The sequence below is a fragment of the Rhododendron vialii genome, chromosome 2a (genome assembly GCF_030253575.1).
Source record: "Rhododendron vialii isolate Sample 1 chromosome 2a, ASM3025357v1".
Classification (NCBI taxonomy): domain Eukaryota; kingdom Viridiplantae; phylum Streptophyta; class Magnoliopsida; order Ericales; family Ericaceae; genus Rhododendron; species Rhododendron vialii.
The window spans coordinates 1,240,634-1,378,078 of NC_080558.1; the positions used below are offsets into that span (position 1 = coordinate 1,240,634).

The 137,445-nt window shown below is 38.5% G+C and overlaps 16 protein-coding genes and 2 pseudogenes across 37 annotated transcripts; 14 read left to right on the plus strand and 4 right to left on the minus strand.

Moving 5' to 3' along the window:
* Nucleotides 1-3,816: 3,816 nt before the first annotated feature.
* Nucleotides 3,817-71,659, plus strand: LOC131317703 (sodium/hydrogen exchanger 1-like). 3 transcript variants are annotated; one of them, XR_009197379.1, is made up of 16 exons: nt 3,817-4,040; nt 65,228-65,561; nt 65,678-65,796; nt 66,302-66,399; nt 67,470-67,529; nt 67,627-67,673; nt 67,758-67,952; nt 68,076-68,122; nt 68,451-68,517; nt 68,625-68,725; nt 68,805-68,906; nt 68,995-69,133; nt 69,228-69,290; nt 69,683-69,766; nt 70,324-70,899; nt 71,299-71,659. XR_009197379.1 is itself a non-coding variant. In XM_058347273.1 (15 exons), the coding sequence occupies exons 2-15, from the start codon at nt 65,388-65,390 to the stop codon at nt 70,648-70,650; spliced, it is 1,623 nt and encodes a 540-aa protein (XP_058203256.1). In that variant the 5' UTR covers nt 3,817-4,040; nt 65,228-65,387; the 3' UTR covers nt 70,651-71,142. The 3 variants fall into 3 exon arrangements, 2 of the variants coding, with proteins under 2 accessions (XP_058203256.1, XP_058203257.1); XM_058347273.1 differs by lacking the exon at nt 71,299-71,659 and having other exon boundaries at nt 70,324-71,142; XM_058347274.1 differs by lacking the exons at nt 3,817-4,040; nt 71,299-71,659 and adding an exon at nt 63,525-63,793 and having other exon boundaries at nt 70,324-71,142.
* On the plus strand, nt 5,117-71,142 carry LOC131317710 (sodium/hydrogen exchanger 2-like; annotated as a pseudogene).
* Nucleotides 10,755-13,770, plus strand: LOC131317716 (uncharacterized). Its single transcript, XM_058347298.1, has 5 exons — nt 10,755-11,084; nt 11,936-12,260; nt 12,407-12,850; nt 12,949-13,046; nt 13,166-13,770. Exons 3-5 carry the CDS (start codon nt 12,745-12,747, stop codon nt 13,418-13,420), a joined length of 459 nt encoding a protein of 152 aa, XP_058203281.1. The 5' UTR covers nt 10,755-11,084; nt 11,936-12,260; nt 12,407-12,744; the 3' UTR covers nt 13,421-13,770.
* On the plus strand, nt 21,944-25,176 carry LOC131316197 (uncharacterized). Its single transcript, XM_058345497.1, has 4 exons — nt 21,944-23,041; nt 23,140-23,538; nt 23,736-24,662; nt 24,739-25,176. The coding sequence occupies exons 1-4, from the start codon at nt 21,944-21,946 to the stop codon at nt 25,174-25,176; spliced, it is 2,862 nt and encodes a 953-aa protein (XP_058201480.1).
* On the minus strand, nt 25,644-33,311 carry LOC131317706 (uncharacterized). 9 transcript variants are annotated; one of them, XM_058347281.1, is made up of 9 exons: nt 33,025-33,311; nt 31,919-32,031; nt 31,539-31,711; nt 30,338-30,431; nt 27,641-27,747; nt 27,469-27,562; nt 27,025-27,110; nt 26,839-26,903; nt 25,644-26,211 (listed from the first exon to the last, which is right to left on the minus strand). In XM_058347281.1, exons 1-9 carry the CDS (start codon nt 33,224-33,226, stop codon nt 26,102-26,104), a joined length of 1,044 nt encoding a protein of 347 aa, XP_058203264.1. In that variant the 5' UTR covers nt 33,227-33,311; the 3' UTR covers nt 25,644-26,101. The 9 variants fall into 9 exon arrangements, with proteins under 9 accessions (XP_058203264.1, XP_058203265.1, XP_058203263.1 ...); XM_058347282.1 differs by having other exon boundaries at nt 27,469-27,557; nt 27,636-27,747; nt 31,919-32,025; nt 33,025-33,310; XM_058347280.1 differs by having other exon boundaries at nt 27,469-27,557; nt 27,636-27,747; nt 33,025-33,310.
* On the plus strand, nt 38,561-42,584 carry LOC131317702 (inactive beta-amylase 9). Its single transcript, XM_058347272.1, has 3 exons — nt 38,561-39,024; nt 40,333-40,815; nt 41,499-42,584. The coding sequence occupies exons 1-3, from the start codon at nt 38,767-38,769 to the stop codon at nt 42,387-42,389; spliced, it is 1,632 nt and encodes a 543-aa protein (XP_058203255.1). The 5' UTR covers nt 38,561-38,766; the 3' UTR covers nt 42,390-42,584.
* Nucleotides 46,352-47,952, plus strand: LOC131317704 (putative F-box protein At1g47790). The gene has a single exon (XM_058347275.1). It carries the CDS (start codon nt 46,366-46,368, stop codon nt 47,821-47,823), a length of 1,458 nt encoding a protein of 485 aa, XP_058203258.1. The 5' UTR covers nt 46,352-46,365; the 3' UTR covers nt 47,824-47,952.
* LOC131317705 (perakine reductase-like) lies at nt 48,404-52,749 on the plus strand. Of its 3 annotated transcripts, none has more exons than XM_058347278.1 (8): nt 48,404-48,555; nt 48,761-48,870; nt 49,496-49,666; nt 50,209-50,415; nt 50,669-50,841; nt 50,991-51,087; nt 51,488-51,641; nt 52,385-52,749. In XM_058347278.1, exons 2-8 carry the CDS (start codon nt 48,808-48,810, stop codon nt 52,561-52,563), a joined length of 1,044 nt encoding a protein of 347 aa, XP_058203261.1. In that variant the 5' UTR covers nt 48,404-48,555; nt 48,761-48,807; the 3' UTR covers nt 52,564-52,749. The 3 variants fall into 3 exon arrangements, with proteins under 3 accessions (XP_058203261.1, XP_058203260.1, XP_058203262.1); XM_058347277.1 differs by having other exon boundaries at nt 48,413-48,569; XM_058347279.1 differs by lacking the exons at nt 48,404-48,555; nt 48,761-48,870; nt 49,496-49,666 and adding an exon at nt 49,943-50,097.
* On the plus strand, nt 55,956-57,012 carry LOC131317713 (early light-induced protein 1, chloroplastic-like). Its single transcript, XM_058347295.1, has 3 exons — nt 55,956-56,108; nt 56,325-56,411; nt 56,495-57,012. Exons 1-3 carry the CDS (start codon nt 55,962-55,964, stop codon nt 56,855-56,857), a joined length of 597 nt encoding a protein of 198 aa, XP_058203278.1. The 5' UTR covers nt 55,956-55,961; the 3' UTR covers nt 56,858-57,012.
* On the plus strand, nt 59,564-60,909 carry LOC131317714 (early light-induced protein 1, chloroplastic-like). Of its 2 annotated transcripts, none has more exons than XM_058347296.1 (3): nt 59,564-59,811; nt 60,029-60,100; nt 60,225-60,909. In XM_058347296.1, exons 1-3 carry the CDS (start codon nt 59,662-59,664, stop codon nt 60,567-60,569), a joined length of 567 nt encoding a protein of 188 aa, XP_058203279.1. In that variant the 5' UTR covers nt 59,564-59,661; the 3' UTR covers nt 60,570-60,909. The 2 variants fall into 2 exon arrangements, with proteins under 2 accessions (XP_058203279.1, XP_058203280.1); XM_058347297.1 differs by having other exon boundaries at nt 59,566-59,811; nt 60,041-60,100.
* LOC131317711 (vesicle-associated protein 2-2-like) lies at nt 71,044-86,513 on the minus strand (annotated as a pseudogene).
* Nucleotides 78,506-86,515, minus strand: LOC131317709 (vesicle-associated protein 2-2-like). 4 transcript variants are annotated; one of them, XM_058347293.1, is made up of 9 exons: nt 86,195-86,246; nt 84,910-84,968; nt 83,633-83,703; nt 83,323-83,404; nt 82,846-82,961; nt 82,599-82,778; nt 81,916-82,116; nt 79,599-79,676; nt 78,506-78,944 (listed from the first exon to the last, which is right to left on the minus strand). In XM_058347293.1, exons 1-9 carry the CDS (start codon nt 86,203-86,205, stop codon nt 78,828-78,830), a joined length of 915 nt encoding a protein of 304 aa, XP_058203276.1. In that variant the 5' UTR covers nt 86,206-86,246; the 3' UTR covers nt 78,506-78,827. The 4 variants fall into 4 exon arrangements, with proteins under 4 accessions (XP_058203276.1, XP_058203272.1, XP_058203275.1 ...); XM_058347289.1 differs by lacking the exon at nt 78,506-78,944 and adding an exon at nt 79,096-79,512 and having other exon boundaries at nt 79,572-79,676; nt 86,195-86,261; XM_058347292.1 differs by lacking the exons at nt 78,506-78,944; nt 86,195-86,246 and adding exons at nt 79,098-79,512; nt 86,382-86,515 and having other exon boundaries at nt 79,572-79,676.
* A 5,159-nt stretch (nt 86,516-91,674) lies between these two features.
* On the plus strand, nt 91,675-95,095 carry LOC131317717 (acyl carrier protein 1, chloroplastic-like). Its single transcript, XM_058347299.1, has 4 exons — nt 91,675-91,940; nt 93,192-93,281; nt 93,928-94,050; nt 94,676-95,095. The coding sequence occupies exons 1-4, from the start codon at nt 91,875-91,877 to the stop codon at nt 94,799-94,801; spliced, it is 405 nt and encodes a 134-aa protein (XP_058203282.1). The 5' UTR covers nt 91,675-91,874; the 3' UTR covers nt 94,802-95,095.
* A 1,963-nt stretch (nt 95,096-97,058) lies between these two features.
* Nucleotides 97,059-102,275, plus strand: LOC131316838 (superoxide dismutase [Cu-Zn]). 3 transcript variants are annotated; one of them, XM_058346301.1, is made up of 8 exons: nt 97,059-97,193; nt 98,670-98,758; nt 98,884-98,985; nt 99,124-99,219; nt 99,640-99,671; nt 99,757-99,832; nt 101,512-101,565; nt 102,004-102,275. In XM_058346301.1, the coding sequence occupies exons 2-8, from the start codon at nt 98,683-98,685 to the stop codon at nt 102,024-102,026; spliced, it is 459 nt and encodes a 152-aa protein (XP_058202284.1). In that variant the 5' UTR covers nt 97,059-97,193; nt 98,670-98,682; the 3' UTR covers nt 102,027-102,275. The 3 variants fall into 3 exon arrangements, with proteins under 3 accessions (XP_058202284.1, XP_058202285.1, XP_058202283.1); XM_058346302.1 differs by having other exon boundaries at nt 97,162-97,234; XM_058346300.1 differs by lacking the exon at nt 97,059-97,193 and adding an exon at nt 97,206-97,263.
* Nucleotides 102,276-103,887: 1,612 nt separating this feature from the next.
* On the plus strand, nt 103,888-110,836 carry LOC131316836 (bifunctional 3-dehydroquinate dehydratase/shikimate dehydrogenase, chloroplastic). 2 transcript variants are annotated; one of them, XM_058346299.1, is made up of 11 exons: nt 103,888-104,080; nt 104,292-104,533; nt 105,428-105,533; nt 106,348-106,566; nt 107,373-107,719; nt 107,983-108,046; nt 108,183-108,291; nt 108,674-108,817; nt 109,308-109,456; nt 110,367-110,529; nt 110,639-110,836. In XM_058346299.1, exons 1-11 carry the CDS (start codon nt 104,072-104,074, stop codon nt 110,677-110,679), a joined length of 1,593 nt encoding a protein of 530 aa, XP_058202282.1. In that variant the 5' UTR covers nt 103,888-104,071; the 3' UTR covers nt 110,680-110,836. The 2 variants fall into 2 exon arrangements, with proteins under 2 accessions (XP_058202282.1, XP_058202281.1); XM_058346298.1 differs by having other exon boundaries at nt 103,894-104,080; nt 106,348-106,575.
* A 2,860-nt stretch (nt 110,837-113,696) lies between these two features.
* LOC131316411 (uncharacterized) lies at nt 113,697-119,103 on the plus strand. The gene is made up of 2 exons (XM_058345761.1): nt 113,697-113,839; nt 115,718-119,103. The coding sequence occupies exon 2, from the start codon at nt 115,866-115,868 to the stop codon at nt 118,620-118,622; it is 2,757 nt and encodes a 918-aa protein (XP_058201744.1). The 5' UTR covers nt 113,697-113,839; nt 115,718-115,865; the 3' UTR covers nt 118,623-119,103.
* Nucleotides 119,104-120,351: 1,248 nt separating this feature from the next.
* On the plus strand, nt 120,352-127,156 carry LOC131316202 (uncharacterized). Its single transcript, XM_058345502.1, has 8 exons — nt 120,352-120,713; nt 121,738-122,112; nt 122,511-124,696; nt 124,860-125,129; nt 125,211-125,291; nt 125,919-126,030; nt 126,118-126,184; nt 126,738-127,156. The coding sequence occupies exons 1-8, from the start codon at nt 120,590-120,592 to the stop codon at nt 126,832-126,834; spliced, it is 3,312 nt and encodes a 1,103-aa protein (XP_058201485.1). The 5' UTR covers nt 120,352-120,589; the 3' UTR covers nt 126,835-127,156.
* A 744-nt stretch (nt 127,157-127,900) lies between these two features.
* LOC131316750 (uncharacterized) lies at nt 127,901-135,694 on the minus strand. 3 transcript variants are annotated; one of them, XM_058346181.1, is made up of 8 exons: nt 135,184-135,694; nt 132,315-132,722; nt 131,713-131,833; nt 130,403-130,715; nt 129,749-129,821; nt 129,232-129,322; nt 129,070-129,149; nt 127,901-128,166 (listed from the first exon to the last, which is right to left on the minus strand). In XM_058346181.1, exons 1-8 carry the CDS (start codon nt 135,232-135,234, stop codon nt 128,032-128,034), a joined length of 1,272 nt encoding a protein of 423 aa, XP_058202164.1. In that variant the 5' UTR covers nt 135,235-135,694; the 3' UTR covers nt 127,901-128,031. The 3 variants fall into 3 exon arrangements, with proteins under 3 accessions (XP_058202164.1, XP_058202162.1, XP_058202165.1); XM_058346179.1 differs by having other exon boundaries at nt 131,713-131,836; nt 135,184-135,584; XM_058346182.1 differs by lacking the exons at nt 129,070-129,149; nt 129,232-129,322 and having other exon boundaries at nt 131,713-131,836; nt 135,184-135,584.
* Nucleotides 135,695-137,445: the final 1,751 nt, after the last annotated feature.

The following is a 137,445-nucleotide window of genomic DNA, read 5'->3' on the forward strand; positions in this document are numbered from 1 at the left end:
TACACGACTCAACTCATCCGTGACACTAGCGGAAGCTTTTTGTTTATCCTCCGACATTTCAACAAATCCAGATGATGATAAATGATATAGAATAAAAGAAATAGATTGATTTAATCAAACCCAACCCAAACAGATGTAAATAACTCTTACCCAATCCAAAGAAGAACAACCAGTTCTGACCCAACTCCAAACTGTGTAGGAAGCACAGAAATCAGCCACGAAAAATACAGAGAGAGGCCACGACAATCACGACAGTCACGAACAGACCACGAAAAACACAAAAATCAGCCACCACGAAGGTCGCCTGAGGGTCACGTGGGTCATCGGAGGCTGGGTGAGGTTTGGCTAGAAGCACTGAGGGCTTAGAGGTGGTTGGCGAAGGCTGATCAATGAGTGAGAGGGCTGGGTCGACTCTGATAGATTTTGCTGATGCGTCGGAAGGTGAAAGAGGGCCGACGAGGGAAAAAAAAAAAAAAAAGGCCTGTCGGTGACTGACAAGGAAAAAATAATCGTCCGAATCACCAGGTATATCGGAGCTCTGATACCATGTAGACTTTTAGATAGTTTGGAATAAGACCCAAAGTTAGGGTTTACTTTCTCATTACGTTCTACTTATACAAGTGTAAAGAAATAATTACATGTAAGGACTTATCTTCTAATCTACTTACAAAAGAAATTAAACTAAATACACTTAGGCCCATAACTTAATGTAGACACCCCGATCTGACTTCCCGATCGTTTTTTCTTCGTTCTTCGGTTTCTTGATTCCCCGATGATGAATCAGGTCGAAAACAGTCTCGAGAACTTGGAATGGCTTGAGTTTGGCGTGTGAGGAACCCATCCTTAGCCCTAAAACCCTTGAATCAGAACCTGGACCTTGGGTTTGTTTGTCGCGCGTCACACCAGGACCCTCGCGCGATGGTCCATTTGCCAGGTGGTGGTCAAAGTCAAAGCTTTGACCATTGATCCTCGCGGGGTTGGCTGAGCCCTCGCGCGATGCTCTCACTGGCTCGCGCGATGGTCAACACCTGTCGTTTTCACCCGGATTGCGTGGTGGTCAGGGGGGCTACAGGCCTATGTGACCCCGTTTTTCTCGGCTGAACAGCGTTCTGGGGGGCTCCCCTTGCACCACCTCACCCCCCATTCTCCCATCACCTTTGCCACCCCACTTCTCCACCAAGCAATTGTAACCAGCATTGTTGGCTGGTTACAAGGCCTTGGCTAGCCACCAACTAACCCTTCCTTCTATAAATACCCCCCCCCCCCATGCTTCATTGCAAAAGGTTACAAAATTCTCTGTAAGAAAGGGTTACAAAATTCTCTCTAAGAAAGAAGAAGCAAAAACTCAAGCACAAACACTTCATACCACACTCTCTCCTACATAGTCACCTTCCAAGCCTCACCACCTCATTTAAGCCATCTCCAAGGAACTCAAGCAAAGGTATAATATCTTTTTGCTCACTGTTCGAACCCCTGAGGGGGGCTGGCAGGGTCAAGGCTGGTAATCAATATCAGTTCTGGCCCCAAAGCTAGCAGGGTTTCAAGAGCCGTTACCTGGGACACCCTCGCGCGATGGTCCCATACACTCGCGCGACACTTTTGTCTGCGTGAGATTGGACCACGTGGGGAAGGGACCCTGGTCTTTAAGTTTATTGTTGTGTTCATAGTCATTTTTAAGTCTTTTAAAAAAGTATTAGTTCACTGTTTTGCATGTTAAAAATCATCGTTTAGCTCAGTTTATAACTCCTCTTGGTTTGGAATGCTCTTGGGACGCTCTTGAACATGTCTCAGAGCCCTAAGTGTGCAAAGCAATTCCTGGAAGTCCAGTCTGAACAATCGCGCGCCTGTATCACTCTGTCGCGCGATGGTTCGTTGTTTCCCAGGGACTGCCCTTGCATGAGCAGCTTGGCCTTGGCCTCTGTTTAGATACCCGCACTGTTTAGGGGTTGTGTTTTCATAATATTTCCATTTGTTTGTTGTAATATTGTTTACTTTCAAGTACTTATAAACTGCTTGGTTTGCACCTGGGTGAGCACTGGTCCTTCCAGAGCCCAGAAGGGGGTGAAATTCAAAACATTGGTAGAACATCAACACTCGCGCGAGTGTATGGGAGTGTCGCGCGATGGTTGGCTTGCATGTAGATGGATTCACGCATGCAAGCTGGCTGTTTGTTCGTGCCAAAATCATACACAGCACTGCTTTGATGTATGATCGATGTTTTGAACTTTATTCCATTTATTATTTATCATCTCGCTAATCCACGTCATATCTTATCACATCCTGCAAATTGTTACAGTTTTAATCCCCGATTAACTGTTCCCCCGCCCTAATTGGCTAAAAATTGATTCATCAAACAGAATCGCAAACAAACATTTTCGCAAATGCCTAAGTAGAGACCGATCTCCGGATTGGGCGAGAGGGGTGCCATAAAACCCTTTCCCTTTCGTAACCCGGCTCCCGAACCCAGATATGGTTATGACGGACTGGTTCCTTTACTTTTTCAAAATCAAATAGCGCGGCAAGTGCTTCGAAATACGGTTCCTTGGGTGTCGGACCTTCAAAACCCGAGTGGCGACTCTGTATTTTCGCGAGCGCTTGCTTCCCCGCTCGCGCTCCCTCGACCCGGGCCCCTCGCGTCTCGGAATCCGGAAATTCCGAAGGGCACGCTGCCCACACTTAACACTATGTATTAATGTTATGTGTGTATTAAAGTTAAGTTACTAACCCTAAACACTTTTTCTTTCTAAATGACACTCGTTATTCTCATGGAACTAAAACTTCTTAATTATTAATCCCTCCGTCCGCGCTTGTTAGTCCAGAAACATGCTTTTTTAAGTCCCACAAAGATTGTCCATGCAGTCATATCAATGTCCAAAAGAGAGTGAGTTTACTTTCTTGCCCTTTTTTTGTTGTCACATCAATATTTAAAACTTCACTTTTGAGCGAAATGTTAGATTGAAGGGCAAAAAAGGAAATTTATCTTACAAAAAACAACATGATTTGTCCCCTTAATGTGAACGTTTGGGGAAAAAAGGGGAACCCAAATTGGGTGTTTCTCTCTCACACCTTGTATATATATGGACAAAGGTACAAGTACAAATATACCCCTTTCTCCACCACAAACACTTAAGACAACTTTCGACAGAGTTTTCTAGTAGCAAATAGTATCTGGGTTTCTTTTTACTTGAGGATCTTAATCAGGAGAAATTTCTCGGTGCCGGGTGGGTATATCCCATGTGGTACGCGCTCGGCACATTGAGACCGTCCAATACACTTTTGAACGGGTCGTTAAAAAACGCAATGAACGGCTCAGATGTGCCGAACGGGCACCACGTGGTACCCACCTAGTACTGAAAAATTTTCCCTGACTCAGTGGTCAACCTGTTGTTTGATTAACTTGAAAGCGAAGGATTTGAAATAAGATGAAACTACTACTACTAGTGTACTGGAACCAAATTGTTCAAAGTATGAGCTCATATCTATTGTTAAAAACTTGTTTAAGATGTGTAACAAAAAAAAAACTTGTTCAAGATCGGATCAGTTTGTTATAGGGAAAAATGATAATACCAAAATTATTTTTGTTGGTGCCAAAATTTCAGTGCATAAAAGTCTTGGACATTGCAAATGGTACAAACCTTTTGTGCACTAGAGTTTTGGCACTAACGAAAACAGTTTTGGCATTATCATTTCCCTTGTTATATAGTAAACAAAAATTAAGCTTGAATATTTTTATTAAAGATCGCTCGACTCGTTTGATTTGCTGATATTCCAAAAATTCAAAGTTACTTGACATTGGCTTGATTGAAGCTCATTTTTGTTGGGTTTGTCCTTTCCGTGTTCTTCCGTAATACTCTCTCTCTCTCTCTCCATCTCTCTATTTGGAGAGTTATTTTCCAGTTCATTCACCAATTTCACCAACAAATTCTCTCAATTGAGAGCGTAATCACTTTTGCGATAGCCTACGGTTCGACTCTGTTATTCGAACACAAGATCTACCTGGATCGTATTACCGATTCATAGTTGAATCTCACGCACTTCAGGTAAGCTATTCGCTACGCTGTTATGTATATAGGTTTCTATGTACGTGTAGTTCTATACATGTGTAATTGGACTTGCGAGAAAACATTGAGCTATGCCGATCTCGTAATGGTTTATTCTCATTTGTATTTTTAATTGCAATTGAAATTACAAGAAATTCAATTGTAACTAAAAATACAAATGAGTTAGATAAAACAAACTTACAAAAAAATTCATTTAGGTGCATATATACAAGACGCCCGGGCACAAGTGTTGCGTAAGGCTGCAAACGAACCAAGTTTATCGCGAGCAGCTCGTGGCTCGGCTCGGCCTGTAAAAGCTCGGCTCGTTTGCATAGGCTCGGCTCATTTAGAGAGGTTTGTTAAGTAAATTAGCAGGCTCGGCTGGTTTAGTAAATGAGCCGAGCTCAAACACTACGAAGCTGGGCTCGGCTTGTTTACACCCCTAGTGTTGCATGTGCAAATCGTATTATGTGAAGGAAAAGAAAATAGCAATCTTCAATTGAGATTAATTCGTAATGAAATCTGAGGTGTGAGAGTAAAAAAAAAAAGGTAGAAGAAAATTAGACTGTTTGTGTAGGAAATTAAAAGTATTAACCACCACAAATTGTACTATAGCATCTTGTTCCCTTTCTAGTAGTCATAGATATCTGCAGGCGAGTTTATATGTGTGAATATGTCTATGTATAAATCTGTGGACTTTTGAGAATATTGAGCTATGATTCCTAGGTAAATCTGGTGGTAGCTTACTATTGTATTGTGGACTATCAACTCATTTAAGGCCTTTAGTCATAAGTTGTTAGAGGGAGTGATTACTTTAAAGCAGAGTATTTAGGTATAGGGGAGAAGACAAGTAACACTTCCTTGTGTAGTGTGGAAATATAGAAGGCTTGTGGAGAAAACTGAACGCTTAAATTGTGCATGATTATATTTGTAGTTCATAATGGCAAATAATACATTGAAACTAATTTAACTTTATGTGTGTTGATGGTGGCAAGGACTCTGCACTGGAATTGTTATTCTTCTAACCGGTGGAGGAACAAATTCACATCTTTTAATTTTCAGTGAAGATCTTTTCTTCATATACCTTCTTCCACCAATCATCTTTAACGCGGGGTATTTTCTTACTTTCATTTATTTTCTTTCTCCAAGTGAAACTGAATCTGAGTTCTTGTGATGGTCTTCTACCAAATCAATCAAGTAAAATTGTACTAATGGTTGAGATAGTGGGTGCACTCACACAACCACACAAGTCACATTTTAATTGACACTTATATTTGTGAATGTCCGCAGATTGTTGTTTCTACATCAGATGTGACAGTAATTTGATCTTGACATCTATGTAGCAAAACTGTTGGTAAATGTCAATATGTAATAAATTGTATAATATTGGTTTCCCCAAAAGAATTGAACTAACTGCAATATCCTACACAATTGGCAATTTGGATGAATACTATCTTTTTCTTACCTTAATGTGTCTATATCTCCTATTGTTATTTCAGTTTCCTTGCTTCACTTTTCTTTTTTTTGGGACTAGAAATGTAGCCAGAATTTTTATACGAATACCACATTCATGACTCTAATTGGTCATTTTTCTTTTTCTTGAATTATAATGAATCAGGTTCCAGGTAAAGAAGAAGCATTTTTTTTGTAACTTCAAGACTATCACGCTGTTTGGTGCAATTTGTACTCTGATATCCTTTGCCATCGTTTCATTTGGTGAGCTCTTGTATCTGCAATCATTTCTGCTTATTATTTATGTGGGTTTGTAGAAGAAGTAGAACATGAAACTGCATTTTTTTTGAACATTCACTGGGCAATATACCATCTCTTCTAAGGAATACCGCCCGCATCCCTCATAGTAATTGCTCTAACTCTTTTCCCTAGTCATTGGCTGGGTGCCCTGTATTGGAAGTTGAAACAAAAGGCAAGATGCTGTACTATTAAGCACTTGAGTTGATGCTCATGGTTTTCCCATCCTATAGGACGATTGGATGAAGAGACTTAGAGAGAAATGTACAAGATGCTATAGTACAATTTGTGTGATGCCCAGGTACACCCGAGCCTATTGATGTGTAGATATGTTTCATGTTCCAAGGGGAAATACCCTCAACAGCCAGCAGCCTACCTTCTCATTTAGGGGGCGTTTGGGAGCCCCATTTTTTTACTCTTTGCATTTTGCCTTTCGTATTTTGGCTTTTTGAATTATGGTCAGAATTGTATTATTGAACATATAAAATGTTTAGAAGATATGTGCAGAATGCATTTCATAACAGGAATAGTGTGTTTGGGAGATATGTGCAGTCTTTATATTAACCAAAATGAGAAAAGTGAAAAATGAGAAGTTAAAAAGCTCCTCTACCCCTACTTTTGCCTTCTGTTCTCGAACATCAAAAACCACAAATGCATTTTCATGGAATGTGTTATGGCCAAAGTCTCCCAAACACCGAAAAGTAGAAAAGGTAAAAATAAAAAATAGGTATCCGAACACCCAAAATAAAGATGTCACAAATAGTAGACTAGAGCGCTATCAGGGAAGAGAGTTGCAAACTTTAGTAGATTAGTTGGTGCACTGGGTTGATAACTAGAAGAGTACACTTTGTCTGAAGGATTTGGATTCACTTTGTCATTGGCTGTACCCGTGCCAAAACAGGTCCACACAACCTCTTGTTTAGTTATACACATTCTCCTTTTCCTTCCGTGTTCTATCATTTAATATAGCAGGAAAAGAGATGGGGAGGACGATCTAGTTTCATTGTGCTTCATGGTTGTACATTCATTCATGTGTGGTTATCTGTTTTTTTTTTCTTTTGGTCCAGCAGCTATGAACTTCTTCAAGAATATGAATATTGGTAGCCTCGAGATAGCAGATTATTTTGGTACTACTAACTTTTTGTTTTACTCATCTTTTTTCCCACTATATGCTACACTCATACAACTTATATTCATGCTCTCTTATTCTACTCAATTTCTGCAGCAATTGGAGCTATATTTTCCGCAACAGATTCTGTTTGTACATTGCAGGTATAGATACCTTTTCCGTGCTGTCATCTTTTCTCAAGATAAAAATACTAGTCAATACTTCACGCATCCCACCCAATGTTGCAGGTGCTGAATCAGGATGAGACACCTCTTCTGTACAGTAGTTTTCGGGGAAGGGGTTGTGAATGATGCAACATCAGTTGTGCTTTTCAATGCAATTCAGAGCTTTGATGTATCTCATATCAAAACAAGCATAGTTTTGCAGTTTGTCGGCAATTTCTTATATCTGCTTTTGTCGAGCACTGTGTTGGAAGTTGTAGTGAGTCTCTCTCTCTCTCTCTCTCTTGTTTGCTTCTGGCAGTATAGTTTACGGCGTTTTATTTTCTACAATTTTACTTGCAGGCTGGATTGCTTAGTGCATACATCATCAAAAAGCTTTATTTTGGCAGGTTTGTAAAATGAATGTCATGGTGGTTAATCTCCCTTATGTCACTTATTCGACCACAATTTTTTTGGTAGGTTAGCTTGTGAGAAAACAAAAGTCTGGTCGATTGAGTGACAATAACAGATACAATTCACCAATGCGGGCTATAGAAATGGTGCAGTTGCAGGTGATTAGGATCTCCAGTTATCTCTGCTTCTGCACCTGATATGTTAGCACAACATTACTAGTATAGGATTGTGATCATGTTGGCTGCAATATTGGGGATGGAATCAGTGTGATTAGCTTTTTATCATTTAGTAGGGCTGCTACTTACACTTCTCATTCCATTCTAGACACTCTACTGATTGTGAGGTTGCCCTTATGATGCTCATGGCTTACCTTTCGTATATGCTCGCTGAAGTAAGATTTCTCAAGCTTGCACCTATCTGCTATTTCTTTTTCCTTTTCTTTCGTCATTGTTTTTGTTTTCCAGTGTTGTGTATGTTCAGTGTCGTAACCTTCAAAGTTTTATCTTGCAGTTATTCTATTTAAGTGCCATTCTTACTGTTTTCTTTTGCGGAATTGTGATGTCCCATTACACCTGGCATAATGTCACCGAGAGTTCAAGAGTTACTACCAAGTATGATTAATGATATTTCCTTTTGTTCCTTTTTTGGCTTGGTGTCTAAATTTTTGTTGCTTTTGAACATGTTTACAGGCATGCTTTTGCAACATTGTCATTTGTTTGTGAGATATTTATCTTTCTTTATGTTGGTATGGATGCATTGGACATTGAAAAGTGGAGATTCGGAAGTGACAGGTATGGTTTATATGCAAAAGATAATTTGTCACCATTATGAATAGGGAAATTTACATATGCTTATCTTACAGTTCCATATTCTTTGCAGCCCTGGGACGTCAATTGTGGTGAGCTCAATACTGATGGGACTGGTTTTGATTGGAAGAGCAGCCTTCGTTTTCCCATTATCGTTTATATCCAATTTGACCAGGAAGACGCCGTATGAGAAAATTGGCATAAAGCAGCAAGTATAAGTTAACCTTCTCATTTTTTTTTATGTATTTTGATTTCGTTTAATTATTTGCTGTTAGCAAGCATCCTCAACTTTTACCCTCAATTTTCCAGGTTACCATTTGGTGGGCAGGTCTTATGAGAGGTGCTGTTTCTATGGCCCTCGCGTATAATCAGTTGACTTGTCTGCTCTGTTCTTTCTATTTTTTCAGAATGAGTTTTGCAGATTTTTTTCAAAACTTTTCTTGAAAATAAAAAGACTGAATCTTCATGTCTAATTCATCTTTACCAGAAAGGCTTTTCAACATTTGAAAATGTGTTTTTTCATGGTTTTCTCAAAAATAGGTTAGATTCTTAAAAAATTATAAAAAACAAGTTTCAAAAACCGTTCCACCAAATAAATCTGTTTTTTTTTTTTTTGGAAAACATATGTGCATGTGTATCAATGTCATATGTGGTTCTCTGGGATTTGTTCATGCATACCTTTGTTTTGCAGGGATTTCAGGCCCCTTTTTTGTGTAATTGTCAAATAATCTGTTCAAACTTTTCATGCATGCAGTTTACAAGGGGAGGCCATACCCAGTTACGTGAGAATGCATTCATGATCACAAGTACCATCACGGTTGTTTTTTTCAGCACAGTGGTAAGATATCTTTACTTCTAGTTACAGCCACGGAAGGCAACCTGTAGTATGACTTGTTTGCCTGAATGAAGGGCTGGACCTTAAACAAATCATGTTAGAAAGAGCCCAAGAGAATTTTAAGTCTGAGTTTGATATTGGAGTAGTGGGGAAAGAACAGACAGTGATGTGTGGGTCATAGAATTCCATTTGCGTTGTCTCTCATGTTTCCTTTGGCTTCAAAACTAAATGAAATGTGGAACAGGACAATAAATTTGTAAGGATTTAGCCTGAGGACATATATACTGTAATCATTTGGGTAGTCTGACGTTACCCATTAGTGTATTGAATATGAACCTTTGGCAAGCAAATTTAAGGGTAATAATTTCAAAATCCTATCATGCTTTCACTCTAAACACCTCGCTAGCTAATAGTGATTCCTCCCTACCATCATTTGCGCTTCTGGGCATATTATGCAGGTGTTTGGTTTGTTGACTAAACCTTTGGTTAGACTCTTGCTGCCTTCACCAAAGCAGTTAGACAGAGCGCTCTCTTCGGAGCCCACAACTCCCAAATCCTTCATCATGCCACCTCTTTACAATGGCTAGGATTCAGAAGTAGATCTGGCTCCCCACGTGCCTCGCCTATCCAGCTTGCGGATGCTCCTAGCCGCCCCCACTCGCCCTGTCCATTATTATTGGCGCAAATTCGACAATGCGTTCATGCGGCCCGTTTTTCGTGGGCGGTGCTTTGTACTTGTTATTCCAAGTTCACCACCTTATCAAAGTGCACAGCAATTGGACTAAGAAGACATCCAGAAATGAGATCACAGAATCAATTCCTCGGCATTTGGTGGGATATGTGATCGATCGTCTGTCGATTTGAGGCTGTTATTTGTTGATATCTCATTGTCACCCTTTGGGGGTGCCAGCAAGGGCATCTTACGTATAATGTATTACATGTATTTTATCCAACATGGGAGGTTGCGCTTTCAGTTCAAATTTCTCAGGGTTCAGTTATCCATCAAAGAGAGTAACACAGGTCTCCGGTAAGGCATGCTGTCTTTCCAACTGTATTTTTCAACCTGTAAATCAGAATACTATGCCTCTTTGTGTACAACTGAGGGATGGTGCTGTGCACCAACCGCACAACACATCCCCCTGTTCACTTTGTGTAACATAGCGTTTGTTACAGTTCAAGTTATGTAGATATGGTTTTGCATTATTGTACAGAAGAAGTAGAGAGCCCTTTGATAAGCACACAATGTATGTTGTTGTGCTTAATACCTTCTGTTTATCATATCATTATGTTTATTATTAAATGTTTTAGATGATATTGCGCGTAATGTATGTTTCTCATGATTTCAAGTTATTCAAGATAAAGTGTTGCTATTGGCACCCAATTTGGCTCACCCACTCACGTGCACAAAAATGATGCCGATGTCGTCTTCATAAAGTTCAAATAAAAATAAGAATTTTAACTGGATTTGGAGGCCGATCGAATAACGTTAAAAAGATTAGTCGAGAGCGCCCCTTGTTTCATCTTTTATACACGTACGGAATTGGAGATGCAATTTGAAAGCTTCACTTTAATATGCCAGGAGGAAGAAATGTAATTGGTCAAAAGGAATTTAAGAGGTTTAATGACCAGTAGAAGAAATTGGAAGTGTTTCTAAAGCTTTGAATCTAAAGCTTTGAAGGGAAATTGGGTGGCTTGCCAATTTTTGGTTGATTTTGCCAATTATGCCCTTCAATTGGAGAGCTCCTGCTTATGCGCTTTGGGATATTTTTGTCTTTTGAGCTTTTAATGTGCTGGCATCCTGTGGGTTTGGCCACGTACGCGTCTAGATTTTGGGCTTTTTGTTCTCTCTTTTGCAAGAGTGGATGCTTCCAGACGGTTTGAAGCGATACTGGGGTTCCGTTCCTGATCGGCTATTCCGCGTACCTGTTTCCTATTCGTGCTCTTGCCGGCCGCTGCGGCTTGTTGCGTGAGGTTCGGTTCTTGTTATTTCTTTGGTTTTCTCCCTTTTCCTGTTTTCCTGATGGTGTTCCTTGCGTGCTGTTTGGGGCGATGATTTTGGGCGTGGGGTTTTGTTGGTGGAGATTGTTCTTATCTCACTGACTCTTTGTTTTCAGTTCTACACTCGTCTTCTTTCTTGCGAATCTTGGCGGTAGGTGTTTAGGCCCATGTATTTATTTGATTTGATTAGGGCTAATGTGTGCAATTTCTTGTTGCTTTGAATTATTGTTGGACTGAATTAGTTTTGTGCAAATGATTTGGGTTTCAAAAAATTGTTTCCGAATTTTGGCAGAGTTTGGTTTGCTTGTGTATATGAGTTTTGTTGATTGGGCTGTTTCAATTCTGCTGTTGAACTGGAATTTAAGCGTTCTTGTCTTTTGTCGGTGGGTTTCCTGTGTACCATGATTGCTTATCTCTATGGTTACGTGAATTCGTTTGTGTGAATGATTTGGGTTTCAAAAAATTGTTTCCAAATTTTGGCAGAGTTTGGTTTCGTTGTATATATAAGTTTTGTCGATTGGGCTGTTGGATTGGAATTTTAGCATTCTTGTGCTTTCTCGGTGGGTTTCCTGTGTGCCATGATTGCTTATCTCTATGGTTCTATAACTATTGACTTTTCTTATTTTGTGGCGAAATATTCCTATGGTTCTGTACGTATGGTCTTGTCCTGCTTCATGGTCAAATAAATAGATTTGTTGTTATCTACAACTTTGGTTTGCCTGGTTTCATGCAGGATTATGCCTCATACTAGAATGATTCTTATTCTGTTTTCCTGGTTACAGTTTGCTCTCATCATTTTCCCAACTGTTCCTGTTTTGTTACAGACTTGCTATGAAGTAAGATACTTGTTTAGGCTGTGGCGTATAGTGCTATGGTGATTCAATTGCCATTTGTTCGCTGGACTACCGAGACGCATCCAACCTCTGCATGGTTTTCGGCCCATGTATTTTCTCCTTACTGCTCGTGGTGATAAAGTTGTTGCTGCAATATCGTATCCAGGAGAAAATGAGAATCCAATTTACAGACCACGCCACAAATTTATTCGTGACTATGGACAACGATTGGGGCTAGAGTGGGCTTCAGAAACTGATATGGCAGTTTGGTTAGATGCTGTTGTGCACAATTCTTTTGTGCGCAGCAGCACTGTAGGTATTTTGTTTATCACTTCTGTCTATTAAAATATACATATACCTGATTCATATTGCTTCATTTGATTTCTAGATCAGCAAAATTTTTTTCCCAGTGATCTTACAGATTATTGGAAATATCGCATTGACGCATGCTTTTGTTGTTAGGTGTGGGCTCTTGGTGGTATATAGCACTAATTACAGATCACCACCTGACTGGTTTGATTCTCTAACTTAGTATTTTATGTTTAGCAGTTTAATGCTCATTGCTTTAAGAAATTATGCCTCAGATTTGTGTTATGTTCTGTTTAATACATTGCCATTGCCACCAGGATGTGCACATTATGTGCAAGGTCACAACAGGACAGTTTGGGTACTCTTGAAGCATGGCTCAAGATCATGGCCTGTTCGTGTAGTTGTTAATGTTTATGCAGTATGGGTAGGCCGAGTTTTGTGCAACTCATCGACTGGAAAATGGATACAAAGTGATTCTCTCTTGTGAAAGGATGTGGATTTTCAGCACTATAATTTTTGATGAAAATGATAACGAGGTTACATATGCTTGGTCAGAAGAACTAAATCCATATTGGGAAAGCTTACATCCTACACAAGGTAGAAACGGAAAACTATTTCATAATGTTTAGTTCTGTAATTATAGCCAATATTTCTCATATACAAAAATGCTTCTTATCTTTGCTAATTTTGTTTAGATGATTTGCGCACTGCATGCTTGCCATCTATCTTTGACCACGAGTCTATTTTACTGAAATATGGATACACGTGTGGAACAATGATCTTTAATGGCGAGGTTAGAGTTAATAACAATAATTTTGCTCTTTCATTACTTGATAATTACATAATAGGCAACTAATTATGTTCAGTTTTTTTTTAAAATAATAATATATGGTTCCACCTATTTGCATGTAGGAGTTTGGCCGAAGGATCCATCCGATCTTTCAGAAGCTAAACCTTGGTGACGTTACAATTAGGATGGGAAACCGGCTCTTGATTATCCCTCGCAACAACATGTCTCTCAGTTATCCCATCTTCCGCGAGTTCATTGAAGCATTACACCTAAGGTGGACAGATTTCATCCTCATTGCAATGCTGGGAAGCTATGAGATCAGGGTTGTTGTCATTGATGGAATAGAGAAGTGCGAGAAAAGTTTTGAATGGTTCTGAAGATATGGCTAGGTTGTTTTTGGGTTTTGGCATAACTGGTAGTCAATGAAAAATGCAGCGAATGGCTAGACTTTTGCCCCTTATTTCTTGTCATGGTATGCCAGACAATATCTCTAGGATGACGATGTTGGTTTTGATCAGCATATCTAGGATTATATGTAAATTAAACTTTTGAACATCTGTACTCCAGGATAATCAAGACTAATCTTGTGCTTAGTTGACTAGCAAAACCACCAAGAAATTGGTTTTCCTTCTGCTGATGTGTGCACATCCAATTGTGTGGTAATATTTGCAGCTACAATGAAACGTTCATATATTTTGTTCAGCCCAGGTATTATGTTCACTCTGTTCATTCATTTATACTTCTTCCGTTCTTGCATAAGACAAAAGTGGAAATCTTGTTCTTTCTTTAAGCCCGTATACCTTTGATCCTTGCTTTGGCTCCTGTTGGGAATGTTCTTCAATTCATATTTAAATTCCTGCTCCAGTGTATTGCTCGTAGCCATTTGCAAGTGTAGCACACATTTTTTTGGTTTATTTCACAGCCATTTTCGTGCAGCATACTAAACCCGCAATATACCATAGTACCGGCGACTCGCCTGAATGCTGAATCTTTCTCCACAGCCAACTTGATCAAAGGCCTTCAAATTCCTGAGGGCACGATCAGAACGCAAAAAACTTTTGGCCTTCATGCATTGGCCATTCTCATTTTTTGCCTTATCAATAATTATTTAAATTGTCGTTGCAGGAGAAGATGATGCCTTCCTCCCCAGCCCATCATATAGTTGGCATTTGTACATTTGGTTGAAATCCAACTTATTTCGTTGGCTACATGTGAAACAAAAGACAAATGCTTTATATTTTATTTAGATTATGTGCTCCACATCTCTGGAGGTAGGTACAAACCCACATGGGTTATGTTTGTACCATCATCATGATTCTATGGACATCTACTAAAATTACCCAAATTAGAAGTTAAAAAATTGTATTCCCTGCTTCCTTTTTAATATTATATTAAATTCTCTTTATATAGAACTTAAAAAATGTATTCCCTGGTACCTTTTTAATATGAATCGATTTTTCCAGCTCAATTGCTGAGTTTCTATGCATAAAAAGGCAATTATAATTTCTATTCCTATAATTCTTACACTACCAAGAATGATTATCCTGGTACTTTTTCAAATTAATCGCTTACCATAAAATAATCCATGATTTAAATCCAAGACCAATCCACGTTTTAGGGATTTCGACTGGTTTCGTTCTATGTTTTTGGTGAGTTGACTTGGTTCTTCAATTCCATAATGTAAAACTAATGGTTTGATTGTTGGTTTATGACAAGTTCAAACCAATCTAGACCATGATCACCCTTAATTATCTTTATGCGTAAATAATTGTTTCCCAATAAATCTAGCGTTCCATAGAAACTTGTATTTGCATTGCCGATATAAGATTCTTTGGCAAATTAGTAGAGCAAAATGATTTGTTTCCAATTCTGAATGAGAGAAAAAATTGATACCAACAAGAAACATGAATTTATACTTAATGGCCCTTTCATTTTTGAGTAGTGCAAATATTTAAGAATACAAGACTAATAGAATAAAGACTATATTTTATAAACTTGTCGGCGTTGTCGCTACATTGATAATTCTTCTAAGAATCAAAGAACCTATTTTCATGCTGATAGATATTTTTAAATACCTTGTAATACTAAATAATGCATGTAGAAACCAAAAAATTCAGTCCAATAATTTATTATATTATAGATGAGCATTCTCTAATTATTTCCTAAATATGTTCCTTAAAAAACAGATAATTGGCATATGATACAAAGTTGTATACAAACTTTGTGCCTCCTGCATATTGGATTTTCAAATCCACACCTGGAAAAAAGCAAGCTGAGATTGATATGACCAGTTCTCTGCAAGCACATATCACCAGTTACTAAAAAATTGGTTTAATATTTTTATCAATGTACTTCTCTTCTATACCAAGAAGAATACGCCCCTATTAGACCACAGGTTTCCACTTTTCAAGTCATCCTTCTGACCATTACTCCTAGAGAAATCCTCCTGCTGCTGCAACTGATCCTGCATACACCATCTGCTTCTCATCTCGTTCTTCAACTGTGGAGCTTTCGGTATGCTTTCTTTCTCTACTTCTTTCCAAGTTATATATATACTACTGCTCTTTTTTGACTGCTTGTTTGCCTCAATAATCCTCAAAATGATTCGTGCTGCACTAAAATACTTCATGGTACAACTAAATACAGGTAGAGCATGTGTTGTCATTAGTTTTATAGCTTGAGTTTCACGTTATATAAATAAGTATTGGCATATTGAGTTTCAGAGTCATTAGTTTAGCTGTCTATATCTTTTGCTTTCTTGCATAATAAAACTCACAATTCTTAGAGAATGTTAACAAAATATATTCCGATCATATCATAAAGCTACTGATTAATGCTACAAGATGTCGGAGAGAAAACGTGCAAGGGTACGATACTCTGAACTGTCGCAAGAAGAAAAGAACAGAATCAATGCAAGGAGAAGAGCTCTAGGTTTAGAAAAAAGACGAGATGGATGCTCTTGTTCTTGTTCATGTTCGAGGTGCAGACATAAGTGCAAACCCCATGAATTCAAATCTAGCTCCTGAAACTTCTCTTGGAATAAATATTGTAACCCAGTCCACCACCAATGTATTAGCTTCTATCCAAGCTATCTGAACAGGTAAGTAATGAAAAGCAAGAGCTAAATTATTCCTGCATTTTCCATTTTCTTGTGCTCCAGCTTGACCTTGGTAATTATCATGTTACTGGGCAGATCCATTCAACCAATCAACAAATGATGCTCTCGATGAATTTGGTATCCTATATGACATTCCCATAGGTATTTCTTAAGATCCTTACTAGCGTCAAGGACAATGGAATATTGGACTCTTACCTTGTATCTATCATAACAAATGTATTCTATAGGTATGACAGGTGGTTTATTGATGCCTCAACCAAGTCTGCAACACCGTTCTATACCAACTGAACCGTATACATTATCTGAACAGCCCTTGTGCCTCCATTGCAGTGCAAAAAAATTCCCACATGAAACAGCCCGGTTCTGCTGTTGCAAAGGAGAAGTCGATTTGTACCCGATTACACTACCTAATGAATTCCAGCAGTTGTACTCAGGACTAACTCCCGAGTCAATTCACTTTATGAAGTACATCAATGCATTTGCCGTCACTTTGATCCTCACTTTGCAAAACGGGTCAATGGAATTTATACTTTTCGAGCTCAAGGGCAAATATACCATTACGTCAACGGTCTTCTTCCTTCTGGAAACGTGCCATCAATCTTCCAAGTATATTTTTATGATACTAAGCATGAGGTTGATCATAGGAAAGGTCCAAAAGATAAACTCCAGAGATCAATGATAGAAACACTGATTCTTATGCTGTATCATAATCCATATTCAAGATTCTTTTGCAGCTTAACAGAGGTACCGAATCTGCAAAATTGCCAGACTTTCAGAAAAAATCGCATTTTGTCATTATTTGAATTTTTTTTGTGTTTGTTCATTTTGCGCCAAATTTTTTTGACTTTTTGATTTGAAGTAAAAAAAAATTTGGCGCAAAACGAACAAACGCAAAAAAAAAAAAAAATCGAATAAGAACATAACCAAAAAAGTGAAAAAAGTTGTTAGTGGAACAAGGAAAGGACAAGAGTTTTTAGCAGTTTTATATATACAAAACCCAAAAAGTGAAAAATTTATATATACACATTGTTTTTTTTCGGTAAGTAAAATATTTTTGGGTAAGTGACACGCAGTTGCACATATATAAATGCACGCATATGTGTTTGTACTTAAGGTGGGTTTGATTAAAAATAAGGGAGTGGCTTTTTTTCCTCTTTATTCAAATTTTTTTTTTTGCATTTATTAGTTTTGCATTAAATTTTTGTAACTTATTAATTTGTCTCGATGAAAGGAACCGAAAAAATATAAATTTTGTATCGGAACCCATAATTTTTTTAAAGAAGACAAAAAATTATCCTTTTGACTTATTTTTGTACTTTTTAAAAAAATTGTGAATTTCGATCAAATTTTTTTTACCTTTTCGGTTCCTCTCGTCGAGACGAAGCCATAATTCACAAAAGTTTGACGCAAAACTACCAAATGCAATTTTTTTGAATAAAGACGAAAAAAATCACTCTCTACTTTTTAATTCAAACCCACCTTGATTAAAAGAAAACTGAGAGAGAGAGAGCACTGTAGCGAATGTCGTTAATTATTTGCAACAAAATGCCAATTTAGATAGGTATTTTAGTCATTTAGATGTATAATATGACAATTTTATTGTACATGGGTATTTTAGTTATTTAGATGTACATGGATAATATGGTCATTTCAGTATATATGGATATTTTAGTCATTCTAAAATTTTAGAATTTTAATATATGTGTAATTAGGTTAATGTCGTTCAGAAAAAATATATATGTAATTGGGTTAGTGAGCAGGTCGAGTCGGGTTTTAAATAAATGGGTTGAATTGGGTGTAGGTAATTAGGCTCATAACTAATGAATTCTAAATGGATCAATGACCCATTAAAGACTTAACCAATTTGACCTAAACCCGCCTATTTGCCACCTTACTCTGTACATTGCAGTTTTTATAGGGCTTGGTCAATAAGTTTACAAATTGGTTTTGTAGTTGAAACAATCTAGGGTGTTTTTTTTTTTATCCGCTCCTAGGGTTTACACTTGGGGATCTAATTCGAATACATACGTACATGCATACATACATATATATATATATATATATATATATATATAGAGCTACGTTCCGGTGAGGGATCCCTCATTTTATTAAAATGCGGAACTCTCCTTCCCGATTGAATTTCGATGATCCGAGCCGCTCAAAGTGATCAGAACGTGATTTTAAGGGTCCCCATGTGAAATCAGCAAAAAAAATGACCGGGAAGGGCATCATCCGAGCAGTTTTTTTTTGAACCGTTCAATGAAAACTGCTCGGATAAAGCCCTTCCCGGTCATTTTTTTTGCTGATTTCTCACGGGGACCTTTAAAATCACGTTCTGATCACTTTGAGCGGCTCGGATCATCGAAATTCAATCGGAAAAGGCAGTCCCGCATTTTAATAAAATGAGGGATCCCTCACCGGATATTATAAAACAGAAGGACGTGGAGATAAGTTGTTGGAACGACTAAAATTCATTTGATCCAAGGGCTCGTGACCAAGTAGTTACCACCCATCTCTCCCTCTCTCTCTCATCAAAGCCTTTCTTTTGATTGTCCGGCCACAAACAGTCATTGCCATTTTTCTCTGATACGTAGTACTTTTTTGGTTCTGGTTATCATTTTTTCTATTTTTTTTATCTTTTCTAAAAATTTTATAACTATTTGAAAATGAAAATAATGTTTTGAGCCACTATCAAGATTCAAATGGTAATTTCAATTCCAATCAAGGTGAATAGTGCCGCAGGCACAGGCCAGAGTAGATAGTGTCGTAGGGACGGGTAAACACTAGTATATATATATATATATAAAGCGAGAGAGAGAGAGAGGGAGAGGGGGAGGGAGAGGGAGGGAGAGAAACATTCATCTCCTCGCCCGGCGACAACGAAGACGGCTGTGACTTAACGGCAGCGGAATGAGCGGCTATGAGGCCGGACTTTAAGCCATCGTTGGGGGGGGTCGAGGACGTGACCTTTCTTGTAGGCGTAAACGGCGTCGTCGTAGCTACCGAGGCCAAAGTGGCCGACGCCGAGGCGGGAGTAGCCCTTGGCCCAGTCGGGCTTGAGCTGGACGATCTTTTGGGCGTCGGATAGGGATTCGGGGTACTGGTTGAGGGAGGTTTGGGAGGACGTGGTTCTACGGGGAGGGGGAAGGCGATGGCGTCCGTCTAGTGACGGACGGTGTCGGCGTAGTTGCCGTTGGAGAAGGCGGCGTTGCCACATATTGCAGGGAAACCCTTCTGCAATAAGGTGAACTTGAGAGGCACCTTATTTTTTTTTGTTTTTCCCTTTTTACCCCATGGGAAGAAAGAGGACACCCTCCCGTCGTTGGGATTATTTATTTATTTTTTGACTCTTTTCGGGCCTATTAATTGGAGTTGTTCATATTTTAGATCTAGCTGAACCATCAATCTTATCAATAAATCATGTGGATTGGGTATCGATCAGTCCATGATTGCAACATATTTAGCTTGAGATTAGCGATTTCAATCCAGTATGCCAATTTATTTTCTTAAGATGGATGTGTCTTAAAATCAAATGGATCGATGTTCAATCAATATCATCATTGACAGGATTGATTTTCCCATTGAGATCTAAAATTTGAGTGATTTCAATCAGCAAAGAAAGCTCTAAAGGAGCTAAAAACGTACTCAACAGAATGATGTGTTCAAAATCGTTCAATACACATGAGTTCTCCAAAATAATAAGAGATTTCAAACACACGAAAATCTATATACATATCATTGCATATGTAGTACTTGTCAAGTAACCTGATTTTCATGGGGCTTGTAAGTATTGCAGATAGCAAGTCCAAAAGAGGATCTTAGAGGATTGGGATCCTCTTCTTGAAAAAATCTCTGGTTTGATCTTTCCTATGGTTCAAAATGAGGCCGCACAAGGTCTCATTACGATTATTCGGGTGATCATTTTATAGGTCTTTATTCATGTAAACAGCAACTCGACCAGGCATCAAGAATGTATAGTACTATAATAATTAACCAGAGTTTGTGTGTATAAGATTACCAATCATCGCCCCCCAAATAAAAGGATCAAAGCCGACTTTTTAGGCTTCATCTTTGATATTTCAAAAAATATTTCGATTTCGATAAGGGAAATGATAATGTCAAAATTATTTTTGTTAATGTCAAAACTTAAGTACACAAAAGACTTGTATCATGCGCAATGTGCAAGACTTTTATGCACTTAGAGTTTTGGTACCAACAAAAACAGTTTTGGCATTATCACTACTCTTGGATAAAAGTCATAATTTTTTTTTTTACTTTTTCGATTTGTTTTAGGCACAAAATTAACAAAGGTGGAAATTTTTTGAATGAGAACATAACAAAAAAAAAAAAACCCAAAAGATAAAAGTTATAATTTTTTACTTTTCCGATTCATTTTAACGAGACGAATTAATAATCCATAAAAGTTAGGTGCAAAATTAACAAATGCAAAAAAAAATTGAATAAGTACAATAAAAAAAAATCCAAAAACCTTAACAGAACTCAGCCATGATGCAAATATAGCCATGGTGGGACTCGTATTGAATTATGGAAGAGTCCAGTCAAATACTTTTAAAATAAGTAATATCTTATCGCATGTATGTCGGACCGCCATTATCGATCAAAAAATTGGACTCCCATTCTTATGCGCTTCCCACATTATCTGATAGATGATCCGTATCTTGTCACACTATCCCATAGTCAAATTACTAGCATTTTGATGGGGAGGATGTCAAGAAATAGTCGCCAAACCCGGAAGTATGTCAAGAAATCCAGCAATCTTTTATCATTACCTAAGGGAAATGGTGTAACAGGGCTGTGTGAAGTTCAAGTTACTCAGTCTAATTTTGATGGGGAGGATGAGCAAGCTATGGTCCCAGTGGAAGTTGTGGCTTCAGAAGCGATGGAGCAGGTTCTTGGGATTGTTACGGTTGATGAGAAAGGGCTGGTGGCTGGCCCCAAACAGCCACTTCCCCAATGCTAGTCCTAACCTGGAACTGTCAAGGAGTTGGGCGTACTTTGACAAGCCAGGCTTTGGGTGATTTGGTGCGTAGAAATCGTCCCTCCATCGTCTTTCTGATGGAGACAAAAAATAATAAGGTCGTGCTTGAGACCATCCGCTGTAGTTTTAGTTTTCAGTTCAGTAGTTATGTTGATCCCGAAGCGCTATCCGGAGGGTTAGCTTTATGGTGGAATTCTGATGTGGAGATCAACGTTGAGTTAGCCACTAAGAATTTCTTCCACGTTTTAGTTACGAATAAATTGGAGAGCCGTAGTTGGGAGGCTACCTTTGTTTATGGTTGTCCTACTAGGGCTGGAAGGGCAGAGGTTTGGGACAGGATAAGAAGTATTGGTTGTGCAGGGAATGTTCCTTGGCTGTGCATGGGTGATTTTAATCAAGTTTTAAGCTCAGAAGATAAGATTGGGGGAAATCTTCCAAACCAGAGGTTGACCACTTTGTTCCAAAATATGTTGAGTGATTGTGGGTTAGTTGATCTCGAGTTTAAGGGCCTAGATTTACCTGGAGAAACAACAGAAGGGATGGAGATTTGGTTATGGAACGGATTGATATGGCTTTTGCAAATGCTGGTTGGCGTGAGTTATACCCCCAAGCTACTGTCTTTGTTGAGGCTGCGGTGGGGTCCAACCACAATCCTCTCACTCTCAATACATCTCTAACATTGAATAAAGTAGGGAGACCATTTCGGTTTGAATCCTTTTGGGTCACAGAGGAGGATTGTAGGAGTATTGTTTCGCTAGCGGGAGTAAAGATTGGGAAGGTTCCATGACGTTGGCGATGTGCAAAAAACTTCGAGGTTGTAAGGATTTGCTGAAGGAATGGGATCGTGCTAATTTTGGGGACTTGTGCCTCCGAATTGTTGGTATAAAAGAACAATTGTTGGATGTTCAGAAACAGCTTGGAAATGGTAACAACCCAGACTTTAGGGCCTTGGAGAAAGAGTTGATTCGTAAGCTAGAAGACCTATGGCAAAAGAATGCGATGTTTTGGCACCAACGTTCTCGGGTAAAATGGTTGCAAATGGGGGATAAGAACTCTCGTTTCTTCCATTTGACTACCATTCAAAGAAGGCAACGAAATCAGATAGTGAGACTAAAGGACAATGATGGAGTTTGGCATTCTGAAAATAAAGAGATTGCGGGGATCATTAAGAACCACTTCCAATCCCTGTATGATACCCCTCCTGCTAGGGACTTTGGGGACTTACTGAGTTTGATTGAACCTATTATTACGCCGGAGATGAATGCTTGTTTAGTAAAAGAAGTCTCCCTTGACGAAGTGGGAGCTGCTGTATTCGCAATGGGACCTCTTAAAGCGCCGGGATCTGATGGTTTTCCAGGGTTGTTTTACCAGACTTATTGGGATGTAGTTGGTGACGTTGTCTTCGAAGCGGTGCAGAATTTCTTCCAAAATGGGGTTCTTCTTCGAGAGGTAAACCATTCAAATGTTACACTCATCCCTAAGGTTGCAAACCCTGAAACTATTAGCCAATTCCGACCGATTAGCCTCTGTCGGTTTGTGCACAAGATTATTTCTAGGATTCTCACTACCAGACTTCAAACATTAATGGGGAGTATTATTTCAGAGCAACAATCAGCTTTCATCACAGGCCGTCAGGTGCATGATAACATCATTGTGGCCCATGAAGTGTTCCATTTTCTTAAACATAAGAGGGTGGGTTCAAAAGCTTCTGTTGCTATAAAATTAGATCTTAATAAGGCCTATGATCGAGTGTGCTGGGAGCCTGGGACTTCATGTTTCAAGTCATGGTTAAACTGGGTTTCGATAAAAAGTGGATTGATTGGATTAAGCAATGTGGGTGTTCGGTTAAATATTCCATCTATGTCAATGGGGGCCAGATTTGTGAGGTGTTGCCAAATAGGGGACTCAGACGGGGGGACCCCCTCTCTCCGTATCTCTTTTTAATTGTTGCTGATGTATTCTCCATCATTATGCAAAAGGCTTTAGAGAATAAATCCCTGGCTGGTGTCCGCATGAGGAAAAGATGCCCAGTGGTATCACATTCGTTATTTGCAGATGATTCCCTAGTTTTTCTTGATGCAGTGCCTCAATTCTGCACCAATTTCAAGGAGTTGATGAATTGCTTTAGTGAAGCTTCAGGCCTGTCCCTCAATGTTCATAAATCAAGCCTCAGTTTTTCAGCAAATACACCGGACAACCTCAAGAATGAGATCAAAGGAATTCTGGGCATGAAAGAAATGGAGGGGTCCACTACTTATTTGGGGTTACCGGCTCTTTGGGGAAGGTCAAAAAAAGAGTCCATGGGCTACCTCAGAGATAGGATCATCAGGAAAGTTCAAGGGTGGAGTAACAATCATTTAAACCAGGCGGGAAAAGAGGTACTCATAAAATCGGTTATTCAACCCATTCCTATGCATACTTCTATGTGTTTTAAAGCCCTAGTATCTCTCTGTAATTCTTTGAACTCTGTGATTAGAAAGTTTTGGTGGGGTACTACGGATAAAGGGAGGAAGATCCACTGGGGTGCTTGGAACAAATTAACTGAGCAAAAAGGTTCGGGTGGTATGGGTTTAAGGACTTCGAATCTTTCAATTTAGCCCTCCTTGCTAAACAATTCTGGCGCCTTCTGACTAATCCAAATGCTCTATGGGCAAGAGTTCTTAAGGGACTTTACTTCAACAACAAATCTTGTATGGAGGCTGTTCGAGGGGCCTCGCCATCGTGGAGCTGGTGTAGCTTATTGGAAGGAAGAAATCTCATCCAGGAGGGAGTCCAATGGAGTGTGGGCAATGGAGAATCAATTCAATTTTGGGATGATAACTGGATTCCGGATCTTAATGGGACTAAGGTTGCCTCTCTTCCTAATGTTCAAAGGGAGCCTCTTAAAGTGGTTGAGTTCATTAATCATGTCACCAAAACTTGGGATTCAGAGAAGCTGAAGTGTGTTGTCCCTGCTGCGGAAGTGGAAGCCATTTGCAAGATCCCAATCAGCCTTACTGGTTTGCCTGATAAACTCATTTGGAAACACACCAACTCTGGGAATTACACAGTGAAATCAGGTTATGGCCAATGGTTTCTGAATAATGCAAGGAATAATCAAGCAGCCCCCTCAACGTCTCATGTTCCTCCAAAAACTATGTGGAATCGCCTGTGGAATATCCCAACAAATCCTAAGGTACGTATGTTTATGTGGAAAGTAGTTTGCAATTGGATTGCTTGTAGAGAAAATTTGTTTAAAAGGAAATGTGCTACCAGTCCAATATGCTCTATTTGTGATCATGAATCTGAATCCATTGAACATTTACTTTTTCACTGTCCTTGGAGTCGAGCTGTCTGGTTTGGAAGTGGGAAGTCCTATTGGGTATTGAGAAATGAGAGGGTTACAGCTGATAAATGGATGGAAGATCTGTTGTGCGGAGATTTGGCAAAAGAAACTACCAAAGAAGATATAGGGTGTATTTTTCAACTCTGTTGGGCCATTTGGAAATCCCGGAACAACTGGGTATTCAGTGGAAAAGTCTTAAATCCTGAAAGAGGTGATTTTCAAGGCAAATATGGCGAACGTTGACTATCTGCAGGCTACTTTTGCAAAGGTGAGGAATTCTCCTACGGTTGCTGCACCAGTGGGTAGGAGGAATCCCCCCCCCCCTGGTGTTCTTAAAATTAATTGTGATGGAGCGTATCAATCTTCCCGCAGCTATGCTGCCTTTGGCATTATTGCCAGGGATAGTGGTGGATTAGCTCGATTTTTGCGTTGTGATCGTGTAAAGAGCAGTTCAGCATTGGCTATCGAAGCATGGGCATTAAGGATTGCATGTGCTATAGCTTTAGCGATGGATGTTTCTGTTGTAATTTTCGAATCAGATTGCAAAAATCTTATCGACAGCATCAATGACCCGAAGGCTCAGGTCGGTTGGCAGATTTCTACAACAGTAGAGAATATTAAAAGATGGGCAGGTGCAAAGCAATGGAGTTTTGTGTGGACCAATAGAAAAAACAACTCAGCGGCTCATTGAATTGCGTCGAGGTGTCTTCATAGAAAAAATCTTTTTCATACGGGTTGTATTTCGCCCGATTTAGATTCGGTGTTATGTAAAGATTTGCTCTGATCTTATGTATCTCTTATGATCTATTCAAAAAAAAAAAATACTAGCATTTGTATCCATTTGATGCACGGAACAAAAAATTCATATTGGTGCTTTTTGGCCCCGCACAAAAAAATCATATTGGTGCATTTTGGCCCACGTATCAAACGGACGGGCACAAAAGTATTTGATGAAAAAGATAATTTAATTTTTTCACGCTAACATTATTCACATTCTATGCACTAAAAGACGTTTGTGCTAGAGAATGAGTATGAGACATCATGTTACTGTGCTCCAGAGGCATATAATAATTTTGTATCCATATTCACACCCGCTCTCTCTCTCTCTCTCTCTCTCTCTCTCTCTCTCTCTCTCTCCCACTTCCCCACATTTCTCTCTTTCTTTTTATAAACAAAAAAAGAAGAAGTGAAATTAAAAAAATTAGGAATGAGTGTTTGTAGGCTTGTAAGGCTCAGATACATTTCTATAATATATAGATAGATTGATTACACAACTGAAAGGCATCACCGACCAGAATCCTACTCGGCTCGGCTGACGTCCCTCAGGAACTGGTCTACTCGGACCAGGAGCACCCAACCACACCGGATTGCTACAGATAACGGGAAATGTATATACTGCAAACGGGATTAACCTGCATGTCAGAACTTTCCTACACTGCCCCGTTAACTCCAAATATTCCAATTCCCATGAGTTCTAGGAAAGCTAAGGCTATTGGGAACGGTTCATTCCCCTTTCCTGGACATATTCCTGGATATTGTTCATGTACCATACCAAACCTCTACCAAGGAACTGAGCAACTGAACTCGGTTAAATCCCTCGAAATTGAAGAAGCAAATTATTCGGATACCCCAAGGAACTGAGCAAAGCTTGGGTATTTCGGCTCCCATCCAATTTCCTTACAAGTTTTCTCGTTGTTTAGTTTCTTGCCCAAAGGATCATTGGTGCCTGCAAAAATAAAGTGGTAATGATGCATTCAGCATGGAAGTAGGATCTGTTCCACAACGACAGATTACCAACAAGAAGTTAAACAGTGACACATAATACAGCATTTGGTTAAAACTTAACCAGCTTAGCCTAGGTTTTCATATTTGTGTCCTAAGGGATCCATCAGTATGTGGCTAAAATCAGAAGTTCAGTAGGTCACTAATTTGAACTATGCGTCTTATGCGTCACTGAGTCTATTTTGGTGTTATGTACATGAACATAGTCCAGAAAGGTGTATGCATTATTGATAGATGATGAGCTCGTTTGATTGTAGGAGAGGATTAAAACGGTAATTTGAAGGGGTTGCGAAACATGTGGACCCCGGAGTAGCTAGTATGTTGTTTGTGGTGCGTGATTAACCAAATCGATATTCTAGCATGTAAATATGTCATAGAGTATTAACTTACACCACGAGCACATGTTATTAGCTAATCACCCCTCGTCCAATTATCTCTCACGAGTCACGTCGTTGAAAGGAGAACATAATCATCCACTCTTCATCCTATTTCTTAGTTCATTATAACGACACATGGCATAACTAATCCCATGGTAACTATAAACCCATCTACAAACTTTCACGGGACTAACCTGTAAAACCTTCAAACTTCTGACTAAATTTCCCACTCTTTTTGATCAGGTCCATTACTTCCTGTCTGCAAAAATTATCACAAGGCATGAAAATTTCTTCATCAGATTTGAAAAAATTTATCATCATTGCTGTTAATTGTACTAGTTTATGGAGAATATATATAGTATCCGAAAGAAATTGGGAACCTGGATAAAGGATGATTGTCACAGCCCAAAAAAATCCGGCCTCTAAGTTTCTTCTTCATGATGGCTACCAAAAGGGAAGCCGCATCCTTTTGTAGAAATACACAGGCCCCAGAAAATTAAAACAAACGAGTCACCAAATTTAACAAATTAACATGACAAAGATAAGTTGTGGAACATGAGAATCATTCACCAATTTAGGGGATGAGACATGACAGAAGTTGCAGGAACAACAATGAACCCAAAAATGAATCGTGGCCGGAACTAAGGAGTATTAGCAATAACAGTAATGATGCATACAAAAAAAGACTGCCTAAGTAACAAGATTAAACCCAAAAAAAAAATGAAGGGGTTTTTCCCCCCCTTCTTTCCAGGTAACTCTCACATCTAACTGTAATGACAATAAATCATCAAGAGTACGAAAATAGAGAAAAGTAAATACTCAACCTCATAGTGAATAAGATTGAGAATGTGATCTGGACGAGTGTCAACAGTCCCTTTCCTCAACCAATAAACATGTGCGCCTCTGTCTGCTTTGTATTAACTGTTAAGGGCGTGGGTGCTTACATGTGTTTACATGAATATATTGGACATATAGATTTCATAGAAGGATATGTAAAGTCCAGCTAATCTGAGAACACAACCATCAGACTCCAGCACAACTTTTTCTGCTTTCAATAAGACATCTGTCCTAGGCCTCCTCCCAATTGGAACTACTGGAAAGTCCTGTGTAGCCATGCAGAAGGATTCAAGTCAAAACTTTTGGCACCAGACAAATGATAATGCATCCAATCATTCAAAAGGTTTGGCATTTGGCAAAACTACAAAACCTGTTGCAATTATCATAACCAATAGGGGTGTTTCAAAACCGACCGGACCGAAAAAAACCGAAAAAACCGACCGATCGGTTCGGTCGGGGTGGCGCCATAAATTTTCGGTTCGGGGTGGACCGAACCTGGTTCGGTTCGGTCTCGGTTATGTGAAATTACGGACCGAACCGAATGGACCGAACCGAAATTTGTTTTTATATATATATTTCTTTTACAAAAGGGAGAAGAAAGCCGGCAGCTTTTTCTTTTTCCCAAAACCATTGTACACATGCGTGTCCTCCCACTTGCTGCACAAGCAACAATGCACTGAACGTCTGAACCATGTCCTTTTAAAAAATTTGAACTTGTCAAACACAGTCCTTTCTTTATATATATAGCTGCTAGACTGTTAGTTGCCCTAGCCTTGTCCTTTCTTTTGCTTTTTTACTAGTATTATAGTATAATATATATATATATATATAGTTGACCCCCTCCTTCTCTCTCCTCTTTCTCATGGTTTCGCCGGAGAAGAAGCCGGAGTAGTCGCCGGCGAAGAGGTTGATCCTTCCATTTCAGGCAGACCGAAATCCCCGAAATCCCCGACCGGACCGAATCCACCCCGAACCGAACCGAACCGAACCTAACTTCGGTCGGGATCGGTCCTGAAAAATTTCACCCCGAACCGATTCGGTCCGGGAAAAATCCACCCCGAACCGACCGACCCCGAACCGAAATCACCCCTAATAACCAATGACTTCTCAAGAACTACAACAAGAATTAATAAATTCTCTCAAATTGAAGACAAAAATGTGGGTGACAAAGGATACGAGACTCTTTCGAAGAATGTTTCCGAACATTGATGATATGAAATCCCATGGACACAATCTCTCAAAAACTTAAATGCTCACCGGGTAATAGAATAGCCATTAGGTAAATGATAATGCCATGACTCTTTTCTATCCTGCCACGACTCTTTCAGCTACTTGACAGCTTTACCCTCCCGTGAAGGCCCTGCACAGCCAAAGACAACTTTTTGGCTCTTTCTCTCCCTTTCTTTCACAGACCCACCTTTCTCTCTCCTCTCACTTTTTGGCTCTCTCTCTCTATCTCTCTTCTTTCTCAGACCCACTGTCTTCTCTCCCCCCTCATTTCTTTCAATGTCCTCCATGTTCCAAATCCAAAATTGCAGCGGCTACCATGATCGACCACATCGGCATCAAACCACGCAAATCAAATTGGAATGGATCGCAACTGGAACACTTACAGCGTCAAAAATATTGGAACGTTCTAATTGATTTCAAAGTCATTAAGGGCGTTAGAGGCGAAGAGCTGCTCCAATTTACCACTACACGACTCGGTGGTTACTTGGGATTGGAATTGCAGTGATTGGGATTGAAGAGGTCGTGTAATGAAAATAGATCAGCGGAGGACATCCAAAAGGCAGGCATAATCTAGAGTTGTTTTTGCTAGCAGACTTGCAGTGTCCCCTATTGTTGTGTCTGAAACTCAAACCAAATACAAATGGAGGCGGCGGAGGTCGGTTGGAGAGAGAAATGTGCATTGGGATGATATGCTATGCAAGTACGGAGAAAAAGTGTGTCAAGAATGAAAAGGAAAAGGAGAGTGGGTTACAGAAAAGGAGAGTGGGTCAGACACTCAGAGATCTCTGCAAGGATAAAACTGTCAAACCTCTAAAACAGTCGTGGCAGTGGTAAAAGGAGTCGTGGCATTAGCGCCACCCTAGCCATTATTACGAATCTATGCTGAATTTGATTCTACAAACAAAACTCAGGGTAGACAACAATTTAACACTTGGTTTGAATCAGAAGTCCCCAGGAATCAAAATTCAATTAAAGCACACTACAAGAGAACCCTAAGAAGGTGAAAATAGAAGTACCAAGAACACGAGTGACCCACACTAGCCAATGGCCATGCACACTTTCACACTAAAAGCAGCTCAGTGGTGATGGTTTCTGACTTACCACAGACTTTTTTTCGGAAAAACTAAGATGAATTCCCCATAGGTTTTGCATTCACTTACATTTGCATTCCCTCCTTCCGAATTTTTTTTCATGTGATAAACCATAACTAAACAAGAGCTAATCCACAGCAACTACCATACCCTTGTATGCTTATTAGCATAGATGGAAACCAAGTAGTTGCTAGATCCTACTTACATAGCGCCAGCATCTAAATGAAATGGGAATGCAGATTCTATCAGCAAATTATATATTTATATACCAAAATGATAACAAAGTACGACGTGGACAAGGTTTCTATAGGACATAGGTAAAATGCCTTCTAATGATGATACCAATCATGTATGGTTAAACTTAACAAGCACATAAGAGAAAACTAGAAGTGTATTTGGAATCAATTAAACAACATTGATCGAATAAATGCAGATCCATGCTTAATCTCTAACTTGGGAGGAAAAGCGTCTTATGAAGTAATAAGCATAAAAACTGTCACTGGCTGAAAATAAGGGGACATGTTAGATGTAGCACCTCATCACAAGGTCCATTGTCATCGCAGTCAAATGGTGCAGAGCTGGATGTAAATAAGAAAGAACCTTCCCCACTCCAGCTTGATGCAGCTTCCCTGGTTGTTGTTAGACATTCCAAACAAGCCATATAAGTTCAAAATGGACACCCTCCCTTTTTTAGATCAAAACACTAGAAATGTAGTCTGTGGTTGACTAAATTGTATGGAAAACAAAAGGAAACACAATAATGGGCTTATTATTTCACTTTAGGACCAAAAAATAATGTAAGGAGATGTAATGGGATAGGACCTTAATTTTGTTCTGGTTGCAAACTTACAAATGATAGTGTTAGAAAAGTCGTAACTAAATGTTCACATACATGATCTACATTACTTATGCAGTTTATAGTTGTGCAGTTTATACTGCTTAACCTAATCAATCCCATTCCTGTGTTCCCCATACTCATTCACCTCACATACTCACGTCTTCATAATTCTTTGCAAATACATGAAGATGAACAGCCCTCCATCTAGAGTCAACTATTCTATTCACTCCCGAGTCCCAAATGATACTTTCCCTTCCAGTCCACCTAAATCACTAATAAGCAACTTGAGACGGGGGTTAATCACAGTTAAGATTCACTTTTCTCTGCCTGATCCATATTCCTTGTCCTGATAATGAACCACAAGTGAAACACAACAGTTGGTGCAATAATACACCAACAGTCTAGATGCAAATGATTCATTTCTTTTAAAATATTCCAGTGAGATCAATATAGCATAGCTGATACCCATTGACAAATTTAAGTACAATGTTTGTGAATGTGCTAATACTCATCACCAAGGTGCCTATATCTAGGACTTCTTGCCAAAAGACGCTAACAGAGGCTAGGTACCTGTTCAATTGAACCGCCATATCTTAAGGACATACAATTAAAGAAGAATTCTTCGGTGTTCAACAGATAGGAGTCATGAATGACCACATACTTCACTTGTGGCTGTCCAGAAACTTATACAAAAGATAAAAGGAATAGAATAATCATATAAATAGATGTAACCTGAATATGAATTAAGAGTCTCAAAATACCAGCATAGAAGTTTTTCCACAAAATTACACAAAGAGAATGGTCGTATATCTGCATGCTTGACTACAAGCTCAAAATCGGGCATTCCATAAAGCTATACTCATATGTGGATTCTGAGATTTCACAATTGTGATCATACCTGATATCACCAGGATAGTCCAGGGATCGGGACGTAGGAGCACAGAAAACCACATATGGGAACTCTTGAGTTGCTTTTGATCCCTTCAATGACGGATTAATTCCAATTTTGGCCAATTCATCGTGGTGATCTGTTGTCATTGTCTGGCCAAAAATCTGACAACCTGGGTGATCCTGCCCAAGGGCTTCAAAATTATACTACAAGTTTGAGCACTTCTCTCACAAGACATATAAGTATTTGAACAGACCCACGAAAATTTCTTCTAGTAAGATTCGAAACAAACAACCATGAGCACCAAATGCAGGTTAGGCTTTAGGTTCGTGGGTTAAACCAGAGCAACACTCGCGATAAGTCAGTTAGTTCAATCACCCGGATTATACCTCCCGCCATTTTTCAGCTACTAGCTTCCCAAGAACACCTGGTCCAACAATCAGCAAATCATTGGCTCCAATCGAACCTGGAGAGGAAGCATCCACTGCTTGATTTGCTGCACCTTCAGCAATAGCAAGCACAATAAATAGCTGATCAAGCCAAAACGAACCAAAGCACCTCAATGAAATTGTCCGTTGAAAATATCCATCTACGCATGTGAACCTACGATGGGTGTGTAATAGTTACCATAAATAGAGTGAATGGGTGCGTCACGTCCCTTTGCATCTTCCTCTAATGTGCTGCATTTCCTATTTATTCAAATCTTAACTTAAGATATTACAAATGTACCAACTTATGAGAAATTATAAGAAAATAAAGAAATGAACCCAAAAATACTGAAGCATTTTGAGGGTAATTTTAGCATTACAAAGTGTTGCATGGCTTGAAAAAGAGGGGCATACGCCAACTGGTGTTCTTCTTTCATCCACAAGCTTAGATATATTCATATGGATGGGTATACGAAGCACGATCCTTTAAACAAAGATCCGCATCGTAGGATAGCCAATGGGTCTTGTGGGGGCAACCATCTCTCCCAAAGTTCTCAACATGCTAATGTCATAGTAGTAATCTCCGTAAATTAGTTTTTTAAAAACACGTAAGACTTGCCATCTCCAAAATTAGTATGGAAAGTATAACCTGCCACTAGGGCTGCTAAACAAACCAAGCTACTCGAGTTTGAGGTTGTGTTCGCTCATAAAAAGCTCTTTCAAAGATTTAAACCAAGCTCGAGCAAGCTACTACTCTCCTCATTCGGCTCGATTAAAGCTCGTTTGAGGATCAGCTCATCTCAAACTCACTAAGTTTTCAAACCTAGCTTGATCAACCACCTGCTCGGCATGTTTATCACCCCTACCGGCCACCCTCTATGGATTGGCCTCATGTAGGTTAGAATCTTTCATCCACATCACTAATTTGAAATCTAGCCGAGAACCAAACAATGCAGATGCAAGAAGTTTATCCAATAGCAACTACAACCTCGAAATACAGATCTAATGCTTAAGTTACACAGTCAGTATAGTACTATATATGTAGGGAGACAGAGATGAGTATATACCGATTACAGAGGATGATTTGGCATGCAGACGTGTGGATAATACAAGTGATTTTGATGATGAGCTTTTGGTCTTGAAATTTGGGTTTCTGAAGAGAATTGGAAAATTTAAGCGGTTGGAGCAACAGTGAGCCGCCGTAGAGCGAGAGAGCTTCGCCGGAGTAGCAGTTGCCGTCGGGGTAAAAGTAATTGCGGTGGTGCCCATAGAGAGATAGACGGGGGGCGTGGCAGTTTGTGCCGATTGCAAAGCAAATTGCAGAGCAGAGAGGTATCCTGTCGATAAACCAAAGACAATGAAAAGGAAAGTTGTTAATATTTTATATTGAGAATAAATTCTTTGCACAATTGGTGTAAATATTTATTTTTTTTAAATCAATTATATTACGTCACGTTGTAAAATAATGGTCTCAATCAATAGAATATGACAACGTGGCATGTAGTTAATTTGAAGGAAACAAATATTTACGCCGACAAAGTAAAGAATTTAATCTTATTATTATTCCGATATGTTATGAAATAAGGTAAATAATTAAAACATGTACACTAATTTATTACACATAGCGGAATATACATATATCTCACCCATATCGTTCTGAAGGGAAAAAAAAATGCTCTCCATACCCGAATAATTTAAATTCTCGTTCACCAATTATCCAACGCAAAAATGGTAATTGCACTTACCATTTATCTATCCAAATGAAAAAACAAAATTATGTTTTAGTAAAACCAGCAATTATAAGGATGTTTTAATCGTATAGCGATTTGTTGATTTTAAAAGCAAGATAGCATAGTCGTTGTTTGAAATAATTTCTGCTATTTCGTGAAATTAATAATAAGAATTCGAAAATAAGAATTATCCTTGTAACACAGGCAATTTAAACATGTAATGTTTTATTTGACTTTTATGTCATATTCACTATGGAATTTTTTTATACGCATGTTCAACACAAAACTAAATAAAATGCATAATAATGCAAGATACACAATTTAAAATAATTTTACCGTAGGAATGGTTCAATCAAATCCGTGTAAATTTAACCAGCAAACAAGATGTTATGCTAAAAAAAAAAAAAAACAGCACAACATTGAAATATCCAAAAAAACATATCACACTTTAAACATATGGACAACATCTTTTCTCATTTTTTAGCATAAATAAGCCAAACAAACAGTAGCCTTAGTTTTTGTTAAATAACGTACAAAAAACAAGGTATATAATAAATATTCACCATGATTATACCTAACGGATTATCAGATATTACGATGCGGATATATGTTTTTTTTGGGGGTAAATTAACCACTTTATAGAGCAAACAAACAGAATATACGGAGTTTTCCAAAACAGACTCTGAAATGGCTACCAACAAGGAACTTTAACAAGGTAAAACAATGAGAACCAAAGCCTAAAACACCGGCTAACAAAAAACAACAGAACTAGCCAAAACGACAACCAGCTAGGAACTAAAAATCCTAGAATTTAAGCCCCAGATATCAGTCCGCTTGATGCGGATATATGTTGTTTTCCCTCCAAAGGTTTAAAAGAGCAAGAGTGAAAAAGATACAGAAGATGTAAAAATCACCCTCTCTTTTTCTTTTTTTACCTTATATAGACCTTCACATAGTTTGGACACTCTGTACTTCGCCATCACCTTTTTAGGTTGTCTTTAAGTGCTAGTGTTAGGGTGGGTGGCCACTGGGTGGGTGTGTGTGGGGAGGGGAATTTAATTAAATAGTTGGCAAAACAGCCCATTTGAACAAGCCCAAACATATCCAAAGGGCTGAATCCTGCTAATTGAGAGTTTTTAAACTACCTAAATTAAATGGCAAAAGCTTCAAACACCGTCAGGACAAAATACCCAGGTACAAGAATGAAAGCCTAGCCTGAAAAAACCCGAAACCTAAGCTTGGTTTTTTTGTGCAAACAAATTTTTGGATGACATTTTAAATTTTGATCTCCAAAAATAATTCAACACGTCTATTATTTACAACCTGGTTCTTATACCAGAGAACAAGCAGTCTTTTTGTATTGTTTGGTTTAGGGAAACCTTCGCCAAGTGCTATCTTATTTTGTATTCCATGTGGAATTGGACTCCGGATATATTTTTTATGAATTAAATGGCTAATTAATTAAGAATAGCCAGAGGTAGGTTAATATTGAAATTTTTTACTCCCTCCGTCCCAAATTGAATGTCAATTTTTGATATCTGTGCCAATTTCAATTACTTATATCTTTCAATATGAATCTCAAAATATATGCAATATGGATATTGTTTGATAGTTCTTGATTAGTTCTATTATACAAAGTTTTCAAACTCATGAAAAATATTATAGATTGAAAGATATAAGCGATGAAAAATGACACGAGTTTCAAAAATTGTCATCCATTTTGGGACGGAGGGAGTATTACGTTTACTATCATTATGCACCGAAATCTTGTGTTCTTTAAAAAAAAAAAAAAAGAATTGAGTCATGAGTAAAAATATATTAAAATTTATTAGTGAATATAATGAGAAGTACTAAGATGTTTTTTTTAAATGGGTAACAATACGGTACATTAATCAACGGGTAATTTTTAACAAACAGTACTGATCTTTTGTGTAGTTCCAATTCTTAGATAATCAAAGATTACACAAGGTCGATTTTAATTAGGGATAAAATGATATTTTGTGGTGGTTGGCTATAACCTCGGGCTGTCAATCGGAATCTATAATACTTGCACCAACTAATATACTATCCCGTTCCCGAAACACCAAATAAGTATTTATTTTTTATGAAAGCAATTTCAAGCTCAAAAATGATGGGCTTATTGAAATTTAAAATTATGCAATATGGATATTGTTTGAAAGATCTCATTAAGTGAACTCTTTGAAATTATATATTAGGTTGATTTTCCTGCAAGTTATAATCAAATTATCTACTACGAGCTCATATATACATTTGAATTGTTAAATTAAATTGCAATTTTATTATTCGCACCTCACTCGCCCCCCTTACGTAGAATAAGACTCTCTCCAAAAGCAGACTAATTACACTTAAATAGATCAACACTTAACAGGTGAAGAGGGAAAATGTATATATGGGGCGTATTGTCTCAATGAACGACAGGAATCATTTTAATTCATAAATAGACACCCCACTTAAGGGATATTTCCGGTAGTGAAAAATTTGAGGATTTTTACCTGTGGTTAATAAAAGAGAAAATCAGAATCACACGTAAACAATAGTACTAATTCTTATCTGCTTATCCACATTTGTCTCCCATCTCCATCAGGCAATGGCCACGGGTGGATTTTTGATGAGGTTCTTTTTGGTGCAAGACAATCATCATTCTTGACCGAAAAATCATCATTTCTCTTTCTTGATAGGTTTGTGGCCGGCAATGAGTCAGCAAAATAAGTTGACGGGTATTTTCTGGTATTTGTGTATAGGGTTATTTTATAAAAGAAAGTGCTATTGTTAATAATTTTTTGGTTCGTGGAAAAGATATGGTAGAATACTTTTTTTTTTAGTTGATGGAACAATATGATAAAATGCATTAGGTTTTTAGTGTTTTTTGGTAAGTAGAAACACCCTCAAGCAATGGGGTTTTATCCCGTCCATTTAATAAAGGTTGCATCAATTATCTTGCTAAGTTAAGGAGCTTATAAGTTTGATATTGTTCCCGATCAAATTTTGATGATTCGAACCGTTCAATGTGTTAACATAATTTTAAGAGGATCCATGAGAAATTGGCAAAAAATATAACCGGAAAGGGTTTACATCTCATCGTTGAGCATTGTTGGTTTACATCTCTCACGTGCAATTACATTTAAGGTTTATCGTGTGCAATGATCCATCTGTTGGGTCTCTTTTCTAGTTCGCTCACCGTTCTGGTATTCCAAACATTGCTAGAACACTCTCCAATACTGGGTTGTCTGTCGCGTGCAATGACACGACCCATCTGTCGGGTTTCTTTTTTGGTTCGCTCACTGTTCTGGTATTCCAAACATTGCCAAAATGCCCAAAACACTCTCCAAAATTGGGTTGTCTGTCATGTGCAATGACCCATCAGTCGGGTCTCTTTTTCAGTTTGCGCACCGTTCCGGTATTCCAAATATTATGCTCTCCAAAATTGGGCTAATTTGTTGCCAAACGCAAAGAATATCAGCCACCCAGCACAAAGAAAACCAGAATCACACGTAAACAATAGTACTCATGCTTATCCACATTTGTCTCCCATCTCCATCAGGCAATGGCCGGTGGATTTGATGAGGTTCCTAGTGCAATAAGTCTAGGTACACTAATCTTCATTTCTCTTTCTTGATAGGTTTGTGGCCTGGCAATGAGTCAGCAAAATACTCACAGCCACGTTTCAGGCTCCAATCCAAAGATTGTTGACTTGGTTGGTGCATTACAAAGCCACGTTTAGGTAGCCCCGCTTAGTCCGGTTGGTAGTTTTGGCTTCCGCACAATTGATCAGGGTCTGATTGTTAGGATTAACAGTAGGAAAATAATTTCTTTTAAATTTTCTAGCTCTGAATTAGAAGGCCTATCTTGGACTGGACCAGAGAAGAGATTAGTTGAGGTACTCGTAAGCTGGATCGAACATTTCTGACCTCGGAAAAAAAGAGAGAGGCTTTTTCAGTGTTTTCTACATACATCAAGAAAGCCATCAAAAGGCAAAAAATTTTATCAAAAAAGTTCCTACTAATGGAGTAAATAGGTTTTCCCATTAAACACAAAGAACAAACAGGTTACCTGGCTCAACTTTGTTGCACTGCAAGAATGACACGTGGTAGATATCGTGTCAGTGCCTTTGGAGCAAGGTCATCTCATGTCGGAACCTCTCTCCACCACAGTTGTGTGGATTTCAAACACTTCGTGATAGGTTCGCTCAAGTAGCTATTCCATCCCCCGGAGAAACTTTTAGGTATACGGGGATACTAAGTCCCATGGTATCTCCTCCGGTCTATTTCTAATTTTTCGGTCATTTTTCGATCGCGTTTGGATAATCGATTTCGTTCATTTTGTAAAGTTCAGCAATAACCATAATCGTGCCAAAAATTGTGTTCATCGGACTTTATTTGATACATGATCGGCACACGTGAAAATTGAAGAAAACCCAAACTGAGTCCAAAAATACACTGAATCAAAACCCAGTTTTGGTTTTTTTGCAATTTTCATGTGTGCCGATCATGTATCAAATAAAGTCCGATGAACACAATTTTTGGTATGATTAAAGTTCTCGCTGAAATCTATAAAATGAAGAAAATCGATTATTCAAACGTGATCGAAAAATGGCCGAAAAATGAGAAACGAATCAGAAGGGATACTATGGGGCTTGGTATCCCTGTATACCTAAAAGTTTCTCCCATCCCCCGAGATACTGTGTGGCGGTGCTCGCAATTATCTTGTACCTCACATTGGTATGGTCTCTACGCACTTTGTAATAGAATCACATAAATATGTGGTAGAGAAAGATCCGGGTTACCACGTAGCGGTGCCTCCATAGACATTGAATAATTTTTCCCTTTACGTGTGTGTCTATATAACCAGTGTCCGAGTTTTCTCATCCACAACTACAAGTCCAATTTTTCCTTCTCCCTCTCCTCCATTTTATCCACAACTCTGATTCCCCTTCTATTTTCCGAATTTCTCCCGTGAATTCCGCCTCTCTCCCTCTTTCCCCACCGGTTTTATTCCGTAAGTAGCTCGATTTCCGAGGGGCGTAACCGTACAGATCAGTACAAACTACAGCAAAGTTCCATGGAGATTTCTTTGATCGGAAACTCTCAGGCGAAGCTGGTAATTGCTGGTTGTTTGGTACAGAGAGAGTTAGGGTTTCGTGGTAAATTGAACCATCAGATCTTTTCTCTGAATTCAACCATCTGTTTCGGTCAAACAACCAGATGGGGGAAAAGACCTCCGATTCGACTCGAACTCAAAGCTGCCGCGAACTCGGAAGCTCTAGCTTCCGACAAAGTTTGCGGCAGTACATCTGCGTCTCGCTCTGGATCCAAGCCCGTAAGTTTTCTTCTTCTTTTCTTTGGCTTGCTGAGAAAATTGGGGAAAAGAAGCGGATAATTTTGGGTATTTATATTGTGTTTGTCATGTTTTTAGCAGATGATTATGATATTTGTAGAATGGACTTTGAAAGTAATAAGTAGTGTTTGGAAATTGGAATGCTGGAGCCTGGAAAGAATCAGTTTTTTTTTTGGAATATACTGCGATATTTAGTTCGGTTTTTTCTGTAAAGAAATTATTTTGATGCAAAAATTTTACTTTTCTCATAAGAACCATAGAAACCAAAATAAAAAAAAACGTGGACTGAATGTGATGGAAGTCGACTAAGTACAAGGTAAAACAAGCATTGAGATGTTAATTGTCTAATGGGAATTTTGTTTTTCTTTTGTGCTCGGTGGATTTTTAAAAATTTGTTCCATTTGTTGGTGCACTTTATGCAGATCTTCTAAGTTCTAACTGCTTCCTTAGAATTGCCGATGTAGAAGGATTTGCTCCTCTTAAGGTCTTAGGGTCAAAACCTCTCAAGTGTTATCAACTCCTTTAGGGCCAGTCCATACAGAGCATTGGGTCCGGCTTCAAGTGGGGCCCTCCGCTAGTGGACGATAGGTTTATGGTCTCAGGATTAGTCGAGTTGCACGTAAGCGAGCCCAGACCTGGGTATCAAAAAAAAAAATTAGTGAAGTACCCATCTTGTTGTTTGAGGCACAAACAAATTATTTGAGCCGCAGAACTTGTCCTGTGCTAATTCTTCTACCAATTTGCATAAGTTCATTGTGAGAAGAAAATGGGGAATAAGTCTTAATAAGTTATTAATGAGACTTACTATGATTATTTGTCATCTTCAGTCCTGTTACCAAATCTTGACTCAAGTCCGTGAGTAAAAAACCGCTGAGAACCCCTCTCCAGTCTCCACTCTGACTAAAGCAGTAAACCCATATCGTATTGAGCTTTACCAGACCCTTTAGCAAGCCCTAAATCCTAAGGGTAATATGAGCTCATATGGAAACTCTATCTGTTTCCTTTTTTCACACCTAGTCGCAGATGCTCTTAGGAATAGGTGGGAATCTTTACACGGAATCTGATTAAAAAGTTGAGTTTGCAATGGGAGTGTTTCATATCTAAAGAAGCTTATATTCAAGTATATACTCAAGTCCGAGTAAACATTTGAGTCATTATTCAAAATGACCTTTATTTAGAGTAATAACTTATATACGCACTAGTAATGTTAATGAAGTCATTTTTTTCCTGCAAAGGATGTCTCGGATTGTGCTAACCAAACATTATTGATTGTTGCTTTTACGCTTACAGATTGATGGAGTAAGGTTATACGTTGGGCTACCCCTCGATGCGGTTTCTGACTGTAACACAATAAACCATGCCCGAGCAATCACAGCCGGGTTGAAGGCATTGAAGTTATTAGGTGTTGATGGTGTGGAGCTTCCTGTCTGGTGGGGAATAGCTGAGAAAGAGGCTATGGGGAAGTATGAGTGGTCAGGCTATCTGAAGCTTGCCGAAATGGTCCAAAAAGCAGGTCTCAAGCTCCACATCTCCCTTTGCTTCCATGCATCAAAAGAACCCAAGATTCCTCTCCCTGATTGGGTTTCTCGGATTGGAGAGTCCCAACCTAGTATCTTCTTTACCGATCGGTCAGGGGAGCAGTACAGGGATTGTCTTTCTTTGAGTGTGGATGATCTTCCTGTTCTTGATGGGAAGTCTCCGATCCAAGCTTATGGCAACTTCTGTGAGAGCTTCAAGTCTTCCTTCTCTGCTTTCCTTGGTTCCACTATCACAGTAAGGAAATATGAATCTAAGAATGTGGCATCTCTATTTGGTGTAGTTCTTGTGTTTTCTTGATTCTACTGCATTTCGGGTTATCATGTTTTCGTAGAATAATGACATGTTTTCATAGAATAATGACTAGTTCAAAAAAATGTTTCCCGTGTCGATTTTTGTGGAAATGTAGTATCAAAAATTGAGAAAGCATGCTTTTGGTGCTTGAAAAATTGGTTGTTTTAAGCAAAATTCCCCAGAAACAGTGTCTGTAACCAATTCACCAAAGAAGGCTCTGTCTTTCCGGAGAATGAAAATAGAAGGAGAAGAAACTGATACCCACTAATTCACAGAAGAAGGTTCTTTCTTTCCCGGGAATGATACAGAAGGAGACAATGAGATGATGTCACTAAAAAAGAAAAGCAATGGCAGCAGCAGCTGAAACAGGCCATAAAAGTTCAAAAATGCCAGTAGATTTCAGTTCTATGGGTAGTTCCAACACAAAAAACTCGAAAACCATATTTCTCGTGTCTCAAAAGTGGGCTCTTTGCAAAAAGATTTCCAGAGAGACAGTTTGTTTTCGAAACAATTCATCATAGAAGGTTTTATGTTTTCCTTCCAAACGAAAATGGTACCGAACATGTTCATAGTTCCTGCTGTGCTCATGAATTTGATGCTGACTTCTACTACCACATCCTATGTAGGGCATATCAATTGGTCTAGGACCAGATGGCGAGCTTCGGTACCCTTCTCGCCACCAGTCATCAAAGAACAACCAAGTTCACGGAGTAGGAGAATTCCAATGTTACGATGAAAACATGCTTACAAATCTCAAGCAACATGCGGAAGCAATTGGAAACCCTCTTTGGGGACTCTCCGGTCCCCACGATTCGCCCACCTACGATGAACTCCCAAACTACAACAATTTTGTAAAGGAAAATGGAGGATCGTGGGAGACTACATACGGCGACTTCTTCCTTTCTTGGTACTCAAACAATCTCACATCACACCTTGATCGCCTCCTCTCACTCACCTCTTCAACCTTCAGCGATTATCCGGTCAAAATTTCAGGAAAAGTCCCATTAATGCACTGGTGGTATAAAACCCGGTCTCACCCTTCTGAGCTCACGGCTGGATTCTACAACACTGTCAATAGAGACGGGTACGATGAAGTAGTTGAAATTTTTGCCAAAAATTCGTGTAAAGTGATATTGCCCGGAATGGACTTATCAGATGAACGCCAGCCAGACAGAGCCTTATCAAGCCCAGAGTCGTTGCTAAGACAAATTGTAACGGCTTGCAAAAAACACGGGGTGGAGGTTTCTGGCCAGAATTCATCGATTTCTGGAGGGCCTAATGCATTCGATCAGATAAAGAGGAATTTGTTGGATGACAATGAGGTGGTGGATTTGTTCACTTACCAGAGGATGGGAGCTGCATTCTTTTCTCCAGATCACTTTCCCAAGTTTACCGAGTTTGTTCGCAACTTGAATCAATTGGAATTAGGGTTGGATGATCTGCCAAGTGAGGAGCGAGAAGATGGCGAATCAATATACTCGGGACAGGGTAAGGATCTCCTTGTGCAGACTGCTTAGTTAGTCCAAGAAACAATTTTCTTGTAGATATAGAGTTGTAATCTATGTAGTTATGTTTCACTAAGACTGTAATACCCAAGTGGTACTTACAGATATATTGTATAGCACTTTCTACACTTCAAGTGGTGGCTGTAATTGTCATGCCTTGTAAGGAGGCTTTTTATTTCCTCTCTTAATCTCTATTAGTTCTTAAAACATGCAAGGTTGGAGTACTTGATTACCTTGCCAACCCTTTCTCAACTAACCCGAAACGTTAGCTTGAGTGGTAAGAATGATTTACAAGCACAAGTCTCTAGTTCGACTCACTAAGTGAAAAATCCTCCTTTGGGTCACCATCCATGCAACCATGGTCGTTTTGTTGCAACCTGCTTCGGGGTTTTCCATAACTTAGTACTCCTTCTGTCCCAATTTGGTTATTAACGTCCGAAGTTTATCAATATTTTGTTTTCCATAACTTAGTACTTTGGTTATTAACATCCGAAGTTTATCAATATTTTGTTTTCCATAACTTAGTACTCCTTCTGTCCCAATTTGGTTATTAACGTCCGAAGCTTATCAATATTTTCGGGAATTAACTGTTGTAATTTGTATATATCTTTGGAAATTCACTGTTGTAATTTATCAATATTTTCGGACACTAACAATCGAAATACACGTAGCTTCGGTTTTTAACGTACCTCTACACACTCGGTTGACTAAAAAAATCTCCGTGTACTGGGAGTATACTTCGTTCTCAATTGTCCGGGTGTTATAAATGTCCTCTGCTTCCTCCAAAGGTGAAGATTCACTGGGAAATCTTCCATTTCATCTTCTTCTATGGATAGAAAGAATCTTCCATTGATTGAATTTGGACCGTCCAGTTTTTTTCATGGACAATTTTATGGATTCAGTGTCATGGACTATACAAGGCCTGCCGTAAATAATACCCAAAACCCATCCTGCATTCGAGCGGGCCCAAAGGGTAACAATTTTCGGGGTTGACGGGGAGTATAAAATGGAGGAGGGAACAATTATGGTTTGATAAGGAGGTTGTTGAGATGCAAGGAGATGGGGGGCAGAGAGGTGACGAGGAAAACTGGAAAAGGGGAAAGCGGCAGCTGCGGATGAGGAGGCGGCGGTGGCGGTGCTGCCTCACGAGTTAGTGGCGTGGGAAGTGCTAACAAGGCTTCCGGCCAAGTATCTGATGCGGTTCAAGTGCGTGTCAAAACTGTGGGGCTCAACCATCTCCAAAGATCCTGCCTTTTCCAAGGCCCACCGTGCCCGGCAGCGCTCCGGCTCCTCCCTGTTCATCACGTGTGCCGACGCCGACGACTCCTTGAGCTGCTTCTATGCAACCCGTAACGATTCTCATCCTTCGTGCAAAGAAGAAGAAGAAGAATCATCCTTCATCGTTTCGAAACCTCACCAATTTACTACATCCTGCAAATACAAGGGAGCGACGGAAGTCATCAACGACCTCTTTTGTTTGCACGCAGGTAATCGGGCTTGGATATGCAACGTCTCTACCCGTGAAATCAGGGAGCTTCCTTCTTCCTCGGATCTTGCGAGTGCCATATTTTTCAAGTAGTATTACTTTGGATTTGCTGCTTCTACTAATGAATACAAGTTACTTTAAGTTATGCATGCTTCCTATGTACTAGTACAAAGGAACAAATGTTCAAGATTACCATCATAGAGCGTGCGAGATTCTGACTATGAGCAAGGACCTGACGTGGAGAAGGCCGTGGACGTTGCTGAATAACCCGCGAATCTCGAGTTGGAATCAGACCGCCAAACAAGTGTTTACATCGACGGATCTCTCTGTTGCTGGCGTAGCGGTGTACGTGTACTCTTTGATTGTTTTTAATTTCTAAGACGAGGGCGTGCAAGAGATTGACCTGCCACCAAAGGCTAGGGGGGGGCTCCAGAATCAGCTCCAGATTCGATGGTTATGGCTTATTACTGCTGCAATTTAGAGGCCATTTTGCTCTGTTAAATCAGAAGGAGGAGCTAAGTGGAAGAGGAGCTCCGCATGGGTGGTTAGTAAACCGGAAAGTAGATCTATTCGAGTTGAACATACTTAATAAACAAGGATCATATGAATGTCTAGTGAACAATCGTTGGGTATCAGTATCAGAATTGAACGGACATAACAAACAAGAATCATATGAACGGACATAACAAACAAGGATCATATGAACGTTTAGTGAGCAATTGTTGGCCATCGACGTTCCATGTGATTTCCCTGTTGGTGGATGCAGTTTCCTCGGCAACCTCCCCCTCCCCACAGGCGATCGGATGTTGTTGACTAGCGTAGTGGACGTTGCTACGAAGAAGCCGGACGTGCTGTTTATTCATACGACGACACTAAAGGAAAGTTTGCGAAGTTTGCGATTGGCAAGTTCCCGATGTGGTCACCACCGTCGTCCCAAGTTACTTCAATCTGTTGGAAGGACACAAACAAGTTCCGTGTCCACTATTACGAGGAAGATATCTCACCGTTGAATGATTTGGATTTTAGCAACAAGGATCCGAGTCTCACTTCTAATTGTTGCACCAAAAAGGAGAAGGAGAAGTGGGTTTATGGGACGACTGCTCTCCGGCCGGGCAGAAGTGGATCCAAGTTTTATTTATCAACAAGGAGTCGAGTCGCACTGCAGCTAGTTTACAGGGAAGTGGAAGTAGAGGAAGAAGGCCTTTGGGCCCGGCCAGTTCCCTTATTTATCGATTAAGTATTTGACCTTTTGCATGTGTGGACATTATGCTTGTCTGATGTTATGTGGGATATTTATTTCATCTGTGTCATTTATTTAGTATCCTAATCACTGTATGCGCACATTATGTCTGTGTGACATTTTTGTGCGATATTTATTCAATAAGTACCGTATCGTTGCTATGTGGTGTCTAATAATGTGTCGCTTGTGATTACGAGATATAATCATATGCTAACAAAAACTTTGGTTCCCTTGGGTTGGATATACTTGATTACCTTGCCAGATGCCAACCCTTTTCTCAACTAACCCGGAATGCGAGCTCGAGTGGTAAGAATGCTTTAACAAGCACAAGTCTCTAGTTCGACTCACTAAGAGAACAATCTTCCTTTGGGTCACCATCCATGAAAGCGAAAGCTAGCGTAAAATGACTGGGGCAAGGACTCTGGTTTTAAGTCGCGACCATATGACCTAGGTTGCGATTGGTGGGATTGATTCCGGGTTTAAATAAGATTTAAAAAAAATACTACATAAAGAAGAAACTTCTCTCAACTGGATTAAGATGGTTGTCTGGTGATGAACGTGGATGGAGACCATTTGGAAAAAATTAACGCATTTGTTACCCCACAAGTTGAAATGACGCTTCCAATGAGTCCACTCGGGGAGGAATTTCTTCCCATCCCCACGAACAACCAAACTGTAAAAATGGTTACAGGAACGCCAATGCAAACGGTCAAGATTTTTATCGAATTCGAGCCAGGCTACTGATACATAAACCGAATTGCAAGAAATAGACAATAGAATTTGCAATCTCCCATGGTGAAACAGTCTACTGACCGCAAGGTCGCGCATATGCGAAGGAAATTTTTGTGAGAGCCCGGACCGGACCATATTCATTATTCAACCTGAAGGAAATTGGGCATTGGAGAATTTTTTGATTGGCTCTTTCTTTTTTTACCAAAGCTCACCATAAATCATTCATCCAATGGTGAGACTGGGTGTGAAAGGACTTTCATTTCTTATATCGTCTACGTAATTTTGTTCGGTTTTCATCTCCGAAATATTTTCTACAAAATTTTTGATTGTTTAGTCATTTGTGTTTTTTTCTTTTTTTAGTAATTTTTTAATAAAATTTCTTAATTTTTTTTTACTTTTTAATGTTTATAACTACTTCTATTTAAAGTTAAAAAGTTTGTTACAATATTAATAAAAAAATTAAGTAAAAATAAAAACATACGCAAACGTATAAATGATCCTGCCTTTATAGGTTTGACGAGGTTGTTGAGATGCAAGAAGATGGGCAGAGAGGTGAAGAGGAAAATGGAAAAGCGGTGGCCACCGCGGAAGAAGAGGCGGCGGTGGCGGTGCTGCCTCACGATTTAGTGGCTTCGGAAGTGCTAACAAGGCTTCCGGCCAAGTATCTGATGCGGTTCAACTGCGTGTCAAAACTGTGGGGCTCAACCATCTCCAAAGATCCTGCCTTTTCCAAGGCCCACTGTGCTCGGCAGCAGCGTTCCGGCTCCTCCTCCCTGTTCATTACGTGTTCGGATGCCAACTCCTTCGGCTGCTTCTACGCAACCCGTAATGATTCTCATCCTTCCTACTGCGAAGAAGAAGAAGAATCATCCTTCGTTGTTTCGAAGCCTCACCAATTTACTACATCCTGCAAATATGAGGGAGCGACGGAAGTCATCAACGGCCTCTTTTGTTTGCACGCAGGTAATTGCGCTTGGATATGCAACGTCTCTACCCATGAAATTAGGGAGCTTCCTTATTCCTCAGATCTTGAAAATGCCCAAAAGTTCAAATATTTCTTTGGATGTGCTTCTACTGACAATAACAGGAAGGAATACAAGTTACTTAAGTTATGCTTAATTTCTTTGTTCTCCAAAATAACAAATCTTATTAGGACTTATATTAGAGTGTGCGAGATTCTGACTATTGGCAAGGACCAGACATGGAGAAGGCCGTGGACATTGGTAGATAACCCGGAAATCGAATTGGAATTGGACCGAACAAGTGTTTGTATCGACGGATCTCTCTGTTGCTGGCACTGCAATGGGGGCGATTTGATTGTTTTCAAGTTCGAAGATGAGAGCTTGCAAAAGATTGGCCTGCCACCAAAGGCTAGTTACTCCAGTAACGCGGAGTATGGTTCGTTACTGCTGCAATTTAGAGGCCATTTTGCTCTTTTAAGACAGAAGGAGGAGCTTATTGGAAGAGGAGTTCAGCATGGGTGCTTAGTGAACCGGAAATTAGATCTTTGGGTATTAGAGTTGAACAGACACGATAAACAAGGTTCGTATGAATGGATTAACCACATCATCGACGTTCCATGTGATTTTCCTGGTCGGGGATGTAGTTTCCTTGGCAACCTCCCCCTCCCCACAGGTGATCGGATGTTGTTGACTAGCGTAGTGGACATTGCTATGAAGAAGCCGGACGTGCGTGTTTATTCATATGACGACACTAAAGGCAAGTTTGAGAAGTTTGTGATTGGCAAGTTCCCACTGTGGTCGCCGTCGTCCCAAATTACTTCAGTCTGGTGGAAGGAGACAAACAAGTTCCGTGTCCACTATTATGAGGAAGATATCACACCTTTGATAGATTTGGTTTTTAGCAACAAGGATCCGAGTCTCACTTCTAGTTGCACCAAAAAGGAGAAAGAGGAGAAGGAGAAGGAGAAGAAGGGTAACGGACCAAAAAGGAGAAGGAGAAGGAGAAGGAGAAGCAGAAGGGGGTAATGGGACGACTACTCTGGGCAAAAGCGGAGCCAGGTTTCATTTATCATCAACGAGGAGTCGAGTCTCACTGCTAGTTATACAAGTGGAAGTAGAGGATGAAGTTCGTTTATTCGGAAAAGAGGAAGAAGGCTGAGTGAATGATTTGGCCCAGTTCCCTTATTTATCATCTGTCATGACTGATGATAAACACACTAGAAGATAAGAAAAATATATATTCTTGAGAAGCAGTCTAGACTAAGGATCTGTTCCGCAAAGATTCTTATTTTTTAAGTACGTATTTCACATTTTATTTTTTAAGTACTTATTTCATATTTTATAAGATATGTCATTCTCTCATAATACATTACTTTTAATAATTTAAAAAATAAGTACTCATTTGAAAAATGGAAGTAAGTACTTGGTAGATGTTCTACTAGTAACACTTTTCTACTTTTTAAAAAAGTGCACGTTTTGTCTTATTCAAATTTTTTTTCGATTTGTTAATTTTACACCAAACCTTTATAAATTATAAATTTGTTTTGACAAGACGAACGAGAAAAAGTTAAAACAAAAAATACTTTTACCCACTTTTAAGGGAAAAAAAAATCAACTTTAAAAAACCCAACAGAGGGTTGGGAACTCCCTCTTCAGTCTTCACTACAAGCCACAAAGTCAACAGCTTCAGATTACATGTTTGACAATGTGAATAGAGACCTCGTACCATCTTTAACTCCTGCTCGCCAGATCAAGCAGGTGTGAGCTCCAAGGTGGAGTAGCTATTACGGAGTACTAATTTATTTGATGGTTATCAAATCAGTATCATGTTGAAAATACTTTTTGAACCTAATGATTTTAATTAATAGCACCTGAAACCTGAAGTAATTTTTTTTGGAGGGCAGGTTACCTGTGCCATTGGTAAATTAAGAGGTACTCTTGCTTTCCATTTCCTTTTTCGCAGGGAACATCTCTTCGACCTAAGATCTGCAGGTTTCTTGTGGAGAAGTAATGGAGCAGCAGAATTCCCAAATCCAAGTCCCGAAAGTGAAATTGGGCAGCCAAGGCTTGGAGGTAAAATTCTCAGAAATCTGTATATAGCGGATGGAAATTGCTTCTGATTGTGAATTGTCTGCCATGTGTTTGTCCAAATTCCCCTACGAAACAGAACTTCAGTTATCTTATTAGTTGAAGTCTTAAATCCCGTCTTCCACCTGGGTTTAAGTTGAAACCCAGTTGTCATTGGTTTAAAAAGATCTCAAACCACTCAGATTTGAAGCCAAAAAAAAAAAAAAAACAAAGAAACGAAAAGGAAGAAGAAAAAGAAAAAAAACGTACATTTGACTAATCACAAGATCTTAATTCTCAGCTTTACCTTACTAGTGCCCAACCTTAGTCACATAATCCTTCAAGATACCCTCCGCTCATGCTCTCAATTCTTGCTCTGCGATTGTGCTCTCAATACTTGTTCTCGTGAATTATACTAGTAGTTTGGGATGTTTTCCAAAGACCATTTTACGCTTGCGCTCGCACACGTGCCCGCGAATTATGTGACTTAGGATCTCCAATCTAAGAGATCATATGAACAGCAAAGGTAGTTTAGTGTTAATGCAATAAGTAGCTTCCTTAGCGGGTATTGATTTCTCTGTTGAAAATAATACAATTTCAGCCATGTGATGCTGTCCCGTTTGTGTTGCAGGTTTCTACTTTGGGCTTTGGATGCGGAGGACTTTCTGGAATATTAAATGCTCCACTCTCCCATGAAGCTGGATGTTCCCTTATAATTGATGCATTTCAGAAGGGTATCACCTACTTCGATACAGCTGATATCTGCGGACAAAATCGTGACAATGAGATAATGGTCGGCAAGGTACAGTAGTTCTCTTTCCTCATTTTTATAGTTCTAACTTGACAATGCAAATGATAACAAATGTGAAATGAACTGTAGTTGTAGGTACCGTTTTCCTTTAGTCTAATTTTCTTGATTGATATTAAATGAAGATTTGTAACTTGGAAGGACTCAAAGTGAAAAGAAAAGGAATTGGGGTCAAAAGTCAAAGGTGATTGATATGGTATGGCAATGTTACATACACTTATCTAATTACTTAATTTTGGACACTAGATTAGTTGGACATCCCCTTGGAAAGCATACTAGGTAATCCTAAAATTACCAAGTTATGCATGAAATACCATGCAATGGGTTCTATTGAGGTATTTTTTTCAACGTTCAAAGTTGAATTAGACAGTGATGAATCTGACATTAGACTCAAATTCGCATCTGACACGTATATATTGGTTCATGTAAGTTTGTAACAGATGATGTCGCCATGAGTATGTCATTATATAGATATGCAGATCTCAACTTGCACCTTGATCTGAAACTATAATAAAAACTATCTTTTTGCTTTTCAGGCACTGAAGCAGCTGCCTCGAGAACAAATTCAGATATCCACGAAATTCGGAATTATCATGTCCGCCGATATGAGTCATGTAGAGGTCAATGGTACCCCTCAATATGTGCGCCAATGCTGTGAAGCAAGTCTCAAATGGCTTGATGTGGACTATATTGATCTTTATTACCAGCATCGTGTGGACTCCTCTGTGCCAATAGAGGACACTGTAAGCATAAGATAAAATGATTCCTATAAATATATCAAAATAGCCCTATTCTAGATGAGTAGTGCAACGGCACATAAATGTGTTCAGAGTCGTTGATGTGCATGTGTTTCACATGATGCAAATGGGATTGGAGACCTCCAAACACGTTTATGTCCGAATTTTTGTCGGTGCAGTTGTGTCCGAAGAGTTTTTCTATTCTAGATTTCCAATAAATCGTATTTGACCTTGTTTGTTTTGAATTGATGCAAGCAAGATGGGCGAGCTGAAGAAGCTAGTGGAGGAGGGGAAAATAAAGTACATTGGATTATCGGAAGCCAGTGTAGACACAATAAGGAGAGCACATGCTATCCATCCAATCACTGCTGTGCAAATGGAGTATTCTCTGTGGGCTCGTGAAATTGAAGAGGATGTACTTCCATTGTGTAGGTTAGTTTGATATTATTGGACTATATATTGTTGTAATATCAACGCTTACTGACTAGAAGTTATTTCAGACTTAAAAAGACGTCAAGAACATAGCTAAGTGTTGGATGAGTCTGAACCAATTTGCAACCTTTTTGACCTTAAAACCACAGGGAGCTTGGAATCGGGGTAGTGGCATATAGCCCTCTTGGTCATGGGTTCTTTGGTGGGAAGGGAGTTGTGGAAAGCTTGCCTTCAGAAAGCTTTTTGGTATATGAATAACATTGTCTGGTTTGGTTTTGTTTTCATTTCCTTCTTTTTAATCTCGGGAAAAAAAAAAATGAGATGTTTGAAAACACTTGTGATTTTTATTTGGGAGACAATGTAATGTTTGGAGGGAAAAAAATGCAATGTTAGGAAGATTGCAGTGCAAGGACACAGATGGGCCAGAAATGTCCTATGCATGTGATTCCACACAATGCACTTGGGATTGAACACATCGAACTCCTGCCGACACATATGTAATTTTCTGTTTTAACAACACATATTGTTTTGATATTGGGCAAGAATAGTTTCTAAAAATTCAAAATATATCTTCGGTGTTATACATCTGAGTTGTCGTTATGGACATACAGGATTGCATGGTTGAGATATACATTGTTTGTCTCAGGCTTGGCATCCAAGGTTCACAGGGGAGAATTTAGAGAAAAACAAATTTCTCTATGCTCATTTTGCAGACTTGGCAGAAAAACATGCCTGCAGCCCTGCTCAGCTAGCTTTGGCATGGCTTCTCCATCAAGGAAATGATGTCGTTCCGATCCCCGGTATGTCAAGCTCTCTCTCAATCAACTTATGTGCTCTTTAGATTTCATCTTCAGTAATTTTTCCGACGTTTTTGGACTAACCTCAAGAGAAGCCAAATTCTTTCTGTATCTAAGTATTGAGTACGCCGCTGTACGTGTTCCGATTCTCCCACGTCCTTATTAGGGATTAGACCATGTTGCTGGGGCTATTTGCAGGCCTTCTCGTATTCTCATATCACGTTGATTATCGAAACTGTTCATTATTTGAAAACAACAGTTGGCACACTGGATTGAAACCTGTTTATTTCATGATAAATGTATTACGATCGTGTATTCATTAATATTAACTCGACTCTACTATTGGCATAATTGATGTTCTCAACGAGCTCTAATGATAGCAAATTTCAATCTTCAAAGTCAGTTCAGGAAGGACTCACAAACGAACAAACAGCACGATTGAGCCCCTCCCCTTGTAAGAACTATAGATGAGCTGGTTCCCTTTAGTTCCACTTTATGAATCTTTAACACATGCTAATTCATATGCAATGAATTGATCAATACCTGACCAGAAATTTTGGACGAGTAAGTTATGTTTTTTTTATCTTCGAATGTTAGCATTGTTAGAATAGCTAGATTAGCACATTGGAAGACGAGTTGAACTCCTAATCTCCTTTCTTCTGGCACCTAAGGACACTCCTAATGCCGTCAAGCCAAAGGCCTCTCGGCGTAAATTTATCTAATTGTGGCTGTGTTTGTTTTTATAGGAACAACTAAAGTTAAGAACCTTGATGCCAACATTGGATCTCTGACAGTGAAGCTTACAACCAAGGATTTGAAAGAAATTTCTGATGCAATTCCTACTGATCAAGTGGGTGGACAAAGGCAGGTCCAGGTCTTTCTTCCATTTTCTTATAGGTCTGCAAATACCCCACCAAAAGCATAAACTCCAGTTTATAAGTAGTACTTGTGAATGCTGGTGGAAGAGTCGTTCTCTTAATAACTGAAAGAAATCAATTGCTTGTGAATGTGTGTATTTTATCTACCTCAGATGCTATGTGTACTGAGGAACGAACAAATGCTGCTTTTATCTGAGGGTTTTATATGTATAGAATTTTGATTTTTAAAGCGATATATTTCATGTTACCTTCTTATTTGGTTGATTTCGATTATAAGGTTTATGTTTGTTTTCCGATAAGATATCAGATTTATCCATAATCAATGCATTCTCAAAATTTGTAAGAGTTCTTAGGTAGCCCAACTTTCTATTTTCGACCAATATAGGAGATTATCTAATCCTCAGAAGCAGACAGACATCAACAATTCATTACATTTACAATGGGAAGCTGATACGTACGGCCACCAATGGCCGTGGTCGGTTTCCTTAGAGTTTCCATTTGGTGGCCATGGTCGGTTTCCTTAGAGTTTCCATTTACAACATAAGCTTGTAATATCGCAGTTCCACGGGCATATAAGATTGATTGGTTCTTAGTAGCAATCTGATAACGGTTTGTCTTAAACCATCATCTAGTGTTGATCTCGCAACTTACAAAGGAAAACATGGTTTTTATCAGATACCAAATAGATGAACAAGTTGTATTTCATTCGATGCACAATAAATATAGTTTGCATTTCAAAATACAGCTTGGTTGCGGGCTTATCTATATCGGATCAAATTTATCTTTTGAAAACATACTCTTCTTGGATTATAAATCTTGCGCTTCGAATGTACTCAGGTCCCATTTGCGAGCCTAATTATTTTTGCATTTTTCATTTTGGATTTTAAGTTAATTGATTATGGATTGTGGCTATAACAAATTATGAATTGGATAGAGTGTTTGAAAGTCATGTACAGAATAGATTTTGCAACAGAGTAGTGTTTGTGAGGATAATGCTCAAAATAGATTATGAACGGGTATTTTAAGGATAATACTCGAACTAGATTAGGAATTTAGAAAGATAATCTAAAATGAGAATGAAAAAAACTCCTCAAGGGCCGATTCTCAGATTGTGCCTCTAAAGTGTAGTTTGCATAATGCATTGTAAGGAAATTTATTCTCACAATACAGCTCCCTAACGAAAAAAGTAGAAAAAATGCACAATCACAATGCACAATTTGGCTCCCAAGCGAACCGTCATCAACTATAACATCCGGGTCCGTCTAGCACCATGGTTTGGTTCCTTTCTTCAAAGCGAATTTGAGTCAGCATGTTTGGCAGTCTGGTTCCAGTTCCTAACCCCCAGCAGTTTCGCGGTTGGATGTGAAAATGCTATGGGAGAACCGTCCGCAGGTTTCTTTCTTTCGTCAACAATTCCATTGGGCCCGGCATTTAGATAACCCATCACGAGGAGTCCAGTCGGAGCCTTCACGAAATCGATTATGAGAAGTGTAGCACTGGCGAAAGACTCTCTTTTACTTAATTTCTTTGCATTTTTTTCTGCTGCTTCAGGGAGTGGCTTAGCAGGATAGATCAGAACTCACCAAACGCCATCGTATAGAAGAAGCCAAGATGAATCTCCACTTCGTAGTATGGTGGGATAAAATCGGAAGATGAACTCGCCCATAATAAACTGACATGCAACAATGCAATCTATTGACAGGTTTTTTCTGTGTTCTGGGGACAATGCTCGTTTCTGTTTTGGACCTAACCATGATAGTACAAAAATATTTTCAAACAACATAACTTTTGAGGTAATTCTAGAATTATAAATGTGACTAATTTTTACAAAAAAAAACTCTAAATATTTCACAACGATATTCTAGAGCTTCTAAAACTAGATATTTGAGAGTTTCTAAAAACGAGACATTTATATCTTTTTCGATAATATCTATCATATTTGGGTTTTGTCCATTGGAGTTTAATTTGCCAAAATACTAAATTTAGTTTACACTTTAACGTTAATCATAATTAATATACAATTAAAAAAGTAGATACGCCTAATAACACCAACAAACTAGGCTTTACATTTAAAAAAAAAAAAATTTAAGATGCAAAATTTCAAGTCTCTCAATTGAGGCTTATTACATTAAGGCTTTATGTTCCTTTTGTTAGAAAAAGAAAAGTCAGACAAAACACAATCGAAGTATGGTTCTTTTTTTATACAAGCCTTACATTAAGGTTGAATTTTCATCAAATGGTTTGAAAGATGACATGATTAAATCAAACGGCTTAGATTAATGCATTTGGAGTTCCGATTCTTGAAATAAAGTCCAACTTTTTCTGAATAAGTAATCGTAGGATGCGTACAGAATTAGAATACTCGTATAAATCGTAGGATATGCGATTGCATCATAGGATTTCTATACAAAGAGGATACATAGTGGGATACGTATCGTGTATCGTAGATTTTTAACAACTATGATTATGATTGTGTTGAATCATACTTGGCGGCATCAAAATTATCTCGTGTCCTGGAACAATTATTAAATGCGAAATAAAAGGAGTTTGGCCAAATTAATAAGTGTTTATTCTCTATGAGGTTGTATATTTGAATTTACAATAATTATACAACCACAAACACTTACACACACTCACATCTTTTATTTGGTGCGGCCCCCACATACTGGAGGTGTAATATGTGTGGGCCCTAATGTGAATATGAAGGAGTTTGTTTAAGTGTTTGTGGTTGTAGAATGATTGTTGAATTTATATGGGCCAAATATTCCAAACTTTGAGGTGTTAGCTTCAAGGCCTTAACTAATAGTTAAGATGCGCGCAAGATTACCCTACCATCCGATAAAATGATAAAACAATTACTACTATTGATTAAATGCTCTTGCTACAATCAAAAAGTTTACCCCGCCGCAGCAATTCACCACTCCACCCACCGCTCATACAAGATGGTGCCGTTGTGGCACAAGTTGGTCCATGTTTGGTGCGTAATAAATGGGCATGGTGATTGATGGTTTTACGGGGTTCTTACGGATATCGGATTGATATATATATATATAGAGAGAGAGAGAGAGAGAGAGAGAGAGAGAGAGAGAGAGAGTCCGGATCCAGTTAGGGATCCCGGATTTGGGCTTTGGTGCGGACCTTGCTTTCAGGCATTGGATTGTGTTTTGAATAGTCAGGATCCGCGGATAATTTGTTCATGCAAACAAACTATCCGCGGATCTCGACCATTCAAAACGCAATCTAACGGCTGAGGAAAGAAGTCCGCACCAGAGCCCAATCCGGAATCCCTGACTAGATTCGGACTATATACATACATATATATATATACATACATATATATATGTAAGAATGCATAAAATAATATTTAAAAAATAATTTATGGTTTGAATTATTTTTTTTGAGACCTGAAATGAAATGAGTCCTACGCCAAATAGGGCTGGTTCAAATGGCCACTTCGTCGGTGATGCAGTCCATTCTAGTGAGCCCGGTGGCGGGCGTCGCGAAAGGGTTGGGTTCGAATCGGTTGAGCCCTTACTGCCGTATGCCCCATCAGAGGAGGAGTTCTAGCGTTGCAGTGCGCTGCACGGCCGAGGTTTGTCCAACTGGTCTGCATTATCAAGTCACGAGATTGCACGTTCACCAATTGATTGTTTTTTTTTTTTTTTTGGACGGCAAATTTTTTTTTATTAATTCTTAAAATCTTTACAATGATTAAAAAAAATAAAGAATGATGACATCAAATTCTAAATAAAGCTACGGAATATCTGCTGCCCACCCGAGATCACCATTTGATTGTATGACATAGCAGGATGGTCAGAAGGAGGAAGCGGCACCCACGGCCACTCCATCAACTCCGTCACCCCTGCCAATTCCTCCACTTCCCCCGAAGGCTAAGGTATATTTAACCAGCCATTGTTTAGAATTCCCTGTGATTTTGTACTTGTAGGCTTTCTAAAAACATTTCATTAACCACGACAGGTCAGCACCGATTTCTTCGACGTGCTCGCATTCAGTGGGCCGGCGCCGGAGAGAATCAACGGCAGGCTCGCCATGATCGGCTTCATGGCCGCAATCGCCGTGGAACTATCCAAGGGTGAGGACCTGTTCACCCAGATATCCAACGGCGGGATCCCGTGGTTCCTGCTCCCGTGGTTCCTGCTGATCACCGGTGTGTTGTCCGCAGCGTTTTTGATCCCTCTGTTTAGTGGAGTGACCATGGAGTCGAAGTCGAAGCCATTCTGGAGCTCCAATGCTGAGATGTGGAACGGGAGATTTGCTATGCTGGGTTTGGTTGCATTGGCCTTCACCGAGTTTGTCAAGGGTGGGGCCCTAATTGTGTAGGTCCTTGTTTCGATGGAAATTCAGAATTATCAAGGTGGTGTCACATTTGTAGTTGGACCCACCAAAAACATGTTGAATTTTGTAAAGTTGTAGTCATTAGTAATGTTTTGATAATGAATCATTGCGGCTTTTAAATGCATTAAAATTTTGGATGATACTAGTGTCTAAATTGTGCATAATCTCTACTTTTTTTCCGATCGATTAGAGTAGTAATTCGTGTCACATATGAATTAAAAAAAATAACATCATTGTACATTAATGTGGAGCATAAAGAGGATGGCTATCTATTTGACAGAAAAGAGATTTTAAACTTCAAATTATTACTTTTAATCAACGAAATTTATATTTTTGCAAAATTAGTAAAATATCGTACAATAAAAAACATCAATATGCCTAGAACATGCATGACTACTACAGTATCAAATTTGTCTACCTCTTCATACTCCATCCCTTTATATTGTTCAAACTCTTATATCGTGAATTCATTCCACGGTCATGATTCAACCATTTCTCTCTTAACTTCTACCAAGAGAAAAAGGGAAGTGATTTCGGCACTCTTATTTTTTTTCTAACAGCACTCCCTTTTTTTGTCTATCTCCATCACCTAATAGAGACACAGAAGGGAGTGTAGTTAGAGAAAATATGAGTGCCAAAATCACTCCCCGAAAATAACAGGTTTCCAATATATGCAATCAACCTATGCTTCAAATTGTTCAGCTCATAACTTACAAGCAAAAAATGGTTTTAAATCACATATTGATCGGGAGATGAAAAAGTTGTATTTGATTCTGACAAATGCACAAGAAATGTATTCAAAATTTTATAACTATTTAAGTTTACATAATAAAATACAACTTGTCGCGGGCTTAATTATCAATATTCTATCAAATTTATCTTATTACAGACATTTTTTTTGAAGGGGTCTATAAGATAAATGATTAGCAATTCGGCGGCGCATGTTGTGGCCAAAGATAGATGCTGTGAGAGTGATTAATAAAATCTATCCTAAACTTTGGAAAAAAAAAAAAAGGAAAATGATTTGGACTATAAATGTTGCACTTGAATGAACTCAAGATAATATCCAAAAAAGTATGGTGGGATAAAGTATGAAAATGAGATGAACCCACGTACCCACATTAAACTCACATACAACTGTATGGGATTTACACACTAGGAAGGTGAAGCTCACACACCCTTACGAATATGTTGAGTCATGCTTGGCGGCATCAAATAATCTCTGGTATCTTTGAACAATTATTAAATGCAAATTAATTCCAATGGATCTGGCCAGATGAACATGTGAAAGTAATAAGTGCTTATCTTCCATGAGGTCGTATATTCAAATTTCACAAAATCCAAACAATATTCCAAATCTTGAGGGACATTAGAGGGTTTAATTGCCCAATCATTAATTTAAAGGTCCATAAATTAGATGAGATGCATGCGAATTGGCCCGGACATCCGGTTATTTAAAAAACAAAATTAACAAATGCTTTTCGAAAATGTGTTCATCGATCCCGGATTAATACTATTCATTACAACTAGGGATTAGGAGTATTACAGGAGAACATTCTGGATCAGCGGAGAGTGAGTCGTGCATTTGGGGTACAACGTTCGCGGGGAATCCAGTGAGCTTCTGATGGTTCAACGCGCGACAGCAGTATCACGGGTTAGGTCGCGATCATGATTTTACAGCAATTACGTACGTATCCAATTCTGCTTGGTAAAACGTGGCATTGCCCACCTCCAACCTCCACATAAAACCAAAACCCCATGGCCTTTAGGCCCCGTTCCAACTAACCTTCCTTTTTAAAAAGTCCTTTTTCTTCAATTTTTAAACTAAAATATAATAAAATGAAAAATAATTTTTTGATTTTTCTTGCACCGTATAAAAGATTTCAATGAAATCTATCAAACAAGATCCATATTGATAGAAAAATTATTTGCATAAACATATAATTTTTGAGCTTGAAATTACCTTCCTTTTTCCAAAACCTTCTTTTTTTGGAGTTGGAACACCACCTTACAACGACAAATTTGAATTCCCCGTTAATGCACAAGCCACGTCCTTTTGAGACAGAGTCAGAATCTTTTGTACGAAAAATTTACGTGGCTATGTGACGAGAGATTTTTTGATGCAGATGTCATAGTAGAGGAGTATCTTAGGCATTTTAAGTTTAGGATGGCAAAATCGTAAATACGCGACTATGGAGTTAAGTGACGGCCCAATATGGGTTCGATCCGAAACTGTTCAACGGTCAAAGGCCATGTGCCGTTTGTTTTTTAGCAGTTTACGGTCCTGAAAGCCCAAATTTGCTGTATTAAGGAAAGATTTGACTTGCTTATAACTTGGGCAAGGAGAATTCGAATTAAGCCGTTCTTTTGGGAGAAGTCTTAGAATTTCCTCTATTTTTCGGTTTGCTATTATGCTGAATTTTTCCGTTTTTGGTAATTTTCGTCATTAATTGACTCAATTTCCAGTTTGAGGCGAATCAATTAGGGTTAGAATTTTCTTTACTATTTAATAAATTGTAAGCCTTCTGAACAAGACCGTTGTTGATTATTATTGAAAATTAAAGAGTCTACAGAAAAGATCGGACCCGTCCTTTTGGTTTTGGGGTCCAAAATCGATGACGTGGAACCAAAAATATCCACCAATTTGTTCCCTCTCGTTCCACCATATAACTATCTCCACACTCACTTCTTTCTCTCATTAACTCAAATTGTAGCAAGTTTCCTTCATACCCATTGCCATTCCCTTTGGAGCTCCAAATTTATTCCATAGTCCACTTCACAACACTCAAATGGCCACGTCATCGGCAATGCAGTCAATTCTGGTGAGCCTGGTGACGACAGGCGTCGCCAAAGGGTTGGATTCAAGTCGGATGACTCCTCGCTGCTACATGCCGCGCCAACAGAGGAATTCTAGCGTGGTCGTGCGCTGCATGGCCGAGGTAAGTCGAAACTCGTTGGTTTGATGTTTTAGACCCTATTCGTTTTGGGTTTTGAGTAAAAATTTTAAGAGTAATGAGTGTGAAGAGATACAAAGAGAAAAATTATTGAAGGTTGTGTCAGGAATTATGAGTCCTCCAAACGAACAAGACCCCGTGATTTCATATTATGATCAGTCGGGTGATTGCGTAATCACCGTTTTTTTGTTTGACACAGCAGGATGGTCAGAAGGAGGAAGTGGGACCAGTCGCCACTGCATCGCCGTCGTCACCCCCTCCTCCAAAGGCCAAGGTACATTAAACTAGCCGTTGTTGTAGCAATATTGTCTTGATTTTTATTTACATATTCAAGGGATAAATATTTGAAGGTAATTAAAAAGAGAATTCTAAGACATTTCCTTAATTAACCATGGCAGGTCAGCACCGATTTCTTCGACGTGCTAGCATTCAGTGGGCCGGCGCCGGAGAGGATCAACGGCAGGCTAGCCATGACAGGGTTCGTGACGGCAATAGCCGTGGAGCTATTCAAGGGCGAGGATGTGTTTGCCCAGATATCCGACGGTGGGATCCCGTGGTTTCTATACACAACCGTTTTGTTATCCGTAGCATCATTGGTACCCCTGTTGAGCGGGGTGACTGTGGAGTCGAAGTCAAAGGGGTTCATGAGCTCTGATGCTGAGCTGTGGAACGGGAGAGTTGCTATGCTGGGTTTGGTTGGATTGGCCCTCACCGAGTATGTTAAAGGTGGAGCCCTTGTGTAGGTGGTCTAATTTGTATGGGGTTGGACTTCCTCTGTCCCGAAAATTCATGTGCCAGAGGTTTTTTGGCCGTTAGGTTTGTGGGATCTTTTTTTTTTAATGTTTTTAATTCAACGGCCGAAAAACACCTTGGCATAAGGATTTTCGGCATAGAGAACGCAATTGAAAGGACTCGAGTAATGGAAAACTTGCATCCTGTTCAGAGAGTGATTCTTGATATGAAAAGGCTTCGGATACATACACTAGGATGTTAAGTGAACAGAAATATAAACATAACAAGTTAATTGGGTAATTGGATGGCTTTGATGAATTAATTACGTACCTATTGGATCATTTAGAAAAATTCCGCGCAGTGGGAAATTCTTCCCCTTCAACCATAACATGCTATGTTTTGCTTCCACGAATTGGCAAACCAGCATTGACATTTACACCAATGACTAGGAGTTGTAAGAATTAATGTCTTTTGGAAAGTAGGGAGCAAGTATAGTATTGAGAGCTTGCGAAAAATGGAACAAACAAAGGCACCAACAATAACAAAAATTCAAGAGAGACTGCGATTTCTATCATGTTTAGTTTTTCTTTTTGGATAGGCAAGACACGATTTTATTAGAACTCGACGAAGGGTACGTCGAGGTGGTCAAACTCTATATACAAGAGAGAAACTTGAAACATAGAGAGAGCCAAAAGAAAGAGAAAAAGAAAAAAGGGTACATCCAACACGTTTAGTTTTTTTATCATGTTTAGTATACGGTTAGTTCACGGTTTTACTAACCTCCACCCACTAGACGGAGGATAATAAGTATGTAATGAAAAATAAGTTGGAATATATTTTTTTCGGATATCAATGCACTTTTACCCATTATTCTACACCTAATGGGCGGAGGTTAGCATTTTCCTTTAACTTATCAAAAGAAATCTGTAATAAATATTGGAGTTGGGGCGAGTTAATATGCAGAGGACAATCTCATGTTTTAGCACTTTTATAGAGTACCTTAGAAATAATCAATTTTTGAACTTTGGATAACCAAAAATAACAACCTTTTGACAATAAACAAATTTAATGAACTCTACATATTCTTAATCAAATACACCAATTATTATAAAAAAAAAAATGTTCTCTCTCTCTCTCTCTCTCTCTCTCTCTCTCTCTCTCTCTCTCTCTCTCTCTCTCTCTCTCTCTCTCTCTCTCTCTCTCTCTCTCTCTCAACAATTTTTAGGGGAAAAAAACATTTTACTCAAAAAATATATATTTTTAAATAGTTATTTAAAAACTATTTTTCAAAAAAAAAGTTTCAAAAACTATTTTCTATTTCTAGTAAATAGTTGTTACTAGTTTCAAAACTATTTTCTACTGTTCACAGTTTTTCGTTTGAAAAGATGATATGACAAATTTTCATTATTCAATTTTGATTATGCCATTGTAGACATCTACATTGCTAATCTTAACAATCTCTTAAATACATAATCAAAAGCTGATATGCCAACTTTTAGTTATTAATTTTTTATTATAGTATTGTGGATACCCTTAGCTGAGTTAACAACCCTACGTTTAATTTTTTTTTTTTCAACTCCTCAAGCTATAATCTTAGAGCCACCGCGAGCAAACATGTGAAATGGATAGGCTGGTGAGACGTATACAAATTGGTCAAGACACCTCGCATTAAAATAACGCATAGCACATTAATTTAGACAAGGACAAGCAAAAGGAAAAGTGGGTCTATAGGACCAAGCCGACCTTGTGCCAATTTTCATTACCCCCGGCCCCACCACCTGTATCGCTGTTTTGTTTTTTGAAAATTCTAGCTCCATACCTGCTTACACGTCCATTTATACATTCTCATTCACAATAGGGATGGAGTTCACATATACTATATGTGTTTGAGTGTGGAGATAGAATGATTGTTTGTTTTTGATGTCGTATTGGTTTTTTTGAAGCCATGATGGAAAAAGCGTTTGGAACACCGCCACACGCAAAGTGGTGCCCTGTGTCTTCTCTCTACCATATATTTTTATGAGGCTTGAAACTAAGCAGAAGAATCCCACAATAAAACATGGTGAAAAGAGTCTTGGAGCGCCGTGAAGTGGTTCCGGCAATAAATAATCCCTCCTGTTTGATCACATCCACGTATACAGTATTCTGGTACCCCACACATAAAGAATAGGAGCAGTTGGAAGAAAGGTGCTAGCTTTCTCCACCACAAACACTTCAGAACTTTCAACAGAGTTTTCTAGTAGGAGCAAATACTATCTGGGTTTCTTAAATCTTACTCCTACTGGTATTCATGGATGAGCCGTGAATAAAGTTTACGTCGTTCAATCTCTTAAAAACAATCGATTGTTCTAGAATACTTTTAGACGGTTAAAATTGTGCGGAGCTCAATATCTATTACCTTTAATTTGAATAACTTGCCGTGAATAAGTTTCTTTCTTCTTTTTAATTGAGGATCTAAATCAATGGTCAGCCTGTGGTCTGAATTTGGATTAAAAAGCGAAGGGACTTATTTTTTCGTCTTTATTCAATTTTTTTTTTTTTTTGCATTTGTCTGTTTTGCGTTAAACTTTTGTGTCTTATTGATTCGTCTAATCAAGATGAATCCAAAAAATAAAGACGATTCGTCTAGTCAAAATTATGATCGAAACACACACTTTTTTTTACTATAGACGAAAATAAGTCACGAAAAAATTACGAATTTCGATCAAATTTTAATTTACTTTTCCGATTCTTGTGACGAGACGAATCAAAATAAGTCACAAAAATTTGACGCAAAATTATCAAATACGAAAAAAATTTATATAAAGACAAAAAAAAAAAAAAAAAAAGTCCCTTGTTGAGCCAAATCCATTAACAAAAGACGAAACTACTACTAGTAGTAGTAGAGTAATTTCCTACTACTACTTGACATTAGCTTGATTGAAGCTCATTTTTGTTGGGTTTGTCTTCTTCTTCTTCTATAATAAACCCCACCAGATTAACTTCAATGAGTTCTTTCGCGGTCACTTCCCGCCTGTCCTTTACGTATTCTCTCTCTCTCTCTCTCTCTCTCTCTCTCTCTCTCTCTCTCTCTCTATTTCGAGAGTTAAGATTTTTCAGTTCATTCACCAATTTCACCAACAAATTCACTCAATTGAGAGCTAATCGCTTTCGCGATCGCCCACGGTTCGACTCTGTTATTCGAACGCGAGATCTACTTGGATCGTGTTACTGATTCATAATTGAATCTCTTCTGGTAAGCTGTCACTACGCTGTTATGGAGTATATAGGTTTCTATGCACGTATAGTTCTATACATGTGTAATTGGACTTGCGAGAAAACATTGAGCTATGCCGATCTCGTAATAGTATAATCTCATTTGTATTTTTAATTACAATTGAAATTACAAGAAATTCAGGGTTAATTAAAAATACAAATGAGTTAAAAAAAAGAAACAAACTTCTGAAAAATTCATTTAGGTGCATATACTATATACAAGACGCCCGGGCACACGTGTTGGGTAGGGCTGCAAACGAACCAAGTTTCTCAGGAGCCGCTCGTGGCTCGGCTTTGCCTGCAAAAGCTGGGCTCGTTTGTATAGGCTTGGCTCATTTAGAGAGGTTTGTTAAGTAAATTAGCAGGCTCGGCTGGTTTAGTAAATAAGCCGAGCTCGAACACTACGAAGCTCGGCTCGGCTTGTTTACACCCCTAGTGTTGTGTGTGCAAATTGTATAAAAAAATAGCAATCTTCAATTGAGATTAATTCGTAATGAAATCTGAGGTATGAGAGTATAAAACGGGCAGAAGAAAGTTAGACAGTTTGTGTAGGAAATTAAAAGTATTAACCACCACAGAGGGACGTTCCCTTTGTAGTAGTCATAGATATCTGCAGGCGAGTTTATATGTGTGAATATGTCTATGTATAAATCTGTGGACTTTTGAGAATATTGAGCTATGATTCCTAGGTAAATCTGGTGGTAGCTTACTATTGTATTGTGGACTATCAACTCATTTAAGGCCTTTAGTTGTAAATTGTTAGAGGGAGTGATTACTTTACGACGGAGTATTTAGGTATAGGGGAGAAGACAAGTAACACTTCCTTGTGTAGTGTGGAAATATAGAAGGCTTGTGGAGAAAACTAAACGCTTAAATCGTACAAGGACACGTTAGATTTTGACCTACTTCCTCTCGGTTATGAGAGGAGTAGTTTTGTGGTGGGATTATGGTATCTAAGTAGTCACGTGTATCCTCATATGGCAAAAGCAGTTGGTTTGGTCGCAGTGATCTCTAGTGCACCTTTTGGGGAAGTCTAACGAGCTTTAGTTTTTGTAACTGAATTACCACAAAAGGTATACAGCGTTATTTGCTGTGTCAATCAAATCGAGCTCTTAGTTTACGTGGTGATAAAAAATTTAAAAGGTATCTGAGTAGTCAATAGATTTTCCAAATCTCGCTACCTACAGAAGTACTATAGTACTTGCACATGTTTGGTCTGCTTATGGAGAAGACACATGACCTGTCATGTTGTCTGTATTGATTTTAAAGGCACCCCTCTACTGTAACGGCGTAAGCTTTTAAATAAGTTGGTGATCCAACAGTTTAGGTCTTACTCGTTCAGTTTCAATATACGTTTATTTAGTTAGCTTGCTATAAAAGGCTGATCTGATATGTATGCTATGTCTTTTTGCAGTATTGTTTGGTTTCTGAGACCAGACATTGTCCCTGGACCGGCAAAAGTTGACAGTCCAAGGTTGGAGGGCAGTTGATCTTGTTCTTGGCATCTTTGGGAAGAAAACAGTTCAGTCATTTGATTAGATAGATCTTCTGTTGTGATTATTTAAGTGTCTGAGATGGGGTTTGGCTTAGGTTATTTATTATCGAAGATAGACATGGTATCTACTTCTGATCATGCTTCGGTAGTCTCAATAAACTTATTTGTGGCGCTTCTATGTACGTGTATTGTGCTCGGGCATCTGTTGGAGGAGAACCGTTGGATGAATGAGTCCATTACAGCCCTATTAATTGTGAGTTTAAGTTTAGCCTTAAGTTTAAATGGATATGTGCATGTTTATATTTGTAGTTCATAATGGCAAATAATACATTGAAACTAATTTAACTTTATGTGTGTTGATGGCGGCAGGGACTCTGCACTGGAATTGTTATTCTTCTAACCAGCGGAGGAACAAATTCACATCTTTTAGTTTTCAGTGAAGATCTTTTCTTTATATACCTTCTTCCACCTATCATCTTTAACGCAGGGTATTTTCTTACTTTCATTTATTTTCTTTCTCCAAGTGAAACTGAATCTGAGTTCTTGTGATGGTCTTCTACCAAATCAACCAAGTAAAATTGTACTAATGGTTGAGATAGTGTGTGCACTCACACAACCACACAAGTCACATTTTAAATGACGCTTATATTTGTGAATGTCCGCAGATTCTTGTTTCTACATCAGATGTGACAGTAATTTGATCTTGGCATCTATGTAGCAAAACTGTTGGTAAATGTCAATATGTAATAAATTGTATAATATTGGTTTCCCCAAAAGAATTGAACTAACTGCAATATCCTACACAATTGGCAATTTGGATGAATACTAATTTCTCTTACCTTGATGTGTCTACGTCTCCTATTGTTATTTCAGTTTCCTTGCTTCACTTTTCTCTTTTGGGGGACTAGAAATGTTGCCAGAATTTTTATACGAATACCACATTCATGACTCTTACTGGTCATTTTTCCTTTTTCTTGAATTATAATGCATCAGGTTCCAGGTAAAGAAGAAGCAATTTTTTCGTAACTTCATGACTATCACCCTGTTTGGTGCAATTGGTACTCTGATATCCTTTGTCATCATTTCATTTGGTAAGCTCTTGTATCTGCAATCATTTCTGCTTATTATTTGTGTGGGTTTGTAGAAGAAGTAGAACATGAAACTGCATTTTTTTTTAACATTCACCGGGCAATATATCATCTCTTCTGAGGAATACCGCCCGCATCCCTCATAGTAATTGCTCTAACTCCTTTCCCTAGTCATTGGCTGGGTGCCCTGTATTGGAAGTTGAAACAAAAGGCAAGATGCTGTACTATTAAGCACTTGAGTTGATGCTCATGGTTTTTCCATCCTATAGGACGGTTGGATGAAGAGACTTAGAGAGAAATGTACAAGATGCTATAGTACAATTTGTGTGATGCCCAGGTACACCCGAGCCTATTGATGTGTAGATATGTTTCATGTTCCAAGGGGAAATACCCTCAACAGCCAGCAGCCTACCTTCTCATTTAGGAGGCGTTTGGGAGCCCCATTTTTTTACTCTTTGCGTTTTGCTTTTCGTATTTTGGCTTTTTGAATTATGGTCAGAATGTATTATTGAACATGTAAAGTGTTTGGGAGATATGTGCAGAATGCATTTCATAGGTTTTTATATTAACCAAAATGAGAAAAGTGAAAACATGAGAAGTAAAAAAGCTCTTCTACTCCTACTTTTGCCTTTTGTTCTCAAACATCAAAAACCACAAATGCATTTTCATGGAATGTGTTATGGCCAAAGTCTCCCAAACACCGAAAAGTAGAAAAGGTAAAAATAAAAAATAGGTATCCAAACACCCAAATATGTCACAAATAGTAGACTAGAGCGCTATCAGGGAAGAGAGTTGCAAACTTTAGTAGATTAGTTGGTGCACTGATAACTAGAAGAGTACACTTTGTCTGAAGGATTTGGATTCACTTCATCATTGGCTGTACCCGTGCCAAAACAGGTCCACACAACCTCTTGTTTAGTTAATACACATTCTCCTTTTCCTTCCGTGTTCTGTCACTTAATATAGCAGGAAAAGAGATGGGGAGGACGATCTAGTTTCATTGTGCTTCATGGTTGCACATTCATTCATGTGTGGTTATCTGTTTTTTTTTTTTTTTTCCTCTTTTGGTCCAGGAGCTATGAACTTCTTCAAGAACATGAATATTGGTAGCCTCGAGATAGCAGATTATTTTGGTACTACTACCTTTTTGTTTTACTCATTTTTTTCCCACTATATGCTACCCTCATGCAACTTATATTCATACTCTCTTATTCTACTCAATTTCTGCAGCAATTGGAGCTATATTTTCCGCAACAGATTCTGTTTGCACATTGCAGGTATAGATACCTTTTCTGTGCTGTCATCTTTTCTCAAGATAAAAATACTTGTCAATACTTCACACATCCCACCCAATGTTGCAGGTGCTGAATCAGGATGAGACGCCTCTTCTATACAGTCTAGTTTTCGGGGAAGGGGTTGTGAATGATGCAACATCAGTTGTGCTTTTCAATGCAATTCAGAGCTTTGATGTATCTCATATCAAAACAAGCATAGTTTTGCAGTTTGTCGGCAATTTCTTATATCTGCTTTTGTCAAGCACTGTGTTGGGAGTTGTAGTGAGTCTCTCTCTCTCTCTCTCTCTCTCTCTCTCTCTCTCTCTCTCTCTCTCTCTCTCTCTCTCTCGTTTTCTTTTGGCAGTGTGTTTTACGGCGTTTTATTTTCTACAATTTTACTTGCAGGCTGGATTGCTTAGTGCATACATCATCAAAAAGCTTTATTTTGGCAGGTTTGTAAAATGAATGTCATGGTGGTTAATCTCCCTTATGTCACTTATTCAACCACAAATTTTTTGGTAGGCTAGCTTGTGAGAAAACAAAAGTCTGGTCAATTGAGTGACAATAACAGGTACAATTCACCAATGCGGGCTATAGAAATGGTGCAGTTGCAGGTGATTAAGATCTCCAGTTATCTCTGCTTCTGCACCTAATATGTTAGCACAACATTACTAGTATAGGATTGTGGTCATGTTGGCTGCAATATTGGGGATGGAATCAGTGTGATTAGCTTTTTATCATTTAGTAGGGCTGCTACTTACACTTCTCATTCCATTCTAGACACTCTACTGATCGTGAGGTTGCACTTATGATGCTCATGGCTTACCTTTCGTATATGCTCGCTGAAGTAAGATTTCTCAAGCTTGCACCTATCTGCTATTTCTTTCGTCATTGTTTTTGTTTTCCAGTTTTGTGTATGTTCAGTGTCGTAACCTTGAAAGTTTTATCTTGCAGTTATTCTATTTAAGTGCCATTCTTACTGTTTTCTTTTGCGGAATTGTGATGTCCCATTACACCTGGCATAATGTCACCGAGAGTTCAAGAGTTACAACCAAGTATGATTATTGCTATTTCCTTTTGTTCCTTTTTTGGCTTGGTGTCTAAATTTTTTGTTGCTTTTGAACATGTTTGCAGGCATGCTTTTGCAACATTGTCATTTGTTTGTGAGATATTTATCTTTCTTTATGTTGGTATGGATGCATTGGACATTGAAAAGTGGAGATTCGTAAGCGACAGGTATGGTTTGTATGCAAAAGATAATTTGTCATCATTATGAATAAGGAAATTTACATATGCTTATCTTACAGTACCATATTCTTTGCAGCCCTGGTACGTCAATTGTGGTGAGCTCAATACTGATGGGACTGGTTTTGATTGGAAGAGCAGCCTTCGTTTTCCCATTATCGTTTATATCCAATTTGACCAGGAAGACGCCGTATGAGAAAATTGGCATAAAGCAGCAAGTATAACCTTGTCATTCTTTTTACGTATTTTGATTTCGTTTAATTATTTGCTGTTAGTAAGCATCCTTCTTAACTTTTACCCTCAATTTTCCAGGTTACCATTTGGTGGGCAGGTCTTATGAGAGGTGCTGTTTCTATGGCCCTCGCGTATAATCAGGTAACTTGTATGCTCCGTTCTTTCTATTTTTTCAGAATGAGTTTTGCAGATTTTTTTTCAAAACTTTACTTGAAAATAAAAAGACTGAATCTTCATGTCTAATTCATCTTTACCGGAAAGGCTTTTCAACATTTGAAAATGTGTTCTTTCATGGTTTTCTAAAAAAAAAATTAGTATTCTTAAAAAATTATAACAAACAAGTTTCAAAAACTGTTCCATCAAATAAATCTGTTTTTTCTTTTTTTTTGGCTTTTTGGAAAACATATGTGCATGTGTATCAATGTCATATGTGGTTCTTGGGATTTGTTCATGCCTGTCTTTGTTTTGCAGGGATTTCAAGCCCCTTTTTGTGTAATTATCATATAATCTGTTCAAACTTTTCATGCATGCAGTTTACAAGGGGAGGCCATACCCAGTTACGTGGGAATGCATTCATGATCACAAGTACCATCACGGTTGTTTTGTTCAGCACAGTGGTAAGATATCTTTACGTCTAGTTACAGCCATGGAAGGCAACCTGTAGTATGACTTGTCTGCCATAATGAAGGGCTGGACCTTAAACAAATCATGTTAGAAAGAGCCCAAGAGAATTTTAAGGCTGCGTTTGATATTGGAGTAGTGGGGAAAGAAGGGACAGTGAAAATCCCTCCATAGATCTCTCTCCTAATCTGATGACCAAACACAGGTCAATATTCTAGTGCTGTTACCATGTTACTATGATTGTTCAAAACTTGCCTCAAATGCAAAATGTGTGGGTCATAGAATTCCATTTGCATTGTCTCTCACATTTCCTTTGGCTTCAAAATTAAACTAAATGTGGAACAGCACAATAAATTTGTAAGGATTTAGCCTGAGGACATATATTCTGTAATCATTTGGGTAGTCTGACCTTACCCATATTGAATACGAACCTTTGGCAAGCAAATTTAAGGGTAATAATTTCAAAATCCTATCATGTTTTCACGATAAACACCTAGATAGCTAATAGTTTTTCCTCCCTACCATCATTTGCGCTTCTGGGCATATTATGCAGGTGTTTGGTTTGTTGACTAAACCTTTGGTTAGACTCTTGCTGCCTTCACCAAAGCAGTTAAGCAGAGCGCTCTCCTCGGAGCCCACAACTCCCAAATCCTTCATCGTGCCACTTCTTTCCAATGGCCAGGATTCAGAAGTAGATCTGGCTCCCCACGTGCCTCGCCCATCCAGCTTGCGGATGCTCCTAGCCGCCCCCACTCATTCTGTCCATTATTATTGGCGCAAATTCGACAATGCGTTCATGCGGCCCGTTTTTGGTGGGCGGGGCTTTGTACCTGTCATTCCGGGTTCACCGCCTTATCAAAGTGCACAGGAATTGGACTAAGAAAGCATCCAGAAATGAGATTACAGAACCAATTCCTCGGCGTTTGGTGGGATATGTGATCGTTCGGCTGTCGATTTGAGGCTGTTATTTGTTGATATCTCAGTGTCACTCTTTGGGGGTGCCAGCAAGGGCATCTTACGTATAATGTATTAAATGTATTTTATCCAACATGGGAGATGGGAGGTTGCGCTTTCAGTTCAAATTTCTCAGGGTTCAGTTATCCATCAAAGAGAGTTACACAGGTCTCCGGTAAGGCATTGCCGTCTTTCCGACTGTATTTTTCAACCTGAAAATCAGAATACTATGCCTCTTTGTGTAACATAGTGTTTGATGCAGTCCAAGTTTTGTAGATTTAGTTTTGCATTATTGTACAGAAGAACAAGTAGGGAGCCCTTGTCATTTTTGCTGGTTTGTAATTTTGTCCCAGAAAGATTGTTCTAGCAAGAATACGTACTACTTTTTGTTTACAGACATATCGTGTTGGCATCGTTATTTGGCTTCTTTTTTCCTCAAAATACGTCATTTTCTTGCTACGTACATTTCCAAACGAGACAGCAACATGTCAGCGTATCAACTTTCTTTACATAGTCACTGTTATAAACAGAGTGTTGATCCAATGTCCACTTCTAAATATATAATCCCTTGCAGGCTATTCTTGGATCTTGCATTTGCGCAGGGATTTGCGGAAAGAAAAAGAAAATGCAAGGAAGATCCAAACGAAGCCTTAAACATCCAAGCAGTTTCAAACTTAAGTAATACACACTCCTCCGTCCCTAACGGTGTAGGAGGTATCCGAGTGTAAGACTGACTTGTGCAACCAAGCAAACAAAAAGGAGAGGGAAGTAGACTTGAACCGGTCTTCTGCCCACAATGTTCTTCCTTAACCGTGCCTGCAAAAATTAAATGAGAAGTCAAAACTATGGAACAAGAATGAAGTGGTCTTTGATTCATATTGATAATTTATTGTTGATGCTATATATGAGTTGATATATATGAGTCGATGATTAACAATCTCATAGGGTATCAGAACAGGTCATAGATCTTGTGTGCGTATCACATAGCTTACCAAATGATTAACAAATTTGCATGGTTTAGCTCGATTAAAGAGAAGAGTCTGACTAATAATAAAGTTATCTATCTTGTTAACAGCTTAAGCTGATGATTAGCTTGTTAACAATCTAATAGTTGCCCCTGAGGGAAAGCAATGAGAGACTCAGTCAGAAGCTTCTAAAATGGTGGATTACTTGTAACATGAGATGCAATTGAAGAACAGATACAGATTCTAAATATAGTTTCGTTGCTTTGGTTATCTTCCCAAAATAACCGCAATAAACAAAGAATTAAGAAGAGAAATATGAATCTTTGAACTGCAACAAATGCTAACATGGCAACTGACCAGTTCTTTCTTGAGTGTTTCCTACTCTTGAATGTCCGTGCTCCTCTCTTCAGTTAACCTTTTTATGGTAAAAGCAGCGTACAACAGACCCCACAAGGAGATTGCTCCTCTCTTCAGTAAGCCTTTTTATGGTAAAAGCAGCCTACAACACATCCCACAAGGAGATTAAAAGATGCACACGAATTTCTAACAAATTGGAAAACTGAATCATGTGAAACAAAAAGGCAAGATTCTTTGGCTTATTCACCGTTTTATCACTGCATTTCCTTTTTATATGGATGTTTGTCGATGTATTTTGCTTTTGCTCTCTAGTGTAGTGTGCATTAAGTCGTTTAATTTTCGTGTATCAGCTGCACACAATGGATTGTAACATCGTGGTTATTAATATATCTACTGGAATATAGACACCTTAACTAATTAGCGAAATCCCGCAAGTCACTAATTTGTCAGAATTTATTCCTTCATTTCTTCCCTTGTCACTTTCCCGCTCAATTCCTTCCCTTCCCCCAACTCTGAGGATGCTACTACTGCACAGATATACTCAAACACTAGAATATTCCAAGAACAAAAAAATTCCACAAGTCCGTCAACGTGGAGCCATACCTCAAACGAAACTAAAAGCCACTTCCCATCTCTATTCTCCTAGAAGAAAGCTCCGTCACATCTAAATCCCTCATCCCTAAAGGAAACCAGTAGCAACAACACTGTCGTGAAAGAAAGACTAACCTCACATACCTTTGATTCCAGCACATTTATCTTTGACTTCAGCTCCTCAATATCTTTACCCAACTTCAGTACGGTAGGTCTTGGCTTAGCACCCTTAGATGGGCTAAGATCTACTACATCCTTCAAAAGCCAGGACTCCTCCATAACATCGTCAACATCCGTGCGATACTGGCACTAGTAAAGAGTGGTTATGATAAGTACAAATTCATGACAAAACATTTCCATGTCTGACTTTCACTATTCTTGAGTGCAAGGCCAACTAAACAAGGCAAATTCTCTCTTAATACTTAAAACAAGGAAAAAAACAATCCAAAAAAGCAAATGAGACTGCCATATAGTGGATGAGCTTCAATAACCAGTGCTTTCAGTCTAGTTATCGTACTTGCAAAATTATCTAACCATCATTGGACCACACTACTCATTAGGTGGATAAAAGCTGCATAACAAAGATCAAACATTATCATGAGTATCACAACTCACCATACACAATGTTCCGATGGTTTTCATCGAGTTTTAAACTTCTCCCCCCAAAATGAGGTTTTCTGTTAATTGATTTTTTTCATTGGTGAAAGTGGGTACTATTGAGTACAAACAAATGAGCTCGAGTCCAGGTGCCCTCTTTGAACTTCTACAACCACAATTTGCATATGAGTACACAACTCACCATAGGAGGAGGAAGATTCTCGACTCCAGTCCATAGTTTATCTTTCTGTCCAGAAGTTTCATATGGTAGTTCTTGCTTCGTTACTCCATTACTTTGTAGCAGTACCGGAGATTGAGGGGGACTAATCAGCACAACCCTTAGCTTACTCTCTTCAATGTGTTTGCCATTATCTTTCGCAAACTGCCACAAGAAAGCAATAATAAACAATGATGAACAACCTACAAGAATCTGTAACCTCAATCCTTACCATGCCAGACGTGATATCATCTTCAGTAGTCCAGAGGGGTACAACTGTGCTTTGAACGAGAAATTTATCCCTGCACTGCAAATCAGAGGGTGCTGATCGTTGAGCCTGCATAGTGACTGCATCATCCAAAAAAGAGGATGAACGGGTAACTAATGACATAAGGTAAGAATTGTATTACAAAACCAAAACCAAAACCAAAACCAAAACCAAAATCAACAACAATAACCATGTCAGTTAATGAAGATAAGAAACTAAATAGCTCATACAGTTAAGAAAGGGTAAGGGGGAGGACCATTTCAGAATGATCCAATCTGAATCTTTCTACTAAAACTTATAAACTTCTCCAATTAGTAAATTGCTTTCCTATACATACTTTAATAACCTCCGAAAAGGAGCCGACAAGGTGGCACTGTTTATGAATACAAAAGTGTAAAAGAACCACAAAAGAAGTGATGTTACAGGAGAAGAAAACACATATACTACACATTGCAAACAATTACCTGTGAAATCGCATTTTGACTTTGGTTTGACGACTCCGGTGTTAGGTCGCACACAATATTTCTATGGAGATGTCGTCTTCAACTGCCAGTATGATATTCCAATTACATAAACTTCCATCAGAATATGTTCACCAAGTAGATGATTGAGCGACTGGATAGAGTTGATATACAAGATACAAGACAAGGAAAATTGGTAACATAATATAAGATATACCATAATCCAGAAACAAAAACAACCACAGTCAAGCAATTAATCACCGGACCTTGAAAGCGACATAGTGATCAGAGGTATTGATAAGTTGAATTGCACATGAACTTCGTTTCTTCAACTCAACTACAGAAAGGGAGACAGAGAGTCATCTTAGTTTTTCAGATTAAGAGATAACATGTAAACGGAAAAAAAAAAAACACCAAACTAATATGGAAACTATAAAATCAATAATAGGTTTTTCTGCTTGATCAGCAACGGCTAAGAAAGGGGAGGGAAAACACCTCCACATTGTAAAGCAGGACAAAGGACTAAAGAAACAAAATATTAAAAAGAAAATTTAGTAGTACCACCACACATAAGGAACAAAAGAAGAGAGGAAATTATCCAGGCAAACAGAATTCAAACATGCGAGTCAAAAAGGAAATTTTGTTCAATTGAAGTTCGATTAGAAATTGTAAGCACATCAATGTCATCAGTGAATTTGCTAAGAACTAAGAAGTGCATATTGTTCTGTATGCTCCGGAATCTCTTGCCACGGCACCTAAAGGCTAAAACCAATACAAGGAAGCCATTTAATATCAGGTCATTTGCTTTCTTATCTAAACTGACTTTAAAACTTCATCATCCCATTACTTATTAGGATGCCAGACGTTGACCCACTCTCCCTCAGCAGGGAGGTGATTATTGTACTAGGAATGGGCATTTCCCTCCCCACGGTACAAATACTTACTCTCTGACATGAACCTCACTATTCATTCAAAATGGTGAAAGGTGATCTGTGAGTTCTCCCATATGCCAAGAGATGCCAACAAAGGCAAAAGGATTTCCCCAAAGAAGAGGCGTTTTGCAACAAATACACTTCAGTTGGTGATGAATGAATACACAGTTAGATGTTCAAAAGAAAGAAAGAATACGCAGTTCACTAGGCCTAACAATGTTAGAAGAACTCGATATCATTCGACAAGGCTATACATAATATACAACTGTAATTGACAGCAACAGCATCTCAAATGGGCTTAAGAACCTCCAGCTACCAATATTACATTGCTTCTTTTTCTTGGCATACTATTTTATAGATAAGGTAGCTAAAGTCAGAGATACGTAGATAGAAAAGGCACCAGAAGTCTTTATACTTGTTACTTGCAAGTGAAACAGCAACTTCCGACTAAAACACGAAGTATTGATGAACCGAAACAAATATTAAACAAAAGATGCAGAAACAAGAGGGAATTTTACTCCTTTTACATACATGTGAACTTGAGTTCACAGGGCTGAATATCCAACAGTGTAGTCATGGTCCCTCTTTCCCTGGAAAACAAAACAATCCTAGTGGAAGTTGTAAATCCATTTGAGAAATACCAATTTCTGTCTCCAATCATGAACGATTGAAATAAACTGTAAATGTTGAACAAATTAGAATTCAACAACCAAGGAAGAAATTAAACCTCAAGTAAAGCTTTCAATGGAAAATGGAAACCCCAAATCCAACAAACGTAATCATTTTCTTGAATCTTGACAGATCAAAGCCAAAATTCACCAACTACATATTCGTGGAACAATCCTCTTGTGACTCATCCATTATGAAAAGTGCATAGTTTTCTATCAAGCCCGTGTTTGATTGGTCGTACTTACTCCGATGGGGTATGTAATCCCATGGTAATAAATGTGCGGGTATTACTTAAACCACCATCCTCAAGGTATATCGTATACCCCTGCCTTGTGCAATAGACTCCACTACTTGTCGCCTTTGAATGCCAAAAATGTGGTCCCCATGTATTTGTAATCCAACCCATGTCTAATCCGGCCATCCAAACAAGCCCTAAATGCATATACGCATATAGATATGCACATACACGTATGGTCATGCACACTCACTCACACTGATCAATTTCGCAACTAGCATTTTTTGTACTAAAACTCCATTGCCTGTCAATGACTCAAATGTCAAGTAAGCGCCACCGCTTCCAACGTATGTTTGAGAGTTCAAATCTTTGGAACCGCGAAATTTGAAAATGAATATCACTTAAAAAACTATATTGGTCGAACAATTAAATCGACTAAAAACAGTAGAATCAGAATGGAAAAGAAACAATAACGACACTGAAACAACCATAAGCATATGTCATCGGAACACAATTCACATAGCAAAAGGAGAATACCAAAGAAACCGATAATTTGGATGCGACAGCATTGTCTCTAGACTCCATCCAAACCTGTAATATTCTTTAAGTACTCATCAACTACAGGAATCACTTAACACTTGTTTGATTTGCCATTTTATTTGCTTATTCGTTTACTTTACACAGGTGTAAGCAAATAAGATAGTTTGCTACACATTATTTCTTACTCTCTTTTTTTTTTTTCAGAAAAATAAAGGCAACTGAACTGACAAACCAAACGAGCCCTTAGTTTTTCACTAGACGTACACACACGTATGAACTGTATACATATACTGCATACATATGTATATGCTGAGAGAGAGAGAGAGAGAGAATTTCCGGCACAAATATGTATATATATTCATCAACTTTTTTTTGTGGTTGCCAATATTGTATACGTGAGTAGAGGTTAGTGGGGTGTTAGGTGATGTTTCGGTGTACTCCTAAAAAATACTTATTTACAATTTTTAAGCTTAAAAAAGCTTAAAAATAATAGACTTATTGAAATCAAAAAATATGCGATATGGATCTTGTTTGATAGAACACATCCCTGAAAAAAATTGAAAAATTATTTTTGTTAGTCCATTATTTTTAAGCTTGAAAATAAATCATTATTTTTTAAATACTTATATGAAAAAATGGAACGAAAATATATTAGTCAACAGGAAATTTCAGATGTTGTTCAGACTTGTGGAAAGTATTGTAATCTAAAACTTGTAATTTGTTCTAAAAGCAACCTCTAAACGGAATACCAACTCTAGCACCAGCTTTCCTAATTTAAGCTTACAAAACATTTTGGTAATGCCGTTCAAAACCCCCCCCCAAAAAAAAGGGTAATTACTAATTATTAAGGATGATAATAATCTTAGGAAAGAAAACACACAAAAAAAAAAAAAGAGAGTGAAGGAATCATCTTTACCAATTTCTCTGCGTCGATATGACACTACCCACTCTCTCTCTCTCGCTCACAAAATTTGTTCAGCTTGTACCATTAGTCTTTTGCTTGAGGCGGCGTTTGGAGAGTGGATCGCGGATTTACAGGGATACATAGAGGAGAACGAAAAGGTTGATCGATGGAAAAAAATTCAGTGAGCCCGCTCGGCATATCCCAATCGTTCATTGTTTTATGGACCCACTCAATCGTTCATTGTTTTATGAACCCACTCGGATTTGGAGACGGTAAAAAAATGAGAAAATTTCAATCTAGATCATCTAAAAGTGCATTTATCTAAAAGTGCATTTGACGGTCTGGATGTGCACCGAAAAATTCTTCCATGGAGAGATAAGAAGATGATTTTTTTTTAAAAACTTCTTTTATTTTATGATGATCCGAACCTAGCGTAACGATTTAAGAATCCTTGACGTGGATCAAGGGCATCATTCGCTATTTGTACGTGGAGAAACCATAATTACATGGTTGAATTATGCGCGCTCTCTCTCTCTCACCAGCGCTTAGTGCCGTTAGTTGCCTACCACTCCCTTCCATCTAGGATGCGGAGGTTTGAGCCCCTCCGTGTGTAGTTTGGGGTCAGGATTATGGATAATCTCTACACCCATTGTGCTAACCTAACAGATCCCGCTCCGTTAACATACTGTGGCCAAAAAAAAAAACTCTCTTTCTCTACCCTCATTAATCAGAAAGATAGCTTTTGATTTTTGAAGATTTTCCAACATGATTTACCAAAATAACCCCGCGCAAAAGGACAGAAAAGAAGAAACTAGAGGGAAAAAGGACATAGAGGAAATGGTGAAAAGTCGAAAAACCTCAGACTGCACGGATGGTCGAATGCCATGAAGCTGTGCCCAATTGCCTATAGGACTAGGCATGCTCTAGCAAGAATACGAACTACTTTTATTTACGTACGTATCGTGTTGTGAACAAATACCCAAACCAAAATCGATACGAAAGAGCAGAAAGAAAGAACTCGGAAAAACACACGGCATCGTTCTTCTTTTCCTCAAAATACATCATTTTCTTGCTTCGTACATTTTCAAACGAGACAGCAACATGTCAGCGTATCAACTATCTTTACAGAGTCACTGATATAAACAGAGTGTTGATCCAATGTCCACTTCTAAATATACAATCCCTTGCAGGCTATTCTTGGATCTGGCATTTGCGGAAAGAAAAAGAAAATGCAAGGAAGATACGGCTTGAATTTGTGGAGAATCCCTTACCAGTTTGTGACCTCCCTCTACAAACAAAGATCCAAACAAAGCCTTGAACAATCCAAGCAGTTTCAAACTTAAGTAATACTATATACTTCTCTGTCCCTAACAGGGTAGGAAGTATCCGAGCGCAAGACTGACTAGTGCAACCATGCAAACAAAAAGGAGAGGGAAGCCGATTTGAACCGGTCTTCCACCAACAAAGTTCTTCCTTAAAAGTACCTGCAAAAATTAAATGAGAAGTCAAAAGTATGGAACAAGAACGAAGTTGTCTTTGATTCCTATTGATAATTGTATTGTTGAAGCCATAAATAATAAAGTTACCCTCTATAACAGCATAAGTTTTTCTAGGGCATTAGAACACGTCATAGATCTTGTGTTCATATCTCACAGCCTTCCAAATGATTAACAAATTTGCATGTTTTAGCTCGATTATAGAGAAGAGCCTGACTAATAATAAAGTTATCTATCTCATTAACAGCTTAAGCCGATGATTAACTTGTTAACAATCTAATAGTTGCCCCTGAGGGAAAGCAATGAGGGACTCTATCAGAAGCTTCTAAAATGGTGGATTACTTGTAACATGAGATGCAATTCAAGCACAGATACAGATTTTAAATATAGTTTCGTTGCTTTGAGCTAATGACGGGAGGATAGATTTCTCCGTAACTAGGTGATCTTCCCACAATAACCGCAATAAACAAAGAAATAAGAAGAGCATGGCTTCCCTCCAGTTCACTCGATGGTACTGCATTGGCATTTTTGCAATACCAATATTAATGGGAAAAAACTTTTCTTATTCTTACGAAGCAAATACCATTTCCTATTGATTTGTCCCCTGGACTGGACCGAGAAAGAGTTGAGTAAGCAACTGACCAGTTCTTTTTTGAGTGTTTTCTTCTCTTGAATGTCCGTGCTCCTCTCTTCAGTTAACCTTTTTATTGTAAAACCAGCCTACAAAACATCCCACAAGGAGATTAAGAGATGCGCATGAATTTCTACTCAAATTTGAAAACGGAATCATGTGAAATAAAAAGGCTAGCTGCACACAATGGATTGTAACATCGTGGTTATTAATATATTTCTTGCTCTTCCACCCCAAAAAAAAGTGCTTTGATGCACATTGTAACACCCCAGTACCCCACCCACCATATATGTAATAATCGATCCCATCACAATGAATATATGTACTGGAATATAGAAACCTTAACTAATTAGCGAAATCCCGCAAGTCACTAATTCATCAGAATTTATTCCTTCATTTCTTCCCTTGTCACTTTCCGCTCAGTTCCTTCCCCTCCCCCAACTCCAATGATGCTACTACTACACAGATATACTCAAACACTTGCACACACATGTTGTGTGGAGTGCAGTATGTGTGAACCCCACACAACATGTGAGTTTGTGTGTGCAAGTGTTTGCGTTTGTGTTTGTGTATGTGTGCATAGTTCTAGAATTCCCTCCACCCATAAGACTCATGTATACCACTTTTTCATTCCCCACCAGACCCGGGGAAAGCCACCTGCAAAACCTACAAATATAGGTAGCCACATCAATAGCTTAGAAAGACTTTATTATGCTCCGTGGCACCCATGAACTACACAACATGTACGTTATTCATATAGTTCTCCTCAACATATTGATACCCAATTTCGTTAACCCAAAACATCACAAATAGTCAGGTTGGGTATTACACACAATGCCCATTCATAGGCCTTCTTCAGTCTTGGAAAGCACTGGTTGAGGAAAATCCTAAAGCTATTGTAAACAAACAACCCTGCAGGATACCATATGGAGTATTATCACTGGTCACAACCACAATAACTGATATTTGCAAAGAAGCCATCAACTATGATGTCCACCGTGGGACATTAGACAGAATAGCACCCAATATCCTTAATTAATAGCTAAAAGGGTATTACTTGAAAGGTTTTTCTCTAACAGAAGCGTCTCTTTCTTTTCTCCCCAAGCGATTTAGGCGATTCAACTCTAAGGGTCTTCTACCGCCGCCGCTTGCTACCCGGGAGGGGAGGTGCCCTCCTTCCCTCCTCCCCTCAGGTCCGACTTTCCTCTCTCATCCCCCCCCCCCTCTCCCTCTCTCCTACCCTCTCCTCCTCTAGATCGTGTCCCTTACCCTCTCCTTCTCCGATTTTGATGGGCTACAGCCTTCCCCGGCGTGGGAGGGTGAGGCGTTTCATCTCCAACCGGTGGTTCCTTGTCGGTATGCCTAGTGGCGTGGGTGTCTTGTCAGTCATGGGTGGTTTGGTCTGGTGGCATTTGGTCTAGATCTGGTGGGCGTAGGTGGTGGGCGGTGGGCGGTGGTCGGGTGGTGTTCCGGCAGTCTTTTCTAATTTATGTTTTGCAGGTTTTTTTTTTCTTATATTCAAAAAATGATCAATGAAGATGGCGGTATTGATCAATTGATCAGTGGTGGTTCAATCCGGTGGTGGTGAGGTGGATGTGGCCCTCATGGCTGGGTTGCTCTGGTCGTTTTGTGTGCCAAAGTCCGGTCGGCGGCCACTCCGAGCTCTCATTCGGGCGCGGGGCCAACAGTTCGTCCTTCTGGGTTGTTGCTATTGCTGGTAATCATCGGTGGTGATCATGTTGGTGCTGGGGTTCGATTGGGGCTTGCTAAGATTGGTGGTGGTTTGCTCCCTTTTGCCTTGATTGCTTTGATTTTCATTGTCGTAGGCCAGGTTCTGCCGTCGGTCTCTACATCTAGGAGAGGTCGGCTTGGCTTAACAGTGAGGTTGGTTTTCTGGTAGTTTGTGCGGCGGTGGAGATTGAAGTGGTTAGGGTTTGGGTGCTGGTTTGGGTAGGCCGGTCCTTGGGTGGACCGGGTTAGGGTGTTTGGGCTCTTATCTGTTTTATTTGGGTGTTGGGTTGAGCTTTAACATTTTTATTATTTTGGACCCTTGTAGACCTTTGGGTGGTTTGGTTTTTGCCCTCGTGATGTATCATCCAACTTTTTGTTGGATCCCCTTCCCCTTTTCCCGTTTTTAATAAAATTTCATCTTTTGCAGATCAAAAAAAAAAGGGGTATTACTTGAATATTCCAAGACCAACCAGTCCGTCGATGTGGAAACATACCTCAAACGAAACTAAAAGCCATTTCCCATCTCTATTCTCCATTTCTCCAAGAATCCCTAAAGGAAATCATTAAAAATGACACTGTTGTAAAAGAAACACTAACCTCACTTAGCTTTGATTCCAGCACATCTAGCTTTGACTTCAGCTCCTCAATATCTTTACCCAACTTAATTGCGGTACCTTCCATATCCTTAACTGGTCTTGGCTCAGCACCATTAGATGGGCTAAAATCTACTACATCCTTCAAAAGCCTCGGCTCCTCCATAGCTGGAGCACTTTTGACATCGTCAACATCCTTGCGAAACTGGCACAAGTAAAGAGTGATTACGATAAGAAGAACTTCATGACAAAACAATTCCATGTCAACTTTCAATATTCTTGAGTGCAAGATCACCTAATCAAGGCAAGTTCTCTCTTAAATACTGATTAAAAGAAGGGAAGAAAAAAAAAAAAAGCAATTCAAACAAGCAAATGAAACTGCCATATAGAGGGATGAGCTTCAATAACCAGTGCTTTCAGCAGAGTAATCTTGCAAAAAACATCATTGGACAACACAATTTGTTAGGTGGACAAAAGCTGCATACATGAGTATCACAACTCCCCATACACAATGTTCCCATGGTTTTAATCGATTTTTAAACTTCTCCCCCCAAAATGAGGTTTTCTGTTAATTGATTTTTTTCATTGGTGAAAGCAGGTACTATTGAGTACAAACAAATGAGCTCGAGTCCAGGTGCCCTCTTTGAACTTCTACAACCATAATTTGCATATGAGTACACAACTCACCATAGGAGGAGGAAGATTCTCGACTCCAGTCCATAGTTTATCTTTCTGTCCAGAAGTTTCATATGGTAGTTCTTGCTTCGTTACTCCATTACTTTGTAGCAGTACCGGAGATTGAGGGGGACTAATCAGCACAACCCTTAGCTTACTCTCTTCAATGTGTTTGCCATTATCTTTCGCAAACTGCCACAAGAAAGCAATAATAAACAATGACGAACAACCTACAAGTATCTGTAACCTCAATCCTTACCATGCCAGACGTGATATCATCTTCAGAAGTCCCGAGGGGTACAACTGTGCTTTGAACGAGAAATTTATCCCTGCACTGCAAATCAGAGGGTGCTGATCGTTGAGCCTGCATAGTGACTGCATCATCCAAAAAAGAGGATGAACAGGTAACTAATGACATAAGGTAAGAATTGTATTACAAAACCAAAACCAAAATCAACAATAATAACCATGTCAGTTAATGAAGATAAGAAACTAAATAGCTCATACAGGTAAGAAGGTAAGGGGGAGGACCATTTCAGAATGATCCAATCTGAGTCTTTCTTCTAAAACTTATAAACTTCTCCAATTAGTAAATTGCTTTCCTATACATACTTTAATAACCTCCGAAAAGGAGCCGACAAGGTGGCACTGTTTATGAATACACAAGTGTAAAAGAACCACAAAAGTGATGTTACAGGAGAAGAAAACACATATACTACACATCGCGTACAATTACCTGTGAAATCGCATTTTGACTTTGGTTTGACGACTCCGGTGTTGGGTCGCACACAATATTTCTTTGGAGACGTCGTCTTCACCTGCCAGTATGATTTACCAATTACATAAACTTCCATCAGTCCCCCTTTCACACAAAGTATCTTCAGGTTAATGTAACCTTCATCAGAATAAGTTCATCAAGTAGATGATTGAGTGACTGGAGAGAGTCGATTGACAAGATACAAGACAAGGAAAATTGGTAGTATAATATAAGATATGCCATAATCCAGAAACAAAAACCGCCACAGTCAAGTAATTAATCACCACACCTTGAAAGCGACATAGTGATCAGAGGTATTGATAAGTTGAATTGCACATGAACTTTGTTTCTTCGACTCAACTACAGAAAGAGAGACAGAGAGTCATAGTTTTTCAGATTAAGGGATAACATGTAAACAGAAAAGAAAAACAGCAAACTAATACAGAAACTATAAATCTTCAAATAGGTTTTTCTGCTTGATCAGCTAAGTATAAGAAAGGGGAGGGAAAACACCTACGCATTGTAAAGCAGGACAAAGGTCTAAAGAAACAGAATATTAAAAAGAAATTTTAGTAGTTCCACCACAGATAAGGAACAGAAGAAGAGAAGAAATTATCGAGGCACACAGAATTCAAACATGCAAGTCAAGGAAATTTCGTTCATTTGAACTTCGATTAGACATTGTAAGCACGTCAATATCATCAGTGAATTTGCCAGAACTAAGAACTGTATATTGTTCTGTATACGCCGGAATCTCCAGCCATGACACCTGAAGGCTACAACTCATACAAGGAAGCAATTTAATGTCAGGTCATTCTGACCTTAAAACTTCATCATCCCATTACTTATTAGTTATTCGGATGCTCAAACGTTGACCCACTCTCCCTCAGCAGGGAGCTGATTATTGTACAAGGAATGGACATTTCCCTCCCCACGGTACAAGCACTTACTCTCAGACATGTACCTGACTATTCAATTCAAAATGGTGAAAGGTGGTCTGTGAGTTCTCCCAGAGGGCAAGAGATGCCAACAAAGGCAAAAGGATTTCCCCAAAGAACAGGCGTTTTGCAACAAATACATATCTGTTGGTGATGAATGAATACTCAGTTAGATGTTCAAAAAAAAGAAGAAAGAACGCGCAGTTCACAAGGCCTAACAATGTTAGGAGAACTCGATATCATTCAGTAGGTGATGAATGAATATGCAGTTAGATGTTCAAAAAAAGAAAGAATACGCAGTTCACTAGGCCTAACAATGTTAGGAGAACTCGATGTCATTCGACAAGGCTATACAATAAACAACTGTAATCGACAGCAACAGCATCTCAAATGGGCTTAAGAACTCCAGCAACCAATATCTCATTGCTTCTTTTTCTGGGCATACTATTCTATAGATAAGGTAGCTAAAGTCGGAGATACGTTGAGAGAAAAGGCATCAGAAGTCTCTATACTTGTTTACTTGCAAGTGAAACTGTAACTTCCGACTAAAACACGAAGTATTGATGAACCGAAACAGTATTAAACAAAAGATGCAGAAACTACAGGGAATTTTACTCCTTTAACGTACATGTGAACTTGAGTTCACGGGGCTGAATATCCAACAGTGAAGTCATGGTCCCTCTTTCCCTGGAAAACAAACCAATCATAGTGGAAGTTGTAAATCCATTTGGGAAATGCCAATTTCTGAGTCTTATCACAAACGATGGAAATAAACAGTAAATGTTGATCAAATTAGAATTCAACATCAAAGAAAGAAAACCTCAAGTAAAGCTTTCAATAAAAAATGGACACCCCAAATCCAACAAACATAATCATTTTCTTGAATCTTGACAGATAAAAGCCAGAATTCACCAACTACATATTTGCGGAATGTGGAACTGCCTCTTGTGACTCATCCATTATGAAAAGCACATAGTTTTCCATCAAGCCCGTGTTTGATTGGTCATACTTACACCAATGGGGTATGTAATCCCATGGTACTAAATGTGCGGGTATTACTTAAACCACCTTCCTCATGGTATATGGTATACCCCTCTCAAGTGAAATTGACTCCACTGCTTGTTGCCTTCAAATGCCAAAAATGTGGTCCCCATGTATTTGTAAAATTGTAATCCAACCCCCTGTCTAACCCGGCCAACCAAGCAAGCCCTAAATGCATATACACGTATAGATATACAGATACACATATGCTCATGCACACTCACTCACGGTCACACTCATGAACTTCGCAACTAGCATTTTTGTACTAAAACTCCATTGCCTTTCAATGACATGATAAATTAAAACTCAAATGTCACATAAGCGCCACCGCTTCCAACTTATGTTTGAAAGTTCAATTCTTTGAAACCGTGAAATTTGAAAATCAATATCACTTAAAAAACTAGATTGGTACAACAATTAAATCGACTAAAAACAGTACAATCAGAATGGAAAAGAAACAATAATGACACTGAAACAACCACAAGCATAAGTTATCGGAACACAATTCACAGAGCAAACACAGAATACCAAAGAAGCCGACATTTTGGATTCGACAGCATTGTCTATAGACTCTATACATACCTGTAATATTCCTCGAGTACTCGTCAACTACAGGACACACTTAGCACTTGTTTGGTCTGCCATTTTATTCGCTTATTATTTGTTTCCTTCATGTAAGAAAATAAGATAGTTTGGTTCACATTGCTTCCCTCTTGTTTTCTAAGAAAATAAAGGCAAGTGAACTGACAAACCAAATGAGCCCTTAATTTTTCACCACACACACACACCCCTATATGCTGTATACATAATACATATACTGATATACATATACATACACGTATATGCAGAGAGATAGGGAGAGAATTTCGCACAAAAATGCCATTGCTTGTTTCCGATTTGGTCTCTCACTTAAAACTAAGATTCGTCCAACAAGTGAAACAAATAGGAACAGAAGAATCAAAAAAGTGAAGAAAAACTAGTACCGACACTGAAACTTCACAAGCAAAATGTCGAACGAACGAACAATTCACAAGAGCGAGCAAAAGATACGTACAGTACCAACACTAGCGAGTACTAGGTTTTTGTTGCTTCTTCTCTCTGTTGATTTTAGTCCTTGATTGTGAATTCGCTTCCGCTGGAGTCGATAGTTGGTGGTATCGGGACAGAAAATGGAGAGAGAGAGAGAGAGAGAGAGAGAGAGAGAGAGGGTTGGTGATCTGAATTCTGAAACACGGTTGTGATGAATTTGTATTGGGCGGTTGTACCGTCTTTTTTTTTGGCTGTTACGTTATGGTTTTGGCGCCGACGTACTCCGCGCTGCTCGGCTTGGCTTATCATAAGAAAGTTGGCTTCGTAACTCAGGCCATCGTATAAAAGGCCATGCTACGCAAAAGATTCTTAAAAATTAGTAATAAGTACTGTAGGACTTATTTATAATTTTTAAATTTAAAAATAATATATTTATGAAAATAATTTTTTAGTTTTTTTTTCACAGTTCAAAAGATCTTATCGAGATTTATCGAACAAGATTCATATTACATAGAAAAATGATTTCAGTAAGCCTATTATTTTTAAGTTTAAAAATTACAAATAAGTACATATTTTTTAAGAACCCTTAGCAAAACACAATCTAAACCAAATTCAGTTCAACTAAATTATTAGCTTTTTATTTGCCTTCTCGAATCTTCATCTTTCTTTCAAACAATTTTTCATGAACCTTTGATAAGCTAGACTAATTCAGAGTCGTGTTTTTCTTTTATTTTTTGTTTAGCATTTTAACTTACCTATTCAAGAATCGAGTTTTAAAAAATACTATAATATTAGCTTGGACACAAAAATGCATATGTAGATGCATCGAAGCAAATTGATGCATGTAGGTCTCATAATGCATTCGTAGAACTCATATGCATCTGAGGACTGCCGGTACATCAGTCATTTGTATTCACATACGTCCTCGCGGCTGCTCTTTAAAAAATTAAGCCAAGCTCAGGCCTTTGAAGAGTTCACTTAATTAATGGCTTTTTATAGCCGTGGTCCCTCGCAGGCTCCAACCCACACCAAAAGAGGGAAAAGTTTTAAAAAGCTAGAGCAAGTAGAAAACTCTACTGCGGAGAAAAACGAAAAGACAAAGAAAACTACTTTCTGATAATTAAAAAAGAAAAAGAAAAATCAACTTTAATTTAGTACTATATAAAAGCACTTTTATCATATGCAAAGCGCGCAATACAAAAAGTAATGCCAACAGTAAAGCGCTTTGGTAACTTCCTTTTTACAGAGAGAGAGAAAGAACTTCGGTAACTTTTGAATTTAAAAGCATTAGGTTTTTTATGGATTGTTGTAATTTCGAGTAGCCATGGAAAGTTCGTCACCATCATACCATACCATGTATGTAATGGGAGAGGATCCCGTCCAGTCCAATCCTTCTTTTCAACCAATTGGGTCCAGTTTTGAACCATTTGTGAGTTCTTCCCGAGCCAGTGGCAAAGGCAATTAGTGGGGGGAGTGGCACATGTCAGTATGCCACCCTCAGGTCCAAAAATGTAGGTCTGCGCAAAAACGCTCCCGCAACAGAGAAAAATTGTCTGTTGAAGGCTCTTCAAGGAAGAGTATGGGAAAACCATGAATAATACATGGAGAAACCAAAAAAGCAGGGGAGAAAAACACGTCTGTTGAAGGCTCTTCAAGGAAGAGCATGGGCATTCTTGAGGTGAGAGAAACATTTGCTTCACAACTTTACTCATTTCAGTGAGCCTTTTAATTTTCCTTTTCATCGTTCTGGGGAAAAAAACTTGCCACCAAACTTTCTAATACCCACCAATATTGACATCCTTTTTCTTGGGCATGCCTTGAGTTGGGCCATCTAAATAGCATGCCACCCCCTAGGCCCTATGGTTAGCCCAACCAACTTGTACTCTAAAGGTTTCGTTTGATTCAGGGATTAGGCGCTTGGGATGGAATTATGCATGTGCGCTTAATCCCGCGTTTTCTTGCGTTTGGTTCCCGCAAGAGACATAGGTGCCAATAAGATTGGTTCATCAGCTGATGAATATTAATGAACAAATACTGGTGTAGGAAACACGGACAAGCAAAATTTTGCTAATATGTCGGGAGAAACTTGTTTCGGCCTAAACCCAAGGGATTTGGCATAGTGGATATGAGAAAGCAACCAAGAAGTCGCTAAGTTCGATTTTTATGGATGTTTGTCTGGTGGTTAACTTTAGCCCCCCGTAATTAGCCAAGGCCTATGCGCATACGCAAGTTGGTCTGGACATCCAATTATTAAAAGAAAAAACTATTTTCGGCCTATCCTTTGGTAGTTGGAAGTTGGAACTGAACTTGGAATGAAGGCAAAAGTCTCTAACAATTAATCTTCATGTAGAAAATTTGTCCAAGTCGAAGGATAAAGATAGCTGCAAAATTACCGGACACAAATTTATATGCATAACATACACGTACACGACAAGGTTTCACATACAGAAATCCTAATCGCATGGAAAATTTGCAGGAACCACTCAAAGAAAAACTTGTTTGGGTTTATTTTGGGTCCTACAAAAATCTAGAAAAATATTCATAAATTTTTGAATATCATTTTATGGGCCCTTTGAAAAAATCAGCTCCAATGGACATCGGTAAGTATTACTTTTGGATTCATAGGGGCGAACTGATTTTTTTAGATTTTTGTGGAACCCGAAATGGACCCAAACGAGTTTTTTCTTATGTGGTTCCCTGCAAATCTTCCTTGCAAATAGCAAAGCCCTTCCACTAAAAATATCAAAGATACTATTTAGTCCATTTAGATAAGGAGAATCAATTGTCTCGAATGGTGAGTGTTTTTGGACTAAATATCAGAAATACTGTTCAGTCACTAGCGTGATACCATCCTAACTATGATCCAAAAGAATATTGTTATAATTGTAATTTTCCATAACCCTAAATATTAATCCATTATAGAAATCCGTTAATTTCTAGCACAAATGTAGAGATTTTTATGTTCACAGAGCTCGTAGTGAGAGTTATTATTAAGTGTATGATAAAAATCCGATAGCTTAAGGGGTTGTTAAGTTTAATTATACCATTGTGATTTTTTTTTTTTGAACAAACATTGTTAATTTTAAAAATCTGATAGTTTTGGTTATGCTATAATAATGAATACTCTAAAAAGAGAATTCCGCACCACTGATATTTAACATATACTCGCTAGTAAAGTATGTAGAAACAATGTCTGAAATTTTATAAATTCTCAATCACGTATTTAGGCACCAAACCTTAAAGCAACTAATTTTGGAGAGAAATTAAGCAATTAATTAATATTCCACGTTAAATGAAAGAGGAGTAGAAGACATTTTGGTAACACGCTCAGGAGTGATAAACGAGCCAAGCAGTTTGTTGATCAAAGTTTGGTTTATAAAATTAACGAGCTTCATAAAAATGTTCGAACTTAGTTTGTTCATGAGACGAGCCGATCTTAAACAAGCTTTAATTAATCAAGCCAAACACAAATTCATCTCGAGTAACGAGTTTCACAAAATTGTTCAAAGCTCTGGTGGTTCATGTGACAAATCGACTTTGATGATCGAATCCATTCATGTCGTAACTTACGATGTACAAATCACTTTATCAAAAAATAACTTCCTTCGATAATCACAACTACATAAATTTTATTCTGTTCTCGTAAATTAAATAAACGAAAATTGTTGAATTCGTATCTTCATGAAAAATTAAAATTCGTTTTCTTGCTTGCGGATGTGCGTTGATTGAATGATTTTAACAACAGACAAAACAATAGTATGATTGAATAATGTTATATTAATTTGATTGGGGGAACAACATATTTTAGGAATTTGGGTACAATTGCATTTCACTAGTCAAATTGCTACTACGTTTTTTTTTTTAAATGTGATTCTTTATATATATGTTCTTATTATTTGGTTCTTCGAGAGGCGCGGGATGAGGATTCGTTGAGATTTTACGAGTAGCAGAACTAGCTAGAATAGTCTAATGTGTAATAATCGAAGCTCTCTCAATGGTTTCTTTTGTCTTTTTCTATTACAGTGAAATCATATTGCATCTTTCATGACGATGAAATTTTCTTTTCTTTTCTTTTATTATACAGAAAAACAAGCTCAAGGATTTTGATTCAGTTAGTTGGTAAGCCTGCTCCCTATACAATTAACAAGGATTTGATTTTTGAGATCAGACCGATTTACTGGCATTTGATCATCCGGGAGAGGATTAGTTGGGGGAGAGAGAGCTAGCAAGGGGTACCATGGCTCGAACCCCCAACATGGCTAAGAACATAACAAGAGTGTCACCACTAGGAAACTCAAAACTTTGGTTGAAGTGCCGTAAGATGGCCCGAACATCTCTTACCGTAGAAGAAAAAAAAACAAATTAAATTTTTTTTTTTGATAGTACTTCGGAATTATACAAAATCAATTTCTGTCGCTGGGCTACAATTGCATTTCACTGGTCAACTGCTACTACGTTTTTTTTTTAAGTTCTTTGTAGTATGTTTAATATACACACAAAAAAAAAGTGTTTAGATCAAGCACCATAATATACATCGGATGCCGTTGATTCCTCCAAGAGACCCTCGTTTTTTTTTTTTAGAATTTTTGGACGGCTCGGATCGGCTGTCCAGTGGCCGGAGATTGCCCAATGCAGCCGTCGGTACGATTTCGGTGGGGTGTGATCGATACTGTTAGACTTTCTGTTAATTTTATTTGGTTGTCATACGTTGAGATTCTGTGAGTATTAGAACTAGAATAGTCTAATGTACTTTTCGAAGTTCTCTCAATATTTTTTCTTTTTCTACTGTATAAAAACGAAAAGAAAAACAAATCGAGAGGTACTCTTCGAACAATCATTCTATCATCACATCCATTTACACACTCATTCACACACCCACACTCACAATAAAGATAGAGCCTGCACACACTACACACCCAGTGTTTGTGGGTCCATCCTTATTGTGAATGTGAATGTGTAAGTGGGTGTGGTGTTAGAATTTTCCCTCTTCGAAACCCTCTAATACTTTTTCTTTTTCTACTGTACAGAAATGAAATTTCCTTTTCATCTAGGAGTATTATGGAGTATGTAAAATCAGCTTCATGGTTAGTCCGGTCGGTCTGTGAGTTTGCTACTCACATGATTGGCTAGGGTCTAATTCTTTCTTGTGAATTCTCTGGTCGCAGAAGGGATTACCTGCTTTTAATTAGACCGGGAGAAAATTAGTTGAAATGCACGTAAGTTGACCCGAACAGAACCCCCATAGTTAAACCGAAACCCAAAAAAAAACAGAAAAAATGATTTTATTTCGCTGAGCAGTCCCTGTCACTCCCTACAACCGAAACCAAACACTCCCTATCTCTCGATGAAAACAAAGCCAACACTCTCTCATAAATAAAGAGTAGTTGTAGCTCTCCCCCTCCCTGTCTCTGTAGTTTTACATCACAATCTTCGTGTTCTCCGCTCTCCTCTCTCTCTCTCTCTCTCTCTCTCTCTCTCTCTCTGATTTCCACTGCCCTCGGATCTCTCTCTCACGATCCATCAATGGCCTCCGTTACTGGGTTTTCCATTCCCATGACCTCTTTCGCAGGCTCGCTCAAGCAAAACCAGGTAATTCCTCTCTCAGATCCCTCCTCACATCTGCTCTTATTTAGATTTGTAGCTTGGGAAAGGCAACAACAATACACACACCCTATTTGGGTATGCACCCTTTGAATCACTTTGAATTCGTTACGGTTCTTATGAGATCGTAAACATTTGTATAAAAGTTTCGCAACATTAAGTCATTAACAAGTCATTATATTTGTTTTGAAACTCATAACATCTAGTTATAAATTCGTAACATACAAAATTGAATGAGTTCAATCTAATGTTATGAGTCGATCTAGAGATGTTTTTTTAATTTGGTGAGGAAGAGTGTCCAATGAACCGGAGTAATCTCTCCAGTCCCTCTCACAGCCCTTTCCACGCATTTGCGTGAGGTGAGGTGGCCCCAAGGACAAATCGTTGCTCGGGGGAATTGACCTTTTGACCTTGGAGTTATTGATACAGAGATGTTATGAATTACTATACGGAAATTAAGAATTCAAAGACTGATTTTTTATGAAATTTTATGTATAGTAGTATCGATTTAGGGTGATTCAAGGGTGCATGCCTCAAGAAAGAGGGTGTATCGTACTCTTTGTAGTTTTTATTTGAGTTGATTGACAGGAATTATGAATGTTTTCTTTGTTGAACTATAGATTTGATGTAATTTCGTGTATAATTAGATTTGACTTTAGATTATGTTAATTTCATTATGAATTTTGCTTCGAATTTTTCCGATCTTTGGCTTCATCTTAGTTCTGTACCGAAAGTTGTGTTATTTGCATTTGTTATTGGGGCCTTTGGGGTGTGGGTTCCTGTATGACTACAATCCTTTGCATGAAAGATTAAAAATCATTCACATGGAGTAAAATAGTTATTGATTGATGATTGACAGGGATTGATCCTTAATATTGAAATATTGTTCCGGGCTTATGATATTCCGAACATACGAGAGAAAAAGTACGAATAGATTAATTTTGACCAAATAAAACCCTCATTTGACTTGTAATATAAATAAGGGAATCAAGAAGCATGATCAATATACTATTTGCTTTGGACCTTTGGTTGTTTCCGGGTGGAAATTTCAGCAATTCTCATTAAAGAATGTTTTAAAATCCTTCCATTTGAGCTACAATCTATCCAGATGGAGCCTTAATTCATTTCTCGGTACATGTTTGTGCAAGCCATGAAAAGAAAAATTGGAGTTCAGTTTTGTTGTGCTTTTTTTGTTTCTTTGTTTATTTGTAAATCGGATCTTGTTATTGGATTGAGCAGGTACCCATGAGGATCTCAAGTCTGAATTCAGCGTCTCTGTGCCTCCCATCACTTAGGATGCGTCCTGCTCGCTTTCAGATTTCATGTGCGGTATGTTCTGACTGCGTGCCTTCTATTCTTAAAATACCATTCAATGTTCTTTATATTGTACAGATCAATTGACGTGAAATCTCCCTGTTTGTTCAAGTTTCTCTTTACATTAGTAGAATTTAGATGTTCCGCCGCTATACACCCTGCAAAAGAATTCTATTTCCATACCTTTTTTTTTCCTTTTCCAATTATGATTCACTTACATTATTAATGTGTTAACAAATGTGGCTGCATTCTTTTTATTTGCCTTCGTTCGCTTTCTTCAAGTAGGAATTGCTGGGTGATCGGCAATAGAGATAGTCTGTTGGGAGAAAGTAGGGACCTATTTCTCAAATTGCAGTTATGTGTTCTAGGTTAATCAGGTAGAAATAGCCGGGGGATTGTCACAATGCAATACGTAATACGTATCTCTGCAAATTTTTGGACCTTTGGTTGGAAAGGGCAACATTAGGTCTTTCATGCTATGCAGAAAGTATAAGCTGCAATTATATTTAGCTTGCGAGATATTTAACAGCCCTTGTTCATTTCAGTCGGCATCCATACAAGATATAAAATTTTCATTCTTGATGTATACACCCACATATACATATGAATAGGTATATGCAATGACATAGCCAATGACGAGGATTGTGATTTGTTTGAGCAGGCCAAGCCAGAGACAGTAGACAAAGTGTGTGAAATAGTGAGGAAACAGCTGGCACTAACGGCTGATACTGCAGTCACTGGAGACTCAAAGTTCACTGCTCTTGGGGCTGACTCTCTTGATACGGTATACAACTTGTACCCATGAGACTCGGTTTACAATATTGTATCTTTCTATCATCAATAAGTGTTGGCTCAAAAATTGTTTTCCAAAAAAAAAAAGTGTTGGCTCAATATAAGAAGGGGTTTGGGCTGTGTGCTAGCCTCCCAGTGAAGGAAGGTGCGGCACTGCAAGTTAAACCATTTAACCTCATTTGGAATGATGACATTTTCCTGCATCAAAATCCACAGAATAGACGTCTATCTTATGGCCCTTTTTCTGAGCAACCAGCTAAACATGACTTTAACAAAAAAAAAAAACACAATTATTCAACTAGTTAACTAAATTAAACATTGGTTATTATACTCCATTTTGATGAAAAATATCCTTAAATCTGTGTTACTGTTTACCTTCTCATAAACTTCCACATTAGCTATGCTATGATTTTGTGTTTAGGCTGTCTTTGGATGACAGAATTGAGGGATTTATTGAGGGAAGAAGAAAGAGGGAAGCAAAAGAAATAAGTAAAGCTTGTTTATTTCATTAGCATCTTTTTATTCAAAACCTCTTCCCTTCCGTTGTGAATTCCTTTACAACTCCATCATTCAAATGCATCCTCTAGGAAACGCCAATTTCATATGTTCCTGTACAGGTGGAGATTGTGATGGGACTTGAGGAGGCATTTGGGATCAGCGTGGAAGAAGAAAATGCCCAATCTATTGCCACTGTTCATGACGCTGCGGAAATGATCGATAAGATCATTGAGGCCAAGGTTTAATAAACTTCCCAGGGACACAATCATTCAGGTTTCTCTAGGAAAGTTATTTTTTCTTGTATCACCTAGATCTTGGCAACTTTGCTCTTCAATGCTAGTAGAGCTTCCAGTGTGCTTGTTAGAATGAAAAAACCCTGTGTTTTTCTCTGTTCTTTTGCTTTTTTTTTTTCTTCAGAAACCTACTCATTATGGTTCTTCTATTTTGGGGTGTCTTTGGGTTAAAGTCGACTCTGAATGTGTAATGGGGATTGAATAAATCTTTTTCCGCTTATATATGTGGTTCTACAGTTTCACGTACGCGCGTCACCTTGAGATTGACCGAAAGATTTCCTCTTATTTAAGTGTCACTGATGATTGTGCGTAGTCCGTATAATAGATGTTCGATTGACGTCCTCTTATGAGATTTTGATCTTTATCTTGGGTAGGGGAAGGGAAAGAAAAGGGAACACCTGGAGAGAAAATCCTGAAAGAAGCTTAGGAGGTGTTGGGCTTTAGGGGCTTTAGTTACATAATTCTTTAACATGCCCCATGCTCCCACTGCCCTCGCGCTCTCAATTTCCATTCTCGTGAATATTAGTAGTTTGAGATGTGTTTTAAAGATGTTTTTATGCTTGCGCTCGCTCACAATTCTCGTTCTTGTGAATATTAGTAGTTTGCGATGTGTTTCAAAGATGTTTTTATGCTTGCGCTCGTGCTTCTGCTGGCGCACGTGAAGCAGATTCGACTTTAACTTTGTAGTGTGAGATGGTGGTTTACAATTCTGTGGTTGGCCAAAATGCAGCTACAATTCCAAGATTTTCACCTATTCTTCTTACTGTTGGAAACTGGTGATAGAAACTTAATTCCAATTGCTCATTTCCAGTATCTGCTAGATATTAATTGATGGTTAGGCAAAAAGAATTTAGGTATCTAATGGATTTTAGTGGGTAGGCAAAAAGAATTAAAAGTACGTGTTTCATGTACGAGATATATAGAAGTTTTTGCCGACGGAATAATCTCCGTAGTCAAGAACTTCTGAATGTAATGGTAGGAATATACCATGTAAAAGAAATGGTTGAAATTGTCTTTTTACACTGTCAGGAATCAGTTTTCCATGTTTTTTCTTCTAAAAAAATAAACACAAAAATATTGTCGATGTCTTGAAAGTAATATCAATAAAAATTGAAAATGATACCCAAGTAATTTAATGTGTCACTGAGGTTAATAAATTGGGACGGCAAACTGAACTGTTCTCTTTATTGAAGTACTACTGTATATTTTGCTTTCATTAATTGCATAAATTCAGAAAATATTTTTAATGAGCAATACACACAAGCACACAATAACAGACATGGACACATTGATTCATATGGCTTCCACGCTATAAGCTCACGCACATTAAATGGTTGTCTTGAATCTCAAGGAATTGGCCTATTGGTCAAGGCCTGAGATTCAGGACTTTATTTTATCCATATTAGGTTCCTCTTAGGTGACATCAACCCCTTTGACGTCGGTCCATATAGAGCATTTGCTCTAGTTACAATTGAAACTTTTACATCGTGACTGTAAACTTTTGCCTCATAGCCTCAAACGTTGTTATTCATGCCGCAAACTTTTGAAGCCTAGCCGCAAAATTTGACATCATAGCCGCAAACTTTGTGTACCGGGGCCGCACACTTCTACAAGGCCGCAATCAATGAAATAGGACCATAAACAACTCTTAAAAATCTTTCAAGTGGCCCAAAATGTTTTTCTTGCAAAAGCAATAACAAGATAACTATTTTGAAGTTGGAAACTTTACCCCAAAAAAAAAAAAGATACTCCCTCCGTCCCTAAATAAGTGTCCGATGCGCAAACTTAGGCCTTCAAAAAGATGTATTTGTTTCGTTAAAAAAATCAAATTTTTTTCACAAATCAATAAATAGCAATGCGTTCTATTAGATTGTGGAAAAAAATTAAATTTTTTAATGAAAAATATACATATTTTGTAAGGTCTAGTTTTGCGCGTCTGACACTTATTTAGGGACGGATGGAGTAACTATTTTGAAAGGGTAAATTTTACACCATTAGTGGATGGTGAGTTTATGGTCCCCATCTTAAAATTAATCAAGATGCGTGTAAATTGATCCGAATACCTAATTATGAAAAAAAAATTATCTACACATCTGTTTCTGAATCTATACGTGTACATAATTGAATGCAAATAGGTGGTGGGCCGGGCCGGGCCGGGCTAGACTCATTAACTCCTCCTATTATTTCAAGCCCATAACTCCTCCTATTATTTCAAGCCCACCCATTGGCAGATAAAAGCCACCTACCACTGGGCAGCTGTTCATAACTCTCAACTCATTAGCTCAGCAGTGACTCTCTCTCTCTCTCTCTCTCTCTCTCTCTCTGACTAAAGGGGCGTTCTGAGGTAAAATCCGTTCATTTTTCTCACTCTCTTTCCATCCATAGGTACGATTCCTTTCGTGTAACATGAGAATGTAAGATTCGACTATTTTTTTTAATTCTTTGCAATCGATGATGATCTACTCTGCTTGATCTTCACGCTGTATAAGTAGGTTCACAAATGGATATCATCAAAGACTGTAAATCTGATCGAAATGGATTCAGCCTGTGGAATTTTTAGTAATTCGATTTTGTTCGTGGAACTTGAATGTGTTACGTGATTGCGATGTTGACTTCTGTATGAATCTGTTCACTGTTGATTAATTGGACTGTGTTTGGTTTCCTAGCGAACTTGGGGCAAAAGAAATGGGAAAATTTTCAATGCTAACGTTTTTTTTTAACGTCTCTTTCACATAGGGTGGGATACACACGTACACGGGACCACATCCTGTGGCGTTACAAATCACTTTTGCATGGAAACTTTTTCCCTGATATTGAGATTATCCCGGTTTTAGTGGCATTTCTGGGCTTTATTTTCTTTAAGGTTGTGTTTGGAAAAAGGATTAGTAAATGGACTTGTATTTAGAAAAAGGAAAACATACCTTGAGTTTATGAAGGGAAATTCACTACGTGTTCTTTTGTATCCACAAATCCTATGATGCATCCTTGAGCTGAACACAGCCTAAGGCCGAGGGGATTAACTTGTTTTGAGTATTTGTTGTGTTTACAACTGGGAGGGACCGTGAATGCAAAGTGTACTTACTGTTGGCGATGAGTTCTTTTCATTTCTTAAGAAATGTGATTATGATTGCATCTTTCCGTGTTGTGAAAACTGTATGTGCATAACACATTATTTAGAGTGGTTGAAACTTAAGCGAAATGTCTTGATAAGTAATTCAGTTCTTAATAGCACGCACACATTTTTGCTCATGCTTGTTTGGCTATTTGCAGAAGCATTTCAAAAACAAATTCAACATATGGTTTAGTAATTAACTTGAAACACTTGGAAAATGTTGCTATTATTTTGAATGGTCCTCTTTGCATAATTTTTCGTACTAACATTATTTAGAATCATAATAAAATCATTATATTTCAGCGTATGAGAATTGAATCGAAGCTAACCACTGGTATTCTTTCAATGACCCTTCATTTGTCTCTCAGACAGACCTTCACATTCTAGATGAGTAATTTGAAGGCATTTTGTACGATATGGAATGTACATTTAAAGTGTTTCTGATCTTACAATGGGTAATTCAAATGCGTTAGTGGGTTTCTAGTCTATATTACTATGTACTGATTCGTAAGATGGAGTTCAACTTCAAAGTTCTCTCTAGCTTCACTTTTTTGGCCATCCGGTGATCAGTTATGGAGATTTCCTATTTATGTTTGTCTTTTCACTTAGTATCTGGTAAATCGACATTCATTTCCTTAGGAAAATTTCCTCTTTATCAGCTCTTATGTGTAATCTAAATGCTGAGATCTGGTTTTATCACTTGTTTAGATCACATATAACAATGGTGAAGGCTGTCGTCGTTCTTAACAGCAGTGAGGGTGTAAATGGCACTGTATACTTCACCCAAGAAGGAGATGGTACTTTCATTTACATTACAGTAGTTAAATGGAGTGTGTGTGCATGCGTGCTTGCGTGGCAGCGTGGGTGTGTGTGTGACAATCGTGTTGGCAATTTAAATTATTCTGTTTCTTGTATGCCTTAGGTCCGACAACAGTTACTGGAAGCCTTTCTGGCCTTAAACCTGGAGCTCATGGTTTCCACGTCCATGCTCTTGGTGATACGACAAATGGTTGCATGTCAACTGGTAATTTTCAAACCCATAAATTCACCCTCTTTATCTTCTTTTCAGTTCCATCCAAGCATAGCCAGGACACCTGAGAAAATACTAGTATAATGAGGTTCAACTCTAGAATTTTCAATTTTGGACTATTCATATTTGCAGGACCACATTTTAATCCTGCTGGAAAAGACCATGGTGCTCCTGAGGATGAGCATCGCCATGCTGGTGACCTTGGTAACGTCATAGTTGGCGAAGATGGTATGTTTCCTTTTGATATGCACTCTTTTTCGTCATCATTGTCAAGTTATTTGCTCCTCGGATGCTGCTATCTTGATTGGTAAAACATACTGATCATCCGGTTGCATGTTCATTTATCAAGAGAACTTTTCCTAACCAAGAAACTTAACTTATTTTAGTGTAATTATGACCGTTATTGTTTTGTGAGAAATGTTTGGTATTCTTACTCTTCTTGGATTTACGTCGAAATGGTCCCATCTGGACTAATACTTCCCATGCCCTCCTGCTATTTACGGGATGACAGAAGTTGTTTTGCTTTTGTCATGAAAAGGATCCTGTCTCTGTAGATGCATTTGAGTTCGATTAACCATGAGGTGCATAATTTTCTGGACAGTATTGTAACATGCCATTAACATTTTGTTATGACTTTATGTGTCTCAGGTACTGCAAGTTTCACTATCGTTGACAAACAGGTGAATTACTAACTGCACTGAAGAGTTTAGACATGCTATATGGGCAGTCAATTGGAGTTTTTCTTGACATGTTTACTTTATGCAGATCCCTCTTTCAGGACCACATTCCATCATTGGAAGGGCTGTTGTTGTTCATGCTGACCCGGATGATCTTGGAAAGGGTAATTATATCTTACTTTGATCATTAGTGTTGCATTCTCTGCTGGCGTTTACATATTTTGGTTCCTCTTAACTCCAGATATTCCAGATACAAAATTATCCTAGATTGTCATGTGAGAAATATGAACGTAGCTAGCATTGCTTTCTGAGTCTCTTATGTGGTATTGAACACAGGGACGGATCCAGGAATGCACCCTAGTTGGGGCACCTGTTAATCATAATGACGAAAGTTTATTTTTTTAGTCAACCATAGTAAGATCGTTTAAAATTAAAGCATGCATTACTAATTACAAAAATTTATAAAGCGTACTTTAAGTTAAATTAGGTAAAAATGAGCACAAAATCTTAGACAAAATTTTTAAAGTATATTTTAAATGAACATCAACAAATTTTAGAATGATCGAACTAGTTTTGTTAATGCCTTTATTTTAAAATATTTATCCTAAACGGTTAAAAATAAAGAGAATCAAGAAAGAATAGCTCAAAATAGACAAATGGCTTGTAAAGTAACAATTATAAATGCATCATATGATGAAATTCAGGCATAAAACGAATTCTATGTGTGTATTTTTGGGATATATACAAGTGAGTATGTTTATAAATTAGCGCACTTTAATATGCTAATTTATACATAAATATTTTAAAAAAATATTTTTATTTCGAGTGGGGGCACGCGTTTGAGTGGGGGCACGTGCCCCCATGTACATCCGTCCCTGATTGAACATATTGGAGTGTTTGACAATTCACAAACGAACTTTTGGGTGTACGGTCATCAAGTGAAAGATTGGAACAATATCATATCACGAAGGCCATGGTTTTGGCAAGACATGTTTAATGTGCCACGGCCATGTGAAGCACTCAAGCACCTGACTGGATAGTATTGCTGGGAAGGTTTGAAATTACCAATACTTTACTTGAAATGAATGTCATTCCGTGAACTCTTAAAACTGATCGAAAACATTTACTTAAGTAATGATTCTGATACTTTCGAAATTATCATCCCACTGTTTCTACCATTAAATATTGATGCTTCTTATAAAAGATGAATAGATTGTTCTTTTCCTGACCATAAAGCTGTGAACTAGCATGAAACTGATCGTTCAATTGTTATCATTTGTGGATGTACTGCAATTTGTGATACTACTATGAGGGAATTTTTTGGTAGCAAGTCTGAAAATTTTTGGTAAATGGAAATGCATTTCACAGAAGATGTTATGCAAAAATGTGGGGTTCGGATTAGATTCAGTTGATGTACCCTTCATTTATTCATTATCTGCCAAAATTTGGGAATAAAAAAACATGAGAAAAGTAAACACTTAGTTGTGTATTGGCAGATATCCTCGGTAGGCACTTAGTTGCTATCATAAGTGAAATATTTAAGGTTTGTGGCTCAAAGATTTTGTGGGTTGGTGACATGAGTGGAGCGGAAAACAACTATCTTTCATTTTTTCCTTGAGTAGTGACCCATGTCATGAACTAAAAAAATGCATCACGTCATTGGTTTTTGTGGTAAAAAGACCATCATCTGACCTTCATTGTGCTCAGTACTTAAGCATCTGCCTGAAGTTAAGGATGGCGATTTGAATTATATTCCATGAAATTTTACAGTTTGGCACAACGCTGTCTTTTGTCCACCCTTTTCTTCATGCATCATTTTATATTCTATCTTGCTTTTGTTCAGGTGGTCATGAACTAAGCAAAACCACAGGAAATGCTGGCGGAAGGATTGCCTGTGGTAAGCAATCTGCTTTCCTTATTATCAAGTATACTACGCGATGTTTGATAAACACATTTGTTTCGTTGCCAAGATTGAAAAGTAAGTCCTTGAGGCTGTGTTTGGATAACAGACTTGTGGAAGGAATTTTTGGATCAAAATTGGAAGATAAAGAAAAGATAAGGGAAAAAAGCAGTTAAGATTGTAAACAGTTTCTTTTGTTATATGAAGTAAATCATGTTTTATCGTTCATCCCTTCACACATGCTAGCTGGTACACCTGTATCCAAACGTATTTTACACAACAGGCAGGTTCCAACTGCTGAAGAATTAATATAGGAGTATAACTGCCATTTTCCTCTCCCTCGGTTAACCCCTTCCCGAATCACGATCCAAAACACAGCCTTGAATCTTAGTATTCATTACTAATATCTGTCTAAAACACTCTCGCCGTTTACAGGTATCATTGGCCTGCAGGGTTGATACTGGTGCTGTTTACTTGAGTATCCTGCCACCAATTTAGAACCGTATAAGTTTGTGAAAGTCGAGTTGCTGGTGAATAAGGATTACTAAATGAACTTAATATGGTTTCAATCTTTTGATTCTGTACTGCATTTTGCCTTACTTTTTTTCTTGTGCGCCTTTTCGTGTGATGGGTTTAACTTGGTGGCTCCTTTTTGTTTGAACTATGGATATGGAAATTAATTTGAGTATTTCCTGTTTGTGATCTCATTGACTTCTACAATCGTCAATATAGGCATCTCTGTATTCGTTAGGGTGTGGTTGTTAGATTTGTGGATAGATTGCAGAGAGGTTTGTAGATGCATCTTGGTCGTCCATCCCAACAATCAATGGTTTAGATTTTGAAAATGAATCTTCCCAAGAAGAGTATGTTTCTGTAGCACGAATGTTTCAACATATTTGAACCATTAAACACCTTTTGACGACTGAGATTACATAAACTACTTTCTGCAATCCAAACTCATACAGAAGAGGAGCCAAGTTCAAAGTGAAGTCAATTTTATATTTTAGTTTTGATTTTAGCTTTTAATACATTTTTAAATCCCACTACCAATACACGATTCAACCAGTCTTAAATAAGTTGCCAAATGATTCTGAAGACAAGGAATTAGAAAAATCTTGCCTGCTTTTAAAGGACTAAAGCCATCCACAGTGGTATAATCAAAAAAAGATAATCAAAAATTGACACATCAGCTTTTGATTATTCACTTAAGAGGTTGTTAAGCTTAACAATGTTGAGCTTCACAATGATCACTTCTAGTCCATAACCAAAATAAGGGTCCTCTCTCTCTCTCTCCCCTTTGTTTTCCGCCATTCACTTCCCTCTATTTGCGTTTTTTTTGGATAAAAAATATATCGATTTCCTGTCTTAATTTTTGGCAAAAATTGGTGACTTTCTTCCCTCCTATTATGAATTTTTTTTGGGGGGGGCAGGAGGGAAATAGAAACGAGAAAGAAGAGTGAAATATCTTAATTCAGTGACAATGAGTTGAATTGTAGATGATCGAGAGATATGAGCTTCACTTTTTGAGAGAAATAAAGAGAAATAGTTTGTGGGTGAAGTGAAGAAGATATAGAGTAGGCGAATAAGAGAAGAAGAAAATATCAGTTAAAACACGCGTGTATACAAATTTTGAAACTAATTAACTTATGTGGTGTGAGGTTCACAGATTTTGATTATTGAAAAAGGTTGCTAGTTTTGGTTATCCAAAGCCTAAAATTTAATTATTTCTAAGGATGTTGCTAAGTTTGATTATTCCATTGTAAGTCATCTTTTGCACTAACATTGTTAACTTTAAAAACAATTGGCTTTTGATTATATCACTATGGATGGCCTAATGAGGAGTAAGAACATAATTGTGAAGATAACTGGTTTTAATTGGTTATATTTTTCTTAACAGTAATTTTGTTTGAGAAAAATTTATTCACGGAGCTCAATCTCGCGCGTCCAAAAGTGTTTTGGACGATCCGGATTAAAAACAAATTATTATTGGTCAAAGATATTTTATCACTGATTAAAGTTTAAAAATATATTTCAAACATTGATTGTCGAGACGGACAGGTAAGATTGAACGCCTCTGCAAATAACTTTTCACAGCTCGTCCATGAATAAGTTATTCTCATATTGTTTACGCCCATTTTTTACAAAAAAAACTTGGGCCGTCCGAGGGTCATTCTCTTCTACTAATTTATTTATGGCTCCTCCGGTACAACCCGAACCCGTTTTAGTGTCATTAGGGTAAACGGGTTTATGACAAACGTAGCCCGATTTGCAAGCATATCGGGAACCGTTGCACATCGTAATCTTGAAAAGTCACATCCTCGGCATGCACCTAACCAGCGCCTACACCAAACTCTATCTACCGCACTCCTCTCTCTCTCTCTCTCTCTCCATACGCGCGTGTGTGTATATATATATATATATATATATAGACACTACCGACTGAAACTACGGAGCACAGAGCGCAGCCATTGTAGTCTCTCTTCCGTCCTCGCCAGTCCACACCATGGAGTTGGTAAGTCATGATATAGTAGTAATTACTTTGCTTTATTCCTCAATCTTTTTCGTTCGATAAGTAATTAACTTTATTCCAATCTGCCATCAAGTTCCACTTCTTCACATCCTCCTCACCAACCACAGTCTGTTCATTTTTTAATTTATTTTTTTTAAATTTGCCCAAATTTTTTTTGATTTCGTTTTCCTTTATTTTCCGAGTTGGATTACAGGTTGCCCCAGCTGTAGCTGGTGTGAAGATGGGGAGTGAGGGGATTAGGAAGAACTCAACCCTAATTTGTGCTCCGTTGATGGGGGATTCTATTGATCGGATGTTGATTGACATGAGTGAGGCGAAATCGAGCGGTGCTGATCTGGTGGAGGTTCGATTGGACAGTCTGAAGAGCTTCGATCCTCGTCGCGACATCGAAATCCTAATCAAACGGTGTCCTTTGCCCACTCTCTTTACTTACAGGTTCGCAATCTCAATTGAGCAGTGGCGAAGCCAGAATTTTGGCCGAGATGTATTTTTATTCGAAAATATACTCGTTAATCGTTATATCGTGTAGATTTTGTAGTACAGAGACTTATTGCATATGATACTAAATAGTTGTCCCATTTGAAAAGACGTTCAATTTCCGGGAAAAAAAAAAGTACTTCCGTGCATAATTTTTCAATTCTTTCACACCAAATTAAAGAACTCAATTAGATCTTTAATTCAGTGCGAAAAAATTGAAATGCCCATGTGTGTTAATTTTTGAAAGAAATTGAGAAAATGTAACCTTAGTTTTTGACTGGACCAAATCAAAATCATTTAGATCTTCAGAGGTTGCTATACTAATTAATATAAATAATACTCATATTGCCTGAAGTATAAGTATACTCCATTATATTTGGGTGGGGCCGGCCCCCTCGAGCCCTATATAGTTCTGCTGCTGTCTGTGACTTTGTAATGCAATTTGGGCTTCAATTCGATCTCATATGTACGGTTTTGTTCTTCTTTTCTAAATGGAAAATGCTAAAGACAGCCCGGCTGGTTGTGATTAAGGTTTAAGAGTGTATTAAAATATGTGATATTTGTATATAAAAGGGTGTGAAAGTGTTTTGAAAAGTGTAAAAAATGCACTGGAGTGTGTGTTTTTTTTGTTTTTTCCCTTTCTTTTCTTATTGACGGACCAGTCGGCTGTCAATTGAAGGACCCTAAATTATTGAGAGAATTTTTGTTCGGTTCACCAAAATTGAAGCAGTGGAAGTAGTTACTTGGCTAAAGTTCTACTTGTTTCGGACATTTCCATATAAATTCATGTCACTGTTGATCTTTGCGACAATTTACAGTATGGGATTTTTCTGATTTGATGTGCTTTTGTAGACCAAAATGGGAAGGTGGTCTGTATGAGGGGGATGAAAACAGTCGATTGGATGCGCTTCGGTTAGCCATGGAGTTGGGAGCTGATTATATTGATGTTGAGCTACAGGTTGCTTTCTTGTAATCTAAAATTAAACAGTTGAAAACCTGACATTGACTTGTAATGTGAATTAAACAGTTCAAAACCTGCCATTTGTTGTGTTATAAGGTGGTTATGAAGGAATTCTTGTGTCAAAATATGGAAAAAATTATAACCTTCAAATCATTTTCTTCGTGATCAATTACTAAAAACATCTTAAAACGTTAGGATTATAACTGTTAGTTGATTCTTTGCTTTGCTTTGTCTGGTCATTTTACATTGTCCCTGCATGGTCTCTCATTAGCCAAATGGCCCGACACTTAAGGTTATTGTGGTGGATTAGGTTCGAACTACTCTTTCTAAAAAAATCTGTCATTATTACATCTAAACTGGCCCAAATATGAAAGAGCTGCCACATACCCAATTTGAAACACCATAACAAACACTAATTAGGTTGATTTAGAAGTGCATGTTGAGTGAGAGAGATGTGGAGTTGGCTATGGGTTTCACTGGTGCTTTAGTGATGGACTGCAAGAAAACATTTTACTGTACCTACAACAAAAATAACTAAGTAGTGACAAGTTTTGTTGTCAGAACTCAGAAGTGGCATATTAGTGACTGTTTGAGACCTATGACAGAATTGGATGTACATATTCAGGCACTTCATTAATGCAATAATGCATCCCATACATCTTTAATGAGCATGAACGAGCTCAAATGCACCACTAGGGTTCACAATTACTTCCACCAAATGCTCTTTTAAGGGGCCGGATTTCATAATTTTTTGGGAATCTAACTGAACCTGCGAAGACTAATCTCTGAATGACTACATTTTCTTGTGAAGGTTGCTCAAGAGTTCAACAGTTCCATGAATGGAAAGAAGCATGGAAAATGTGCAGTCATTATTTCGTCACATAACTATCAAAATACTCCCTCTAGGGAGGATCTCGGCAACCTTGTGGCAAGAATACAAGCTGCTGGAGCTGACATTGTGAAGATTGCAACAACTGCCTTGGATATCACTGATGTTGCACGTGTTTTTGAAATAACTGTTCATTCTCAAGTAAGAGGCGTAAGTCTTGTCCAAGGATTTCTGAACTCTTATGAAGTTTTTTCATAAAATTCTCTTTGCCTTGGACTGAAACTTGGTGTATTTTTGAACATCATTGTTTACTGTGATCATGTTCGGTAGTGATATTGTAAACTTTACTGAAGTGTTATAGATAAATGTTTCTACGTGTGGGTCACATTTATATGGAAATTGTAATCATGTTCTGCGGGACCAAGATAGGGAGAGAGGAGCTTGCCAGGTTTGCTTGAATTGAAACTTCACGTAAAGATGATCCATGATTTAATGCATGAGGTGAATTTTAGTGATAAAAAAAACAAGACATTTTTTAGTTCCCTAGTTGAGGCGACGTTGCTGATTGTGTATATGTTGATTAACTTTGCACGAATGAAAGGTTTTTCGTAATCAGGTCAAATAATGTGTTGAATATGGGAGGAAAATTGAACATGCTAAGGTTTGAAATATATATCATAACTTAAATACCATGGTTCTGATGTAGCTCTGCATTTGTCTTCTATCAAAGACTCAAAAAAGCGAAAGTACTCTGAAATCATGTAACTATGATAGTGTAGTCTTAAGTACTTAACATTGCTTTATGGTAGCTGTGAAAAATTAGTTTGTCTCTTTTTGGTTGACGACATTTGTCTTCTTGTAATGCTTTTTCATATTTTTGTTTGTAAAGATTACATTTACTATCTTCTTATTTGAAATGCCATGTATGACAAATTTATTTTTATCTTCTTTTTGAACATTTTGTAGTAATTGTTTCTAATTAGTATGCGACATAAATAAATTTCCAGGTCCCAATTATAGCTATGGTTATGGGAGAGAGGGGATTGATGTCACGGATACTTTGCCCCAAATTTGGGGGATATCTCACTTTTGGCACCCTTGAGTCAGGAGTAGCATCAGCGCCTGGTCAACCAACAATAGATGATTTGATGAAGTTGTATAATTTCAGACAGATTGGACCTGATACAAAAGTGTTTGGGATTATTGGGAAGCCTGTCAGCCACAGCAAGTCACCTATTTTATACAATGAAGCATTCAAACAAGTTGGTTTTGATGGAGTTTATATACATTTATTGATGGACGACATTGCGAAGTTTTTCCAGACTTATTCATCCACAGATTTTGCTGGGTTCAGGTTTAATATCAAGATTTGGCAATAGTAGTATGATATTTGACTCGAGTGTTACTTGTTCATGCTTTGGTTTGGGCCATTCCCATATTTATTCCCCTAAGTTATCGGGTTCCTAAACTTTTCGTAAGGGTTTTTTTTTTATTTTTTATGATGGTGGTTCTCATTGTTATTTGTTTTCCTCAAAGTCACTTTTATAGGACATGTTACCAAATGAATAACTCTGCTCAAATTAAACTAACATAAATAGTGAAATCCCTCTTGTGCAGTTGTACCATTCCCCACAAGGAGGCTGCAGTTAAGTGCTGTGATGAGGTTGATCCAGTGGCAAAGGTAATTGAGGCTTCTCACAGTCCATTTGATGAAGTCTACCCAGTCACAGTTTCTGATGAGGTTGATGAAGGTTCTTGCGGTCCTTCTTATCTGATATTGTTTTTGATTGATTTCCTTCTTTTTGATGACATCTCAGTCAATAGGAGCTGTTAATTGCATTATCAGGAAATCAAGTGATGGGAAGTTATTTGGTTGCAATACGGACTATGTTGGTGCTATTACTGCTATTGAGGATGCACTACGAGGTATCATCTGTTCTCAACTATTAGTTATATATGTACTTTTTCACAAAGTATCTGTGTCAGACAATCGACAAGCGGGTAAGGTATAGGATCGATGTCCAACGTGTTTAGTTAGACATCCACCGAACAACCATATTGTTCAATTCCAGTGTACATGGTATATTATGCATGAAATGATCTAGGCGCCTGGTAAATACCATCTATCTTAGAAAATAAAAGAAATATATTTTGTAGATTATGAATATTTTGGCATGTTCCCATGCCCTTGAATCCGACACTTAGGCACATACCAGCGCCCGAGTCCTAACCCGTGAGTCTATGTTACATAGAGTTAAGGTAATTTGTCATACAACTAACCCTTTGTGAACTTCTTTTTCTTTTACAGGTTCAGGTCATGCAAATGGTACGATTGGATCGCCCTTGGCTGGTAAACTGTTTGTTGTCGTTGGTGCTGGTGGTGCCGGCAAGGCACTTGCTTATGGCGCTAAAGAAAAGGGAGCAAGGGTGATGATTGCAAATCGCACTTATGGTGAGATTCTAGCTTCCCAATGCATTTTGCTGTTGAGTATGCTTAATAGTTCCTTAAATGTTGGGAAAATGACGGCCCAAGACGTGTTTTGATAATTAATACCCGCAAAGGACAAGCTAAGACCATTTGTTAATGCTGAAAATGTCCTTGGCAGGTATTAATTATCAAAACACGTCCTTAGCCATCATTTTCCCTTAAATGTTAGATGGCATCCTAGTTCTATGGTCTGGATGTCTGGTAATCTTAAGCTGTGCCCATCAAAAAAGCTGAATTGTTTATCTTTGGTAAACTATTTTCAATATTGGTCCATCTTTGTACTTTTTTGTTTCTTGTCGAGATGAATCGAGAAATTTAAGAAGTTTCACCCAAAACTTAAAAAGCTTCGAGAGGCTCTCTCTTTTGCAAGACAAGCCAAGCTCACACTTAATTTTCGGCATTTATATATTCTTTTTGTAGCATGACTTCTGATTTACCAGTTCTTCTTTGCAAGATCGAGCTAAAGAAATTGCTGATACAATTGGAGGAGATGCTTTATCTCTTGCCGATTTGAATGATTTCCATCCAGAGGATGGTATGATCCTTGCAAACACAACTTCTATAGGAATGCATCCAAAAGTTGACGAGACACCCGTTTCCAAGGTATGCCCACCTCCTATGTACTTATCTATATTGAAACTACTTCCGATTCCGGTTACTTGACATTGTTTGCCTGAACAAATATAATGATTAACGGCAGTAGTGGATATGCACTTTGAGATTTTGATGACTTGAAACTTGTCTCCGTTTCTCTGATGGAGTTTTTGTTAGACTGGATTCCTATCCAAGTCCGCAGCTACTACCTAGCATTGGAAAAAATATTTGGCTCCTCAAATGGGTTTGGCTGGGATGACCATATGTTCCGCCTAACTGATAAGTGGTCCCTTTTAGGCAACAAGCATTACTCAAAGACAACACCTAACTGATAAGTGGTCCCTGTTAGGCAACAAGCAACACTCACACACAACACACATGCGGGCGCACACACACAAACACTCGCTGAAGAATAAAGATAAGCACAACCAGAAAAAGCGTGAGACGACAATTTAGGTGATTCGGCTAGAATGCCTATGTCCATGGGTTACCCCAGATTTGAGTACCTTCTGCATTAGGAAGAAGTATAAAAAATGATGACTGCTAGAAAGGCAACATATACAAGTTAGGTTTCACACAGAACGAATCACCATAATGTCTTTAGGTGGATCTGTGAATGCCTTGGCCTTACGTCTATTACTAACCACGCTTCACAAAACCGAACACCCCCCTCCCCTGCCAGGCGGCCTTAGATATAACTGAACCCCAAAACCTAGTTATTGAGGTTGTCCTCGTGCTTAGATATTTGCAAATTATTGTCATACCTAGACAATGTGGGACTTTTCATCATAGTGTTTATTGAGTTTTAGAAGTGTATGCTCCTTTCTGGTACTGAATGTCCATACCAATTTATCAAACTGTTAAAATTACCGTCGTGAATTCTCAATCAATGTGAGCAAGTAATATCTGTTCTTAACAGCGAGCTCTAAGTTCATACGCATTGGTTTTCGACGCCGTTTATACCCCGAAAATCACGAGACTGCTGCGGGAAGCGGAAGAATCTGGAGCCACAATTGTTACTGGGGTGGAGATGTTCATTGGGCAGGCATATGAACAATTTGAGAGGTTTACTGGATTGCCTGGTATGACAAACTTAACTGTCTTTCAAGGGTTCAGGTTTTTGCATAAAGATATACAAAGTGGGTCTGACTATTCTCTCTTTTCCCATTTGGTTTTATGTCTCAATTGCAGCGCCGAGGGAACTCTTTCGGAATATTATGGCAAAATATTGATATATGAAGGTGATCGCTGATTTCCTAGGCATAGCTGATTCAATTTTCGGCTTTAGCTTGTTGCGGATGTGATTCTTTTGAGTTATGTAATGGCACTTTTAATCAACTCTAAACAAGTTATTTTCCCTAATTTCTCACCTTATTTTTATCGGCGAAATCATATTGTTTCCTTCCGTTTTTATTCCCCGTCTGCGTGGCTACTCATGTTGATTGTGAATTTCTATTCGCCTTTGCTTTGAACATAAATTTTTGGAAGGAATTCATGGGGGAGAGGGAAAGAGGCGAAATGGTGTTCTGAGTCTTTCTATCATTTCCTTCCAATTTGTAAATTTCTCCAACGACCAAACGAATATATTTCACCAATTCTTCTTCTTATGGCTACAAGAACTTCATGTTTGTTTTGTTTAAGAATTTTCTCGATTGGAACGATACCGGCTTCGTTTGGGGAGTGATTGGGAAGGAAAATTCTATGTACCCTGAAAGAGTACCCAAAAGTGACCCCGAATTTGAAAATCAATGGTCCTAATTAAAGTACTCCGAATTTGAAAATCAACGGTCCGACCGTTGATTTTCAAATTCGGGGTCATTTCTGGGTACTCTTTCGGGGTACATAGCACTCCTCGATTGGGAATGGTTCCAAATTATTTTCAAGCTTATGCCTTGTTCTCTTCCCTTTTCAAAAAGAATTTTTTAAAAAATTTCTCCTAGATTTCTCCTACTTCTAACATTTCTTTCTCTATTCACTTATTACCCCTACTATATTTCAAAAATTAAACCAAACACAAATATGTAACCAGGAATCGCATTGCTATTCTGATTTTTGTATTTGTGGGATCCATTTATTTCACATTTAGTTGTTGATGAATTGATGTCTTGACAATTTGCAAAAAAGAACTTGACATTAGTTTGCTGCCAACCAACCCCTATGCCTAAGTCAGAATATTTGTGGAGAAAAGTGGATAGAGCTGCTCAAGGGAATAAAGGTGCAAAAGTCATATATCTGTCCCCATTGTAGGAGTCTTTATACAGGCTGTTTTAGGGGTACAGGTTTTGGCTGTGGAATGTTGACAAGCATGGCGCTTATTAGGAACTAGTCTGCTGGCACAGCAAATTTGTGCACAGATTGTATAGGGATTTCTATGTGGGGCTCACTACGGGTCTCACATAAGTGATCCGAGCCGTTCATTATGTTTAAAACATTTTTTCAAGGGCCTTTACAAAAAATCAGCTCAATTCGATACCTATAAGTGCTTGATTTAATCATCTAACTTTTCATTCAAGTTTTTAGAGAATGAAAAGTTAGACGATTAGATCAAGTACTTATAGGTATCGAATTGAGCTGATTTTTTTCGAGGATTCTTGAAAAAATGTTTTAAACATAATGAACGGCTCGGATCACTTGTGTGGGATTCTTAGTGGGCCCCACATAGAAATCTGTGCACAAATTTGTTATGCCAGTAGAATTTTTGGCTTATTAGTAATTCCAATAGCTATAGCTTTCCTAGAACCCTTAGTCCCCGTTTAGTTGCACGGATGAGAAAAGGCAAGGAAAAATTAACTTTTCCGTAATTTTGTGTGTGTTTAGTCAGGAAAGTTGTAGGACCAACAACTTCAACTTTCCCACCAGAAAATACTTTCTTGCAAAATAAGTCTTGCCAAAAGGAAGGGATTCTTGTTTTCTTGCAAGATTTCTTGTCAATAGAAGACACACAGGAAAATAAATTTCATTTTCCTTTATTTCATCTCGCTTCACTTTTTCTGGGAACCGATTTCCCACAAAACATTTCCGACAACTAAATGGAGCCTTAGGGTCAGGAATCCCATGGAAATTTTTTTTTTGACCGAACCAGATCATCCCAATAGCATTAGCAAACCCAACCAAAGCAAACACAATACAAATAAGAGGGGACACTCGTGTAACTGAATGGAGCCTTAGGGTCAGGAATCCCATGGAATTATTATTATTATTTTTTTGTGACTAAACCAGATCATTCCAATATTATTAACAAATCCAACCAAAACAAACACAATACAATAAGAGGAGACACTACCGGTCTCAAAATACAGAAACAAAAAATAAAAGGGTCGACTCGAATAATCATAATGAGACATTGTGTGGCCCCAATTTGAATCATAGGAGAGATCGATCGAGAGATTTTCCAAGAAGAGGATCCCAATCCTCTAAGATCCTCTTTTGGACTTGCTACCTGCAATACTTACAAGCCTCATGAAAATCGGGTTACTCGACAAGTGGTAAGCAATACTCCTTCTGTCCATTTTTAAATGTCCTGCTTCGTAACTTCAACTTATTAAAAAGACATCATCATTATACCTCTCACATCAACTTTTTCTTCCACTTTCTCTACTTACCCATCATCATTACACTTTTACTCATTAACTTTTTAAAATGAAATCTACTTTTAGGGACAAAATAGATAATATATCAGCTTTTAGCCACTAATTTTACAAAATGGACACTTATTAAGGGACAACACAAAATAGAAAACTAGACTATAAATAAGGGACGGAGGGAGTACAATGTATAGAGATTTTCGTGTGTTTTGTAATTTCTTATAATTTTGGGAGATTCATGTGCATTTAACCATTTTAAACACATTATTTTGTTGAGTGTGTTTTTAGCTCATTTTGAGCTTACTTTGGTGATTGAAATCGCTCAAATTTTAGATCTCATTGAGAAAATCAATCCTGTCAATTTTGATATTGATTGACATCGACCCATATGATTTAGGAACGCATCCATCTTAAGAAAATAGATTGACATACTAGATTGAAATCGTTAATAAATATTTTTTTTTTTGATCTGTCAATTGAAATCGTTTATCTCAAGCTAATGAATTGATCGATACCCAATCAACATGATTTATTGTTTTGTAATCTCCTGGGGGTAAAAATGGGAAAAATCTAAAAATAAGGTGCCCTTCAAGTTCACCTTAATTACAGAAGGGTATCCCTGCAACATGAAAAGTGAAAATGAACCACCTTCACAATTAACCCAATCTCCGAGGACCTTCACATTAAGATCTTATTTTTCTTTCTTCCCACAGCACAAGGATCCCACTCACTTGCGCCTGGACCGTACCTCTCTCTCTCCTCTCTCTCTCTCTCATCTGTGCCCTTCAAGCTTTTCATGTTGTTAAAGGTAAACTGCTCCGTTTTATTTTTCTTTTCTTGTTTTACAGATTTTCACTGGATTAACCAACTTACTTTATCCCCATATCCCCTTGCCTAGAATACGCTCTGATTGTGTGGGTATTCCCTGCTCTGGGTTTTGCATGCGTTCAATGAGTCGTAAATCTCTCGTCTTTTGGGCAAAAAAATGCACAAACTTGAGCTTGTCTTTGCCGTACTGTGTAAAAAATGTGGGGTTTACTGTTCATCTAATGTTATCGGCCACATGCAATTCTCCGGTTACATTCTGTATTGCTCATCGGTGTTGTACATTTCGTTTTATGGCTTTCTTCTGGATGGAATATTTGAATTTGTTTGCAAAATTGTGGAACTTTTTCTTTTTGTGTTAATTCTTGCATGCAAGGTGTGGAAACTGGAAAACATTTGGTTTTACCAACTGGGTTTAGCCCGGTTGATCACCTCGGTACGCTTCGAGTTGCGAGGCCATGGGTCCTTGCTAGAGGAAAGGACCGGAAATTTCTTCCTGTTATGGGCTGGTTATTGTATATGCTTGTGGTTTTGCGATCTTGGATTCTCCCACCGTGGAGGACGCAGGATTTATGTCTAGCCCGAATCACGTGTATTTTTATATGAATAATAAAAATTGGTACTCGTGAGGTCTGAAAGAGAGACGATATTACATGTGTGCGTAGCCACCGTTTAATTTTATACAAAAAACCTAAAAAATGATTGATAACTTAAAATTTTGGGCATTTTTACCCCCACGCATACACAAATTTTAAGAAATTTTTTTCGCTTAAAGGACTTGGAAGGGCCAATCCCATAGAATTTTTCCAAAGTAACCTAAAAATTAGTATAATTCACAAGAGCATTAGGAGTTGTGCAGGGGCACGGGTCCCCCTTGCAACCCCTTGGGACCACACCTGCCTTCCCATGTAGCTGGTGGTCCAAATTGATGTAGATTTCTCATACCAGTTGTAAATATTCTCTTACCGATGGGGAATAACAGAAGATGTTTTTTTCTTTTCTTTTTTATATTTACTTTTCTGCAAGTGGTCCATAGGTGTAATCTGAGGTTTGATTTCCCTGTTTTGTAGAATCACAGGCCATTTCAGTCAAGGGCAGAGCCATCAAGTGACAAGTCCCCTTCCTTTGATTTCACAATGAGAAAAATTGTATTTTGCACCCAATATTTGTTATTTTGACCCCACAATAGAGTGCCTAAGCTGCCCTAAGCTGCTATTTTTCTAGCTATTGACCCCATAGCAAGAATTTTCGCTTCACCATTGATTTCAGAGATATGATGGTTTGGGGGGAACTAGGAATACTAGTTTAAGTTATATTTTGAAATAGGGGGCGTGAAGAAAGTGTCATTTACCATTTCAGCAATTGCTTCGTTTTGTTGCTATATTTTTGTCTTAATGTACTTGTTAGTTTCGGGATAAAAAATACTGCTTCGTTTATGTTTTTGATGGGCTTCTTGCTAGGTCAATGGGACAAGATCTCCTTGTTCTCTTGTGAATTGTGTGGAGATTCGTGGTGGATCAATTTTGGAAACTGAAAGGTTACCTCACTCTTTGTAACCTTTGGAGAGAGGATGGTTGAACATTGCAACAAACCATTACAGTTTGTTGAGACTACGAAAGTCTATCGAGTGTATTTACTTCAGATGATAATGAGTCTATTACCAAGTGCTGTTAGAGTGGCTAACCATTCAGTATATTGGCAACTATTTCCTTCTTGCTTGCTAACCGTGGCTGTTTTTCATATGCTGCTGAATTTTTTCTTGCTTATATGTTATGTTTCAGTACAACTTGCCCTCTTCTCCAATGCCTTTTTATTTCCCTTTTGACCTGTGTTGACTAAAAATTTGATGTGCCATTTTCAGGCTTGTGTGGAGGGTCAATGCAATCTTAGCATTTTCACTTGGCTTGGTGCAATTTTACTCAAGTGTGAGTTGTAACCATCGCAAACTTAGTCTGTTTGACCTTTATAAGAGGGAATTTGAGTTTGGGTGTCTGGAATCCGGTACAGTGATGGATTGCAACAAGGAAGAAGCTATCCGGGCCAAACAGATTGCGGAGAAGAAGATGCAAAATAAGGACTTTTGGGGGGCTAGAAAGGTTGCACTAAAGGCCCAGCAACTCTACCCGGATCTGGAAAGTATTTCACAGATGATTATGGTTTGTGATGTGCATTGCTCTTTCGAACACAAGGTTTTTGGAAACCAAACGGATTGGTATGGCATTCTGAATATTGAACCAACAGCAGATGAAGTTTCAATCAAGAAGCAATACAAGAGGTTTGCTCTTTTGCTTCACCCGGATAAAAACAAGTTTTCCGGTGCAACAGATGCCTTTAAGTTGATTGGGGAAGCTCAGAGGGTTCTTTTGGATTCTGGGCAGCGAATGTTACACGACAGTAAATGTAAGGTTTCAAAAACTGTGGCGCCTAGTTGGGGCCCCCAGGGGGAGACTCAACCCACATTTCCTAACGACCAACAGGCTTTCTGGACTGTCTGTCCTCTCTGTTCTGTGAGGTACGAATATCCAATATTTTTTCGCAACAAACTTTTACGATGTCCAAATTGTAGAAATGCCTTCACTGGCCATGAGATTAAGGCCCAACAGAAAGAAGTTCCCGATCAGGGTGCTTTTAAGGCCAACCTTGGGGGTAATTTTGTGAATAATGCATCCAAAGTGGGATCTCAGGGAAATCTCAGCAGTGGGGTCCGAAAAAGGGAGTCGGTCCCAAAGGCAGGAGCTTCTGACGTTGGGGGGAACTCTAAAACCAATGGAAAATGTGGTGTTGTGGATATAAAGGTTAATAAAAAACTTGGAGTTGAGGAATCGAAGTCTTTTGGAAGAGAGAATGGTAAGAAAAGGAACCAGGTAACAAAATCCAGCGAAAGTTGCTACACTGGAAGCAGCAGCAGTGACTTTGAAAAGGATATTATTGAATTGGATAGAGAAGTTTTTGCAAAACAGAATTTAGGCTCGCGGAGATCTACTCGGTCCAAACAGCATGTTTCCTATACTGAGAATACCAATGATAGTGGTGATGAGAATTTAGCGGAGAATGATGACTGTGGGAGGTCTTGGAAAAGGGCAAAGTGCAGTGGGTCATTTTGTGCCACTCAACTTGAAGAACAGGGAACGAAAATCGATAAACCTGATAATAACAAGGAGAACTTGCAAAATGATAAAGAAGAAACTATGAAGGCAAACGGTGAAGTAAGAACTACTAAGGATGGTCCCAAGAGGAGTTCTGCAGTTAAGATTGAGAGTTCGTCAAATCCAAGCCTTAACATGGAAACTGATCCAGAAACCTATGAATATCCTGATCCAGATTTCAGTGACTTCGACAAGGATAGGAAAGTAAATTGTTTTGCAGTTGGGCAAACTTGGGCTGTTTACGATGGTCTGGATGCCATGCCTAGATTCTATGTGCAGATAAGAAAAGTTTTCTCACCTGGGTTCAAATTGCAAATAACTTGGCTAGAGCCAGAACCAGATAATGAGGATGACATTAAATGGATTAGTGAGGGTTTGCCTACTTCATGCGGTAAGTTCACGCACGGGAACTCGGATATTATTGAAGATCATCTTATGTTCTCGCATTTGGCTTATTGTGAAAGGGGCAGCGGAAGGGACACTTTCAAGATATATCCAAGGAAGGGGGAAACATGGGCCCTCTTCAGAAATTGGGACATAAAATGGAAAACTGATGTAGACAGCAAGAGGAAGTATGAATTTGAGTTTGTGGAAATCTTGTCAGACTATAATCAGAGTGTTGGTGTTTCTGTTTCATACTTGGGTAAGCTGAGGGGCTTTTCATGTCTCTTTTGTCGCAAAGGGAAAGATGAAATGGTTTTTTCGTGTCAAATTCCATCAAATCAACTATTCAGATTCTCCCACAGGGTTCCTTCTTTTCAAATGAGTGGTGAGGAAAGAAACGATGTTCCTAAGGGATCTTTTGAACTGGATCCCGCTTGTCTTCCTACCAACCTTGATGAGATTGACGCTGAAGATTTGAAAATGGAGGCTGCAAAAATAAATTCTAATATTTCTTGTTCTGAACCTTCAGCAGAAGAGGGGGAAGAAGCTTATGAAATTCCCGACCCAGAATTTTACAACTTTGATGATGAGAAATGCCCTGAAAATTTCCAGATTGGTCAGTTTTGGGCATTATATAGCGACGAGGATGGCTTGCCAAAGTACTATGCTCAAGTTAAGAAAATCGATAGACCAGAGTTTAGACTGCATATAACATGGCTTATTGCTTCCCCACTGCCTAAGAATACGACTCAGTGGCTAGACAAGAGTATGCTCACTACTTGCGGCAGGTTTAGTCTCGAAAAGGGCATATCAAAGGTATATACCGATATTGCCGCCTTCTCTCACGAGGTAAAAGTGGAACATATGGATAAGAAAGGTGAATATGCTATTGTTCCTAGGAAAGGCGAGGTTTGGGGAATGTACAAGAACTGGAATGCAAGAATTACACGCTCCAAGTTGTTGTACTGTGAATATGAAATGGTGCAAATCCTCGAAGAAAATGGATTGGACATAAAGGTTTTGGTTTTAGAGCCGGTGAATGGGTTTAAAACAGTCTTCAGGGCTCAAATGAAAGAAGGATCGCCTGTCACCTTGAAGTTTCCTCTAAAGGAGCTAATCCGATTTTCCCATCAAATTCCTGCTTTCAGGCTGACAGAAGAGAGGGGGGGCAGCTTGAGAGGGTACTGGGAACTACATCCGGCGGCATTACCTGTTTATTTATTGTGCTCAAGTTGATGTGGCGGTGAAGAATCTTATCCCCTCTTGTATGTTGTTGTACAAAACACTTAACTAAGCAACACTGGGGCAACTGTGTCCTTTCTGCACATGGTAGGTTTCTTTCTGTTATTGGGGGTTTTCTCGATGGAAGACTCCGGTGAAAGCCCAATCGGGTAAGTCTTAGCTTGAGTTACTGCAAATGGTGGGGGGGTATCAAATGACTGCTATTGTCTAACCTTTAGGTTCATAGGGACTTCTTTATCTTGTAGATACTTTCGGTACCCAATTTTCCTCTCAACTCAAGCATTATCTACAAGTGTTGGCAAACCCAGAGTTGGCTTTAAATTGTTGTTTTACTCGTGCTTAACTTAGCTTATTTTTATTTCCTTACTCTGGACTCCTGAGAAATAGTCGTGGAGGAACCGTACTAATGTGATAGCATTGCGTGGATTTACCACGTGTCTTTGCTGTCTGCTGAATGGCAACTTGCTTTGTGTTTTGCTCTTTGGTTATTGCAATTTTTCAAGTTCTTGAAAATACTTCAAACCTGCTGTGTGTAATAACAAACTCCCAGGCTATGTTACATGCACCAGCACGGGCTTCAGGTCCTATATAGTGTGTGATACTTCTACTTCCCATGTCTACGGACAGGGGAATTTGGGGAACCATCCACACAAAATTATAAAACCGCATAGAAACTTGTAGTGTGTGTCCCCACATGTCGTGACATGTGTGCGTGTGGTGGTAGCAAAGTTGGTATTCATACGTCTTGATCAAATATGGGAATACAAATATGTGTGGTTCTAGAGTAAACTTGAATTTGCTTGAATTGTTTGCTGGGTATGTGATCACATAGTCCTGGTCACATATTTTTCACTCTTGTCCAAGTGTCGAGGATTGACACGGATACTCGATACATTTAGCAGTCCCAGGATTGTTACGGATACTTGATACATTTAGCGGTCCCATGATTGTTTTTCCTTGGTCATACTGCTCTCAACAGTGTGCTTTGGGGAGCCGGGTCCCTGTAGCCCTCCTTAAGGGCTGTATTTGCAGCTTCCCGAAATTGGTCCCAGGATTGTTCTTCCTTGGTCATACTGCTCTCAACAGTGTGCTTTGGGAACCGGGTCCCTGTAGCCCTCCTTAAGGGCTGTATTTGCAGCTTCCCGAAATTGCTCGCTACAGGGACCCGGAGCATGCTTTGATGGTTCTCCATCTCCACATTTTTATAGATTGCAGTACAAGAACATCTCCACATTCTTATTTTGTCAATTAACCTCATTTGTTAGTGAAAAGTTGTACCGGACTACTCAAAAAGTATAATGCTTTACACAAAATATAAACAAAAGAATTTCTTCTTTACTAATTACTAAATATGAATGCAAAATAACTTGAGGATCTTCTATTGACGGCTCATTTGTTATACTTTTCATAAATCTTAACACACGTTTTTAATTTCAATAACCCAACCGATTGTTTTTAGCAATTTTTCAATAACTTATCTTACAAAAGTAGGGTGTAGATATTATTTATCCATAATATACATTGAGATCTGTTCTTTTAAGCACTTATTTTTAATTTTACAAGATATGTTTTCTCTCACAATTTATTATCTTAATTTAAAAAATAAATATTTATTTCTTTGCAAAATTTAACAAATGATCAAAGAGAGTCAGAGGTTTTGATTACCTAGGGGCTAGGGCCCACCATATTCTCCAAGCTTTATTCCCATCGTTGATCAATTTTCCCTCCAAAATGCAACCCTATTCCCTCCACTTCTCAAATCCCTAGCGGCCCCCGCCACTCACTCTCTCTCTCTCTCTCTCTCTCTCTCTCTTCAATTTGGCCACTCTCAAAGTTTCTCTCCGTACGCAGGTGCGGACGGGGCGTTATTTTCTACGTCAGATTTCGATGAAGCTAAAAGATCGCTTCTTTGCTAGGGTTTGAGCCCGCACTTGAATTCGATCCCATATGAGTATAATACAATGGGTTCACTTGGAGATCGCGATGACGAAATTCAACCAGGTAAACGAAATTCAATTCTTGATCGATGCGATAACAATGAGACTCAGCCTTTTGACAGCCAGTCTTCTCCGCCTTCACCGACTGGTAATTTCTATAAATCCTTCTCCGTTTCGAAGCTTATTTTGATTAATTGTTTGTGTTTTGAGTTTTGTACTCAACGATGGGTTAAAAATGCACTGGCCTTATGTATTTACTATTTAGGATCCAGTTTGGTTTTAATGAACCGGTTTGGTAGGTTACGATTTGGATGCGCGGACGAGAAAACCAGAAAACCACTCTTTAAAAGCATCTAAAAGATATGCTTCACAGACAGGTTTTTGAAAAATCTCGAATTTTTATTTTATTTTTGATAACTTAAGGTGTTTGGGTCAGCTTATTATTCAACACTTGTGGTTGCCCATGTGGTATCCCAACCATTTATGTAGTGACAAATTCGGCGATAGGGACATTGTTATTCACTTTTGTTGGGTGATTGGGAGACAAGGAGTGACCAAGATTGTGTGGTGGCGATCTTTTGTTTGCGGGGTTACCACATTGCAATGTCAAATGGTACTCTGGGAGTACGCAATAATTGGCCGCTTATGCCCACCTTGATTAATCCTTGGGTTACCAATCACTCAGTGACTAGTGGGGAGCTTGATGAAAGCTAGAGTAAAGCTCTGCATGGACAAGCCAGACACGAGTTGATAGCACAGGTTTTGAACCCATGACCCAGCAGGGAGCAAACAAACCCCCAAGTGACAGGACTTGACCATAGGCCAAGCCCTTGAAGTTTTAGTTGAGGGAACATTTTGTTGCTCCATGGATACTTCAAACATCAAAACACTCTTTAAATTTTCTCTATCATCCAATTGATTATGGGAAGCAACCTTCAAAACTGCGGCAGAAAAATGTTTTTGTTTCTTATGAAGAATATGAGTTGGTTGATTAATGATTAGCTATGAGTCTTATGGCGAGTCAGCCAACTATCTAAGTACAATCATATATTTGGGAAGGTGAAGAATGATCAAGTTCAAATTTTCAAGCAAAGCCGGATGGACATACTAATTTTAAAAACTAGTACGAGTTTATGACGCTGATTATTTACTTACCCCGTTTCTGCATTTAGGTGAGGAAAATGAAGGTGAGGATTTAGATGAGTTGGATTTTCTGCAAAGTACATTGCCATTTGTGGATACCGCTCCACTTGAAGATGCATTTGAGACCCAAGTCTTGAATTTTGCTGGTGAAACACAAGTATTGGATGATCCTGAGGTTGTTGAGAAGGGCACCCAATTGTTAGATGAGTCTGATAATGAAGTTGTTGTTGATACTGATGACGAAGGAGTATATATAACACAAGTTCTGGGTGATACTGAGGAGTTATTCAATGATGATTTCCCACTGGACGAGGAGAATAAGCTTATTTCCACTCCTGGAAAACAAGATAATCAGGGGTTGAGAGCCGAAACAGACGATTTAACTGATATACAGAACATTTCAGGTCAGTCTACTTTCCAATAAAAAATGGGTAATATTTATTTGGTTACTACTTCTCGAAATTCATGGTTTTCCTTACAAATCTGAATTTTTCAACAAGTTTTCATTCTCGTTAGTTGAGATTATGGTTCGTATGGAGGAGAAGGTTTTAAGAAAATTTAATGGAATATCTCCTTGTGCATCTTTCTCCCCTTTTGTATTTGTTAGTTGTATGCATTGCTTGGATGTTTTATAGTAATTGGTTTAGTTCAGTATGGCATATATTCGAATAATCCCTATTCCTCTTAGAAAATGTTGGTGGCCGTCAAATATACCTTATATTTGGAGCGCTTTGAGTTCTGTAAGGTAAAAAGGAAAAGTTGTGCATGTTGTGTCGCTAACCTATTATACTGGTTGACTTAGGATCTGTGCGGGCGGATTTCACTTCAGTTCGTACTGCAGCTTTACGGGCATCTGGTTTAGCAGCTCGTAGAAGGGCCTCTAAAGGAACCAACAATGAGTCGTGTACCACTAAAGTCAATGATGTATGTAAAGAACTACATATTGCTGAGGATAATGGGATTACTACTGTTAGAGATTCATCAACAATCAGAGAGGAAGTTTATGAGGTGGATTTTCCAGGAGTGAATGAACAGATCAATGGATTAAGGGATAAAAGCAATTGTAGGGCTGGTAGTTCAACCGTCAGGAGACTTTTTACGGAAGATGTTACGGAGTCTAAAGAACCTTACGACTCCTTAAACAATGCTGATGGGAATGAGATAGCGGGGTTAAGCTACGTTGACTCTCAAGAGCCTGGAGAGTTATCGCAAGCCAATGCACTGGAATTTGTGGAAAGATTTATTAAGTTCGATGTCATGGAATTTGGTCAAGAAGATGAACTTCGAAGGTCCACAGGGGGAAAATCAAAGCTCGTCTCAAGCGCAAAAGGGACTCAAAGTTTCGTCAAACGAACTAATCTTGAATTTACAGCTAGAAAAAGAGGAGTTTTTGATTGGGATGACAGCCGTGAAGATGAACGAGGGGGAGAGTTTTTTACAAAAAAGAAGGAATCATTCTTTGACACTGGAGGTCAGAGGAAGATATCTTCTCCCAGAAAGAGTTCAGTTATTCCCAATTTTGGCTTACGGTTACATAGTTCAAAAAGCTATAACACAGAAAAGGTCATGGAAAAAAAATCTAAAAAGAAGCTTACTAAGAAGGTGGATGAGCAGTTAAATATTGGTTCTTCAGATGGAACAGAAGCTACTCAAGCAGACAAGGATGTGCCAGAAATGCTGAATATTGGGGTTGATACTCAAATAGCTGCTGAAGCTATGGAAGTTCTATGCTTTGGTTTGGATGTGGCGAAGTGTGATAGCAATGAAACTGACCAAGGTGCCAAAAATAGATGTGAGGGTTCTGACAGAGGAGAAAAAACGAAGAGATCACAGTCTAAAGAAGGAGGTGTATGGAAGGCATCAAGTTCACCTAGTCCTGGAGATATTTGCAGGAACTCCAAGAAAAGAAAGAGTATTAGTTCCACATCGAGGAAAAAGTCTGCTGTTTCATCACGGAAACAAGCTGAGAACATCACAGAAGAATGTGAAACTGAGGTAGTGAAGGAAGCACTGAAGAAGTCCAAGTCAAATGGAGAAGGATGCTTTGGCACCAATCAGATTAAAAACACAGACAAAGTATCTTCTGAGGCTTTGGAGCAAATAGAAGAAGAAAGAGCTCAGAAAAGAAAAGATACTGACGAGGTTGATACATGTCATGTCATTGCATCATCAAATGGGTGTGTGTCAGTCAAGAAAAGGCGTTTAGAAGATAAAATTGGTACTTTTACACCCGTAGCTCGTCGAACTAGACAGTGCAGGGTACCAAATCAGTTAAAAGCTGGAGAGCTTAAAAATGTCAACTTGATTGAGCAGGAGAAATCACATGAAAAGTTCAATGATATGACTGCTGCTTTCACAAAGGGAGCATTGGGCTATAACAGAGGAAAAAGAACTAGTCGAAAGTTGTCAACTAAGTCAATTGGAAGTGGTGACCTACATGCATCAGTCAGTCAATCTGTTGTGCAGGGAACTAATGGACAATCACTTGGAAGATTGACAAGAAGATCAATCAATGCATCGAGCACTTGCGTGGATCTAGCCAATAAAAGGCGAGCTTCCTCAGACAGGCAGTCTGATGGAAGCTTGTTTCAGCACAGTATAGTTAAAAGATGTTCCAGAAATGCTGCTCTTAAATGTAGTTCCGTTGACCAGATTGTAATTCCTAACAATGCTGAAGCAAGTACCCATTTAGAAGTTTCACCAGAAGACAGACGTAAACCGTCCGGTTCAGCATCTACTACGCCTTTGAATTGTACCACACCTATAAATGCTGCATCTCCTATTTGCATGGGCGATGAGTATTTCAAACAGTCATGCAGGAAGAATTTGTCAAAATCATTCCTTGCAAAAGAAGTCGATAGGTTAATGTCCGACGGACCAGAACCTACTCCTACAATGAAAGATTCGAGGAGGAGGAGAGATATGGCCAGTGTCCGCGCCTTGTTCAGTCACCACTTGGATGAGGATATAATCAAGCAACAGAAGAAGGTATTTGTATATGCTCTCTTATTTTCTTTGATGTGGCACATGTTTGGGTTGTCTTTACTTTTTAGCGTCTTGTTAAGACGAATCAGAAAAGCGAATTTTCCAAACAAAGGCTTTAGCAGGCTCAAACTTATAAGCGTGCCTTATTCTTGGTCTCTTGTCTCAGATTTTGGCCCGGCTAGGAGCTTCAGTAGCATCTTCTATTTCAGAAGGAACACACTATGTAACCGATAAATTTGTGCGGACGAGGAATATGTTACAAGCTATTGCTTTTGGAAAACCAGTGGTGACCCACTTATGGCTTGAGAGCTGCGGACAAGCTAGCTGTTTCATCGATGAGAGGAATTACATAGTGAGAGATGCCAAAAAGGAAAAGGAATTTGGATTTAGCCTGCCTGTTTCACTGGCACGTGCATGCCAACGTCCTCTTTTACAGGTTATCACTCAGTTTTGCTTTGTTTAATCAATCAAATGAAACGGCTATGTGGATCCTTTTAGTAATTTATCTTCTTTGCAGGGGCAAAAAGTTCTGATTACTCCAAATACAAAGCCTGGTAAAGAAATATTGGCAAACTTGGTTAGAGCAGTTCACGGCCTGGTGCGTTGCTTCCCTGGTCTTTCTTTAGAGCTTGGTCCATTAATAATCCGATTGTTGTCGTCTTGCTTGAAATTTCCACAATCTGTCTCCATATGTGAAGCATCATCTTAGGATGGTTCTAGGGGCCCAACAGAAGTACACGCTTTAGGTCATATATCCATGTCTGTTACTTGTGCGAATAAGGCCTATGTGGATATTATTTCCTGGCTTTGATCTGTTGTTTCCTCCTTTGGCACTTCTATTCCGACATGCTTATGCAAGATGGAATGGAGGTTCCGTCATGGACCCGGAGACCCTGTAGCACAACATCTCAGCCATCCATTTCAGCAATCAAGAGTCCGGATGAAAAAAAAAAGACTCACTTTTGGACATTTAGGATGCTGCACTGCACCCCTAGTGCAGTCCTCGGATCCCTGCTACTGTTGGTGCCATGGAAATTACTATTTTGTCCACTTTACCCCTTGTACAACCTGACTCCCCAGTTTCCCTTCACTATCCCATGCTTTGCGCGATTCTCCGTGTTATATAGTCTTCCTGCTGATTGCTGTTGGATGTGTTTATGCTTCTCCATTTAAATCCCTGAGACACATTTGTTTTCTGTTTACGCTTGAATTGAAAAACACTCAGGCGGTGGAGAGAGTTGGCAGATTAGCATTAAAGGGTGATAATATTCCGGATAACCTGTTGGTTTTATCTTGCGAGGAAGATTATGCTACCTGCGTGCCTTTCCTTGAGAGAGGTTGGAAGTCATATACATAATTTCAGATTTTCAATCAAATGATCAATACAAGGTCTGATTCAAAAAGTTTAACCTTTGTATCTGCAGGAGCAGCAGTTTACAGTTCAGAGCTGCTACTGAATGGAATAGTTACTCAAAAGCTGGAATTCGAAAGGTTAAATTCTATTGCTGCAATGAACCCTTGCCTCCTTGGAATGTATTTGGGTCTTGGATTTTTATAGGGACTTGTGGGTCTTAAAAAATGCTAATCGGCTATCGCGCATAGCTCATTTCCTGTTGTTTTATTTTTTTGGTAAATAAGTCATTTCCTATCTTTTCACCTTTTTTGTTCTTTGCCTCGACAAATCCATCGAGAAATCAAGATCCAAACACAACCTTAGATGTTTTCCTTCAGAGAATACAAGTCCTATCTGAATGGGAAGATGGTTGTGGTATCAATGGGGGATGGGTGTAGTAAATGGATATGCTATTTTACGAACGTATATCCCGTTTTAGTTAATGTCAGAAAAGGTTTATTAAATCCCATTATTACACGCCTGAATAATCAAAATGTCAATTTCTAGTTTAGGTTCTTGAAAATTATCACACGGGCTTTTTGCCTTATTTTGGTATTTTCACGCTGCATTTTGAAGGGTTTGTATCTTCCTTTGTGTTGGTAAAAAGGATATATGCTGGCTTTCTGACACGTTTTTACATTATGATGGCAGACATCGTCTCTTTGCAGATCGTGTGAAGAGAACCCGGTCTACGATATGGTTGAAACAAGACAAGAATCAGTATCTTCCTGTGTCTAAACGCAAATAAGACCCTTTTCCCCCCTTTCTGTTTGTTCTATCTTATCATCCGTGTATTATTTCTCCAGTTGGGGTGGGCGTTCCCATTTGTAAATACGCAGCTTGACGTGATGGATGGCTGGTTTTTTTTCCCCCCCTTTCTCTTCTCTTTCTTGGGGTTGGGGGTAGAGTTAGATGCTTCGTAGTCCCATCTTGTAAAGAAGTCACATAATGTACATTCTTCATATTTATTACCAATTCTTTTTCTCCTTTTCCAGTTTCTTGGAATTTGGATACTTTTTAACTGCTCGGGCACGTCATATTGCGATAATAGTGGAGTTGATTACGAGTCACCCTGGTTTTTTGCTAAAGGCTTCGTGCGTGTTTCTGTTATTATCATTTGTAATATTGATTACGAAGTACTGTTGTGGTTGAAGTGAAGAAGAATATAAGCTGCCTTGTGTGATTGCTGAGGTTTGAACCCCTCATTCATTTCTGTGGCAACATGAATTGAAACTACCCATACTCTTGTCTCGATCATTAACTTTTTGAGGAAGACCTGGGCTTCGACCTCAATGATTATGTACCAACAGTTGAGTTTTGAAATGTTCTGGGTTAGAGCTGATAAAAGAAGACATAAGCTTTCAGTACGATGGTCATGTACCACAGGAATTGAGTGGTGGGAGGTTCCGAGTTCGAACTGATGGGTGGGATTGTTTCGTCTTCCATTCTATTCACTGAGGCTATTGCGGCGATGAAGGCACTGATCACCACTACTCTAATTGAGGGTCAGAATGCCCTTGAGACGGTAGCACTACTTATGGAAAAAATAAAAAACTTATGGAGGAAGTAAAAAAAGATAAAAAGAGTAAATAAAAAACGAAAATGAAGAGAGAAGCTAGGTTCTCTTCTTTTTTTCGGTGAAATTGAGAGATTCGTGAGCATCCACTCTCAACCCGCCCTTCGGTTGTAGAAATTTGCTTACTACTAATAAAAAAGATAAAACATGTTATACTAATTCATTTCTCTTCCATTTAACTGGCAAAAATGAAGATCAACATATCGCCAATGCCTCAATGGTAGCCACGCCAAGGAGAGGGTACAACCAATATTACTCTTATTTTAACCATTGAAAGTATTACTTACACCACCACTATTGTTCTTTCCTTTACTCAATACCACCCCTACGAAAACACAACCAACATGAGCCCTATTTGTCGAAACGAGTTTATACAGGGCTAGAGTTTTGGGAAGCTTGGACTCTCCAGGTAAAATGTCGGATATATAGCCAGTTGAGGATTATTGAAATACCAAAACCCAAAACTGATGATAGCATTATAGCATAAACAGCCGCCAACTGAAGCTGCAAGAAAATTTTGGTACCTTTAGTTATTTGAGCCTCCAAAAAGTACAAGAATTTACAGACACAACAATGAAACATGAATCATATGCATGTGATAAAAAAAAATCTGACGTAATACTGGTGGTTTTGGCTTCATAACTTTGGCTTCTTCAAGGCCATGGATCAGAAAGAGGACTAAAATTACAAACGCGTGAATTTGGTGTGAAAGTACCACCTAACATTTCCCCTTTTGTGTCCTCTTAAATATGGAAAAAAGAATAAATGCATATTATTCCATTGCCTACTATTGATTCTACCGTGGAAGTAATTCTTTTCGATGGGTAATGTTATATAGGAGAGAAACACACAATCAGGATAATGAGTCTGAAACCAACATTGAACTATCTCACATACTCATAGGCGTGGGCGAACCACTCCCTTAGGAGATGCAAGTATCCGTACAGTGGAATTCAGTTCATTAGCGTATGTTGTTTGTTTGTTTCTTCATTAATTCCCCTCAATACGATCTAGCGAGCCTTTCCGGCATCAAATTATGGTGAGTTGTTTAGAATCTGTCCAAGGCTATCTAGAGAGGTCAGCTAGGGGGAAAAAAACAATGGTAATCCCACGCCCACCTTGAGAAGGAACAAAACTAGGAACAAAAAAAAATCACAACCCAAAGCTTGTAAAATTGTCCTTCAAGGCTAGCTCATATAGAAGCATAAGACCTCTCCCATTGGACTAAGGATTCCCAGAAAAAATGGAGGTACTCCATTGGCCACTAGTGTGGGCTAAATGGGTTTTTCTTATACCCCTTTTCCAACCACAGAATTCAAGGTTATACTCCCCATAATTTTTTTCTAGCGTACAATGTAGAATAATCAATTATATCTATATAATGACAGGCGAAGAAGTAATACTCACCCAAGAATAGAATAGGTGAAGAATTATAGCAACAAGTGCAAACTCAAGAGCCGCAAATGTCCATATGTATTGCTTGATTGCTGCATGTGATTCAAATTAGTATCAATCTTGTGATGCCTCATCAACATATACATTCTTCAAATTCTGAAGGTTTGACTATACCTAGGAGGACTGCAATTATTGATGCCAGAAGACCCAATGTAAAAGAGAATGGTGCAGCAACCACGATCGCTTGTGTTTTCATGTTACCAATCTACAATATCGATTGGGAATAAATTAGAACGGCTACGCCAAAATTTTGATGTTTGCAGGGGGTTAGTATCAGCCATCTAGTTTTCCTTTTCATATGGTATTGGCTAGCACATTCTTTCTTTATTCTATATCTCTCAGCCAACATGTCAAAGTGCAAAAGCGTTGTGCCGCCTCATTCATCCTTTTCTCCTTCCAATATTTTGGACGGGGTTCAAGAATCCAAGAGTCTGCTCTTGAGACCAGTTTATCTTGCTATATAGCATACAGTAGGACTTCGTCAAGCTTGAAGTTCTATGTGATGTTTTCATCTCATGAAAATGTTACGCACCCAATAGGAAGCAACTCCCATCCGGTAACGATAGCTGAAAAAGAAATCCTGTTTTGGTTTCAAATGTGATATGTTTCCATTAAAGGTTAGATAGCATACCAATAGCTGCTCAAGAAAGAAGAAATAGCATATTGTACTAATCAAGACGAGCACCACAAAATCCTGCCAGGCACTGAACAAAAGAGCATATATTAATATCCACAAAATTACTTGCAAAACAGATCAGAGAAAAGAAGTGGCAGAAAAAGAGAAAGCTAGTCTGAATCAATGAGCAGCAAATGTTGGCAGGATTGTTCGTAAATTTATTATTTTGAATATGAATTCTCATATATTTCCTGTGGCAGCAAGGACTTATATGTAGTTTCATAACATTACAAATTAATTACTCACTACGTCCCAAATTGTTTGTCCACTTCTCCTTTTTCGTTGACGTTCCAACATTCTTGTCTATTTATTTCCATTCTACCATTTCCTTTTCGAACTCGAATTCTGGCATGCCTTTAACTTTATAATTTTGAATGTTAGATATGGAAAGTTCGAGCTTTTTCAATTGCAATAGTTTTTTGTTTTTTTTCACGGAATTGCAATAGTTATATGTTTTTCAATCTCCGTTCAAAAAAAAAAGTTATATGTTGTTCAAAGTTGGGTTCCCCAAAATGGAAAAATAAATTGGGCCGGAGGGAGTAACAGCCTAGCAACATCAAAGCTTTGTGGAGCCAAATGTATATATCTTTCCACACTAAATTTACTCACCTTATTGTTTGTGCATCCAAATTTTGTAGATTTTGCTCCAACCTGTCATTTCTTTGAATAGAACTTGGCATCCTAAGCAAGGTTACTGGTAAGTTCAAAACCTCTTGCCCACAGACATCACAATTCCTGTTCCCTTTCGTGCTAAACCATTTCACTGCACATTCTTTATGAATAAGCCTAAGGGCGCCCTTACAACTGCATTCCATTTTGAGTGTATTTCCTTCCTCACATACATCCAAACAGATCCTACATACTGCTTCCTCTTCAGGAATCTCTTCATCGTCATGTTCCGTTGGAACAGGAGTTATTTGATCTGGTTTTCCAAGAAGCAAAAGGTGCAAATAACATAAACAATAAACAAAAGACTGTCTTGAAATTACAACACTCAAAGAAATATTTTTCCCAAGTTTATTTATTTAGTTACCTTTTTTTTACTGTTAATGATGCAGATATAAGATTGATTCAACAGAAATTGTAGAAAACAAACCAATAGCGTCTAAGCAGAGAAACTAGATCAACCGCAATGACACAGATGTTTGACTTGTCAACTCTTTAGTTTCAGATACTCTGCAGTTTGGTAAGAGTTTAAAGCAACACTACTAGCATCTAGCTTTCGATAACATTGGTAATTTATTTCTACGAAAAGATCACATTATCCCTTCGTGGTTTGGCCTTGGAGCACTTTACCCCCTTGCCCTTCAAAAATTGGCGCTTCGTCTCCTGATGGTTCTATCCATATATCCTTTTACCTCCCTAACATTGAACAACCCGTCAGATTGACAGAAACAGTCACGCGGGACAATTTGACAGTTGCCACGTCAAAGTCAGATGCAAAGCAAAAGACAAACAATACCCTTATCTTCACCACCTTCTCCAAACCCTGAAAACTCTGACTACCTGAGATTCCTAATGCTCTTTTTCCCCTCCCCAGTCACCGCCGATGCGAGTATATCATCTTAGTCCAAAACCACTACGTGCCAAAAGTTCTATTCCTAGATGTCACTAAAGACTACTTTTTGGAAATTCAATCCACTTGGAATAATTTCATGATAATGGGTGGCGTTGCCTAGGTCAATGTTGAAGGTTGAAAGTTGAAAGAGGTGCAACTCAAAACAATGGGTGGCATTGCCTGCCTAGGTTTCAATGTTGAAGGTTGAAAGAGGTGCAACTCAAACCAAACCCTAGTTTTGATGAAGTTTCACAGTTTATGAAAATATCTGATTGCAAGGTTGCTTTACAGTAACTCCACAGAAAGAAAAATGCAACATGAACAAGGAAAGCTAATGATATTTTCTGTGCATGCTACATACCATCGCTAGTATCTGTTTCAGCATGTTCCTTGGATGCAGCAAAAGAAAAGGATCTTACAATAACAACATTTCGCCCAGGGATAGAAAGAGACCGCGAAACTGGAGCATGAACTGACCCTACCTGCTAGAAATCAAGCACACACAAATCAAGTTATAGTTCGTCCAGGCCACTGATAAATGGAAAAAGAAAAATTCTTCTGCAGTAAGTCATTCATGCTGAGATAACCTATATTGCTTAACAATACAGTCAGCTCATTGTTGAATTCATTGACGTAGTTGAGAGGAGGTGCCTTTTATATGGATGTGATGTAGGTGTGGCCTAATCATCAGTATAGTTTTTGTTTTTGATCTGCTAATCATCGGTATAGTTACAGGAAAAATTCTGGAGTAACTGTCATAAAGCTTCACCAACTTTGACACGAAATCGCATTTATTGAATGTTCAATTGACCTCACCTATATTTGCGTGGCTAAACCCACGATTGGCAGTTGTGTAAAACTATTTCCTGTCATCAACATGGGTATAGAGCCCCTTGCTACCCAGAGTGCATAGAAAAGTGTTGCTCAGTTCATAAACCAAGTATATACAAAAGACCTACTTACATGCGATTTGACCCGCTCACTATAAGTCCTTGTTGAAGAAGGCGTGGAAGCATAAGGGGACAGGTTTGATGCAGGTGTCACAGGAACAGAAGCACATTTTTTCCAAGAAAATGTGGAATATTCTAAAACAGGACTTTCTGGAGTTGTCTTAAGGTCTGGATTGAGAAGAGAGCTTTTTTCAGCATCTGTTATAGTAACCTTCTTTTTGAAACTTAAACCGCGGAAAAACCCCCTTGATGAAGGACTACCACTTGAGGCATCCTGAGACTGGAGTAAATTTTTCCCACTACGGCTACTTCCAAAACTTATGGGTGGTTTAGTAGGTATTTGAAGGGAGAGATCTGAGCGCTTTAGATTTGGTCGAGAATTAACGAGTTCATCACTGGGGCCTCCAGGTTGGGGATCAGCCTGTTTGCAAAAACAGTGCAAAACAAAATAAGTTATTGAGCACTTCAAGGACAAAGTAAAACAAGAAACTCATAAGATTAAGAATACGAATAAATCAAACTGAATATATGTTGCAATTTCTACTCAATAACACATTCGAGATGCTCATATCTAGGATTTGTCCACGGTGAACTTGTATGGATTATTGCGGTCAGTGTTTCAAAAACCTGAGGCACATTGAGCCTAAGCGATGAAGCTCGAGGCGAGGGGCATGCCTCAATGAAGCAAAGCGCACATTGGGAAAAAGTAGAATATGTTTCATCAAGTGATCAAATCACCCAATATCATCAAACGTGACAGCTATGATTGAAATCTACAAATATCACCAGACAAGTACCATACCTTGAGGTCCTAAAAGTTAGTCCTAGTGAAGCTTTGAGTCTGATGTAGGAGAGAAGCCCAAGCAAGCTTTGAGTAAAAAATTAGGCCTTTTACAAACATGACAATCTAATCTCTGATCAGACTGATCTGGTACCAATGACCTCATTAAGTGCTAGATAGACGGGGGAAAAATGGATGGCTCAGATTAACTAAAATTACTTTGCAGAGTTGATGTATAAGTGCGCGCTTTGCCTTGCTTGGTTTTTGTGCCTCAACTGTACTTAGCCACCCTCACTTTGCTTCAGTAGGTTGAAGCGCAGTATCTGCGCCTTGCTTCACTTCGCGCTTGGAAATGCCTTATAAAACACTGATTGGGGTAAGCTGCCTATCTCTTTAAAGATTCTGTGCTACTTTCTTTTGCAGACGATCCCAATTACTTCAAAATACAATCTTAAGCTATTTATGCTCTTTTCCGGCAACTAAGCAAATACTACTATTATCAGAAGAGAGAGGATAAACAATGACGTTCAAAGCAGAATCCCAATGGGTGCACAGAAGACACATTGAAAGACAAGCAAAGTAGTTTATGAGAATTAGAAATAAAAAGCTAGCCTAAGAGGAAACCTTAGACAAAAAGGCAAAGCCAAGGACAGGTCAAAAGGCTGACAACATCTATCACTAAGTCTTATTTTCCCCAGGAAGCTTGAGGTTGTGAATCTTCTCTTCGAGTGAGGTGTTCATTCGACAATGAACTAGGCTATCAATGATCCCTTGATTCCACTTTTTGTAGGAATTGATTGGCAAATCAATAACACCATATCCCATGTCCCCTATGGCTCCACTCACCTCTTACTGGAGGAGAAACAATCTGCCTTGTTTGGATCAAGATTTGGAAAAATTTTCCCAACTCAAAAGACACTCATTACCCCTACTTCCAATCATTACTCTCCACTCATTACCCTTATCTCCAATCATTATTCTCATTTCTCTCTCTATCTCTTTCCACTCATTACCCCTATTTCAAATCATTACTCTCATAAAAAATTTCTCAAAAACTCATCCAAACAAAGCAAATATGCTCCATTTTCAGAGCACTAATTTGATAAGAGACATTAGAAGCATCATCTTTTATAACTCCAACTTTCTCAGAACATGAGCCAAGCAAAGTGTAGTAGTTTGAATGCTAAACCAAATCACTTGTTTCATGCATAGTTGATGATCATATGGTAGTATCTGCCCCATTGAGATTTACCACTTGATCCTAACCACTTGCTCCCTTCCCTGTCCTTTTGGAAGCATCCTTGCACTCTCCCTTCCCTGTCCTTTTGGAAGCATCCTTGCAATCTTTCAGTGGCTCATTCCTAAATTTGCCAGTCACCTCCTGTTTCTTCTTCCATCCCGCCCTAAGTGGTCTAGCATGACTTCAGTCCTTGGAAGCTTTAGGACTAGTCAGTGCCCCAGGCCTCTCCACCACCATAGATTGATATCAGGTCCTTCACCACTATACTTTGATGTGGGGCTCCACCTTATAGAGGACCAGGTATATGTCCGTAGATCTCACAATTGAAACATCTTTGCGGACTCCAAAATGTTTCTCAATTCTGAACTCATATGCCTCAGCACTTCTCAAATTAGTATTAACGAATCTAGGAGTACTCAGAAAGGAAATGCTACATTTGAAGGAACTAAAGAAACAATTTTTAAAAGGGACAAATGGGTAGCCGACAAACATAACCCTGATAGCATAACTTCATTTGAGGTTTAAGCCCTAAACAGTCCAGCAGTCTTGACATGATTTCCCGAAATTGGACCACCATATAATTGCAATAAATATCACTGTACAAAGTACCTAAATTACAGTAAAGACCAGAAAACCCAAATAGCAGAAATTACCCAGATATCTGATTACAGTTGAGCATAAAATACATTTGCTAAAACCCACAAAAACCCAAAAAAAGAAAACCTATAGCAGATTGACAGCTCCATTTCTTGTGAAACTCCATAAGCTAGAAAAATACAGGGTAACATATACTTGGATATGTATCTGATACAAATACATACACAAGTATGTACATATACAGACAGAGAGAAAGAGAGGCACCTGGGGAGGATCATCTACAGCAGCACCAGTGACTGCCTGGGAATTTTGCATCCTTTTGCTTCTTCTTGGACTTGGGTTTTCCAAGAATCGTCAAGAAAAGTTACTACTTTCCAAGAATTGTCAAGAAAAACGAATGAACAATGAATTTGAGCTCTGAAAAACAATACAAAGACTGAAAACTAACAGCAACCCAAAGAATTGGGGGTCAACAACCAAAGAAGACTTTGAATTCGCCACCAAAATTGATTAATCTCAAGTTCTCAACTACTATCATTATGAAGGGTTGTACTGGTTTAATATCTATGTGGTCTGGTGGTCAGGGTGCTGTGCTTCTGACGGTGATGGAGAAGTATTTGTCTGGACTCTCCTCGCGTAAGGGCCAAGGCGACCACACACGCAAATACACGGGGTCAACTTGTGATTGTGAACATGGAAGATAAAGAAAACAAATTGAAGTGTGAGGAAAATGTGAAGAAAATGTTAGTGCATTCTGCTTAAAACATTTTTTTCCCAAAAGAAGGAATTCGTTCTTGTGAAAATGGAAGAAAAAGAAAAGAAATGGAAGTTCGAGGAAAATGTGATGAAAATGTTAGTGCATTGTGCTTAAATTTTAATTTTTTCCTATTTTCTTCTCACTTTCTTTTCAAACCAAGCAAAAGGAATAAATTTTGTGGGGTGGGTGCGCGTGTGCCATAGAATTTTTCCCAAATACATATACGTACTTCTTGTTATTGTTTCTTTTTTTCCACTTTATTGCGTAAAAATTAAGCAGACCAACTTGAGAACCGTATTAAAGTCCCGTTCAGCTAAAGTTTTTATTTTGTAAATATTTATTTTTCGTTTCACAAGATATGTCATTTTCATAATAGATTACTTTTAATTTAAAATATTCAAAAAATAAATACTTTATTTTAGTGGAACGAGGCCTAATCCAAAAAACTCATGTGCATATTCACGAGACAGGTACCATAAGTCTTTTCTCGTTTCCTTGAGACTTGAGAGACAATCCTATCCGCGTTTGCATTAGGAGGAACATATATATATTTTTTACTCGGCATTAGGAGGAACATGCTAATCTGTTTTTTGGAAATATGATTCAGTGCTCCCGGATCCTCTAGGATTGGTGGTACCAATAGTATGATGGGGTGGAGGAGTACTGAATAATCTCTCACAAGGAAAGATTATTCAATATCGTTGGGGAGGAAAAATGGAATCATGCACTTGGTGCATAGGCACGCCAAGTGCATGTTACATTGCACTCCTTAGAAATAGTAGTGGAAAACGGCACAACATTGTGAAAAAGCCATAAATTTCAACTGCAAACTTTTGCATTATGGCCGCAAATTTTTTTGTAAATTTTTTTGCATTATGGACACAAACTTTTGCATTAAGCTGCAAAATTTTTCGTAATGGATGCAAACCTTGGCATGGATTGGGGGATTATGATGTGCAGCTTTTAGCGAGGCTTTTCCGGCATTGGTCCGACGATTGGAGACGTTCACCGCGTGGAGCTCATTGAGTTCTACATGTGCACCAAAAATCAGCTCGATCAAATATCGTTAAGTGCCTCATTGGAACATATATAACTTGAAAAAAATGAATTTAATGGTTTTGATCCATTGTTTTGTATCCATTAGGATTCATTTTTTTTCAAGTTATATATGTTCTGATTAGGCATTTAACGATATTTGATCGAGCTGATTTTTGATGCACATGTAGAACTCGACGAGCTCTATGCGGTGAATGTCTCCGATCGTCGGACCGATGCTGGAAAAGCCTCGCCGGAGGTTGCGCAACACGAAGCTGCACAGCACAGTCCCCCCAGTCCCCTTGGCATTATGGCCACAAACTTTTTTGTAATGGACGCAAATTTTTGAGCGGTGGCTGTAACTTTTTAACTTTTTACTCCTGCCCGCAATTTTTGATCTCATTGCCGCAACGTCAACGTTTGGGTCAGAAACTGGATTATCAAAATGGGCTTTTTGTTGGGCTTATTGAGATTGGTTGAGTATGACCTATCTACATTTTGGAGCAAATCCAAAGCAACCTTTGAAAATCTTTTGAGTAGCCCAAAACATTTTTTTGGCTTTGTAAAAGTTCGGAGAAATTGATTTTAGCACTCCTGTTTTAGGCATTGATATTCTACTCTTGTGTCTTATGCCTTGTTTAGATCATGTTTTGAAAATTTTTGAGTGACAAGTGAAGAGAAAAATTAAGGTAATAATTGAAAATAAGGGTAATGAGTAGAGATAGATAAAGATA

Excerpts from the sequence above, each read along its gene's own strand:
- LOC131317717 (XM_058347299.1), top strand. The coding sequence starts at position 91,875 with ATGGCCTCCGTTACTGGGTTTTCCATTCCCATGACCTCTTTCGCAGGC. Across the intron at positions 93,282-93,927 it reads GCTTTCAGATTTCATGTGCG|GCCAAGCCAGAGACAGTAGA; the intron begins GTATGTTCTGAC and ends TTGTTTGAGCAG. Across the intron at positions 94,051-94,675 it reads GGGCTGACTCTCTTGATACG|GTGGAGATTGTGATGGGACT; the intron begins GTATACAACTTG and ends GTTCCTGTACAG.
- LOC131317709 (XM_058347289.1), bottom strand. Across the intron at positions 82,117-82,598 it reads AGAATCTTCCTCCTCCTATG|TTTCGCAAGGATGTTGACGA; the intron begins GTGAGTTGTGTA and ends TACTTGTGCCAG. Across the intron at positions 79,677-81,915 it reads TGGAATCAAAGCTAAGTGAG|GCTGGTTTTACAATAAAAAG; the intron begins GTTAGTGTTTCT and ends GATGTTTTGTAG.
- LOC131317714 (XM_058347296.1), top strand. The coding sequence starts at position 59,662 with ATGGCCACGTCATCGGCAATGCAGTCAATTCTGGTGAGCCTGGTGACG. Across the intron at positions 59,812-60,028 it reads TCGTGCGCTGCATGGCCGAG|GATGGTCAGAAGGAGGAAGT; the intron begins GTAAGTCGAAAC and ends TTGACACAGCAG. Across the intron at positions 60,101-60,224 it reads CCCCTCCTCCAAAGGCCAAG|GTCAGCACCGATTTCTTCGA; the intron begins GTACATTAAACT and ends TAACCATGGCAG.
- LOC131316197 (XM_058345497.1), top strand. The coding sequence starts at position 21,944 with ATGACGTTGGCGATGTGCAAAAAACTTCGAGGTTGTAAGGATTTGCTG. Across the intron at positions 23,539-23,735 it reads TAAACCAGGCGGGAAAAGAG|GACTTCGAATCTTTCAATTT; the intron begins GTACTCATAAAA and ends TATGGGTTTAAG. Across the intron at positions 24,663-24,738 it reads GGAAATCCCGGAACAACTGG|GCTACTTTTGCAAAGGTGAG; the intron begins GTATTCAGTGGA and ends GACTATCTGCAG.
- LOC131317702 (XM_058347272.1), top strand. The coding sequence starts at position 38,767 with ATGGAGATTTCTTTGATCGGAAACTCTCAGGCGAAGCTGGTAATTGCT. Across the intron at positions 39,025-40,332 it reads CTCGCTCTGGATCCAAGCCC|ATTGATGGAGTAAGGTTATA; the intron begins GTAAGTTTTCTT and ends TTACGCTTACAG. Across the intron at positions 40,816-41,498 it reads TCCTTGGTTCCACTATCACA|GGCATATCAATTGGTCTAGG; the intron begins GTAAGGAAATAT and ends CATCCTATGTAG.
- LOC131317716 (XM_058347298.1), top strand. The coding sequence starts at position 12,745 with ATGTGGATTTTCAGCACTATAATTTTTGATGAAAATGATAACGAGGTT. Across the intron at positions 12,851-12,948 it reads AAGCTTACATCCTACACAAG|ATGATTTGCGCACTGCATGC; the intron begins GTAGAAACGGAA and ends AATTTTGTTTAG. Across the intron at positions 13,047-13,165 it reads CAATGATCTTTAATGGCGAG|GAGTTTGGCCGAAGGATCCA; the intron begins GTTAGAGTTAAT and ends ATTTGCATGTAG.
- LOC131316838 (XM_058346300.1), top strand. Across the intron at positions 99,672-99,756 it reads TCACTATCGTTGACAAACAG|ATCCCTCTTTCAGGACCACA; the intron begins GTGAATTACTAA and ends TACTTTATGCAG. Across the intron at positions 99,833-101,511 it reads CCCGGATGATCTTGGAAAGG|GTGGTCATGAACTAAGCAAA; the intron begins GTAATTATATCT and ends GCTTTTGTTCAG.
- LOC131317703 (XM_058347273.1), top strand. The coding sequence starts at position 65,388 with ATGGGGTTTGGCTTAGGTTATTTATTATCGAAGATAGACATGGTATCT. Across the intron at positions 68,518-68,624 it reads TTTCGTATATGCTCGCTGAA|TTATTCTATTTAAGTGCCAT; the intron begins GTAAGATTTCTC and ends TTTATCTTGCAG. Across the intron at positions 68,726-68,804 it reads AGTTCAAGAGTTACAACCAA|GCATGCTTTTGCAACATTGT; the intron begins GTATGATTATTG and ends ACATGTTTGCAG.
- LOC131316411 (XM_058345761.1), top strand. The coding sequence starts at position 115,866 with ATGGATTGCAACAAGGAAGAAGCTATCCGGGCCAAACAGATTGCGGAG.
- LOC131316202 (XM_058345502.1), top strand. The coding sequence starts at position 120,590 with ATGGGTTCACTTGGAGATCGCGATGACGAAATTCAACCAGGTAAACGA. Across the intron at positions 120,714-121,737 it reads TTCTCCGCCTTCACCGACTG|GTGAGGAAAATGAAGGTGAG; the intron begins GTAATTTCTATA and ends TTCTGCATTTAG. Across the intron at positions 124,697-124,859 it reads TAATCAAGCAACAGAAGAAG|ATTTTGGCCCGGCTAGGAGC; the intron begins GTATTTGTATAT and ends CTCTTGTCTCAG.
- LOC131316836 (XM_058346298.1), top strand. Across the intron at positions 107,720-107,982 it reads ACAGATTTTGCTGGGTTCAG|TTGTACCATTCCCCACAAGG; the intron begins GTTTAATATCAA and ends CCTCTTGTGCAG. Across the intron at positions 108,047-108,182 it reads AGGTTGATCCAGTGGCAAAG|TCAATAGGAGCTGTTAATTG; the intron begins GTAATTGAGGCT and ends ATGACATCTCAG.
- LOC131316750 (XM_058346179.1), bottom strand. The coding sequence starts at position 135,234 with ATGCAAAATTCCCAGGCAGTCACTGGTGCTGCTGTAGATGATCCTCCC. Across the intron at positions 132,723-135,183 it reads CTGTAGATGATCCTCCCCAG|GCTGATCCCCAACCTGGAGG; the intron begins GTGCCTCTCTTT and ends TTTTGCAAACAG. Across the intron at positions 129,323-129,748 it reads TCTTTCTTGAGCAGCTATTG|ATTGGTAACATGAAAACACA; the intron begins GTATGCTATCTA and ends TCGATATTGTAG.
- LOC131317713 (XM_058347295.1), top strand. The coding sequence starts at position 55,962 with ATGGCCACTTCGTCGGTGATGCAGTCCATTCTAGTGAGCCCGGTGGCG. Across the intron at positions 56,109-56,324 it reads CAGTGCGCTGCACGGCCGAG|GATGGTCAGAAGGAGGAAGC; the intron begins GTTTGTCCAACT and ends ATGACATAGCAG. Across the intron at positions 56,412-56,494 it reads CACTTCCCCCGAAGGCTAAG|GTCAGCACCGATTTCTTCGA; the intron begins GTATATTTAACC and ends TAACCACGACAG.
- LOC131317705 (XM_058347278.1), top strand. The coding sequence starts at position 48,808 with ATGGAGCAGCAGAATTCCCAAATCCAAGTCCCGAAAGTGAAATTGGGC. Across the intron at positions 50,416-50,668 it reads CTGTGCCAATAGAGGACACT|ATGGGCGAGCTGAAGAAGCT; the intron begins GTAAGCATAAGA and ends GATGCAAGCAAG. Across the intron at positions 51,642-52,384 it reads TGATGTCGTTCCGATCCCCG|GAACAACTAAAGTTAAGAAC; the intron begins GTATGTCAAGCT and ends TTGTTTTTATAG.
- LOC131317706 (XM_058347281.1), bottom strand. The coding sequence starts at position 33,226 with ATGGGCACCACCGCAATTACTTTTACCCCGACGGCAACTGCTACTCCG. Across the intron at positions 27,563-27,640 it reads GTTCTCAGATTAGCTGGACT|ATACAAAGCAGACAGAGGCG; the intron begins TTACATATCCTT and ends CCTTAACAGTTA. Across the intron at positions 26,904-27,024 it reads GACAATCATCCTTTATCCAG|ACAGGAAGTAATGGACCTGA; the intron begins GTTCCCAATTTC and ends TAATTTTTGCAG.
- LOC131317704 (XM_058347275.1), top strand. The coding sequence starts at position 46,366 with ATGCAAGAAGATGGGCAGAGAGGTGAAGAGGAAAATGGAAAAGCGGTG.